At 37.3% G+C, this 144,179-nt stretch overlaps 1 protein-coding gene across 1 annotated transcript; it reads left to right on the top strand.

Moving 5' to 3' along the window:
- The first annotated feature begins 57,668 nt into the window (after window positions 1–57,668).
- Window positions 57,669–138,411, top strand: RTKN2 (rhotekin 2). The gene is made up of 12 exons (XM_030940833.1): window positions 57,669–57,895; window positions 63,658–63,854; window positions 86,868–86,926; window positions 91,472–91,525; window positions 92,909–93,026; window positions 96,354–96,551; window positions 108,396–108,490; window positions 113,836–113,942; window positions 114,873–115,004; window positions 127,531–127,696; window positions 132,641–132,748; window positions 134,045–138,411. Exons 1-12 carry the CDS (start codon window positions 57,836–57,838, stop codon window positions 134,578–134,580), a joined length of 1,830 nt encoding a protein of 609 aa, XP_030796693.1. The 5' UTR covers window positions 57,669–57,835; the 3' UTR covers window positions 134,581–138,411.
- Window positions 138,412–144,179: the final 5,768 nt, after the last annotated feature.

Raw genomic sequence — 144,179 nt, 5'->3', positions numbered from 1 at the left:
GACTTTTACACTAAGTCTATAAATACCCTCTAGGTAAAATCATCTATTATAAAGGGAATTTCTAAGAACTTTAATTAGGGTATTTAAAATTTAAATTCATATATATATATATATATATATATATGCTCCCCAAGCGTCCTTCAATATAGAAATATTTTGTCTATGTGACCTCTATTAACCTCTTGCAGTGGCAATAAGATACATTTTGGGAAAGCTCTGCTAGAAAACTGCAGAAGAATTTGTATTAAGCAAGGCTAAATGTCATAGTGAAATATTGAAAACTTCAACCATGAATACTACATAACTTTCCAAAATCAATTCCATTTCTTTAATTACAAAATTAATCATTTGAGATTATTAAACAAATATGAGACAAGACTAAAATGATGATTTTCATTTCCTTATAGGTTAATTTTTAAATATTTAACAAAAATAGAGTAATACTCTTCTCAAAGAAGGCAAAATTGTAGCTGAGACTTGATTTAATTATATGGTAACTAGGCTCCAAAATTTCCAAACGCGAATTTTAACATTTTTACCTAATGGAGGCAATATTGACATTTACACGAATAAAATTACCATTTTTCTGTACCTGTCTGGCAATGAGCCATGATTTTCCAAAGAGCCAAGGACAAATAACTATTTCAAGGACTCTTTGCTAGATAGAAATGCTTGCATTCTTAGGAGAATAAAATTTGTCTGCTTCACTGTCTGGTTTAACACCACTGAAATTGAAAATGAAAATGTATTATTTCTACTTCCTACGAGTCCTCAAAACCCTCTGCCCTCTAGAGTTTGTTCCAATTGAATCATCAAACTAAGCTAAACCAGGAAATTATTCCAGTCACTTAGAGATTTGGCTAAAATATGAGATGTCTCTTCTCCTAAATTCCTGTTCACGGCATTTTATTTTTGATAGCAGTCCTCAAAGTTCATCTTCCTCCAAGATTCTCATCCTGGATGCATATTGGAATAACTGGGGCTGAGGGTAGACTGTTGAAAATACAGATTCCTGGGCCCCACCCCAGGCTAATCTCAGCATGGGGAGGAGAGAGTACGAGGGCCAAGCAAAGACATCCTTAAAGCCACTCAGTGGATTCTCATGACAATTACACCGTTGGGCTAGTCTATTCCGCTCATTTAATGGACTTGGGTGCCGATGGCCAGAGACAGGTAAGTGAGCTGTTACCGTTTCATTTATTCTTCCCAAGACAATCAGGACGGAAGCCGTCTGAATACTTGGTGGTTTCCAAACTTGGGCACGAGCCACCAGGGTTACAAAGGGTCTCTCCTTAGAGGGTGAAAGGGGACATGAGGAAAGAGGAGATTCTCATCTCTCACCAGAGAACCAGTCCTAACTATATACTGGAGTTCTCCATATTTTATTTGAAAAGAGGGTTGCACTGCTAAAGTATGCCAAGTCTGAGAAATCATTCCACTAAAATTGCGAATGTGATATGAATAATGGACATGTCTGAGATGTTTATCAAAGTACCTTAGGAGCCAGACACCAGTTCAACTGATAATGAAATGTAAAAACACTTAAAGAACAGAGGAGTGTTTATTCTTAAGTCACATTTTTTTCAGGTGTTTGGTGAGCTCTAAGGAGATATGGAGTTCAAATATTAGCACCCATGAAAAATATGTGTCACAGGTAAGAATCCCAGGTCACAGGTGCAAGTTTATTAAATTTAAAAAAAAAATTTTTTTTAACTGACAATTTCTAGTTCATATCTCATTACTCTGATATCTAATATTAAGGATACAGTTGGTTGGGCCTAATTTGGGGAAGTTAGACAGTTCTAAGGCACCAGGGAAGGGCTCTGGTCGCTGGTGCTTTTCTGACCTCACTGGCATCCTCTGGGATACCCTCCATCTCACTGACCCTTAGGGCATGAGTACACACAGAGCCCTTTCATTCCTAACTATAAAGCCTCTTGGGTCCAGCTTTCTATCAACGGCCTTTGCCCATCACTTGGTCTCTCTAGAAAGCATCCTGCTGCTCCCTCAGCCATCCTGGGTTTGGGAGACCATGTAAGCGTGTCTCAGGCTCCTCTGTTCAGACACCCCTTCCACCATTTCTACTCCATTGCTTCCCTGCCACGCTGCCAAGCGGGCATCTGTGAAGCTTGCTGCCTCTCCTAGCTCCACAATGGAAGCAAGGCACAGCTCTTCCCTGCTGCTGGATCCCCAAAGTTTTCTCAAAGGACTAGCCCCAGCAGTGGGGACCCAGGCATAGGGTCTCTCTGTGGGAACCATCGGTGTTTACGTATCACCAACTCTCCTTTCTTAAGGAGATTGCAGTCAAAGGGGAGGAAAAACTGTCTAGAACTGAGAACATTTTCTTCTAAAACTATTACTCCGTTCTGGAGCCTTTAGAATCCAGGCTTTTGCAACTCAAAACACTTTTCTTTTCTCAAGGCAATTGTTCACAACGGCCTATTTTAAAGTCAAATGCAGAGAATTGTCTACTCGTTCTTCTTTTCTCTTCTGTCATTTCTTCCCGGGAGCTGCCCCAGTGGAGGTCAGGAGAGTCACAGGAGACAAAGGAGGATGGGGGAATAAACAAGTCAGTTAATACATCAGTATTCTATCTTTCTAAACATGCATATTGATCAGGTTCTGTACAAAATAAGGTAAAAAATAAAATGTACAAAATAAAAGTGTGAGCCTCCTTGTTCAAAACTTATTAGGTTAGTGCAAAGGTAATTGCGATTTTTGCCATCACTTAAAAAAAAAAGGCAAAAACCGCAATTACTTTTGCTCTAACCTGATACAATGAATTTCAAGACAGCTATAGCAGAGTGTTAAACCACACACAGGACCTTTCTGAATACAGTGGCCCTGTGTGACTGCATATGTCCACACCCACAAAGCTGACCCTGGCGTTAGCTCTTAAAACATATTTTTCTTTGATTTTTGTTGGAGTGTTATTTGTACTGTCATCCCTCAGCATTCTTGGGAGATTGATTCTGATCCTCCCCTCATCCCCAGATACAAAAATCCGTGGATGCTTAAGTCTTTGATATAAAATGGTGTAGTATTTGCATATAACCTATGAACATCCTCCTGTATACTTTAAATCATATCTAGGTTACTTATAACACCTAATACAATGTAAATGCTATGTCAATAGTTTTTATACTTTTATATTGTAAAATTTATATTATTTTTACTATTGTTAAATATAAACATAGTATTGTTTTTATTGTTGTATTGTCATTGTTTATTGGATTTTCCAAATATTTTTGATCCATGGTTGGTTAAATTCACAGATGCAGGAAATTATCAAAATAATTTGGAGGATAATCTAAGTAGCAATAGGAATTGATAATATAAACTATAAAATATGATAGATTACTATGCAGTTTTTTATAATCATGTTATAAATGGCATGGAAATTAAAATTTAAATTTTAATTAAATATTAAATGGCATGGAATATTATTGCCATGATTCTGTATGTTGGAAAGTTAATGTTTCTGCCCTGACTACACCATATTTCCAGGGAAAGAGCCCCACCCACCACTCTGGGAGCAGAGCTCTTATTTCACCACTTGGCTTCTCCCTCCTCCCTCCTCTGTTGCTAATTGGCTCAGATGTGAGTAACAGATCCAAAAGCAACCAATCAGTAGACTTGCCAGAAAGCTATTATCTATGAGGACATGATGGAAAAATGAAGAGGGTAAAGTTTGAAATGTGGACTAAAAACTCAGAATGTATCAGACAGTAAGTGTGAGAGCTCAGTTATAAAGTCACAAGGTAGAGTTGAAGCTTGAGGATTCATTGTAAGTAGTAAACTGAAAGTGTTGGGGAGCAGAAATTAAGAATAAGTAGAGAAAGCTTGTTGGAAACAGGGCAAGAAGTAGGTAGAGGCCAGCTAGCCTTGTCTGCAGAGAGGACTTGGAGCTCCTGTTGCTGAGGTGTTGAGAGCTGCTTCAGTTTTCAGACTCACACTCTAGCCCAGCTCCTCAAGGGACTTGTCCTAACCTGGGGTCTGTTCTTGGATTTCCAAGACAATGTCCTCGTCATTTCTTGTAAATCCTTTCAGTAAGCCCTTTGAATGAACTGCCTTCAGTGAGTCTCCATCTTGCAACTGTTACGAAAGAGTGTGTAGATTACAAGCCCAATTTTATAGTTTCAGTGTGTGCTTACACATATGCATGGTTATAAAGCAGTGTCACATAATTGTCAACAGCATTTTTCAGTGTACCAAGATTAGGTGGCTTCTTTATTTCTCCACCAACTGACGTGATCACCTAAAAGACACTCCCCACTGACTCCCCAGGACAATTAGACTTGGCAATGTTCCAATCTTCTGTGGCATAAACGTCTCCATTCAATTCACACATTTACTTAAAGTTTGGCTGGGCATGGTGGCTCATGCCTGTAATCCCAGTACTTTGGGAGGCTGAGGTGGGAGGATCACTTGAGCCCAGGAGTTTGAGACTGGCCTGAGCAACATAGCGAGACCTCGTCTCTACTAATAATTTTTTAAATTAGCTGGGTGTGGTGGTGCATGCCTGTAGTCCCAGCTATTAATACTTGAGAGGCCGAGGCGAGAGGATGGACACCTTGTGCCCAGGAGATTGAAGCCACAGTGAGTCACGGATCATGCCTCTGCACTCCAGCCTGGGCAACAGAGTGAATCAGTCAATCAATCAATCAATAAAAAGTTCAACCCCCTAGGTTTTTGTTAAATATATACTTGCATGTGCACAAAATAATATATTTATAAGGCCATTCATTGCAGTATTATTTGTAACAGCAAAACTTAATCTCTGTCTGTTGATAAGGAAAGAATTAAATAAATTATGAAGCAGCCTTACAATGAAATTACTCTCCGAAAATCAAACAAGCAAAAGAATGAGTTCACTGTATACTGCTATGAAAATCCCAGTGATATATTTTAAAGAGAAGTATATTTAAAAGGTCAAAAATACTTATGTTACCCTTTACTTAAGAAAAGAAAAAAATAAGAATAAGATTACATGTTCACATTTTTTAGTAATAGTATAAAGAAACTCTGGAAAAATACACAAGAAGCCAATTAAAATGGCATCCTTTGGGAGGCATGATACTAGGGGACTAGTCATGAGGTGAATGGAAAGAAATACTCTTCCCATAAGTCTTTGTTTTTTTCCAATTTACGGACCACGTGAATATATTACTATAAAAATGAAGCGTGGCCTGGCGCAATGGCTCACAACTGTAATCCTAGCACTTTGGGATGCCAAGGCGGGCAGATCACAAGGTCAGGGGTTTGAGACCAGCCTAGCCAACATGGTGAAACCCTGTCTCTACTAAAAGTACAAAACAATTAGCTGGACATGGTGGTGCATGCGTGTAGTCCCAGCTACTCGGGAGGCTGAGGCAGGAGAATCACTTGAACCCGAGAGGTGGAGGTTACAGTGAGCTGAGATTATGCCACTGCACTCCAGCCTAAGTGACAGAGTGAAACTCCATCTCAAAAAAAAAAAAAAATTAAGCATATTTTCAAGTGTAATAATCTCTTCTGAGAGTGATTTAAATAGTATCTTTTGTGTGACTCTGGGCAAATGATCAGTCCCTCAAACTTACTACCCTAAGTCCCCTTATATAACATCTGATTAGACATAAATTAAATAATCTCATGACAGTAGAGTGAGGGGAACTCTGATCACTGCTGGTGACCTCTCTTCTCTACCTGGTCTTGCTTCATGTTTTCCCTGCTAGCATCTGCAACTGAAGTTAGCAACTGATATACATACTTTACTGTCTGGTTTTTTTTGTTTGTTTGTTTTTTGTTTTTTTTTTGAGACAAGGTTTCTCTTTGTCACTCAGTCTGAAGTACAATGGCATAATCATAGCTCATCACAACCTTGAACTCCTGGGCTCTAGTGATCCTGCTGCCTCAGCCTCCCAAGTACCTGGGTCTACAAGACTACACCACTACACCTGGCTAATTTTTACTTGTTTTAGATATGGGGTCTCACTGTGTCACCCAGGCTGGTCTCAAACTTCTGAATTCGAGCAGTTCTTCTACCTTGGCCTCCCAAATTGGTAGGATTACAGACATGAGCCACCACACCTGGATGTCTGGCCTTTCTTAATGGGGTCAGGCCAAATGGTCCTACCTACCAGGCTGACATGGCTTTACCTTAGCACCTGTTGATGCTCAAGACCTCCTGGGTCCTTCCATATCCTCCCTCTGGCTCCGCTTTAAGTCCCATCCCATACCTTCTGCTATACAATCATCCTGCCTGGGCCTGCTGACTTCCACTAAACAATCTCCTGATTTGACTCAAGCCCACCCACCCCCACTCTCCTTTCCTCCAGTTATAGGAACCCCTGGCCCAAGCCCTGGCACATAGGAATTAGAAGAATCCTGGAAAGCTAAACCAGAGTCTTCCTTGTATCTATGTTGGAGAGAATCTCCAAGTTCACACTGATGTGGCCCATCCCTAGGTTTCTACGCTATGCGAAAACTTGCAATGCTATCTCCAACCAGCGATCCAAATGTAAAACTAGGCAAAGCCCCTGCCCTTAGCATTCCCCTCCACTTTTTTTACATACTTGGGTTTGGCCCAGAGGGGAAGGACTTTGTTTTATAATTTTTATTTTTAAAATGAGCAAATATTTTCAAGATGTTAATTTTCTGTTATCATTGGTGGTAACATGAGAGTTTTATGTAGGGTCCTTTGTACTTTTCCAAATTTTTTTCTTACTTTTATTTTTAAAATATTTGAAGACAAAAAATTTAATTCAGTGTCAGTTTTAATGATGTTTCAGGACCATTTTTAGAACGATTTTGGGGGAACAAGCTGGGATTTAATTCAACCTCATGATGGGTTTAGTTTATGGGCTCACAACTAGTGAGATGAAAATTTTAAATGGAAGATCAAATTCCCATCAACACCACCACCAATAGCTCAGCAATGGTTTCTTCTTCTTCTAATAACCAGACAATTGCCTGGGATCACTAGTTTATTTAGCTAATTCAGACTCAGTCTAGCAAACAGGTAAGAAGGGATAACTTGTGTGACTCCTCTGTAACTATCCTTCCTCAGGTCTCAAAATTTAGTCTTTGAAGTCCATCCTGTTTGTTCGAGAGAATGCTGACCTTCCTCCATAGCAATAACAGATTTTATTCAGGGTAACAATGTATGCAGAAACCTCTTCCCAATCTCCTTTGTAGATAGTTATGTCCATGTGACTAAATTCTGACCAAAAAGATATGAGTTAATGTCATATGGGACTTCTAGTAGAACAACTCAGAAAAAGCTAACTCCCCTTCCCCTTTTCTTTGTCTCATTTCCTGAAATGTGGATATAATAATATCCGGAGATCTGGCAGCTGTGAAAGGAAAATAAATCTTGGGACCCCAAAATCACTAAGCCAAGGAAAAAGTCAAGCTGGGAACTATGTCAGACAAACCTGCCTTCTATTTTATAAGATAGCTATAAGGACAAAAAGCTACACACCTCCCTCACAATTTGCCCACAAGGAAGTTCCTTGTGGACAAAGGACCAATAGAATTCAAAGTCATCTCTCCGAGGCTCACCTGAGGCAAATGCATATCTGATTGCTTCCTCTGCCTTTTGTTTATGTAAAAATGAAGATTCACTGAGCCAGACTAAATTGTGCATTCAGTGGAAGGCTGATCAAGGACTCAAAAGAATACAACCTTTTGTTTCTTATTTACTTATAACCTGGAAGCCCCTACCTCAAATTGTCACAAACCAAGGTACATCTTAGACATATTGACTGATGTCTTATGTCTCCCTAAAATGTATAAAAGCAAGCTGTACCCTGACCAACTTGGACACATGTTGTCAGGACCTCCTGAGGCTGTCACAGGTGAATCCTTAATCTTGGCAGAATAAACTTTCTAAATTGATTGAGACCTGTCTCAGATACCTTTTGGTTTACACAACCATCTTGGATCACAAGATGCATCTTCAAGGACTGTAAGACCTCAAAGTTGAAAGCCACTCCAGAGAAACAGAAAGAAGGAAAGAACCAGGGACCAGGGTCCTTTATGACTTAATGGACCCTCTGTATCAGATTTCAGTCCTGAAAGTCTGCCTCCAGATTTCTTTTCTTTTCTTTCTTTCTCTCTTTCCTTCTTTCTTTCCAGGGTCTTAGTCTGTCACCCATGCTGGAATGCAGTGGTGCAATCACAGCTCACTGCAGCCTCAACCTCCCCTGGGTCAGGAGATCCTCCCAACTCAGCCTCGTAAGTAGTTGGGACTATATGCTTGAACCTGGCTAAATTTTGTATTTTTTGTAGAGATAGGGTTTCACCATGTTGTCTAAGCTGGCAGATTTCTTTTACATAGAAACTAACCCTTGTGTGTGTGTGTTTTTTTTTTTTTTTTTGAGACGGAGTCTGGCTCTGCCGCCCGGGCTGGAGTGCAGTGGCCGGCTCTCAGCTCACTGCAAGCTCCGCCTCCCGGGTTCACGCCATTCTCCTGTCTCAGCCTCCCGAGTAGCTGGGACTACAGGCGCCCGCCTCGTCGCCCAGCTAGTTTTTTTTTTTTGTATTTTTTAGTAGAGACGGGGTTTCACCGTATTAGCCAGGATGGTCTCGATCTCCTGACCTCGTGATCCGCCCGTCTCGGCCTCCCAAAGTGCTGGGATTACAGGCTTGAGCCACCGCGCCCGGCCTGTGTTTTTTTAAGCCACTTGTACTTCAGCCTCTTAATAGCAATCTGGTTTAATGTCTAATGGATACTTAACTGAGTACCTTCATTTTTCTACAAGATAGTTTAATTATTTTATCTCCTTTATTTTCTCTTTCCTCCTTTTCTTCACTTCCTACTTAGCTCTTTAGAGATGCAATTATAGCCTTTTACCTCCTCTTCACCAGACACTTCCTACAGGACAAGTTCATCTATGTGCTTAGAAGTTCCAAAGCAGATCTCTCACCCACCAGAAGGTTGCCTTGACAAATAACAGTCAATTTATAACCCAAAGTACATCCACTAGAGTTTTTAGCCACCTTTATAACCATTTCTGCCCATGAAGATGCTAACATTACTGCCCAGTAGATAAGTCACCAAAGTAAGTATGCAGACCCCCACCTGCTTACTTCCACCCGGTACAGGCCTCCCCCTTTAAAAGCACCCACTTTCTCTCCAAAAGCAAAATGGTACCCTTAAGGCAGGAATCCTGTACTTCTTCCCCTAAGCTATCTTTGCAATACAAAGTCACTTTCTTTGTATCAGCTCTTGCTCTTGTTGATTGGACTCTGCAAGTGGTGAACATTTTGCATTACAGATGCAATTGTGGATGGGAATTTGTTCATTCATTCAATAGATTATTATTGCACATCCAGGCTCCAGACATTATGCTAAGCATTGGGTATTCTGGTGCCAGCTGCTGGAGTAATAAAAATAAAAATAGTAATTATTATTATTACTACTATGGATACTGTGTTAGCTCCCTTTTCCACTTGCCCCTCCAAATCCACTCTCCACACACCCTACTTCGTGCCCCTAGGAGGCTGACCTATATGGATGCCATGAGTGGGCTTCCTTACCCTTTAGCTCCAGTTGGATCTGGTCAGTAAAGACAACCAGTGGGAGCTAAAAGGAGAGAGGAGGAAAAGGTTGGAGTGTTTATTCCCCTTGTTTTTGTATTAGTCTGTTTTCATGCTGCTGATAAAGACATGTCTGCGACTGCGTAATTTATGAAGAAAAAGAGGTTTAATGGATTCACAGTTCCACGTGGCTGGGGAGGCCTCACAACCATGGCAGAAGGCTAAAAGCACTTCTTACCTGGCAGCAGCAAGAGAGAATGAGAACCAAGCAAAAGGGGTTTCCTCTAATAAAACCATCAGCTCTCGTGAGACTTACAAGAACAGTATGGGAGAAACTACCACATGATTCAGTTATCTCCTACTGGGTCCCTCCCACAACGTGTGGGAATTATGGGAGCTACAGCTCAAGAGGAGATCTGGGTGGGGACACAGCCACACCATATCAGCTCCCCACTGCAGGATTGCTGTAAGCTGGCTTTGTCTGGCTTCCAGTCAGGCAGCCCCCTTCACACTATTCTCTGTCTCCAGGTCCTCACAACTGCCCCTTTTCTTATGTCTGTGGACCTCGGGTAGTCATTGTGGCCAGCGGTACTGAGTTTGAAGTTTCACTACATTCTATCCACGTCTTTATAAAAAGTCCCTTTTCAAAACACTCCTCAAATGAATTCATTGCAATGTGCCATCTGTTTCTTTCTGGGAACTGAAGAACTTCTTATGAAGTGTTTCTTTTTTGACAGATACTGCTAGGTATACCATTTCATCAAATATTTACAATCTTGTCTACATTTTACCTAGTAAGGCTGAAAAAAAGAGAGGCTGAGTGAATTGTAACCAAGGTGTTGAGTAGGTTCTTTTATTTTCCTAACCTGGACACATATAGAGATAGGCTGGACCTTATACAAAACAAAACAAGCAAAATTTACCATGGTGTACCCTTCCATCTTGCTCTCCATCCCAGCTTTTCTCTTTGTGTCTCTTGCTTGCAATATCCTGTTGCTATTCCTTGGAGTTCAAGGATCCCTGTTGTGGTGTCTCTCTGGTCAGTCGTCCCAGCCGTGTTTCTTGCTGTGGTTATCTTCCCTGTGCTACAAGCTCTCAAAACAAGTTACCCGGATAATAATACTGAGCTCTGCAGTACTTGCTGATACTTTTCATTGTTACCTCTCCAAGGGTAGCAAGAAATCTAATTGACCAGTTACCTTAATTTAAACAGAGGACTTAACCTGTACTGGTAGTTTTAGAGACTGCTGTGGTGACTAAAGAGACATTTTGATGGTTATATCCTCATTGACTGCAGACCCACTTGGTATAAGGTGGTCTTGTGCAAGACACAAGAAAAATATTTCATATTTAGTTCTGCAAAAAATTCTGTGGCAATTCTCCATCAAAGTATTCTGATTTGATTCCTAATATTGTTTTCCCTAATATATCTTTTAAAAGTCTTATTTATATACTCCACACAAGGAGAAGAATTCTCCAGGCGATATGTGGAATCAGTAGAAGTGAAAAAAAAAAAGACTTTCAGTGGTGGAACGAGACTCCCTGATGCCGTTCATCTGTTGAGGAAAAGTCCAGCCAAGTCCATTTTATCGGTATCAAAGACAACATGTAACTTAGCCTCCTAAACACTTTCAAATTCTCTTTCCACATAATAGCACATTTTTTTAAAAGAGTAAGCTGTGTCCAAAAGTGTGTTCAATATATTTCTCCAGACAACAAACATTCTAGAATTGTAACTTATTTGTTTCTGGTGTAACTGGGAGGGAAGAAAAGCAATTCAAATGATTCTAGTTGCATAACAAAGCCTACATACCAGGAACTGTAAGAGTCATTCCCGAAAGCAGCTCAAGTGTGCGTGCCCTATTTTCATTATCCAAACAATGCTTGAGTGAGTTAGCACTTTCTTACTAGAAAAGACTTGTGTATATTGAAGGATACTGATGGCAAAGAATTCTGCCAAAAACATTCTATTGCACAGGTAAAAGTCTTGCCTGAAGGGTAGAAGTCAAGAGATCCCTGGCATTTGGTTCAGCATGGTACATTTAATCATAATATAAAATTTGCAAAAAAGTGTGGACTCTTGCAATATTCTCTTCCTATGACAGTGGAGAGAATTCTAGCACTCCTACCAATTTTTCTTTTTTTTTTATTTTCTACTTATTCTTTTTTTTTATTATTATACTTTAAGTTCTAGGGTACATGTGCATAACGTGCAGGTTTCTTACATATGTATACTTGTGCCATGTTGGTGTGCTGCACCCATCAACTCGTCAGCACCCATCAATTTGTCATTCTTTTATTTTTATTTTTATTTATTTATTTTTTTTTTTGAGACAGAGTCTCGCTCTATTGCCGGGGCTGGAGTGCAGTGGCTGGATCTCAGCTCACTACAAGCTCCGCCTCCCGGGTTTAAGCCATTCTCCTGCCTCAGCCACCCGAGTAGCTGGGACTACAGGCGCCCACCACTGCGCCCGGCTAGTTTTTTGTATTTTTTAGCGGAGACGGGGTTTCACCGTGTTAGCCAGGATGCTCTCGATCTCCTGACCTCGTGATCCGCCCATCTCGGCCTCCCAAAGTGCTGGGATTACAGGCTTGAGCCACCGCGCCCGGCCCAATTTTTCTTGACTTATGTAGTAAGAGGCAGATTATAAATATTAGAATAACTTTGATAGTTTTAAAACATGACTGCAAATTCTGTGACATTCTTCCCATTGAGAGCTGTAGTCTCCATTTGTCCCCCTTGAACCTTGACAAGCTTGTGAAATCTTAGGCCAGTAGGGTATGGTAGAAGGAATGCTAAGTGATTTCCAAGGCGGGGTCATAATTTCTGCCCCATTTGCTGGAAAATTCTTCTTGGAGACTTGAGCCTGAATCTGTCATGCTGGAAAGACCTGGGGTAGGCACTCCAGTTACCAGTCCCAACTGAGTCCAGGCTTCCGGTCATCCATCCATCCCTAATGATAAGGACAAGAGGCAGGGAAATTCTGGGCAGAAGAGGATGGGTCCCCAGCGAGGGCCCTACCCTCAAGCCTGGAACCACGGCCCAAAGTGAGAACATGCATCCCTGTTTTCCCACCCAAATGTTGACATTTCCAAAGCCACCTATGGCCCACCCCACCCCTCATCACGTGCCCATAAAAGTCCTAGGCTCTGACAGCAGAGAGAGAAGAGGAAAAGCAGCTGAACATCAGAGACTATGGTTGAATGTTGGAGAGAAACACTTGACTTCAGAGGGACAGGGTAGCTGACAGGGTAGCTTCAGAGAGGAGTCCAGCTGGGACAACGGGACTGCAGGGGACGATTACCTTCCTGCTCCATCCCCTTTTTATCTCCCCTTCCCACTGAGAGCCACTTTCATCAACAATAAAATCCCCCACCTTCACCATCTTCAACTCATTTATGTGACCTAATTCCTCCTGAATGCCAGACAAGCACTTGGTTGCCAAGAGGGTATGTGCAAAAGGTGTCACACTGACCCTACACTGAGCTGCTAACATATAAGCCGTCATCAGACAGCAAAGGTAAAGGAGTGCTGACTGTAACACTTCTGGGGCTTGCGGGGTCAATGAGCATTCCCCACTAGATGCTGCTGCAGGCCTCACATGGAGTTGTGCTCCTGCTGGTGCCAGGAGCACTTGCCCCAGCTCCTGCACTCGCTTACCTGCATGCTCCTTCCCGTGAGGAGTTGAGCCTAGTAGGTTCCAGTGAGTGAAGTTTGCCCCTGCTGGTGCTAAAGCAGCTGGTTAGCTCCAGTGCCTGCACTCCAGTTCCTGCCCACAAAGCGGTCAGGGGAAATTTCCTGCTTCACTGCCAAGAATACAGACATGTGAGTGAAACTCACGTGGACCAGTCCATTTTCCAGCTGAATACCTTCAAACAAACAGAAAACTCCTCTAAGGAAACCCTTTGGAAATCCTGACCCACAAAATCTTGAGGTGCTATTTCAACCACAAAGTTTTAGGAAGTTTGTTTTCTAGCAATAACCAGAACAATTACTTCCTAAGTTAAATAGTCATTGATCAGTACACCACTATTAGGCAGGGTAGTTCTATCTCATAGACAAGAAATGACTTACAAAGTCACAGAGTAATGCAGGGTGTTTTAGTCCATTTTGTGCTGCTATAGCAGTATATCTGAGACTGAGTAATTCATAAAGAACAGAAACTTACTATCTCATATTTCTGGATACTGGGAAATCCAAGATGAAGGTACCAGCTATTGGTCTGGTGAGGACTTTCTTGCTACATCTTCATATGGCAGAAGACAAAAGGCAAGAGAGAGTGAACCCACTCCTGAAGCCTTTTTAGTAATAGTATTAATCCATTCATGAGGATGGAGCCCTCATAACCTAAACACTTCCTGGTAACCACTACCTTCTAACACTGCTGCATTGGGGATTAGGTTTCCAATATATAACTTTTGGGGAACATATTCCAACCAAAGCTCAGGGGAAGAGCCTGATTCCAACTATCATTGAGAACTGTGTGTTTTTTCTTCACTATGCCATCTTTTCATGTCAGTCATAAAATTTTCAAACAAGTATCTTAAAATAACTAAGTGCAATGGCCTTCAAAGTGTGTTCTCTGGAGCTTGAGAGTTCAAAAAAAGGTTACTCAAGACTCATGCTAGGAGAGGAAGCAGTGCAGGATAGTCAACGAGGAGTGGGAGGGTTTCTGATCTTGTTTGAAACCAAATGTGTTCTCCTTCTAATAGTTGTACGAAGATGCTGATACTCCACGTAAGATATCTTTTGAATATAATGCCCCCTTACTAAAACAAAAACAAACAGATAAAAGTATTTTTGAAGTAGTATTCCAGTCCAAGAGACTCATTTTAAAATTTAAAAGCCATGACCTGATAAACAAAGCACCTTGCCCAGTGTTATATTGTTGACAAATTCAGTCTTACAATTAATATTCCAGTGATTTTGCCATTTTTATACAATCTGCCTTTGTCATGCGTATTACCAAGATTCAAGACTGATAGGAAGCATTTTATCCAACCAATATTTATTGAATACCATGCCAGTCTCCACACCAGGTGCAGTATTGAGCATGATGGTCATGATCATTGATGTGATTGGGGTTATAACTTGATAGGTAATAATTATGAACCAATAACCCATTTGTTTCCTTTCTATAAGTGACTTCAACTTCTGTCCCCATCTTATTCCTAACAGGAACTATCAACAGAGAAAACATCAAAAGTCATATGATTTAGTCTATTGCAGCGGACAGGAGTGAAGTTGTGAAAGAGGAATAGGAAGGAATTAGGGAACTGTAACAATCCAGAAGCATGAACAAGTAGGTACCAAATAAGCATAGTAGTACTGTTTCGATAAGAGCACCAGTAACATAGACTTTTGAAATTGCTACAAAATTGTCAAAATGATTTTTAAAGATGTTTACTCACTTCTTTGTGTTGTTTATTTTATTTTGTTTGAGAATATTGCTTTAATTATTCCTTGAGTTATTTTTGAGTACTACACTTTTCAGGATGCATTCTATATAACATTCTTTTTAAAGATCAAACTAAACACAAGTAGGAATGTGACAAAGGTTTTGAAAAACAAATAAGCCGCTTGAGAGAGTATATTGACGTGGGTGATTTCTGAGGTTCTTTTTAGATATAGAGATAATTGATCAAAATAGGTCATTAATTCAGTTATAAAAATTCAGTCCCTTCAGACAAATTACTTGTAGAACTTGTGAACCAAATAACTCTAATGACTGAATTAACACAGTGGAGTCTTTATTTTTAAAGATGCAAGAGGGATATTTTAAACTTTCTATTTTCATTTTAATTTAAATATATAAAGGCTCTGCTTCAACTCTTGAGAAATTCTAGCTGTCGGAACAACCTTTCCAAATCTTCTTTAAAAAATTCTATTTTTGGCAAAAGCATCTTCAGTTTATCCACAAGCCATTTACTTTTCATAATCCATAATTTAAACCAGAAAGTGCTTTTCTTTTTTTTTTGAGATGGAGTCTCGCTGTGTTGCCCAGGCTGGAGTGCAGTGGCCTGATCTCCACTCACTGCAAGCTCCGCCCCCTGGGTTCACGCCATTCTCCTGCCTCAGCCTCCCATGCAGCTGGGACTACAGTCGCCCGCTACCATGCCCAGCTAATTTTTGTATTTTTGGTAGAGATGGGGTTTCACCGTGTTAGCCAGGATGGTCTCTATCTCCTGACCTCGTGATCTGCCCGTCTCGGCCTCCCAAAGTGCTGGGATTACAGGCTGCTTTTCTTTTTTAATAGAGAAAGCTAATTTATCTGACATTGTCATCATGGAATAGTGTGTTGCAACAAGCTAGAATTCTAGAGAGAGTGATCTTTTTTTTCTTTTTTTGGAGACGGAGTCTTGCTCTGTTGCCCAGGTTGAAATGCAGTGGTGCGATATTGGCTCACTACAAGCTCCGCCTCCCGGGTTCCCGCCATTCTCCTGCCTCAGCCTCCCGAGTAGCTGGGACTACAGGCGCCTGCCACTAGGCCCAGCTAATTTTTTGTATTTTTCATAGAGACGGGGTTTCACCGTGTTAGCCAGGATGGTCTTGATACCCGGACCTCATGATCCACCAGCCTCCGTCCCCAAAGTGCTGAGAGTACAGGTGTGAACCACCGCTCCTGGCCCATCATTTTTATTATAGATGAATTATTTTTTTCACATCTATAAAATACAAGCAAAAATATGTCACACAAATGTATACTGATGATTATTTAATCTTTGGTGATTCACATAGCATAGCAGCATCACCTTGTAAGCGTTTATTCTCACTGTCTGCAATAATAGATACAAATGTTGACAAATATTGGGCTGGGTCTCTAATAATGCACTGACAAAACTTTGAGGAAGCTTTTAAAATCAATTTTTACATGAGATTTTACTTTCATTTGTCTAAAACACAGCTTAAAAACAACAACACACACACATAGTAACATATACAGTCTCTTTTGAAGGTTTGACTTGTAATTTTTTGACTTTACAGTGGGTTTATTAGTACATAACCTCACCCTAAGTACTCATTTATCTCTCCAAATCAGAGCTGAACTCTTTGGGACTATGGCCTGAAGTTTGAGTTCTTGAAGCTTTGTATAACAAGCTACTAGCGCAGGAGCCCAAATGAAAGATAGCACTCAATAAATGTTTATCAAGAAAATATATAATAGACAGTGTTTCATAGCAGTTTACTCATATTGATTAGTTTTGTTCTGTTTTTCACAACGACCTTATGAATGAGGAAAGTCAACTAAAAAATTGAGGCTTAGAATATGTGTCACTTCTAGGGCCGGGCGCGGTGGCTGAAGCCTGTAATCCCAGCACTTTGGGAGGCCGAGACGGGCGGATCATGAGGTCAGGAGATCGAGACCATCCTGGCTAACACGGTGAAACCCCGTCTCTACTAAAAAAATACAAAAAACTAGCCGGGCGATGAGGCGGGCGCCTGTAGTCCCAGCTACTCGGGAGGCTGAGACAGGAGAATGGCGTGAACCCGGGAGGCGGAGCTTGCAGTGAGCTGAGAGCCGGCCACTGTACTCCAGCCTGGGCAGCAGAGCAAGACTCTGTCTCAAAAAAAAAAAAAAAAAAAAAAAAAAAAAAAAAGCATATGTGTCACTTCTATAGCCATGGTATTATGTGGAGGAACCAGAACTCAGCTCTTCTGACTGAATCCTGTCTTTTTTTCACTCCTCAACCCTACTCCTCTCACAGAAGGGGAGAAAAAAAAAGAAAAAGCTTTGAGTGGTTTTGTTGTGTGGTTACTCTGACAAATTAAACATGTGTTAGAGTGTGTTAGTTCATTCTTACATTCATTTATTCTCCAGCACTGTGCCTTTTTCATTTGCTTCACAATATTTATTACACTTTGCAATTTCATACCTATGTGCCTATTTATTTGTTTGTTGTCTATTGCTCCTATTATGCTGTAAGTCCATAGGGGTAGGGAGCAGTTTGGTTTAATTGACAGTGTGTGTTACCCAGAGCCCAGCCCAGTGCCCTGCACATAGTGGATATAGGCAAGTTGAAATTTTTCCCTCTGAAGCTTCAAGTCAAAATCTACTGAAGTGAATTGATAATAGATCAACAGGAGAAAAGACATACCAATTTATTAATGCACATATGGACACAGGAATATTGCAAATATGAGACTCAAAGAAGAGTCAGATGATTTTATACCAAGTTTTTATACCAATACAGGAAGTAATAGAGGCTGAGAACCAGGTGACAGGTTATGGGACGGAGAAGGGAGAAAAGGCGTAGCGAGCAAAGGCTGTCTTGGTATGCAGATGAAACCTCTACAGGTAGAAGCCATCAGAAAGATTAGATGTTGGTCTGTGATAGCAGTTTCTCTGTTGGACCTTTTAAAACCATCAGACATTTAGTCTTCTTTTTCTGTGATTTAGTCTTTTCTAGATCTGGATAAGAAGACCCCTCAGAAAGCCTCTGTCTCTGCTGTTTACTTTGCTAATATAGATTTTCTCTACAGATGCAAATCTGCCTTACACAGGACTGTTTTTAGAGCTGTTTCTGTGTGTGCAGCTCCTCTGAATATTCATCTCAAAATGTGTCAAATAACTATATTTTCAGGTAGCGTATTTTGGTTTCCTTCCTGGGCATTTGTTAAATATTTTTTGACTGTTTGTTGAATGTTACAGAAATCATGTCCATTCTGTCCTTCATCTCTAAGCTACAATAGTATGAGGGAGTACATTTCTCCTCAGGATGAGGGGGAACTGAGTAAATGGAACAGCCAGCACCAGAACCAAGTCCCTAGGGTTCTACCCTGTATGCTAACCATATTCTCAGAGCCAAGTCACTGACATTCAGTCTCAAACATTCACTTTTTACCTCACTAAGATGCTGTTTCCAATAGAATATGACATTGCCTTCCACAACTGACTTCCTAAATAGGAAAAATAAAGTTTAGAATTCTTCCTATTAATTTATAGTTACTTCCTTTAATTGTTTTACACTTTTTATTTAATTTTGAAAGTAAAACATACAGTGATACAAAACTCATAGAAATAATATGTAAAATCTAACTTTTCCCCAAACCTGGGCCCATTTCCAAAGCAAGCCTCTTTTCAGTTTTTGTACATCTTTTCAGAAACATTTTATTTATTTACTTCTGTTTGTATACAGGGAGGGGTGTGTGTGTGTGTGTGTGTGTGTTTTCAAGGTAAGTGCTTTTAAAGTATAATCTAAGTATGTATCTTTTAAACATCCAGTTTTAGTATATAGCTACAAAATATGGCAGAAATCTAAGAGGTTGTTATTAGATACCATTCCCAAGCTTTACTCTCAATTACTTTAGTAAAAGAAATCTAAGCACCCTTCACAAACAAAATAAAAACTATTGTCTTAAGATAAAAATCCCTGAAGCTTTACTTTAAAAGTTTTTATTTTGCCTCACTTGCAGTTACCTTCTGTATTAGTCCATTCTCATGCTGTTAATAGAGACATTCCTGAGACTGGGTAATTAAGAGGTTTAATTGACTCACAGTTCAGCATGGCTGGGGTAGTGTCAGGAAACTTACAATCATGGCAGAAGGGGAAGCAAACATGTCCTTCTTCACATGACAGCAGGAAGGAGAAATGCTGAGCTAAAGGTGGGAAAGTCCCTTATAAAACCATCAGATCTTGTGAGAACTCACTCACTGTCATGAGAATAGCAGCATGGGTAGCTACCCCCATGATTCAACCACCTCCCACCGGGTCCCTCCCACAACACGTGGGGATTATGGAAACCACAATTCAAGATGAAATTTGTGTGGGGACACAGTCAAACTACATCACCTTCCCTTCATTTCAGTCCTTTCCACTCACTCGAATAAAATATTCTCCAAAATACCTTCAAGTGAAAAACTACATGATGTAGTGGAAAGAAGAGTGAAGTTAAAGTCCCATTTGGGCTGATCCTAAAACAGGATTAAGAAGTTATTATAACATTCTCTTGTGAAAGTCACTGAACTTCTCTCCACTTTCATGTTCTTGTCTATAAAGTGAGAATAAGAATTTCTTCTCTACATACCTTATGAGATATTGTGGAAATCAAACCAGATTACATAGTTTTTGTGCTTGGAATATAGAACACGTATTCAATGAATTTTCAAGACCTCTTTAGTTCCAGCATTTATATCAGGCTCATGCTGGTGTTCCTAACAAGGTGACATTTGAGAAGGGATGCATGGAAAGTGTCTTAGAGTTCGCATGCCATTTTGATAAAGTGTGTTGCCTTAAGCATTTACAAAGACCAAGTGCAACCTGCCAATTTTGCTGAGCATCATCAATTCTGGTATAGCTCTCCCTAAGATTTTTGAGAAATTAATCAATTTCTAAACAATTCTTTAAAAAGAAAGTGTTTAAATGAAGAAAACCAAGAATTGTATAGTAACACCTTTAAGTAGGGTGATGTTATAACTTATTATCCAAACCAAGACACTCTTGAGGCTGAAAGAAGATATACTACAGGGCAGCAAGTGTAAACCAGGACTGTCCTGAGAAAACCTTAACATATGGTCACCCAACCTGAAATGCTACCCACACTCTAGCAGAGTGAGTCAAGTTCATAACCACTGTTGAAGGACCTGATTTGCTGACCTGTCCAGTTGCTCCTTCCTTAAGCTTTAGAGCTTAGTCTGTGCAAGCTTTTCAGTGGTCCCTGAGGAAATGAGAAGAATCAGGAAACGTTTATGAGATTTTTATAAAATTAAACTGATTCCATTTAAAGATTTATGTCCTTTATTCTGAGAATATGTCTTTTCCACTTTTTTGGTACTTAAATATAATTTCAAGTGTGCATGGACACTTTTTTTATTTTTATTTTTCAATGTCAGTTCCAGTTTAGAATGTATTCAACTACAAGGAACAATGACCTGCTAAAATAGATCTAATAAAAAGTTTGGAAGTAGAAGATCAAGGGTTGCTATAAATGTTCAGTGATGTGATCAAAGACCCAGGCTCCACCGATATGTCTAGTCTACCATCCACAGCACGATGCCTCCTCCCCTCTTGGTAGCAAGGCAACTGCTACAAGTCCAAGCATCACATTGAAGCTCCAGACAGAAAGAACCAGGGAAAGGCAAGGGCCTTCTATTCATAATGTTTAGTTTAGTTTAGTTTTAATTTGACAACAGAAGACCTCCACAGTAAATGGACAGGACAGGGTCAGATGACAATCTTTAGACCAATCACTGCCCAGGGGACATCACAACAGATGAACAGCTCTTTTTAAAACAAACTGCAAATCATGTCTTCAAATCCTCCAGCAGTTTCCCATTGTGGGTAGGGTAAAAGCCAAAGTGTAGTGGGTCTACACAATCTGACCTCCTCCTACTCAGCTTCTGTGTTCCCAGCCTGATTGGGTCTCTTTCTGATTTCTCCCTCTCTATTCCAAACACCCTGGCTTCTTTGCTAGTCTTTGAACACACCCAGCCTGACTTTTCCTCAAGGCCTTCCAGCCTCCAGACACTGGCATGACTCACTCCCTTCTCCTAGGGGTCCTCTCTAATGCTCCTAAGTAAAAGAACCACGATCCCTGACCTCTCAACACATCATTTCCTAGCTCACCTTGCTTAATTGTTCTCCCTAGCCCGCCTTCTGACGTAGTCTCTTGGCTTATGTACTTAGTCATCATTCATCTCCTCTCACTAAAATATAAGCTCCTTGAGGGCAAGGGTTTTATCTGTTTCATTCAGTGCTGTATCCTTAATTCTTGCGGGAAGTCAGGGACCCTGAACAGAGGGACTAGCTGAAGCTACGGCAGAAGAACATAAATTGTGAAGATTTCATGGACATTTATTAGTTCACCAAATTAATACTTTTATAATTTCTTACACCTGTCTTTACTGTAATCTCTGACCATAAATTGTGAAGATTTCATGGACACTGATCACTTCCCCAATCAATACCCTTGTGATTTCCTATGCCTGTCTTTACTTTAATTTCTTAATCCCGTCATCTTCTTCGTAAGCTGGGTAGGATAAATGTCGCCTCAAGACCCTGTGATGATTGTGTCAAGTGCACAAATTGTTTGTAGAACATGTGTGTTTGAACAATATGAAATCTGGGCATCTTGAAAAAAGAACAGGATAACAGCAATGTTCAGGGAACACCAGAGATAAGACTTCTGGCCACCAGTGAGTAGGATGGAACAGAGCCATATTTCTCCTCTTTCAAAAGCAAATAGGAGAAATATCGCTGAATTCTTTTTCTCAGCAAGGAACATCCCTGAGAAAGAGAATGCGCCCTGAGGGTAGGTTTATAGACGTCCCCCTCAGGGCGTGCTGTCTTTTATGGTCGAAGTGGAAGGGATGAAATAAGCCCCGGTCTCCTGTAGGGCTCCCAGGATTATTAGGACAAGGAAAATTCCCGCCTAATAAATTTTGGTCAAACAGGTTGTCTGCTCTCAAATCCTATTTCCTGATAAGATGTTATCAATGGCAGCGGGTGCCCGAAACTTCATTAGCAATTTTAATTTTGCCCCATCTGGTGGTCCTGTGATCTCACCCTGCCTCCACTTGTTTTGTGATATTTTATTACCTTGTGAAGTATGTGATCTCTGTGACTCACACCCTACTCATGCGCTCCCTCCCCTTTTGAAAATTGTTAATAAAAACTTGCTGGTTTTACGGCTCGAGGAACATGACGCATCCTGCCCACATGTGGTCTCTCCCCTGGACACCCAGCTTTAAATTTCTTTCTCTTGTGCTCTTTCCCTTTATTTCTCAAACCAGCGGAGACACTTATGAAATAGAAAAAACTCATGTAACTATCGGCAGCGGGTTCTCCCAATATCTGGCACTAACGTGGTCTTTCTTTTTTCCTAAGTGCATGTGGGAACCTGATTCCCTTTGGCAGGTGCGGTGAAACGACATCGGCTTGGTTCACAGATACGCATGTTCGACTCCCTGATGACTGGTGAGTAGTCTGTGTATGGTCCGGGTTAACTATGGGTCACGCAGAGTCCAAACATGCTTATCTCTGCTATATTAAACTCCTGTTAAAACAGGGCAGTGTTCGAGTGCCTATGGAAAATATGATCACTCTGTTCAGGACAGTGGAACAATACTGTCCTTGGTTTCCTGAAAAAGGAACCTTAGATGTAGAAGTATGGGATCGTGTTACTGTAACATTCAGGGAACTGGTCTCCACAGGGAATTATGTTCCCGTCACTGTTTGGGGTGACTGGGCCTTGGTACGAGCCGTCCTGATGACATACCAATCCCGCGTCCCCCTACAGTTACCACAATTTTCTGAATCTGATGACCCTCCACCTCCTCCTCAACCTTCCTCTCCCACCGGGCCTTCCTTATCTGATCAGCCTCTCCTTTCAGCTACTCCTCCCCCACCTGATAATGTTGAAAATTCAGTGTCTAACTCTGGGGACTTTGGACTGTGGTCACCCTCTGATGATCTTATTTCTTTTCATGAAGAGCCAGTACTTACAGCTCCTGCGCCCCAACTCACACAGCCGGGGACCATAGATATGGTAATTATTCCCTCTTCAAACCTTTGCAGTATTTGCCTCTGGGTGTCACCTAATGGCTCCAGGACCAAACTACAATTTACCTGTAATTCTTCAGGCCTTCCCCCATCCACTTCAGCCCCTCACCCTCCTATCGTTTCAGTTCCTCAACTGGTCATGTTGCCATCCATTCAGCCTGCTTTTTACCCTTCTTCACACATAAACACCAGTAATCACCAGTATACTTATGCTCCTTCTACTTCCTTCAATTCCCCTTTCTCACACTCTCAACCGGTCTGCATCGATATGTGCCGCTCAATCTTACCTTTTTGAAAGAATTGAAGGATGCTTGTACTCAGTATGGCCCTACTTCTCCTTATATAAAAATGGTATTACAAACTTTTTGTACAGAGGTCATTTTACTTCCTTTAGACTGGGATATTTTGGCAAAAGCTATTCTGACCCCATCTCAGCATTTACATTTTCATAATTGGTCAGAAGAGGCCTGTCTGCAGGCTCAACTAAATCGGACTAATGGCATTCCAGTTACTCAGGCTCAGCTCAAAGGTTTGATAGTTTCTCTGATACTTATGCCCTATTAGGCTTTGATACTGTTACCACAAAACAAGTAACAAGGTGTGTATTAGAGCTTGGGATAAATTATATGCCCCTGGCCAAACTCCTGTTTCTTTTACTACTATAAAACAAGCTCAATAGCTTTTACTACCTAAAATCCTTTTAAACAAAGGAGATAAGACACGTGGCCCTGGGATGGACTCTGGTGGTGAAAAGGCCGCTTATTGGATTAATGTAATTTCTAAACAACGGCCCACCTAAACCATATACATTCAAGGAAAAAAGTTTTGAGGGCCTAGGTTTAGGTTATCCTTTTTAGTGGTGGTTGCTGCCACGCCTCCTGGTATTATCCCTTTACAATGAAAATCTGACACACCCGTGTGGATTCAGCAGTGGCCGCTTTCTAAAGAAAAATTGTAGGCTTTAACTCAATTGGTTTCTGAACAGTTACAACTTGGAATTGTGGAACCCTCTCTTTCCCCCTGGAATTCTCCTGTGTTTCTAGTAAAAAAGAAATCAGGCAAGTGGTGGATGGTAACCGATTTAAGGGCCATTAGCACTGTAATTAAACCTATGGGGGCCATCCAACCTGGCATGCCTGCCCTTGCTTTAACACCTAAAAATTGGCCTCTCATAGTTATTGATCTTAAAGATTTTTTTTTCATATTGCTTTACATAAATCGGGTTGTGAAAAATTTGCTTTTACTGTACCATCTGTCAATAATTAGGAGCCTGCAGGTCGTTATCAATGGAAAGTACTTCCTCAGGGAATGCTGAACAGCCTGACAATCTGCCAGCTCTATGTTGGGCAAGTGCTTTCACCAGTTCCAGCCAGATTTCCCCAGGCCTATATTCTTCATTATATTGATGATATTTTAATTGCTGCCCCCACTGATAAAGAATTAATTGACTGTTATCAAAGTTTAAGCCACCGTGTTCCAGAGGTTGGATTACACATCGCTCAGGATAAAATTCAACAGAGCACTCCTGTTCAATATTTAGCAATGATGGTCGACAAACAATGCATTCAACCTCAAAAAGTTCAAATTAGGAGAAATTCCTTAAAAACTTTAAATGACTTCCAAAAACTTTTGGGTAACATTAATTATTTAAGACCTACTTTAGGTATTCCAACCTATGCACTGTCTAACTTGTTTTCTATGCTGCGGGGAGATTCCAATCTCCGCAGTCCCAGGACTTTCACCCCTGAGGCTTTACTAGAACTGGAATTCATAGAGGAAAGAATCCAGACCGCCCAGTTATCTAGAGGACAGCCGTTTCAGCCTTTTCAGCTTCTGGTTTTCGCTTCATTATACTCCCCTACTGGACTAATAGTTCAATATAATGATTTAGTAGAGTGGTGTTTTCTTCCTCATTCTGTGTTAAAAACTTTGTCTGTTTATCTGGACCAAATTGCCATAATAATTGGCCAGGCTCGGTGTAGAATACTTCAAATTTCTGGATTTGATCCAAATTTAATTATAGTTCCTTTAAATCGGCTTGAAGTTCAGGCTACCTTTCAACATTCATTACTGTGGCAATTTCACTTGGCTGATTTTATTGGCGTTATTGACAATCATTATCCAAAAAACGAGTTGTTTGATTTTATAAAAATGACGTCTTGGGTGGTCCCTCGACTAACCAAAGATCAGCCCATTCCTGCGGCCTTTACAGTGTTCACTGATGGCTCCAGTAATGGCAATGCTGGTTATGTAGGTCCTACAGACAAGCTTATTTCTACCTCTTATACTTCTGCTCAAAAGGCAGAGTTAATTGCTGTGATTACTGCCTTACAGGATTTCCCCAAACCTTTAAATATTGTCTCTAATTCTACTTAACGTGGGAAAGGGGATATGCTTGTATTTCACCAGGAGATCATCAAAAGAAAACCACAGGGAAAAGACATCTGTGTCAGAGACTGCCCTCAGACGTAGTGAGATCTATGCCAACCCCTTAGAAGCTGGCACATGGGTCCGATTCAGTCCTCTCTGATGACAATGGAGATCCATCTAACTAATCCCACTTCTAATTACCTTTCTTTTTCTCCTTACAACCCTAAAAATCTCACCGTTTCTATTAGCCTGAAAATAACATCCCTCTGTTTTTCTCTTCCTCCTTCAGCACTCAATCTTGCTTATAATGGGTTTTGTTTAATGATTCTCCTCTTTATACTTTCTGTCTCACCAGTTTCCTCTCACACTGATTTACCTGCTACACACAATTATTCTTATTAGGCTTACGTGCCTTTTCCTCCACTTACTCCATCCTGGATGGACGCTCCTGCTAAAATCTACACCAACGATAGTGTGTGGATGCCTGGAGCTACAGATGACTGTTGTCCTTCTCAACCAGTAGAAGAAGGCACTGCATTTAATGTTACCATGGGTTACAAATACCCCCCTCTGTGTCTCGGACATGCACCTGGTTGTATTCATCTAGAAACTCAAGTCTGGGCTGCTTATCTTCCTTATAAATCAGCTACAGAGGAACCGGGACATTTGGTCTCTGGCCTCTCCCTTTCTCTTTTAAAACAAATGAAAGAGGGAGTAATGGGAGATACCCCATACTTTCAATATAAACCTGTAGGAAAATCATGCCCTAAAAATTTTGAGGGCCCATCTAAAACTTTAATTTGGGAAGATTGTGTTAACTCACATGCAGTAATATTTAAAAATGACTCATATGGTTCAGTAATAGACTGGGCACCAAAAGGCTATTTAAAAAACAATTGCTCCTCTGGCGGAAGGGAATGCCTGGAGGCTACTTATTTTATTTCTTTTCGGGAGAATGAGAATCATCATTCTACTTTGCATAGGAGGTTTAGCTCATTCTTTCCCCTAAAATGGGAAGATAAAGGCATTACACCCCCGAGGCCCCGTATGATACTCCCCATTCTGAGCCCAGAACACCCAGAACTTTGGAAATTGACTATTGCCATGTCTGGACTGCGAGTATGGGAAGGGGAAACTATTCTGTCTGTTGTCCCCACTTACTGCCCCCGTCTCTCAGTATCAACTTAGAACTAGACATTCTGCTTTACTTACCTCCAACCTGACTGTTCCCATACAGAGTTGTGTTAAGCCTCCTTACATGCTGTTAGTGGGAAATATCAAAATTTGGACGAACAATCAAACTGTCCAATGCATTAATTGTCATTTATACACTTGTATTAACTCCCATTTTGACTCCAGGAAAAGTGTAATGTTAGTTTCAGCTCGAGAAGGAATCTAGATTCCAGTAACTTTGCCCAGACTTTGGGAATCCTCTCCCTTGATACATTTAATTAATGAAGTGTTACAGCAAATTCTAAAAAGTTCTAAGAGATTTGTTTTCACTTTAATTGCTGTGATCATGGGCCTAATTACAGTCACTGCACTGGCCACCACTGCCGGAATGGCATTACATCAATCTATTCAAACGGCTCATTTTGTTAATAATTGGCAAGACAATTCCACCCAAATGTGGAATTCTCAAGAAGGCATTGATCAAAAATTGGCTAATCAAATTAATGATGGCTTGGAGATCCGGTAGTGAGTCTCAAACATTACATGCAAATGCAGTGTGACTGGAATACCTCTGATTTTTGTATCACCCCATATTCCTATAATGAGACTGATCATTCATGGGAAATGGTCAAAGGACATCTTCTGGGTAGATAAGATAATTTATCATTGGACATAACTAAATAAAAGAAACAAATTTTTGAAGCCTCTCAAGCTCACTTATCCATTGTGCCTGGAGCTGAGGCGTTAGATCAGGTGGCAGAAAATCTTCATGGATTGAACCCCACGACTTGGATCAAGTCTATTAGGTGCTCCACTGTGGTAAATTTTGGAATTATGTTTCTCTGTTTAATTGGCTTGTTTTTAGTGTGCCGGACCAAAGAATCCTGCGTCAAAATCGAGAGAACGAACAAGCCTTCATTGCCATGGCACATTTATATAAAAAGAAAGGGAGAGATGTTGCGGGAAGTCAGGGACCCCGAATGGAGGGACCAGCTGAAACCGGGGCAGAAGAGCATAAATTGTGAAGATTTCATGGACATTTACTAGTTCCCCAAATACTTTTATAATTTCTTACGCCTGTCTTTACTGTAATCTCTGATCATAAATTGTGAAGATTTCATGGACACTGATCACTTCCCCAGTCAATACCCTTGTGATTTCCTATGCCTGTCTTTACTTTAATTTCTTAATCCCGTCATCTTCTTCGTAAACTGGGTAGGATAAATGTCGCCTCCGGACCCTGTGATGATTGTGTCAAGTGCACAAATTGTTTGTAGAACATGTGTGTTTGAACAATATGAAATCTGGTCATCTTGAAAAAAGAATAGGATTACAGCAATGTTCAGGGAACACCAGAGATAAGACTTCTGGCCGCCAGTAAGCCAGACTGAACAGAGCCATATTTCTCCTCTTTCAAAAGCAAATAGGAGAAATATCGCTGAATTCTTTTTCTCAGCAAGGAATATCCCTGAGAAAGACAATGCGCCCTGAGGGTAGGTTTATAGACGGGCCCCCTCAAGGTGTGCCGTCTTTTATGGTCAAAGCCAAAGGGATTAAATAAACCCTGGTCTCCTGCAGTGCTCCCAGGCTTATTAGGATGCGGAAAATTCCCACTTAATAAATTTTGGTCAGACAGGTTGTCTGCTCTCAAACCCTGTTTCCTGATAAGATGTTATCAATGACAAAGCGTGCCCGAAACTTCATTAGCAATTTTAATTTCGCCCCATCTGGTGGTCCTGTGATCTCACCCTGCCTCCACTTGCTTTGTGATATTGTATTACTTTGTGAAGTATGTGATCTCTGTGACCCACACCCTATTCATGCGCTCCCTCTCCTTTTGAAAATCGCTAATAAAAACTTGTTAGTTTTACGGCTCGGGGAACATGACGGATCCTGCCGACATGTCGTCTGTCCCCGGACACCCAGCTTTAAATTTCTCTCTCTTGTGCTCTTTCCCTTTATTTCTCAAACCAGCGGAGACACTTAGGAAATAGAAAAGAACTCACATAACTATTGGGAGCGGGTTCTCCTGATACTCAATGCTTACAATTATGCCTGATTCATAGTAAGTTCTCAATTAACAATTGTTGAATAAATGAATGAATTACCACACTAGTCTAAAGTTTCATGATTCACCCTTGGGGTTGAAGAAGAGGACAATCTTTCCTATGGTCGGGGATCTGTCCTGTCTAACTGAACAAGTCAGACTATTAGCAAGGAAGAGGAGGAGGGAATGGCTACTGAGTGGGTAGCTTGTAGTGGCTGCCACAACATTCTTACTTGGGAAGCTGAAACAGTAGAAACCTTCTGTTGGTTCCACCCCATTTTTAAAACAACTAAAACCAAAATTATAGTACCTAGAAATCTTCCTGGTAACCAACATTATTGCCTCTCTATCTTTTCACCTTTGCCCTTCAACAGGACTAGTGACGTCTGTCCTCTCCCCTTCTGCACTGGATGGTCCTTCCAGGCACACGACACTTCTTAACTGTCAGTCTTCTCTGCGTCGACTCCCTGAGAGCTTCCACTTCCCAGAGGGACCCTGTGGGCAGCTCCTTTTCCACACCCCAATTCCCACCTGCTGTGGAAGCTAGAACTCAAAAAACAAGGCACTCTCCTGTACCTCTTGATCATAAATTCCTAAGAAGTAAACCATTAACATTGGCTTATAGCAGGGCCTTGAAACAAAATACATTAGAAGGCACATGCAAGAAAATATTTAGTAACAAAATAATTTCAAAATCATTTAAGTAGAATTCCTAGAAGATAAATTCTCATTCTCTTTAGGTACTGATTAGAATTGAGATATCAATATTTTAGTCCTTGGTCAGCAACTGCCACTGGAAATGTAGTTAGATTCAAAATAACACATTCTAAATTTATCATTTAACTCTCACAAATTGTATTCTGCCTCTAAACTTTATCCCTGAGCCTCCACTCCTTCTCCCTGGGTTGTTCCAAACTTGCATTTACCTTTATGATTAACCTCAAAAACGTCTCTTTTTAAAGGAAAATGGTGATCTAATGCCAAGAAACTGGAAGCATGGTGCCTGATTCTGTGTTGCACAATTCGGAGAGTGGATGTACTCACAATGTGGAGACTAGTCGGCGGGGTTGTGGGTGGGAAACAAGAGAAAGGAGGACAGATTCTCCTGTCCCCAGCATGCACGGAACATCTGTTCCTTTATATTAAACGGAAAGTCAGGCTCACCACAGCATGATAAACCAACTTCTGAGGTATAATTGCATAGTTAATATTCAAAAGACATAGTAGACTCTGTAAAAACAAACCATTTTCTGTTGGCAAGTGGGACTTTTGAAACTTTATGTAAGATTAAATAACCACTTATCATCATTTCAACACTGAATTTCAAAACCGACCTAAGGGTGTTTTGTACTCATTTGGTCTTAATAATTAACGGGGAGATGGCCCTGTCATCCTCTGTTCCCTGTTTGTTGCCCCAGGTGCATGTACGCATGGACACGTGTGGTGGACACACATTCATTAAATTAAGACTTGAGTGCCTATGAGTGGGCACTCTAGGTGGAGATGATGGTGTTCAAGATCCATGGGGTCCCTGCTTTCAGAGAGTTTACATTGTGGTGGGAAGTGACAGTAAATAACCATCATACAAGCAGAAAAATGTCAGATATAGATGAATGTATTAGAGGAATAAACAGGTTGATTTTAAGAGCTACTTTAGATCTGGTGGTCAAGGAAGCCATCTCTAAAGAGATGTCATTCAAGATGAGTCCTAAGTGTTAAGAAGTAGCCAGCCATGGAAATGTCAGGGACCTTTTTGTTCCAGGAAGAGGGAACACCTACATCAAAGGCTCCAAGGCAGAGTAAGTGACATATTTGAAAACAGAAAGGTCAGTTTAGCTACAGAAGAATGGAGGCAGGAGAAAATGGTAAGGTAGGCAGGACCAGGGCTTTGTAAACCATGGTAAGAAGTTGGGATTTTATTCTAGTTATTGCCATATAGGATCCATTATAGGAATATACTTGCATTTTATTTATTCATTCAATTGTTGATGGGCATTGAGTTGTTTCCAGTACTGTAATGACAGATTCTACAATAAAGGGTTATACGTACACTCCCTTACGTGCACATTCCCCGGCCCCTAACACATGCTATGTTTGGATGTTCAGATAATATGTCTAGGGTTTGATAACACTTTTTTCCTACTTTAGTGCATGTTCTTTCTTGAAATTTGGAGGAAGAAAACTCTATAATGAAAAAAAAATCATCACCACCACTAATCCTACCATCCAGATACACTGGATACCTCCCATTTGCCTCTGCAAACCCATTCTCCTGCCTTCTTCACCCTGTGTTGTGCCTGGGAGCCTGATCTATATGGGCTGTATTAAGGAGCTTCCTTGCCTTGTGGCTTCCTGTTGGGTTTGGACAATGGGAGTCACCAGCAGGAGAGTGGAGGAGAGAGGCTAGGGTATTTACTCTCCTTGTTCACTCGCTGCTGCATCTGTCTATGAAAGGCCTCAGCTCCTATCAAACAGCCCACTCCACACAGCCACCCACTCAGGTTCTGGCAATCTCTCTCTTTAAATCCTTCTCACACCTTTGTAAAATGTTCCTTTATTAAATGCTTTTCAAAATACCTAGTCCGAGTGTGCTAACCATATCTTGTCAGGAACCTGACTCAAAGACCAGAGAAAATATCTTGTATATTTATTTCCAATATGTTTCTAGTACCAAATATTTATAGTTTAGCTCATGCTTTTGTCATTTAATGTTATATTGCAAACATTTTGCCATATTATTAAATATTATTTAAAAAGATTACTCGCATGGTAATATTCATTCCATTCATGATTTAAGCCTTTATGATTATTGAACACTTGGATTATTTCTAACTTATTATTATATAAACAACTGTGATGAATAGCCTTATCTGAATTTTTAATTATTCTGTTTAAATAGGTATTTCCCTACACTGAGGCTATGAACACATTCTTCTATATTGCCTTCTAAAAACTTTATTGTTTTGTCTTTCATATTTAGACCTACAATATAACTTGTGGTTGATCTTTCTTCTATATAGACACTCAGGCTGTCCCAGCACCATCTGTTTAAATGACCATCCTTTGTCCATGGCTCTGTAATGCCACCTTTTTCATAAATTAGACATCTGTCTATGCATAGATCCATTTCTGGGCTTTAGTCTATTTCATTGGTCTGTCTAATCTTGTGACAATACCATACCATTTTAATTAATATAACTTTATAATAAGTCTTGATATCTAGCAAAATAGGTCCTTTCACTGAGTTCTTTCTTTTCAAAATTGTCTTGAATATTCTTTTATTTCTTTAGGAGCATAGGGAGTGCTGGGAGGGTTTTTCTATTTTGCTTTTAATTTGATTTATTTTTTTTATTTTTTCTTTCTTTTTTTTAAATTATACTTTAAGTTCTAGGGTACATGTGTACAACGTGCAGGTTTGTTACATATGTGTACATGTGCCATGTTGGTGTGCTGCGCCCTTCAACTCGTCAGCACCCATCAACTCGTCATTTACATCAGGTATAACTCCTAATGCCATCCCTCTCCCCACCTCTCTATTTTTTTTTTTTAATGAACATGATAATACTGATTTTTTTGAAAGGGTATAGTTCTGTGAATTTTGACACAAATACAGATTCATAAAACCACCACCAGTTCCGCCACACCAAAAACGTTCTCATGCTACCCCGTTGTAGTCATATTCTGCCTTAACCCCAACCCCTGGCAAACACTGGACTGTTCTCCATTGGTGGAATTCTTTCTTCTTAAAAAGGTCATATACATGGAATCATATAGCATGTAACATTTTGAAATTTGCTCCTTTAACTCAGCACAAGGTCTTTGATATACATTCAGGTGGCTGCGTGTATCAATAGTTTGGTTCCTTTTTGTTACTGAGTAGTATTTGATTGGATCTTTGTACCACTGTCTTGTTTATGCATTCACTCTTTGAAAGGTGAACCACAGTTTTGTTTACTTTTTGACCCTTTGCGTGGTTTCCAATTTTAGCTATTATGAAGAGAACTGCTATAAACATTTATATATAGATTTTTATTGGAACATAGGTTTTCATTTCATTTGAGTAAATACCTAGGAGTGAGATTGCTGGACGATAAATGTATGTTTAATTTTGTGAGAAACTGCCCAACTCTTTTCCATGGTGGTTGTACCATTTGGTATTCCCACTGGCAATGTTTGAGAGTTTCAGTGGCAGAACATTTAATTTCAGTGGCAGAGCATTTGATATTACCTTTTTTTAACCTTCTAATAGCCTTAAAGTGGTATCTCATTTGTTTTAATTGGCATTTCCTAAGTGTCTAACAATGTTGAGCATCTTTTCATGTGCATATTTGTCTTCTGTGTATTTTTTGTGATGAAGTGTCTAGTCAAGGCTTTTGCTCATTTTTTAACTTAGGGAGTTTGCTTTCTTATTGTTGAATTTTATGTGTACTGGATACAGGTCTTTTTTGTAGAATATGTGATTTGAAAATATTTTATCTTACTCTTTAACTTCTCTTTTCATTCTCTTAAGTGTCCTTCACAGAGAAAATATCTTTTAATTTGATAAATAATCATTTATAAATTTTTCCTTTATGAATTATGCTTTTGGTATTACATATATATTTTTTTTCCCTACTCCCAGGTAATGAAGATTGTTAACCTATGCTTCATTCTAAAAGTGTTAGGTTAGGGCCGGGCGCGGTGGCTCAAGCCTGTAATCCCAGCACTTTGGGAGGCCGAGACGGGCGGATCACGAGGTCAGGAGAACGAGACCATCCTGGCTAACACGGTGAAACCCCGTCTCTACTAAAAAATACAAAAAACTAGCCGGGCGAGGTGGCGGGCGCCTGTAGTCCCAGCTACTCCGGAGGCTGAGGCAGGAGAATGGCGTAAACCCGGGAGGCAGAGCTTGCAGTGAGCTGAGATCCGGCCACTGCACGCCAGCCCGGGCGAGAGCGGAGACTCCGTCTCAAAAAAAAAAAAAAAAAAAAAAAAAAAGAAATTCCCTTAATAGTGTGGGATTCCAAGGAGGGAAGACCCCTTTTGTTCAGAGTGATAAATCAAGGTGAGCTCTTTTATCCCAATATATGTTAACTTGTAGTAATTTCTCTTTTTCCTGTCTTGGGTGTTCCACATCACTAACTGAAGCAAGGTGAATATCCAGTTAACTCAGTCCAACCTAAGAACACTCTGTCTTCCAAAATAGTTGCCTGAGTTCATCTACAAAAGGTTGAAACTTTCTAATAAAAGCAAATACAAAGACCTGCTTTAACTAACTGTGTGTGCCTTCTCATAGTTTCCTATGTCAGATTCCCAGAGAAGGCCCATTATTCCTCCAAATGAGTTTTCTGATCACTTAAACAAATGGAGCACTCTGTTCCTCTCATTACTTGTTATAATGAATATTCTCAAATTAATATATCACACAGTTAATATGTATGACATTGTTGTTTTCTTACCAATTTGCTGTCAAACTTTGAAATAAACAGTCCCATAATAGCAGAACAACTCTATATAGTTTCAAATGCTTCTAAAGCTCATTCTATTTCTCCCTTTCTAATTTCAGAAAGAATAACAGAGGCATGATAAATATCTCCTTTCTTGAGTATAATTTCTTAAATCTGATGAAAAATACAAGACACAAAAAATGCTAAGCCTCAAGACTGAAATCTTTTAATGTTTATCCCACAAATATTAGCTTCTCTCTTATGTACAAATGCTGACTTTAATAGATATTATAATTTTGTATAGCTGTTGATTTGTTTTGGATTATTTAAAAGAGGGGGTCAAGAAAAAGATTAGAATCTTTTTTATTTCTATAGAGGAAGATGTTTTCTAAGATGAAGTTCAAGATAAGATTATTCCAAGTTAATATGAATATTAGGACAGATTTTAGAATAGTATGAGTTTTTAAAGGTGGGAGTTATTTTGCAAAAGTAATTTTATAGCATGGCCAAAGTCAAAAGTCAAGATGAAGAATAAATCAGTATTCATTAAATAAAAGGTATTAAGAGAAAGAGTGATTTCTTTTTTTGAGGAATAAATAGGTGCCAAATTCAGGATGAACAGTAACCTGACTCATGTTCTTCACATTTCACCATAGGATCTGTCCCAGGAGACATTTTCTCTTATCAATTTTAACCTTCTCAGGGAGTTTCTGTTCCCTTACTTTCTTCCTCTTCACTTTCTGAACTTTACTGTAGTATATAGAGGGCTACAATGGGGGCTCGGTAATTCAGATTTTCTTTTTTTTCTTTTTCTCTTTTTTTGAGATGGAGTCTCGCTCTGTCGCCCACTGCAACCTCCACCTTCCCGGGTTCTTGTCATTCTCCTGCCTCAGCCTCCCAAGTAGCTGGGACTACACGCGCCCACCACCACTCCCAGCTAATCTTTTTGTAGTTTTAGTAGAGACGGGGTTTCACTGTGTTAGCCAGGATGGTCTCGATCTTCTGACCTTGTGATACGCCCGCCTCAGCCTCCCAAAGTGCTGAGATTACAAGCGTGAGCCACCACGCCCGGCCAGTAATTCAGATTTTCACAATAATTATATTAAATATGTTCCAGCCAATGAGAACACATTGACACAGGGAGGGGAACAACACACAATGGGGCCTGTTGGGGAAGGGCCGGGGTGGGTGGGGGAGAGCATCAGGATAAATAGCTAACGCATGCCGGGCGTAATACCTAGGTGATGGGTTGACAGGTGCAGCAAACCACTATGGCACACGTTTACCTATGTAACAAACCTGCACATGTACCACAGAACTTAAAATAAATTTTAAAAAAAGAATGCATTTTTGCTATTAAAATAAATTTTTAATTATTTAAAAATACATATCTATGGCCTGGCGCGGTAGCTCATGCCTGTAATCCCAGCACTTTGGGAGGCCGAGGAGGGCGGATCACGAGGTCAGGAGTTTGAGACCATCCTGGTTAACATGGTGAAACCCTATCTCTACTAAAAATACAAAAAAATTAGCTAGGCGTAGTGGTGGGGGCCTGTAGTCCCAACTACTCAGGAGGCTGAGGTGGGAGAATGGCGTGAAGCCGGGAGCCGGAGCTTGCAGTGAGCCTAGAGCCTGCCACTGCACTCCAGCCTGGGCGACAGAGCAAGATTCCATCTCAAAAAAAAAAAAAAAAAGAAGAAAAAAAATATATATATGTTCCAGCATATGGGTAACGGAGTGTGAATGGGCTGTTGAAGCCTCAAAGATCCGAGCTTCAAAGGCAGGCCAAGATAATTTTAGCTTTAAGATGACCTAAGTGTTATCAATATATATGTCAGCCAAACAAAACAGAACAAAGCAACTCAGAAAGTACCAACTGAACTTTGAACTTTAACAGTATAGCTTCCTGGATAACTCACTGAGAGGAAAATAGTAAAATGTTATCTCTAGAAAATAGGCTATTAACTTTAAAACAGTTAATTTTAAGGAAGCATGTTTTAAACATTATGACTTTGTTATTAAGTGGTTAGACTGAAGTACAAGAAGTTGTAATAGAATAATCAGATTCTAAATCTATTAAAAAAAAAAAAAAAAAACCTTAGAATACATTTAAAAGTCCAATCCTGACTACCCTTTCTTTTCTTCTCAACCCACCCACTGTTTATTTTATTTTGTACAGACAAGGTCTCAGTATGTTGCCCAGGCTAGTTTCAAACTCCTGCCCTCTAGCAATCTTCCCACCTTGGCCCTCAGAGTGCTGGGATTCCAGGTGTGAAACATTGTGCCCAGCCCTGTTTATTTTTGATGAGAAAACAGAGAGGCTAGAAAGTTTGTTCAAGTCCAAGAGTTGCATTAGCCAATAATTAACCAAATACACCAAAAGTTCACCTGCCTGTCTGATTTTGCTCATGGTGTCCTAACACAACTTACTAAAACTCAGTTGTCCTCTCACCCACTCTTGGAAGATTTTATGAAAACTTTCACTCACCCCTAGACTGAGGTAGATGCCCCTCTTCTTCCTTTCCTTCGCAAAACCACAACACACAGTACACAAGCATTCATATGCTGCATTGTAATTACAAATTTCCCTCTATCTCCCTCGTTAAACTGGAAGAGCAGGTGCTCTGTGTGTTCATGTCTGTATCTGCAGCACTTACCTAATACTCAGAATATATAAGGAGCTTAATGATCGATGTCTTTAAAAGATTCAGTAAACAGAACCAAAGTCTCTCTACCACAATTCTGCTTTTTTCACTCTACGTCCTATACTTAGACAATGTAAACATTTATTGGTTTTATTATTGCACTGAACATCGGGGTTTTTTGTTTGTTTGCTGATTTATCGACAGAACATCTGCCTTCATTTTTCAGTTAATGACATTGGGAAATCATCCACTCTCTGTGTGGTTTGGGTAGGATGGACCCCCACTTCTAGCTCTGGGAGTGATCTGGAGACCCAGTCCTTATATTTTGTGTACGTGGCCAGAGGGATAGTTTCAAGATCTCAAGTATGGAACTCAAGTCAGATGAACTGACTAAATTCTAGGACTGCTCTAGAAATATTTTTGGAGGAAGAAGCTCTTTAAACTGACACTGATATCTGTAAATAGGATATTATTAATAGTTTGAACCTGCCTGGGGCCACTAACTAGGGCCTGATAATGAAGCCAGCTCTGAGGAATACAGAGTTGACAGGAAGAGAAAAGATTTGGTAATATCCATTAAGCTTCTGAACCTAGCTATACCTCAAGTCAACAATATTAGTTAGAATGCATTTGGCTGCAAATAACAAGACATTCCACTAAAAGTGAGCATTTATTTTCCTCATATAACAAAGAGTTCATCAGATAAGTTTTTCCAGCACTGATTCAGTAGAACAAATCAAGGCTTTCAGCACACATAAAAACTGCACTTAGTTGACTGGGAGAATTGAAACTAACACGTTTTCTTCTCTTCACCAAAAGATGGAGGAAAAACCTAGCCTACTTCCAGTAAAAAATATATTTCTTTAGTGCACTTTTTCTTTTTAATTTTTTTTGAAATGGAGTCTTGCTCTGCCTCCCAGGCTGGAGTGTAATGGTGCAATCTCGACTCACTGCAACTTCTGCCTCCTGGGTTCCAGCTATTCTCCCACCTCAACCTCCCAAATAGCTGGGATTATAGGCAAGTGCCACCACATCTGGCTAATTTTTTGCATTTTCAGTAGAGATGGGGTTTGACCATGTTGGCCACGCTGATCTAGAACTCCTGACCTCAGGTGTTCTTTCCGCCTCGGCATCCCAAAGTGCTGGGATTACAGGCGTAAGGCACCATGCCTGGCTGTATGGAACATATTTTGATCCTGGTTCATGCAAACAAAGTATTACAATTTATGCAACAACAAGAGAACTATGAACACACTGAGTGGATATTTGATGACAGTAAGGAATATTGGAATTACAGGACTACAGTTATGTTCTTGAAGAAAACTCTTTCATCTTTTAGAACACCTATGAAATACTTTCAGAATAAAAGATATGCTGTTTGAGATTTGCTTCAAATTGATCCATGGCTTGGGCTGGGAGGAGGGGAACAATTTAGATAAAACAAGATTGGTTATGGGTTCACAGTGTTGAAACTGGATGATGGGTTTATGAGAATTTATTTTAATTAGTCTTTTTACTTTGGATTATATTTAACATTTGCCATAATACAAATTTTAAAAATATTTAGACATGTCTTTTAAAATAATTTTAGGGTCATACACTATCCCTATATTAATGGCTTAATTTTTTCAGAAAGAGTGATTTAAGTCATTAATTACTAAGCTAATTGCCCAAAGGAAAACACAATGCATTTGTTTTAACTTAAATTGGCTGACTCTATTTATCAACTTTAAAAAGTGCTGCTAAACTGCTGTCTTATATTAAGTAGACAGCAAAATCTGGAACAGTGCCCAGTGCAGCAGTGTTCTAGTAGTGCCCACCACCAACCCTGGGCTTCCACAAATATTTGATTCACATTTCACCTTTCACATATTTTCTAATTATGTTTAAAACTGTCATTTTAGGTTGGGCGTGATGGCTCATGCCTATAATCCTAGCACTTTGAGAGGCCGAGGCTGGTGGATTACTTGAGACTAAGAGTTCAAGACCAGCCTGGCTAACATGGTGAAATCCCATCTGTACTAAAAATACAAAAATTAGCCAGGTGTGGTGGCACGTGCCTGTAATCCCAGGCTACTCGGGAGGCTGAGGCATGAGAATCGCTTGAACCCAGGAGATGGAAGTTGCAGTGAGCCGAGATCGCATCACTGCACTCCAGCCTGGGCAACACAGTGAGACTGCCTCAAAAAAACAAAACTGTCATTTAAAAAACCCAGCTCGAAGAACTACCTGCCTGTTACCATGTATGCAGGTTAACTCAATTTTCCTGACTAAGGAGTAAGATTATTTCTGTCATCACTGTTAAATTGAATAAAGAACATCCTGAGACTGCAAGGTGAGTGGTTGGAAAGTAGTACACAATTCGTCTTAACTAGTTTATGTGAATCTGAGTTTTCTCAACATTTTATAACCCTCCACAATTTTGAATGTTTTAAGTGCTTTGTGACTACAACTTGCAACCATAATATCCAAATATTAATTTTTTGTTGTTATGTTTGAGCAATATAGTAGCTATGGTCTGAATCTTGGTGTTCCCACACTCCGCTCCAAATTCATGTTGGAACCTAATATCCAACATCCAATATGATAGCATTAAGAGGCGGGAACTTTGGGGAAGTGATTAGGTCTTGCAGGCTGTATCCTACTGAATGAAGTTAGTGTCATTATAAAAGAGGTTGCAGGGAGCTGCCTTGCCCCTTCTGCCATGTGAAGATACATAGAAAGTGCCATCTATGAAGAACAAACAGATTCTCACCAGACACTAAACCTGCTAGTACCTTGATCTTGGACTTCCCAGTCTCTAGAACTGGGAGTGCTAAATTTACATTGTTTATAAATTACCCAGTCTAAGATATTTTGTCCTACAACCTGAACAGACTAAAACAGAAATTAGTAACAACAGGTGGGTTGTTGCTACATAACAAGTACCTAAAAATGTGGAAGCAGCTTTGCAACTGGGTAATGAGTAGAGGATGGAAAAATTTGGAGGTACATGCTGGAGAAAACCTGTCTTGCCATGAATGGACCACAAAGGTGATTCTGGTGAGAGCTCAGAAGAGGACAGCTGTAGGGAAAAGCCTTGATATTCTTAGAGATTACTTAAGTGCTAGTGAAATAAGAAACGTGTTACTGGAAACTGGAGGAAAGGCTATCCTTGCTGTAAAGGGGCAGACAACTTGACTGAATTGTATTTGTGTCCGAGAGTTTTGTGGAAGGCAGAACTTGCTGCCAGTGATGAAATACAAAATCTGGTAGAAGAAATCCATTCTATTTTATTCTATTATATTAATTAAAAAGGTAATACAGTATGTTCTAGAATCAAACAGATCTGGTTTAAGTCCCAGACAGGTTGGTCATTTACAGCTGTTTGAGTTGAGCAAGTTTTTTAAACTTTTGAGTCTTTGTGGCTTCCTTTTCTGTATTTATCTGCCTCAGGGTTGTAAGGATTAAATGAGATAAAACATATCTAACCACCATGACAGCAAAATTAAAAAAAAAAACTAAATATTAGCTGTTTCTGCTATCATTATTATATGTAAAGTCTCTAACTCATACTTTATATCATAGGACTACTAAAAAGATTTAGTTTTCTAAGTGAATAGACTCCAATTCCATTTTCAAATGGGGAGAATATTTAAAAGGTGAAGAAAACACTTGGAAGGTGGGTATGCTTTTAGCTTATCTGTACTAAGGTCCATAGAAATAATTTAAGAGTGGTTGCATAAGCTGTTAAATCAAAACCATTAGGACAAAAATACTACTTTTTAGTAATGTAGGTAAAAAAGTAATTGAGTCCAATTGAGTTACATGATAAACAGTTTAAAATTTTTTTTCAAATTTTATTTTAAGTTCCGGAGTACATGTGTAGGTTTGTTACATAGGTAAACGTGTGCCATGGTGGTTTGCTGCACAGATCAACCCATCACCTAGGTATTAAACTCAGCATCCATGAGCTATTCTTCCTGATGCACAATAAGAATTGATTGGCAGAATTTTTTAAAAAAGAATTGAATTTTCAGGATAATAACTTTGCTTTATTTTTGCTCTGTAGTTATTTTCACTTGTTTGCCATTTTAACATTCACCTGTGACTTAGCAATTGCAAAATGAAGTGTCAAATCCTACAAATGCACAAGGGGAATGACTCCTCAAATACAGTAACCACGGAGGAAGTTTATCCCTTTGTCAGAAACCTAGCATCTTTTCAATATGCCTAAGATTCAAAGGTTTAATTTAAACTCAACATTGTTTTAATCATATTGCTTTTATTTATTTTATTTTAATAGAGACAAGGTCTCCCTTTGTTGCCCAGGCTGGTTTTGAACCCCTGACTTCAAGCAATCCTCTGGCATTGGCCTCCCAAAGTTCTGGGATTACAGGCATGAGCCACTGTGCTTGGCCCATACTCGACATTTCAAATCTGTATTCTTTACTATAGCTCTGTAGATAATATGACTCTTGCTCATATATCCTCTGCTAAAGAAAAATCAAGGAGTTTCATTCTTAATCTCTTGGATTCTTGCTTAAATCAATGGGAGATTTGTGTACCTAACATTGAGTCACAAATATCCAACTCAGGAAACAAAATGATTACAAAGTTAAAGACATGAATGTTCCCTTTCTATACTTTTAGCTAAACATCTTGAAAAAGAGCTTCTCCTAACCAGTAGTGTAATAATGAGAGGGATGTTTGTACTATGAAGTCAAATATGATTAATTTGAGAATAAATCCATTTTTACAAAATGTATTAGAAGTAGAACTAATAAAATTACTGCAGTACTGTTATATTAGTATATGATAATTAAAAAGAAAATGAGCATATCAAATTTAAGGGATGGAAACATGATTTATAATATCTGTAAGGATTAATAACTTATAAGAGAATAATTATTTTAACCATTTTGATTTATTAAAAAATAGAAGTGTGAAATCACTAGGACTCATTTCATATTGACCTATTTTAGAAAAAAAGTAGGTTGATTATTAGGAAAGCAAATGAGAACCAAGAGAAATAATCTATAATAATTGATCATTAATTAATTTTGACTGGTTATTCTTACTAGACATTTGTATGAACTTATTAATATTGAAAGTATGTCAATCAATTCAGCCAAGTATTTGACATAAGTTATTTTAATGACACATGAAAGACATCTTGTTAACATTCTGGATGAATAATTTTATTCAAACAAGCATAAATATGATGATCATAATAACAGAATCAGATTTGTAGTCTTATTTTTTAAATTGATGACTATGGTATCAAACACATACTGTTGTGTCATCTTTTGTCATTACTCTTGTCAATTTGAAGTTTGCAAAGCAATGCAGCCACAGAAATAAATAATGGTGATCGTGGAAATTATTTAATTCAACATATAGAACTTTACAAGGTATATGTAAGTATGAGGCTGAGAATGGAGGTAGCAGGACTTTTCATCGTACTTTTCATTTGAAAAATTAAAGACTCACAATTCAGTAGATAATATCCTATGTTTGGTTATACTACTAACAGTAACCTTCCTCTGAAGAAAGCTGAAAATGAACTTAGCAACGTTGAGACTGACTCTTGGCTTTAAAGAGATAGATGTGACTATTGTTCAAGAGCTGTATCTTAAAAGAGAGATTTTGCTTTATTTTTGAAGAGAAAAATTGCTGCTACTGCAAGGAAGAAACAAATGAGTTTGTCAGTGGATGAATGAATATATTTGTTCTGCGGTGGGTGCAGCTGTACCATACTGCAGTCATGGCATTGTCAAGGAAGCATTTTATTTAAAAGACATTGCAGCTGTCATGACCACTGAGTTCCCAGTTGGTTAATGAATTTCATATAAATGGTGACAATTGGGTATGGGAGGCAGAAAAACAAGTAGCACACCAGGATCCTCAGCACTGAGCATCTCTCCTTTCTCAGTCTCTTTTCTTCCCATTTAGCTGTCTGTTCCTCCAATAGCACTTACAACTTTTAGGCTCACAGCTGGAAAGACAAACTGCACCAAGAGTCTTTCAAATGTTGCTGCTGTTGAGAGAGGAACATAAGGGGATGGGGCCTTGAGGACATAATGTACCTGGGCGAAGTTTTTGCCAATACCGTGAGCAGTCATTTTTAAACAATGGAAAAATATAGTAGTCGGCAGCCATTAATAACCAATTCATGTCCTTTAGTAAATGCTGTCACGGAAAACGCCACATCAGAAAACCACTTTGTGAAACGTTCTTTTATCAGATACAGAAATTGTACCTGAAGATGCCATAGAGTATACATCAACTGTTACAGAAATACCATAGTAAGTGGAAGCTAACAATTTATCATATTAGTAAAAATATTTTCTAAGAGATTGTCACCATGCCCCTGCAGTAGACTAAAGGAACTTAATAAATAGCAAATTATTTTGTTATTTTTATAACATTTTGTAATGATTACATTATATCTACTCTCTTCTAGAAAAGTGTGGTATAGAAGTAGGTAGATACTCTCCAAGGCTTGTTCTAATTTATGAATACTATGATTGAATCTTGTTTGCTTTGAAAGTCCTGGAATACATTTTCCCATGGGTCCTAAAATTCCGATCTAATTAAGTCATAAAGAAATGACATCAAACTAGATCTTTTATGCTAAAATTGTTGCACAGTAAGTTTTATTCTGTACCTTAGAAAAACAGCAAAACATCCACTTTGTACATGATAATAATTACTAAACCATTCTCGTATTCGAAATATATATGGCGGCCGGGCACGGTGGCTCAAGCCTGTAATCCCAGCACTTTGGGAGGCCGAGACGGGCGGATCACGAGGTCAGGAGATCGAGACCATCCTGGCTAACACGGTGAAACCCCGTCTCTACTAAAAAATACAAAAAACTAGCCGGGCGAGGTGGCGGGCGCCTGTAGTCCCAGCTACTCGGGAGGCTGAGGCAGGAGAATGGCGTGAACCCGGGAGGTGGAGCTTGCAGTGAGCTGAGATCTGGCCAGTGCACTCCAGCCTGGGTGACATAGAGAGACTCTGTCTCAAAAACAGACAAAGAAACAAACAAACAAACAAACAAACAAACAAAAAAACAAAATATATATGGCAAAATCTTGTATTTATTTAACAAATCTAACCAGTCATTATATTAAAATGAACTTTCTAGTACAACCTAAATTTGCAATTTTCCCTAAAAGTTTTTAGGGGAAAATATTTTGTTTGACTAATGAAAGGTGATAAACAAGATTAGTTTCTCCTTTTGTTTCCCATATTGACTTATTAAGAAATAGAAAAAAATCAGTAAAATATACTAAGGGATCTTAAGAATTGTTTTATTCCTTTCCACAGACAATTTCAATTTACAAACTCATTCTTGGTAAAACTGCGTTATTTTAAAAAGTGATTTATGAATATCATGATTTCGTTAACCATACTTTTTATTTTATTAATTTTATGAATTTAAAACACCAGTAATTAAAAAAAATTAGTTTCAGTAAATAAGTAATATCCAAAAAGGGGAAACTAATTTTATTTTAGATAATAAAATATATATCATTTTGTACATAATTTCTATAATGAGCTTGAACATAAGAAACTATTAAGTAAAGAAGTTCCAAGTAGAATTCAGTTAAATAAAAACTACAGAGAAAAATGTACTATTGGACATTGAAGATAAAATCTTTTAGAAGTGAGATGACCAGGTCTTTTCTATTAGGAAGAGATCGTCAATATGCCCAGTAGTGTGATTTTACTACTTAATAAATAGTAAATTATTTTGTTACTTTTATAACATTTTATAATAATTACATTATATCTACCCTCTAATAGTTATTAAGTAGTATCTGTTTCTGGGCATAGCAACATTTTAAAAGCATGTTTTGGTACAACACTTTTCACGTATGAATCAAGTATATGATTAATATACAAAAGTCTTCAAAATATTTAAAACTACACATTAAGCAACATACATTGAACCTGCAGATAAAATCTCACCTTTTACTTATATACTATGCTAGAAAGGAGTGATGTTGTTAAATAAATTTCCACGAATTCATATAAATGAAACAAATTCATATAAATGAAAGCAAATAAATGAAACGCCAAAAGATTAACACATTGTTAGGACACAAAAAATAAAGGCATGTATGTGATGATATATTCCCTGGCATGCACAAATGTCCTTTTGAATAATCAGAGCCAGCCTGGCACAGTGGCTCACACCTGTAATCCCAGCACTTTGGGAGGCTGAGGTGGGAGGATCCTTTGAAGCCAGGAGCTCTAGACCAGTCTGGAAAGCATGATACCCCCCTTATCTCTATAAAAAAGTTAAAAAATTATCTGGGTGTGCGTGGTGGCACACAATTGTAGTCCCAGCTCCTCAAGAGGTGAGTGTGAGGGATTGCTAGAGCCCAAGAGTTCAAGGTTGCAGTGAGCCATGATCATGCCACTGCACTCCAACTTGGATGACAGAGTGAGACCCTGACTTAAAAAAAAAAAAAAAAAGTCAGAGCCACATTATTTGGGTAATGAGTGGCAAAAAATTCTTTGTTGATAGTATATGCTATTTTACACTTTATTTACTTATTTCAACTAAATAATTTCATGGGTATTTCAGAAATGAATGATTGCATTTTCCAAGTGACAGAAAAATGGTTTGAAGAAATGAAATTATATTCAGGCAGATTTCATAGATGGAAAAAAATTAGAACAGTGACCAGCAAAAAGCAAGCTTTCATTTAGCATTAGAAATTATTTAACACGGCCGGGCGTGGTGGCTCAAGCCTGTAATCCCAGCACTTTGGGAGGCCAAGACGGGCAGATCACGAGGTCAGCAGATCGAGACCATCCTGGCTAACACGGTGAAACCCCGTCTCTACTAAAAAATACAAAAAACTAGCCGGACGAGGTGGCAGGCACCTGTAGTCCCAGCTACTCGGGAGGCTGAGGCAGGAGAATGGCATAAACTGGGGAGGCGAAGCTTGCAGTGAGCTGAGATCCGGCCACTGCACTCCAGCCTGGGCGACAGAGAGAGACTCCGTCTCAAAAAAAAAAAAAAAAAAAGAAGTTATTTAACACGAGGCTGGTCGCAGTGGCTCATACCTGTAATCCCAGCACTTTGGGAGGCTGAGGCGGGTGGATCGCCTGAGGTCAGGAGTTCGAGACCAACCTGGACAACGTGGTGAAACCCTGTCTCCACTAAAAATAAAAAAAATTAGCTGGGTGCAGTGGCAGGCACCTGTAATCCCAGCTACTCAGGATGATGAGGTAGGAGAATCACCTGCAACTGGGAGGCGGAGGTTGCAGTCAGCCAAGATCTCACCACTGCACTCCAGCCTGGGCAAAAAAAAAGTGAAACTCCATCTCAAAAAAATAAAAAAGAAAGAAAGAAAAAGAAATTATTTAACACCCATAATCAGTAAAATCTGTACAGCTCAAAATGAAACCCGAATATTTTAGGCCTCCCAATGCAAAACTAGAAAGGACAGAGATAAACAATTCATTCCATGTGTCTAATACGAGAAGGATCTCAGAGTTTCATGTATAATTATTCATTACACATCATCATCATTACTGTGATAGCACCAGTAAATGTAGCACTTCATAGCATTACTGTGGGGGCCTGCCCTACTTACCTGGACATTCATAACAGCAAATGGCGAGCCAAAAACAACATTCCGTACGGTACAGAGTTCCTTCTCACTGACAGCTTAAGTGATCAGTGTATATTCTTCATCAACCGATGCAGAACTACTAACAGGCTCACACACTCTGGAAAGTCATCATAGAATGTTCTCCTGCCTTTAGTTTTTCAGAAAATAATGGGAAGGGCACGCTACAAGAGTCTATGATTTGTTCTTTCTAATGTGGTGATTTCTTGGAAGGCAAGGATCAACCTGTAGGTGCTCAGAATTTGGGGCTGAGAGAAAGACAGATGGAGTTTGAAAACATAGCAGTTTAGTAGATTTGACTGCGGAATGTGTAAAAAAGCAGGCCAACTCAATCAGGCTTCACTTTGCTATCACACAAAAGAAAAATACAGTATTTTCTAAGTCCAAAATAAACTCTTTTTCTTCTAAAAATACCTTTGGTTTTGGCTTTGTTAGTCATAACTTTTAACTTACAATAGAATTTAAAAAACATTAATGACTCTTTAAAGAACTTTATGGTTATAAAATAGGGTGTGCATAGTCATTGAAATATTTTAGATGGAAATATCTCCACTTCATGCTGAACTTGTCAAGTCTTTCATTCCACCGTTATCTAATTTAAATCTTTAGTTTTCATAACTTCGCTAATGTTTTCTTTTTTGGGATTGGCATTACACAGATGGAATAAACCAATTCAATGTTAATGACACTGCTGGCAGATATTTGTACATGCCCTACATTTTTCAAATACTTTCATATACACTGGATACTCAAGATAAGCCTATGAAGCAGACAGGGGAAGGATTATTATTTGTATATTGCAGATTAAGAAACTCAGCTTTACAGATGTCAAGTGACTTGTCAAATGGATATTAGATGGCAGGACGACTGAGACTGTAATTTAAATCCTCTGTCTCCCAGTTTGGTGCTTGTATCAAACCAGAACAAGCTAAGTAACACTGTAGCATCAAACAATTCCCAGATTCAGAGGCTCAAAATAATGCTAAAAATAACAGATTATTTAACGCTCAAAATAACAAAGATATGTTTATTGCTTTTAATGTGTGTTCAGCACAAGACAGGTGGGTTCTGTCTTTAGTTATTTCACTCTGAACCATGCAATATTATGCCATCTACAATCTGGAAAGTCGCCTGTCACTGGGACAGGGGGGAAAAAATGACAGCAAGTCAAACACTTGCTCTTACAGGTGCTTCACAGACCCTTCTGCTCATGGTTCAGCAAAGAAAGCAAGTCTCATGGTCAAGGCTGACCTCAAACAGGCAAACCTATGAGGAAGTAAGCCAAACCGGAACTATGTTGGGTCACTGATTACAATAGTCTTCCTAGGCACTAAGTATTCAGTCCACTCTCTTTCCTGTTGGCAATATGCACTCCTGGAAGGAGAAAATCCAAAAGTCCCATGTGGTGATGATATCAAGCTCAAAAAGGAGGATCTTTGGTAATACACTGTAGTCCTTACCTCAGGGAACAATGTGCTTCACGTGAGGATGGGAGTCGTCTTGAACCAGAAACCTATGAACATAAAGGGCAAGTCATCTGCCCCACATATATCCAATATATACTGGGGATACATGTTCAGGATAGCCTCCATGTAACTCTTCCCATTTAGAAAGGAGAAGGCGGCGAGACACAGCAGTGCTGGTCTGCAGTAGCTATGAAATCTCAGCAAGTAGAAATTGTAACGATCCTCTATCCCAAAGGGAGAGAAAAGTCCCTTGATTAGACCTTGGAGAGGACTCCCCAGTCTATTATTCCTCATAGCACTTCATTCTACCATTTGAAAAATTCTTCCTTTTCCATATTCCTCAAAATGGAATATATTCAAAGTGACCATTAAGGAATCTGACCCTGTTGGGACACTGACCAGCTTTTTTAGGCAGCCACATCTGCAGGAGAAAAATATAACATGGTGAGTTTCCCTTAAAACCAAATGAGTGCAATTTAAAGGACAGTTCTTTATTCTTACATTTTATATATAATTATGTACTTACTATATTTTGGTATTAAACTATCCTTTCTTGTGAATTTCTATATTAGCAGTTTCTGTGGACTTCTTTTCTTTGCGGGGGTGGGGGTTGCACAGTCTTGCTCTGTCGCCTGGGCTGGAGTGCAATGGTGTGATCTTGGCTCACTTCAACTTCCGCCTCCCAGGTTCATGCTATTCTCCTGCCTCAGCCTCCTGAGTAGCTGGGATTACAGGTGCACACCACCACACCTGGCTGATTTTTTGTATTTTTAGTGGAGATGGGGTTTCACTATGTTGGCCAGACTGGTCTTAAACTCCTGACCTCGTGATCCGCCTGCCTTGGCCTCCAAAGTGCTGGGATTACAAGCGTGAGCCACCGTCCCTGGCCTTCTGTGAACTTCTATATTAGAGGCAGTGGACTTCACAAATAATGGTTCCTCTCGCTGATGAATAATTTTTTGTAAAATAGATATATTTTGCATAAATATAACTTTTATAGCATTGCTGGTATCTTAGGAAAAAAATAAACACCTTTAAGGAACTAGAAATAGAGTAACAACAAAAACAATCAAAAAACTTGAGTTAAAACCACAGTGTACGTTATTAGCGCACAAATGCATGTGCACACACACAAATGGTTTTTGCTCTGCCAATGATAAGTGGAAGGACGTGCACCTGAGATTCTTATATTATGCTTAGAAACCTGAGTTAACTGGTCTCAGGCATCTAGAGCCTATGACTCCCAGTAAAAGCACATGTAAATCCCCCCTGTAAGAAAGCTTGGATTACGCCGGGCGCGGTGGCTCACGCCTGTAATCCCAGCTCTCAGGGAGGCAGAGGCGGGAGGATAGCTTGAGCCCAGGAGTTCAAGACCTGCCTGGGTAATACAGCGAGACCCCATTCTCCACAAAAAGGAAAGAAAAAAAAAGACAAAAAAAAAAAAAAAAAAGAAAGCTTGGATTAGGTAAAAATGAACACCCAGTCAACGATTACAAATCTGAAGGAAATCAATCACCTTCAGTAAATGTCAGTGGAAATGACATCAAATTAGTATCCTTAAGCACTACAAATATTACAATGATTAGAAACAGAATGTAGAACAATTGTGAAAAAGATATAAAGAAATAGAAGAATCACAGAAGTGAACAGGTAACAAAAGATTGCTCAAAATGACCAGGGAGATTTGTAAAAGTCATTATAACAGTGCTGTTATAAATGAAAAATTTAATGGTTGAAATAAAAAACTCAGTGGATGGATTTAAGAGAAAATCAGACACAGATAAAAGAAAAAAATGAGAATCTGGAAAAATACTCGGAATTCAGCACAAAGAGTCCAGAAAGTAGAGAATACAAAAGAAAAGTTAGGAGATAAAGACAATAGATTAAGAAAGGCGTAAACCCCAAACTGCAAGGTAAACGATGTGTACTTAGTGAGATAAAGATTAAAATCAGGAATAAAACAAGAATGCCACCTCCATTTAATATTGTATTGGCTGCCTTAGCCAATGTAGTAAGTCAAGTAAGAAGAAATATGAGAATCAGAAAAGAAAAGTGTTAGTATTCACACTTGATTTCATACAGAATATACCTAAAATCCTGTAGATGATTTATTAGAAATAATGAGCAAATTTAGCAAGGCCCTTGGAAATAAGACCAACAGATAAAAATCAGTTTTATTTCTATACACCAGCCACAAACAGAAGATATGTCTTTTAAGTATTATTTACAATAGCAACAAGAGATACAAGGAACCCAAGAATACATGGAACTGAAAATATGCATAGGCCTTTGTGGAAAAAACTGTAAAACTTCATCAAAAGACCTCAAATGAAAATCTAAATTTGCAACATACATGATGTTCATGGATTGGAATACCCAATATCCTAAATATACAATTTCTCTCTAAATTCAATGCAATTCGGACAAAAACTCGAACACACTTCTTTTTGTTCCTTCAGACTTGAGGAGCTGAATCAAAATTTCATGTAAAAGAGCAAAAGCATAGTAATAGCCAAGATACTCTTGAGGAGAAAAAGGTAGTAAATATCTACAAAAAGAACATTTCCAGAACCAAAGTGGGAAAAGAGGAATCTGACCTTAGCCTAATTCATAATATTAATCCATCTAAAGAAAAAAAATTAGCTAAGAAAGGAGTTGAGACTGGCCTGGAAATCAGAGGGGCATGTGAGAGTATATGAGGGATTGCAGACAGTGGCGGAAATGGTCAGAGGGGAATTTGAGGAAGTGGGTCTGGTTCCCTCTGCAAGTGGACCTTCTGCTCTATATCAATGCATCTGGGTATTGTTGTGGGTGCCATCAGATAATTAAATCAGCAGTTTTCAAACATTTTTATGCAAATACACCTAAAATTTTTTTCTTTTATTCATATGTAATATTTACATATATATGCAGTACATGTAAAGATTTTCTATATGCATAGAATTTGTAATAATCAAGTCAGGGTATTTGGGGTATCTATCACCTGAGCATTATCATTTCTATGTGTTGGCATCATGTCAAGTCCTCTTTTCTAGTTACTTTAAAATATACATAATATTAGTATGTATATTATGATGACTATACTAAGTATAGTCAACCTAGTCTGCTATCAAACATTAGAACTTATTTCTTCTGTTTAACTGTATCTTTGTACCCAATTGCCAATCTCTTTTCATTCCCCCTTCCTACTGTTTTCCAAACTCACACCCTTCCCAGCCTCTGATATCTCTCTCTCCCTCTCTCTCTCATATATATATATGTGTGTGTGTGTGTGTATATATATAGAGAGAGAGACAACATCTCACTCTGTGGCCCAGGCTAAAGTGCAGTCATATGATCATGGCTCACTGCAGCCTCAACCTCCCAGGTTCAAGCAATCTTCCTACCTCAGCCTCCCAAGTAGCTGGGACCAAAAGTGTGTGCCATCACACCCAGCTAATTTCCTTTCTTTGTCTTTTTTTATTTTTTATTTTATTTTATTTTATTTTTGTAGAGATGGAGTCTTGTTTTGTTGTCAGGACTGGTCTGGAACTCCTGGGCTCAAGTGATCCTCATCCTCCTGCTTCAACCTCCCAAAGCACTGGGATTACAGGCATGAGCCATCGCGCCTGGCTATCATTCTACTCTCTATATCTCCATGAGATAGTTTCTTAGCTCCAACATATGAGAACATGCAGTATTTGTCTTTCTGTGACTGGCTTATTTCACTTAACAGAATGACTTCTAGTTCCATCCATGTTGATGCTACAAATGACTTGATTTCATTATTTTAAAATAATTTTAAAAATCTTTTTACCCCTTACATATTTTTAAGGTGACATCTGTCATGTTTTACCATACATTTAAATAGTTACAAAGGCTGTAATTGCTGGTATATTGAAAATAATTAAAATTTCAAATTTCAAAAATTCTATTTATTAAATGTATCCAGTGGAATCTAAAATGTTAACAGTTGATACCCATCCAGGATCATCCACGTAAAAAATATATAAACAATTTTATGCTGGAAATTGTACATTATTTCTTTTGCTACTTGAACTTGTATTTTTATTCCACTTCCCCACAGAATTTTATGCTAAAATAAAATATTTTTATGCATGAGAAGTCTTTACTGCTCACCTTATAATATTTCTCTGCAACAAACATATGTATATAAATTGAAATTTTATGCATCACATATCATGTGGTGGATGACCCCTTTTTCCTCCAATTAGTTATGTATTCATAGGTAACTATTACTTAATGTAGAATCAATACCAATAATTTGTTTTTCTTTTTTTGAGACAGGGTCTTACTCTATCACCCAGGCTGGAGTGCAGTGGTATGATCTTGGCTCACTGCAACCTCCACCTCCCGGGTTCAAGCGATTCTCCTGCCTCAGCCTCCCAAGTAGGTGGGATTATAGGCACCCACCACTGCGCCCGGCTAATTTTTGTATATTTAGTAGAGATGGGATTTCACTATGGTGGCCAGGCTGGTCTCAAACTCCTGACCTCAGGTTATCTACCCTCTCAGCCTCCCAAAGTGCAGGATTACAGGCCTGAGCCACCGCTCCTGGCCCAATATCAATAATTTTAACTGCCTCTTTGACCTCTAGATGGTTTTTATATTCTGAAGAATAATGCAATGGGTGGAAGTGATGGCTTTCTTTTGTCAAATGGGAAAAGGTGATTGTGAAAGGGTGACCAAGGGGAGGCTTAGACAGCAGGTAAGTTGTTAGGCCCATCAATTTCAGAATGAGGAAACCTAGGTTGAAGATCTTAACTACGAGTTCCTTTAAACAGTCAGACCTTTACATATACCCAGGCCTTGCAAAGTCTTTGTGTGCCCCAATTTGAGAACCACCGATTCAAATTATACAACTAATTCCTGTGACTGATTTGCTTGGTGAGTAAAGAGCATTCTGATTATAATGTAACTTCAATTTCCTCAGGATTGTGTGTAATATGTAGGTCACACTGGCAGTAAATTTTGTCCCCATCTGCTGACAAGAGCTCTCATCCCTTGCAAATTCCGCCAGACTCCTACCCCTTACTACTTCCAAGCAGTGGTTCTTAAGTATTCACAAATAAATCTACATAGTCAATTCTTTAGCATCTTTTTTCTGGTTATAGGCACCAATGCTTTACAGTTGTGTTTTCCATGCTTTCACATAATAAAAATACTAAGGTAATGCATCAAATGTCAAGTCAAATTCTGTAAGCCAAAATATGCATTATTAGTTTTAAAATATGTATTATATTATAATATGTATTATTAGTTTTTTAAAACACCACACATTATCACTATTGTTTAACATTTACAAGGACTTTTTTACCTATTAAAAATTTCTTCTTATGAAAGGTTTGATGGATACTAAATATATGTTATATATGTAAGTTACCAGGTAAACATTACAGTTAATATTGGTGAACCCATCACCCAACTTAAGAATTAAAACATGACCAGTAAGTAGCTCTATATCTGCAGGCTCTGTGACTATCCTGTTCTCCTGCTTTCCTTCCAAAGCTGGGCATTAGCCTGAATTTTGTTTTTAGCATTCCTTTCCTGTTAAGCATAAACTTTTACTACACACCTGTTTCCTTAAACAATGTACTGTTGGCCGGGCACGGTGGCTCAAGCCTGTAATCCCAGCACTTTGGGAGGCCGAGAGGGGCGGATCACGAGGTCAGAAGATCGAGACCATCCTGGCTAACACGGTGAAACCCCCGTCTCTACTAAAAAATACAAAAAACTAGCTGGGCGAGGTGGCGGGCGCCTGTAGTCCCAGCTACACGGGAGGCTGAGGCAGGAGAATGGCGTAAACCTGGGAGGCGGAGCTTGCAGTGAGCTGAGATCCTGCCACTGCACTCCAACCGCGGGCAACACGGCAAGACTCCGTCTCAAAAAAAAAAAAAAAAATGTACTGTTTAAAGTCTCTTGCTATTTAAGTTTACAAAGATTATATATTCTGTGTACTCTTCTGCAACGAGTTTTCTTCAGTATTTCTAAGATTTAGTTATGTGTATGTTATTAAACATAATTATGGTTTTTTTTTTTTTTGAGACGGAGTCTCGCTCTGTCGCCCGGGCTGGAGTGCAGTGGCCGGATCTCAGCTCACTGCAAGCTCCGCCTCCAGGGTTTACGCCATTCTCCTGCCTCAGCCTCGCAAGTAGCTGGGACTACAGGCGCTCGCCACCTCGCCCGGCTAGATTTTTTTGTATTTTTTTAGTAGAGACGGGGTTTCACCGTATTAGCCAGGATGGTCTCGATCTCCTGACCTCGTGATCCGCCCGTCTCGGCCTCCCAAAGTGCTGGGATTACAGGCTTGAGCCACCGCGCCCGGCCTGGTTTTTTTAAAGATATATGACCTTCTACGGGGTAAATCACCACAATTTATTAATCCATGCTCCTGAAATGAGCATTTGGATTTTTTAAATCCTTTTGCTATGATAAGCAATGTTGCCTATATAAATTTGCAAGAATTTCCCAGAGGATACATACCAAGGAGCAGAATTGCTAGGTAAACACATTTTCAGCTTTACAAGACAGTTCTAAATGCGTTTTTCCAAAGTGATTGGACATATTTCTATCTCCTCCACCAGTATATAATATCCCTTGGACTTGCATCTTTGCCAACCCCTAGTATTATCAGATTTCTTAATATTTCTCAATCTAGTGACTGTAAAATATCTCCTTGGGACCTTAATCTGCAGTTTACAGACTAATAATAAGGTTGAGCAACCTTTCATATTTTATTTGTCATTTGGATTTACTCTCCTATAATATGCCTACCATAGCTTTTGACCATTTTCCAGTTGGATTTTTATTGATTTATAGGAGCTCTTTATATATAGCATATTATTTAGCAGTAGTAGGTGATATATCTTGAATATATCCAATTCACATAATTTTTTCTCATTCCGTTCTCATAGTTCTACAGGTCCTTTACAGTTGCCTTTCGGTGCTCATGTTTTCTTCCTACAATAGGAACCGCTCCTGTTTTTGTGGGACAGTTTACAAAGCACTCCCACAAATCTTATCTGAGTCTCCCAACAACTTTCAAAAACAAGATGGGTATTATTATACTTGTTTTACAAACAAGAAAACCGAGTGGCTTGCCCAAGGTAATCGGGCTAATAAATCCTCAGACTCCACATTCCATAGCCTCCTTATGATTATGTGATGCTTCAGCTATTCGTAGACCATTCATTTAAGAAAATGCTGCACTTCTGCTTAGCACCTTGACCTCAGTTCCTTCTCTCTCTCTGTCTCTTCCATATATAATTCAAAATATAGCTTTAATTTATTCAGTTCAACCTTAACACATTATCTACAAGATGAACAGATGAGTAAAAGGAAGCACCAAGAGAATTTTTAATAGGACTTTTTTTTATATATAAGAGAGGCTAGGAGGATATTCAAAATCACAAGTTACCTGTTCTGTGTCAAACCACATTTTTCAAAATAATGGATCTGTTATGTAACAGAGCTGATTTTAAGTTCAGTGTTTTCTTTGCCTTTAGCCTCTTAGTTTAAAACAAGAATACAGAGAATAAGAGAAGAAAAATATACTTTGCATATATTAGTATTCTCTAGATTGGTTTCTGTAGTTTTTAATTTATTATAATGCTATCTGTTATGTAAGGGGTAACCAATATATGTATATTTTTAATTGGCATTAAATATTGACCTTATAGTGAGAAGTAACATTGGTAGGACAGTAATTCTGTCACTCATCCTCTAGCTGAAGCTACTACATCTGGGCAGCTGGGTGGATATCAACCCTCTGTAAGAGGCCAGGGATGATGGGTTAAGAGATGCCCAAATGTTCTCTCTCAAATATTTGAGATGGTAAAATGTAGTACTTCTCACTTTCTGGGAACTGTAAAATAAATAGATAGATCGAAAGATAAATCCTCAAGCTAATCAAACTACTGCATGTGAGCTCTTTAAACTTTTGTAGTTTCCATGAGTGATTATATTTTATGTGCATTACATACACCAGAGAAAACTGTGTCTGATCAAACTAGCAGTAACAAGAAAGGACTTTAGGATAAATAAGGAAACAGAAGTCCTACTCCAAGGTATGTTAATCATCATATAATAATTAAGTATTTAAGCACTTCCTGGGGACTCTCCAGGTATATAATAAAAGCAGGACCACATCATAACTTCTTCTCCAAAGAGAAAGGTCTTTTGTAACAACTGTATTCTACAGATAATTACTAAATGTGGCCTTTCCTAACCTCTTTCTTCTAGTATCATAAATAAATGTATCTCTAGTTAAATATCTGGTTTTAACTCATCAAATATTCCTATATCAGTGTCCAATTTTAAACTGGTTGACTCACCTCTGTTTTTATGAAGTGCTGGCTTCTACATGTATTTTGATCTGCATCTGAGAGCTGTATGTGTTATAAGTACTACGTGTCTGATAGGGGCTCTCGGTGTGTTTTTCTTTTGAGTCAGGTACTATAGCTAGGCTCATGCAGCCTCACATTGAGTAGGGGATAATTACACCACAAAGTGGTAGCATAAGAAAGAGATGTGCATTGGAGGAAGGGGCATTTAATAATTCTGAAATTCAGACCTGTGTTGTAGAAAATGAAGTGAGCTCCATGTTGGTAATTTTGAACACATCTTTTATTGTTGTAAGGAAGTCACTCATAATGCAAGGGGACCATCATTCCCAACTGGGAAGCTTCTCGTATCACCTAGTCCAAAGGTTCTTAAAGAGGCATTTTACCTATTTGAGGAAGGGTACCCATTATACTTTTAAAATACATTCTCAAACCAACTGCTTTTAAAAAGGTCTTGCAGTTAAAATGACCATATAATATCCACTTCGGGATAAGTGCAAGATTGGTGCAACACTGGGACAACCGACCCAGACAGGGTCTGTCCCAGGCAAATAAAAAAACATGGGCACCTATTTATAGAGGAAAAATGCCCAAGGGTTTCTAGGCGATGAGGGCTGGAGAGTTGATTTGGTAGACTCTTCAAGAAGAAAAAATGTCTGAGGCCCAAAGAGGCTTCCTGTTGCCTTTTCAAGGGGGAAATCAAGACAAACTAGGGACAATGAATTTTACGGACTTTTCAAGGGTGTGAAATCTTTGCTGCTTTCATTTTGATTTTTAAAAATTCCACGTTTCCCTTTATAATTAACAAAATCCATTAATTAAAATGGGTCTTTGTGCTCATCTTTAGGGCAGCAAGAAATAAGGCTTTTGAGAAACAGTACCCCATTTTGCTGTCACTTTGGATGTTGGTGGGGAAACAAGAGGAGAGGGAAAGAGAGAGAGGGTGAGAGAGCTGTAAGAAATCCTTCGCAAGAAAACAGAGTAAGTGGACAGAGTAGTGGGCGGGGAACATCTAGGATTATAAACACTGGGGGCAAAGACAAGACCTTGTGAAATGGCTGACATAGTATCTTATGAACCTGATGAATAAAACCATTATCTCTGGGTGACCCTGGTGACAACGCTGGGCAAGGTGAGAGGAGACAGCGAGCGCCGTGTTTGAGAGCAATGTTACTTGTTCTCTGAGAGCGAGACCGTGGGCTCGTAGTGACACTGTGGGTTCCTGAGTTGTCTGGGAGTACAGGGACGGCAGCCTCGAGTCTGTCCAGCTACGATCACTTTGTAAGGCCTTCGGTGGGATGCGGGCAGAAGGCTCCCAGTGCAAAGGGCGTGCCACGAAAACCACCAGCCAGAAACCTGCGATCCGACAGGTGCGCTCCGCCGCCAAATCTTTCCCTGCGGCCCCTCCCACTCACGTTCCAGGCCCGCCCACATCTCTGTCCCCGCTTTAAATCCGGCGCCGCCGCCCTCTCCCCCGCCCCGCCGCGCTGGAGCCTGGGGTCTCGGCAACTTCCGGCGGCGGGAGCGGCAGGGCCCGAGGCGTGCCCACTGCGCGTGCGCGTCGGCTGGGCTCCTCCTGCGCCCCCGGCCCCTGCGACTGGGACTTGGTACAGCCGGGCGGTTGGCGTCCTCCGCGGCTCCAGCCAGGGGCGGGCTTTTCAAATCTTCCTTTGACAGAGTGGCGACGGCCCGGACAGTTCGCGCTGGAGATGGAGGGGTCGAGTCTGAGGGGTCCTGCGCTCGGCCTGGCGGGGCTTCCCACCCAGCAGGTGAGTTGCGGGAGGGACCCTGCCGCGGAAGGAGAGGGAGCCGGGGTTTTTTTCCTCGCGCCTTCGCTTTGTGGAGTCGTCGGAAAGCCTCTCCCCCGCTCTTCTGTTTCAGCGGTGGCCACAAACAAAGGGAGGGACTAGGAGACTGCACTCTTGGGGCTCTAAAGGGCCTGGACATCGGCACCGCCGGATATCTCAGAGAGGGAGCTGAGGTCCGGAGTGGGAAGGCGGGGCCGGGGTCCCAGCGCGCTTTTGCTGGTGCACTTGTCTGCCGCCCTCTCCAGGCTTTGGACGCCTGTCTTTTTGCAAGTGTAGGTGATGCCGGGGAAATGGGAGCCGCTTGATTCCCAAGAAACCCAGCGAGGCCAGTGGAAGACAGTTGGCTTATTACGGATTTAATGGGAAGCACAGTAATGGAGCGATGTCTACACACAACACAGAACTGGTTGGGGTTGGGGGCGGGGTATGGAGTGGAGTAGAGGCAAACTGCAACCTCCGCACTTCAGAGAAAAGTTGAAGGTTTGATAGTGGGTTCTTTCTCAAATCATTAGAAAGGAAAAAGAGAGTACATGTTAAATTGGATAGAAGTTTGATGTTTGCTTTTGTGCCATGTAAAAAGTGTTAGAAACCTTTTTATTTTGCTTTTTACTAGACCAACATTATTTCTTGGCAGCATCAGTTATTAAAATGTTACTACTTTTCACTCTTAACCATAACTTTAGGGTCTTAAAAGAAAACTCTGATGTCTTTAAGCTGGATCTTCGCTTCTATTTTAATCTCTACCTTCTTTTGCCTACTTCAGAAGTAGGTTAAGCCATATGAAATTGCCAGTTTTGTAGGTCAACATTGGTAAAATATTTGCAATTTCATTCATAAGGAGGCACCTGATATCTTTGTTTAAAAATCTAGAATTTCCTTAGCAGACACAAAATTGTTAGGAAGTTTTCAATAATACTGTGAAAAATAAAGCAAGACGTTAAGATTCATTATGCAAAAGAAGTCCAGTGTCTTTATCAGTAAATTTTTATGCTGTTTTATGTCAGCATTTTCAAAAATTTCAAAGATTTTAATGTACTTTTTTTCGCTCCTGTCCTGTTATATACTTTGGCTGTCCTGATTGCTAACAAAATCTTAATTTGTAGTGAATTGGCGTTCTATTGAGATTCTTGTATGTATCATATAGGTGTAGGTGTAGGTGTAGCTGTCCAGGTGTATTTATTGAGCTTCAGGCTGCAGGAATAGGAATGGTACAGAAGCGACAAGAGGATAAAATCATGAAGGAAGTTTAGCTGCAAGGAATGAAAATAAATGTTTAAATATACATAAAGGCTTGGTTATTTACATGTGGGAAGGTACAATACTTAATTTTTTAGGCAGGACAAAATCGAAATGATTGAAATGCAGAATCTTCAGTTTAGATTTGGAGAAAAAACACAAAATAGTAGTAGGTTTCAACCTAACAGGAATATTGAGGGTCAGTCAGATAATTTTATACTTGACTAACACTGAATTTTTATTTGGTATTTCCTTTGATACATGAATGAATCTGCCATGTTATCGAGATAAGGCCAAAGATTTTGAGGTGATCACACACTAGTCAAACACCTCTACTGAAACCCTGGAGTCCTCTGCGACTCCTCATAGCATAGAGTATTGGCTTTGGAGCCAGGTCAAACCAAACTCTTCTTGTTGTGCAACCTTAAATAAGTTATCTCTGTTTTCTAAGTTTCAGTTTCCACAGTTGTAGATTGGGTATTCTTCCTATCCCAGCCAGCTGTTGGAATTCAAGAACATCTCTAAAGTACTTATCACAGCACCTAGCACTCAGGATGTGCTTGAGAGATGACTATTGTTATTATCCTGCGTCCTATTCAGCTGAGTGGTTCGGGCAGTCCCCTACCTTTTCTTACAAATGTTTAAGCTTTTGGAATCTTAATAAAAATAAAATTCAAAAAGTAATACTATCTCATTGCAGGAAAGTCAACATAGAAACATGAATTTACGAATTCTCTCTCTAGTTCCATTCCCCAGAATGGCCGCTGTTAACAATTTCCAGACTTTTTTCTGTACATAAACAATTCTTAAAATCCACACAATTTCTTTTAGCAAAATGAGAACGGACTATATTTACTCTTTTCTTCTTCTTCACCTTGGTCTTTTGGTTAGCATGGCTTAACTATATCCATTAGGTGAATGGTAGTTTCTATCTTGATTACTGCAGTTGTCTTACCAGGAGTTCAACTTCAGGTTTTTTTTAATCAGTTTTTGATACCAACAATAAAGCCATTTTCTTTACACTTCTTCATACTAGGCTAGCTCTTTTAAAAAACCTAGTAGGTTTCTGTTTCCTACTTAATCTAAATTTCCATTTTTAAGGTATCCTCCTATTTCATTCATAGCCTTGTCCACATATTTTTATCAGCCTAACTTGTTAAAGTACTTACAGGGTCAGGACAGTGACACAGGCTTCTGTTTGACTTGATTAGAGGCAAGCCCTTATTCAGAAAATTGGAAAAGAAATAAGAGGATGATGGCCTTACCTCATTCTCTGCTCTTTCTGGAGACTGGCATTCAAACACTCCTAAAAGGAATGGTTACAGAGAGACTAGCTTTTGTCTTTGGTCCTAATCAGCCTTGACTCTACCTGGCCGAGCCATTAGGGCTGAGGGAGCAACACTGATGATTTTCCACTCCGTACTCATCCTCTTTGAGGTCAATAAACGTCACTATTGAATGCCCAGTTGGTGCCCTTATTACATGATCATTATTCCTACTGGGGATAGCACTAGACATCAACCCTTACCCCAGAGGCACTGTGTACCCTTAGTAACTAAAGACAGCTCTAAAGGGTTTCAGTTCCATAAACCCTTCCTTGCTAGAGCTAGCATTGCTTAACTAGAGAGGCTTTTTCTGCATGTAAAGTATAGACGTGTACTAAAAGAAGTTGCATGGGAAATACAAAACTGGCTAAAACCAGTAGCCTTAAAAAAAAAAAACAAACTCAGAATACATTGAAAACCATATATACACTTAACAATTCATCCTGCTTATGTTAGCCTTCTGGGATCCACTTAACTCACATTTGCCTGAGACCTGCCTCAGCGAGGCAGGTAAGATTATAGTTTACTATGTATGTTAATTTGTCTGGATTATGGGTCAGTAAACTATTTCTATAAAGGGCAAACAGTGAATATTTTCAGCTTCGTAGGCCACTCAGTCTCTGTTGAAGTCGCTCAGCTGTGCCCTTGTAGCTTAAAGGAGCCATAGACAATATGAATGAATGTGTCTGTGGTCCAGTATAACTTTATTTACAAAATCAGGTCCCAGCCAGGCCATAGTTTTCTGACCCTTGCTTTAAAGAAAAAAAACTTCATAGTATCTGTTAGATACATCTCATTTCCTTAATAAATAGTACTTTAATCTTACATCATCTTCAAACTTTTTTAATGTACTTTTTTTTTTAAATCCTGGCTACATTTTCTTTCTCTATTATTTCCCAAGCTTCTGTAGTTTTATGGAGTCTTCATTGTAAGTGATGGTGAGAAGATACTCTTTATTTATGGGACAGAAACCCAAACTGATTCGTTAATGTGGCTGTAGCCACCTGCTGGTTCTTTAAGGTTGTTGCAACTTTCAAGATTGCTGTGAAATTTCAAATAGTCCAGCTGTGCTTCTCTACCCTGGCTGACCATTGAATCACCGGAAGAACTGTAAAAAAAAAAAAAAAAAAAGGCTCAAGCCCACCTCCAGAGATCCTGCTTGGCCTGGCTGGGGTAGGTCACAGGTTTAGGTACTTTTATAAGGCCCTTCCTCTCTGGCTCAGATGATTTGAATATGCAGCCAGCTTTGAGAACCACTGTGCTAGTTCAACTGCCTGTTTCATTGCAGCATTTAAAACCAAAATTGAATTTAGTGGCACCAGCTGGTATTTGTTTATATTTGAGTTGTGGGGTAAAACTATTCATCCCAGCTTTAGGTTGCTCCCTATGTGCACTCCCCAATATAGTCAGTCTGCCAGAGTTTATTTCTATAGACATATGGGTCACATAGATAATTCTTATAATTAATTGCTAATTACATTAAAGAAGAATTTACTTTGGGGCTGGTTAACTCATAAAAAGATGAAATGGAGTTGTTGAAATTCAGTCATGTGCAGCGAAGGAAAACCAGCGAATGACTACATTTATATAGTACACCAGTTTTGAGTTACAACACTATATGAGAAGGTTTTTATGTGGTGATTACATGATGTAATTACAGGAGGTAATTAAACAGATCTGTTTTCTGTGTGTAAATAGTACAGTTGATTGATTTGGATAGTCAAGTTAAATCATCTGCAGTTTGTCTTTTGGGGTAGTCTTCAAAGACTCTTAGCTCTCCTAACTTTCATCTTTTCTTTTTGAAAAGGTTGTCTAGACCTTTTGTTATTAGATTTCATTTACATTTTTAAATTTACATTTTGATCCAATCAGAAGGTAAATTATAGTCTTTATTTTGTTTACCATAGAAACTAGGGTGGTCACTTTAAGAAATAGACATACTAGAAACATCATTACATGTTTGTGATACAATAAAGCGTACCTTTGATTTATAATTTTTATAAAGTCATTGTGAATTAAATCAGAACTGTACATTCAGTTTGTAGAATTTTAATGTTGCATGTGAAACTTGTATGTAGAATCAGGCCATTAAAAGATAACTATGTGGAATAAAAGACTTTTAGAAATAAACTATTTAGTAGTTTCATGGTGAACCCTAAAACTAAAATAAATGGTATGTCCAGAATTATTTTATAAAGCTCTGTTCTGGATAGCTAAGGCTTCTGACATTTTCTATGTACAATGCTTTCGCTCTCTTGCTTCTGAGATTGTATTTACACTGCCTACTATCACAAATAGCCTGTTTCCTCCCTGCTACTAAACGTTGGCTCCTTTACTCAGTATCTGCTTTTTCAGAATGTTTTTCCTGGTTAATTCACTGTCATCAACCACATTGCCATCTCTTAATACAATTTATATAATATATATGTGTGATATATTGTTCACATTAGTTATTGTATGTTTTCTAAGGCTGCTATAACAAATGACCAAGACTGAGTGACTGAAAACAAGAAAAATTTATTCTCAAACTTATGGAGGCCAGATGTCTGAAATCAAGGAATTGGCAGGGTCACGCTCCTCTGAAGGCCCTAGGAAAGAATTCTCTTCTTGCCTTTTCCAGCTTCTGATTACTGCCATCAATCCTTGGTATTTTTTTGACTTATAGACGTATTAGTCTCTGTCTTCATATGTCATTCTCTCTGTATGTGACTGTGTCTTCATGCGACCTTTCTTTAAGGACACTAGTCATTAGATTTAGGACCTACTCTAATCCAGTATGTCCTCATCTTACCTAATTACATCTGCAAAACCCTCTATCCAGATAAGGCTGCATTCTGAGGCACTGGGTGGACATAAAGTTTGGAGAGACACTATTAAACTTCATATAGTTATAAGAACACATAATGTTTGTCACCTTTGTTTATGTTCTGTTTATTCAGTTTCTTTAGATTGTAAAGATTTCGTAATGAAGCAAGAAGTTAAGAATTGCAAAGAGCACTTTAAAATAGCTATTTTTACACTACATATATTTATATTAAAACTTTGTTGCTTTCTCGAGATGGTATACAATTATGATATCTAGTACATTTTGCATCTATTATGGGTTAAAATGTAATTTTGGATTTTTGCTATATTTTAAAGATGCATTTTTATTTTTTTTAGGACTGCAGCATTCAAGAAAAAATAGACTTAGAAATTCGAATGCGAGAAGGAATATGGAAACTCCTTTCTCTGAGCACTCAGAAAGATCAGGTTTTACATGCAGTTAAGAATCTCATGGTGTGCAATGCTCGAATAATGGCCTATACATCGGAGCTACAGAAATTGGAAGAACAGATTGCAAATCAGACTGGAAGATGGTTAGTAACATAGTTTACCTGTGACTTTTAATGTACTTAAATATGTAAATTTAAAACACAGTATAATTTAAGCTTAAGTACACATGTCAAATCACCAAACTGTTTAAAAAAGCAAATACACTGAAGTAGTAGCTGACGTCATAAACAGTTTGCCAATAGAGCTCAGAGTGAACTTAGCAGCTTTTATTGGGCTGTTGTGTTCAATATGTAGTTATAAAATGAAAATTATTCAGAAGCAATGACTGAGGGAGCATTTTAAGAAGAAAGGACCAATATTGATAGAAATGTAGAGTAAGAAAATTAATTTCTTAGAAATATGTTAATAAAAAGGTACTAGCTGTGAGACATGGAAACTCAAGTGTAGAAACTGAGATGAGTGAGCAGCAAAATTGTGAAGAGATAAAACCTTATGAATGGAAAGGAACTTTTTGATATGGTGAATGTAAGTCCCAGAGAGGCAAAAAACCTCAAGGACATTCATGCAACAAGTGATGAAAGCTAATGAGAGTTAAGATTTGCTAAGTATTAATAACTTCTGGTCATGTGTTCTATCATCTCATGCTGCTCTTTTAGATAGATCGATGATTTGTATATGAAATTTATATCCTATCTTATTTACAATGCCAAATCTTACTTGAACCTAAAAATTGGTTCAATGTAGTGGCTGGATTTTGGTGTATTTTAAATAAAAACAGTCTTACATTCCCCTCTGTTGATTTACAGCTCTGACACAAGGGAAGAATTTCTTGTTAAACAATAGTGATTGTTGAGCTGAGCATAGCATCATTAAATTCTTGAAAAGTAAGTTAAAAACACCAGTCAGAGTCTTGAGATTTCTGTAAAAATAAAATTTTGATGAGGATGTGATGTAAAAGAGACCTGGATACAAAGTATACAACCTTATTAGCTATATTGCCATGGGATAGCCTTTTTTTTTTTTTTTTTTTTTTTTTTTAAGACGGAGTCCCACTCTTGTCGCCCAGACTGGAGTGCAGTGGCACGATCTCGGCTCACCACAACCTCCGCCTCCCGGGTTCAAGCGATTCTCCTGCCTCAGCCTCCCGAGTAGCGGGGACTAAAGGCGTGTGCCACCACACCTGGTTAATTTTTTTTGTATTTTTAGTAGAGATGGGGTTTCACCATGTTAGCCAGGATGGTCTCAATCTCCTGACCTCATGATTCGCCCACCTCGGCCTCCCAAAGTGATGGGATTACAGGCATGAGCCACTGTGCCCTGCTGGGATAGCTATTTTAATCTCCTTGTGCCTCTCGGTTCCTTCCTTACAATGGGCATGATAATATTTACATTTTGAAAATTGAGATTTTATATATTCCAAAACCTAATGTAATGCCTTTTACATACTTAGTACTCAACAAATGTCAGTTTTCATTGCTGTGTGCCCCCAGCATTATACAATGAAATCGTTCCATTATCATTATGTAGGAAAATATTTTTCAGATAGACATACATTGATTTAAGTCAGCGCTTCTCAAAGTTGGTAACATGTAGCACTGAGAGTACATGATGCAAAGTCATAGAATAAATATAGCATGTCTTCTTAGAGCATGAATTTTTAAGATTAAGCATGAGAAGTTTAGAATAGTGGAGTATTTTGAGGTTCTGCTTTCTTATACCTGGGGATATATGTTCCCTCTCAGCCTTTTTATTAGGATATTTTGTCGAGAAGGGAAGTTTCAGTGGAAAAGTTTGAGAAGCCCTGATTTTAGAAAGTATGGGACTAAACATTATATTATATCATCTATCACAATATCTGGAATATTATTTTTGGGACCATATCTGCCTCCATATTTAATGCTCTTTAAGTATTAATGAGTTGTGAATTGACCATTTCTTAAATTTGACAGTGTGGCTTTTCTGAAGTTGCTAATTTATAAAAGAATATTAAATAAGCCTAATGCCTGTTCAATCTATATAGCAGTGATGGGGAAAAATTAGGACCCCTAACTGGAAATGTGTTTGATTTTCAGTTTCTTTACTAATTATCTGTGATCGATGAAAATATCTTTGTCACTATACACACACATATATATTTGTTCATCATTCATGTATAAACAGTGTTTCTCTTAATTATTATTGCTGGAGTTTAAAAAAAATCTTGTATATTCTATATGTATTCTTTGTTTATTGCTTCATTTTGTATATGAAGATATAACCTGAGGTCACTGATCAGATGTAACTAGAAATTATACTTGCTTTGTTATCACAAAAATGACTTGAAGATTAATGATTTAGTTCCTTGAAGAAAGTTATGTAAATTATGCAGATATTTACTGAATATCTACTACTTGCAGAACACTTATTAAGCACTGTGCTAGGGTATCTATATTAAAAAAACAGAGTTTGTCAAAATATGGCAATATTGTATATTCAGCAAATACTTTGCCTTTGGAGATTCAGCAGTCTGTTCCTTAGTTTGGTTAGTCCTTAAGGTGGAAAAATGCTCAGTTTTATATTGCTGCTAGAGTTAAAATAAATAGCATTGTAATGAGAACACTAGTCTACCTTCTCTAAATTTTATGATAAACTGTCAAAAAATAAGTATAGATACTAAATCTAGACTTTTTCAAAGAAGAATCAAGTAATTGTGAAGTGGTGGAATTGAGGAATATCTAATAGAACAATTGGGTTTGGATCTTCTAGATTGTGAAGGATGGATAGAATCCAGGTAGGTGAGCAGGAGGAAGGCAGCATTCCAAGAAAAATAGCAAAATAGACCAGGCGAAGTGGCTCATGCCTGTAATCCCAACACTTTGGGAGGCCAAGGTGGTCAGATTGCTTGAGCTTAGGAGTTTGAGATCAGCTTGGGTAACGTGGCAAAAACCTGTCTCTACAAAAAATACAAAAATTAGCCAGGCATGATGGCATGTGCCTGTACTCCCAGCTACTCGAGAGGCTGAGGCAGGAGGATTGCTCAAGTGTGGGATATCAAGGCTGGAGTGAGCAGTGAGTGCACCACAGCACTCCAGCCAGCTCAAGAGAGTGAGATTCTGTCTCAAAAAGAAACAGCAAAATAAAAATTTATGTTGAAAAATCAGTATGAATTATTCAAGAGCAGTGAAAAGGTCTGTTGTGTTGAGTCTGAAGATCAAGGCAAAGATGAAAAGGAAGGAGGAAGCAAGATCCAAGAAAGCCCGGAATGCTAGGAAGTTCTTTGGTGTTAATTAACAGCCTTTCCAGGTGCCAGGCATTGTGTAAGATGTTCACAAATATCCCATTAAAAATGGAGAAAGATAGTGTATTAGTTCATATTCACATTGTTAATACAGACATACCCGAGACTGGGCAATTTATAAAGAAAAAGAGGTTTAATGCACTCATGGTTCCACATGGCTGGGGAGACCTCACAGTCATGGCAGAAGGTGAAGGAGGAGCAAAGTCACGTCTTACATGGCAACAGGCAAGAGAGCGTGTGCAGGGCAATTGGGCCTTTATAAAACCATCAGATCTCGTGAGACTTACTCACTATCATGAGAACAGCACAGGAAAAACCTGCCCCCCAGTGATTCAGTTACCTCCTAATGGTCCCTCCCATGACACATGGGGATTATGGGACCTGCAATTCAAGATGAGATTTGGGTGGGGAGACAGCCAAACCGTATCAGATGTAAACCTCTTTTAAAGGCTGTAACTCTTTAAGGATACACAGGGCTTTTGTGGCTAGGTCATGAATCCAGGTGACTTAAAAACCCATGTACCTCCATCTCCCACTCCTTCTGAAAAAGAACCTGTACTTTTTTTTTTTTTACTATTGTACCAGGCTGCCATGGTGAGCTATTACAGGGCTTTATATATATTTGCTTACCCATGAAAATATCTTTTATGTTATATATACACATGTATATTTCTTCATCATGTAAAAACATTGTTTTTCTTAATTATTGAATTCTGGAATTTAAAAAAATCTTGAATATTCTATATCCTGTTATCCTTTATCTTTTTTTTTTTTTTTTTGAGATGGAGTCTTGCTCTGTCGCCCAGGCTGGAATGCAGTGGCCGGATCTCAGCTCACTGCAAGCTCCGCCTCCCGGGTTTACGCCATTCTCCTGCCTCAGCCTCGCAAGTAGCTGGGACTACAGGCGCCCGCCACCTCGCCCGGCTAGTTTTTTTGTATTTTTTTAGTAGAGACGGGGTTTCACCGTGTTAGCCAGGATGGTCTCGATCTCCTGACCTCGTGATCTGCCCGTCTCAGCTTCCCAAAGTGCTGGGATTACAGGCTTGAGCCACTGCGCCCGGCCTTCCTTTATCATTTTAAGCAAGGAAGAGGTATGATAAAAATGGTTATTTGGGGAAGGTTATTTGGCAGCAGGGTATTAAAAAAGGTGGTGAGAGTAAATAATTGAAATAACCAGTTTTTTAGGGAAAATATTTAAGAATAGGCAGACATAGAAATGATCTTATAAAGAAGTAACCTTTTGTTAGAGAAATGAGGAAATCAAAACTGTGTGTTGGTTTCTTTAGGGCTTTTCTAATAGATCTTCACTCAAGGTGCTCTCTGTACATAACCATTCTGCAAGAACTTTTCAGTTACTTCTCAATCCAGTGAAATTATTTAAAAAGTCAAATAATCTTACTTCATTCTAGAGGCTTTTAAAACTGGGGTTCCAGGAAAGAATTAAGTCCTAATGTCCCAAGAAATCCATTGTATACATTGACTTAACTTCTGCATATAGAATAGGGCTACTTTTGTACCACCCTTGGAAAAATTCAGTAAATGGTTACTCTGTGCTTTAGATGAGGAACCACAGTTAAGAAATCAGTAATATCATTTGTTGTTTTTTAAAACCACACAATCCTGAGAATATTGACAACTGGTGAAATGTTCTATTACCATACTGTTCTAATAATATAACAAAAACTATGTTCTAAATTGTGTTTGGGTATGAAACACCTAGTACAATGCCTATTCTTTATGCTTGAATAAGCCAAAATACCCAGGCTTCTGTATAGTTCCCAGTGGAGTCAGGATGTAAAACCTTTCTGGATTGGGTAGGCAGTAGGTCGTTAGGATGAGGTGCATAGGTTGCTTACTGCCTCAATTTAGAGAGTACCATGGCTTGGTTACAGCAGTCTGTTAATTTGCTGGACTTTTGACTAGTAAACTATCATTGTACCTTTTTTTCTGCATGCTGTGGCTGGATATGGCTACTTAAAAGACGGTTTATTTCAGTCTACTTCTCAAAAAATAGCTATTACTTTCCATTTACTGAAATAGGCATTCCAGAATCTTTGGGGTCTGATCCCAAACTACTTGCACTCTTATCTTTCAATTTCTGCTTTACAAATTTATTGCAGTCAAATGCTTGATCGTATCCCAAAAACAGTTCTTGGATTTTCTTATTTCCAGTGCATTTGCTTACCCTGAAGTACCATATCTTCCATTCCCACTTGATGAAACCCATTTGTTTTGGGACACCATACCTGCCTCAAAGTTTCCTTGATAATTCTATTCGGAAAGTAATTATTCCTTTATGTCCATGGTAAGGACCCAAACAATGACTATTTACCTCCTTTTACTTTTAGTACCATCCAAATCATGAATACCTCACTAGAACATACTACATTCTAATAGAGCTATTTATAATCAACATATCTTTTCATAAATTATAAGCTTCTGGAAACAGGGACAATGATTCTTCTTGTCAGTGAACTAGGATATCACCACTAATTTCACAGGATTATTGTGAGGATTTGGTGCTTGGAGCTTAGAGGGAACTCATAGCTGAGGCAACTCTTGGTTCTCTCCTTCTTTCTACTTTATATCCCCCAGAACACCAACAGCGTTGTGTACTTACTTAAGAACAATTTAATGTATGCTTCATAAATAAAGTTTTGCCCTGTATCCCCTTAATGTGTATGATGAGCAAATAGGGCTTAGAATTTAATAGGAGTTAATTATATACCAGTTACTCTTTTTTTGTCACCTTCTTTTATGTTCTTAGGTTCTTACTGTCATTTATTGGTCCAAGTGTCTGCTTATCATGTTCCAGATTATCATTTATTCTCAACTATGTTTGCTTTTTAATCAACTTTTTATATGAAATTTGCATACATAAAAATTATGAGAATAGTACAATCAACATCATGTATATTCTCCTCCTAGGTTGTCCAGTTAATAGTTTGCTATATATATATTCACCTTCATCTACTCTACCATTTTTTCTATACACACACACACACACACACACAAATACACATACAAGTGTGTGTATACATTCACACATTTTTCTTTTTTGTTGTTGAACCATTTAAAAATAAGTTGCAGACAACATGGCACACACACCACAATAATTTGGCATGGATCTTTTAAAAATAACATTCTTCTACATAATCAAAATATTATATATAAAATATTAGTAATTCCATAATAATAATCTGATATCCAGTCCATATGCAATTTTACCAAGTTGTCAGAAGAAAACGGTTTATCTTTTTTCCCCCAAACCAGAATTCAGTCAAGATCTGTGCAGTACACTTGGTTATATCTCTTCAGTTTCTTTTTTTTCTTTTTTTTTTTTTTTGAGACGGAGTCTGGCTCTGTCGCCCAGGCTGGAGTGCAGTGGCCGGATCTCAGCTCCCTGCAAGCTCCGCCTCCCGGGTTCATGCCGTTCTCCTGCCTCAGCCTCTCGAGTAGCTGGGACTACAGGCGCCCGCCACCTCGCCCGGCTAGTTTTTTGTATTTTTTTTTTTGAGTAGAGACGGGGTTTCACCATGTTAGCCAGGATGGTCTCGATCTCCTGACCTCGTGATCCGCCCGTCTCGGCCTCCCAAAGTGCTGGGATTACAGGCTTGAGCCACCGCGCCCGGCCTCTTCAGTTTCTTTTAATTACTCTGCCTATTTCTAAAAACCTCTTGTCATTTATACTTTGAAGAGTCTCGACCAGGAATGGTGGCTCACGCCTGTAATCCCAACACTTTGGGAGGCTGAGGTAGGAGGATGGCTGTAGCCCAGGAGTTCAAGACCAGCCTAGGCAACATAAGACCTTATTTCTGCAAAAAAATACAGAAAAATTAGCCAGGAGTGGTGATGTGTGCCTGTGATCTCAGCTACCCAAGAGGCTGAGGCAGGAGGATCACCTGCATCCAGAAGCTTGAGATTGCAGTGAGCGAGAATCATGCCACTGCACTCCAGCCTGGGCGTCAGAGCAAGACCCTGTCTCAAAAAAAAAAAAAAAAGAAAGCCTAGGTTTTTTTAGCCTTTAAAATATCCTGGATTCTGCATTTGCCTGGTTGTTTCCTTGAGGTATCGTTGAACCTTTTCTTGTATTCTCTGTTTTTGCCATAGATGGACATTGAGTCTAAAGGCTTTATCAGACTCAAACATTTTTTTCTAGGTGAGGCTGGGGACCATTATATGCTCCCAATTGATGCAATATGGTATCTGGTCTTACCACCAGCTAATGCTGAGTTTGAACCCTTGCTTTAGATGGCAGTTGCAAGCTTTCTTCTTCATGATAAAATGGTTTTCCCTTTGCAGTTCCTAAGTAATCTGTGGGGTGTTGGAACTGGGTGATTATTCTGTTATCCAGTGAGCTTTAACTTAATGGCTTTATCATCCATTTATGATTCTTGCCTAAATCAATTATATTTATAATGGGGTTTGTGAAACAGTGATTATCTAATTCTAGTATTCCTTCTACACTTATTGGCTGATATTCTTTATTATTATTATTATTATACTTGAATTCTAGGGTACATGTGAACAACGTGCAGGTTTGTTACATATGTATACATGTGCCATGTTGGTGTGCTGCACCCATTAACTCATCATTTACATTAGGTATATCTCCTAATGCTTTCCCTCCCCCCTCCCCCCACCCCACAACAGGCCCTGGTGTGTGATGTTCCCCTTCCTGTGTCCAAGTGTTCTCATTGTTCAATTCCCACCTATGAGTGAGAACATGTGGTGTTTGGTTTTCTGTTCTTGCGATAGTTTGCTGAGAATGATGGTTTCCAGCTACATCCATGTCCCTACTAAGGACAAAAACTAAGGTGTATATGTGCCACATTTTCTTAATCCAGTCTGTCATTGATGGACATTTGGATTGGTTCCAAGTCTTTGCTATTGTAAATAGTGCTGCAATAAACATACGTGTGCATATGTCTTTAGAGCAGCATGATTTATAATCCTTTGGGTATATACCCAGTAATTGGATGACTGCGTCAAATGGTATTTCTAGTTCTAGATCCTTGAGGAATCGCCACACTGTTTTCCACAATGGTTGAACTAGTTTACAGTCCCACCAACAGTGTGAAAGTGTTTCTATTTCTCCACATCCTCTCCAGCACCTGTTGTTTCCTGACTTTAATGATCGCCATTCTAACTGGTGTGAGATGGTATCTCGTTGTGGTTTTGATTTGCATTTCTCTCATGGCTAGTGATGATGAGCATTTTTTCATGTGTCTGTTGGCTGCATAAATGTCTTCTTTTGAGAAGTGTCTGTTCATATCCTTTGCCCACTTTTTGATGGGGTGCTTTTTTTCTTGTAAATTTGTTTGAGCTCTTTGTAGGTTCTGGATATTAGTCCTTTGTCAGATGAGTAGATTGCAAAAATTTTCTCCCATTTTGTAGGTTGCTTGTTCACTCTGATGGTAGTTTCTTTTGCTGTGCAGAAGCTCTTCAATTTAATTAGATCCCATTTGTCAATTTTGGCTTTTGTTCCCATTGCTTTTGGTGTTTTAGATATGAAGTCCTTGCCCATGCCTATGTCCTGAATGGTGTTGCCTAGGTTTTCTTCTAGGGTTATTATGGTTTTAGGTCTAACATTTAAGTCTCTAATCCATCTTGAATTAATCTGTGTATAAGGTGTAAGGAAGGGATCCAGTTTCAGCTTTCTACATATGGCTAGCCAGTTTTCCCAGCACCATTTATTAAATAGGGAATCCTTTCCACCTTTCCTTGTTTTTGTCAGGTTTGTCAAAGATCAGATGGTTGTAGATATGTGGTATTATTTTTGAGGGGTCTGTTCTGTTCTATTGGTGTATATCTCTGTTTTGGTACTAGTACCATGCTGTTTTGGTTACTGTAGCCTTGTAGTACAGTTTGAAGTCAGGTAGCGTGATGCCTCCAGCTTTGTTCTTTTGACTTAGGACTGTCTTGGCAATGCGGGCTCTTTTTTGGTTCCGTATGAACTTTAAAGTAGTGTTTTCCAATTCTGTGAAGAAAGTCATTGGTAGCTTAATGGGGATGGCATTGAATCTATAAATTACCTTGGGCAGTGTGGCCATTTTCACGATATTGATTCTTCCTATCCATGAGCTTGGAATGTTCTTCCATTTGTTTGTGTCCTCTTTTATTTCATTGAGCAGTGGGTGGTTTGTAGTTCTCTTTGAAGAGGTCCTTCATATCCCTTGTAAGTTGAATTCCTAGGTACTTTATTCTCTTTGAAGCAGTTGTGAATGGGAGTTCACTCATGATTTGGCTCTCTGTTATTGGTGTGTAAGAGTGCTAGTGACTTTTGCACATTGATTTTGTATCCTGAGACTTTGCTGAAGTTTCTTATCAGCTTAAGGAGATTTTGGGCCGAGACGATGGGGTTTTCTAAATACACAATCATGTTATCTGCAAACAGGGACAATTTGACTTCCTCTTTTCCTAATTGAATACCCTTTATTTCTTTCTCCTGCCTGATGGCTCTGGCCAGAACTTCCAACACTATGTTGAATAGGAGTGGTGAGAGAGGGCATCCCTGTCTTGTGCCAGTTTTCAAGGGGAATGCTTCCAGTTTTTGCCCATTCAGTATGATATTGGCTGTGGGTTTGTCCTAAATAGCTCTTATTATTTTGAGATATGTTCCATCAATACCGAATTTATTGAGAGCTTTGATCATGAAGGGCTGTTGAATTTTGTCAAAGGCCTTTTCTGCATCTATTGAGATAATCAGTGATTTTTGTCTTTGGTTCTGTTTATATGCTGTATTACGTTTATTGATCTGCATATGTTGAGCCAGGCTTGCATCCCAGGGGTGAAACCCACTTGATCGTGGTGCATAAACTTTTTGATGTGCTGCTGGATTCGGTTTGCCAGTATTTTATTGAGGATTTTTGCATTGATGTTCATCAGGGATATTGGTCTAAAATTCCTTCTTTGTTGTGTCTCTGCCAGGCTTTGGTATCAGGATGATGTTGGTCTCATAGAATGAGTTAGGGAGGATTCCCTCTTTTTCTATTGCTTGGAATAGTTTCAGAAGGAATGGTACCAGCTGCTCCTTGTACCTCTGGTAGAATTTGGCTGTGAATCCATCTGGTCCTGGACTTTTTTTGGTTGGTAGGCTATTAATTATTACCTCAATTTCAGAGTCTGTTATTGGTCTATTCAGGGATTCAGCTTCTTCGTGGTTTAGTTTTGGGAGGGTGTATGTGTCCAGGAATTTATCCATTTCTTCTAGGTTTTCTAGTTTATTTGCATAGAGGTGTGTATAGTATTCTCTGATGGTAGTTTGTATTTTTGTGGGGTCAGTGGTGATATCTCCTTTATCATTTTTTATTGCATCTGTTTGATTCCTCTCTCTTTTCTTCTTCATTAGTCTTGCTAGTGGTCTATCCATTTTGTTGATCTTTTCAAAAAAAAAAAAACCAGCTCCTGGATTCATTGATTTTTTTTTTTTTTTGAAGGGTTTTTTGTGTCTTTATCTCCTTCACTTCTGCTCTGATCTTAGTTATTTCTTGCCCTCTGCTAGCTTTTGAATGTGTTTGCTCTTGCTTCTCTAGTTTTTTTAATTGTGGTGTTAGGGTGTCAATTTTAGATCTTTCCTGCTTTCTCTTGTGGGCATTTAGTGCTATAAATTTCCCTCTACATACTGCTTTAAATGTGTCCCAGAGATTCTGGTATGTTGTATCTTTGTTCTCATTGGTTTCAAAGAACATCTTTATTTCTGCCTTCATTTCGTTATGTACCCAGTAGTCATTCAGGAACAGGTTGTTCAGTTTCCATGTAGTTGAGTGGTTTTGAGTGAGTTTCTTAATCCTGAGTTCTGGTTTGATTGCACTGTGGTCTGAGAGACAGTTTGTTATAATTTCTGTTCTTTTACATTTGCTAAGGAGTGCTTTACTTCCAACTATGTGGTCAGTTTTGGAATAAGTGTGATGTGGTGCTGAGAAGAATGTATATTCTGTTGATTTGGGGTGGAGAGTTCTGTAGATGTCTATTAGGTCCGCTTGGTGCAGAGTTGAGTTCAATTCCTGGATATTCTTGTTAACTTTTTGTCTCGTTGATCTGTCTAATGTTGACAGTGGAGTGTTAAAGTCTCCCATTATTATTGTGTGGGAGTCTAAGTCTCTTTGTAAGTCTCTAAGGACTTGCTTTATGAATCTAGGTGCTCCTGTATTGGGTGCATATATATTTAGGATAGTTGGCTCTTCTCGTTGAATTGATTCCTTTACCATTATGTAATGGCCTTCTTTGTCTCTTTTGATCTTTGTTGGTTTAAAGTCTGTTTTATCAGAGACTAGCATTGCAACCCCTGCCTTTTTTTGATTTCCATTTGCTTGGTAGATCTTCCTCCATCCCTATATTTTGAACCTATGTGTGTCTCTGCACATGAGATGGGTCTCCTGAATACAGCACACTGATGGGTCTTGACTCTTTGTCCAATTTGCCAGCCTGTGTCTTTTAATTGGAGCATTTAGCCCATTTGCATTTAAGGTTAATATTGTTATGTATGAACTTGATCCTGTCATTGTGATGTTATTTTGCTCGCTAGTTGATGCAGTTTCTTCCTAGCATTGATGGTCTTTACATTTTGGCATGTTTTTGCAGTGGCTGTTACCAGTTACTCCTTTCCATGTTTAGTGCTTCCTTCAGGATCTCTTGTAGGGCAGGCCTTGTGGTGACAAAATCTCTCAGCATTTGCTTGTCTGTAAAGGATTTTATTTCTCTTTCACTTATGAAACTTAGTTTGGCTGGATATGAAATTCTGGGTTGAAAATTCTTTAAGAATTTTGAATATTGGCTCCCACTCTCTTCTGGCTTGTAGAGTTTCTGCTGAGATATCTGCTGTTAGTCTGATGGACTTCCCTTTGTGTGTAACGCGACCTTTCTCTCTGGCTGCCCTTAACATTTTTTCCTTCATTTCAACTTTGGTGAATCTGACGATTATGTGTCTTGGAGTTGCTCTTCTTAAGGAATATCTTTGTGGTGTTCTCTGTATTTCCTGAATTTGAATGTTGGCCTGCCTTGCTAGGTTGGGAAAGTTCTCCCGGATAATATCCTGCAGAGTGTTTTCCAACTTGGTTCCATTCTCCCTGTCACTTTCAGACGTCACCAATCAGACGTAGATTTGGTCTTTTCACATAGTCTCATATTTCTTGGAGACTTTGTTCATTTCTTTTCACTCTTTTTTCTCTAAACTTCTCTTCTCGCTTCATTTCATTCATTTGATCTTCAATCACTGATACCCTTTCTTCCAGTTGGTCGAGTCGGTTACTGAAGCTTGTGCATTTGTCACGTAGTTCTTGTGTCATGGTTTTCATCTTTATCAGTTCCTTTATGGACTTCTCTGCATTATTCTAGTTAGCCATTCGTCAAATCTTTTTTCAAGGTTTTTAGTTTCTTTGTGCTGGGTTCATAACTCCTCCTTTAGCTCGGAGAAGTTTGATTATCTGAAGTCGTCTTCTCTCAACTCATCAAAGTCATTCTCCGTCCAGCTGTGTTCTGTTGTTGGCGAGGAGCTGCATTCCTTTGGAGTAGGAGAGGCACTCTGATTTTTAGAATTTCCAGCTTTTCTGTACTGCTTTTTCCCCATCTTTGTGGTTTTATCTACCTTTAGTCTTTGATGATGGTGATGTACCGATGGGGTTTTGGTGTGGATGTCCTTCCTGTTTGTTATTTTTCTTTCTAACAGGACCCTCAGCTGCGGGTCTGATGGAGTTTGCTCAACCCTGTTTGCCTAGGTAGCAGCAGCGGAGGCTGCAGAAGAGTGAATATTGCTGAACAGCAAATGTTGCTGTCTGATCGTTCCTCTGGAAGCTTTGTCTCAGAGGTGTACCTGGCCGTGTGAGGTGTGAGGTGTCAGTCTGTCCCTAGTGGGGCATGTCTCCTAGTTAGGCTACTCGGGAGTCAGGGACCCAATTGAGGAGGCAATCTGTCCGTTCTCAGATCTCAAACTCCGTGCTGGAAAAACCACTACTGTCTTCAAAGCTGTCAGACAGTGACATTAAATCTGTCTTTTGTTTGGCTATGCCCTGTCCCCAGAGGTGGAGTCTACAGAGGCAGGCAGGTCTCCTTGAGCTTCGGTGGGCTCTACCCAGTTAGAGCTTCCTGGCCAATTTGTTTACCTACTTAAGCCTCAGCAATGGCGGGCGCCCCTCCCTCAGCCTCACTGCCACCTTGCAGTTAGATCTCAGACTGCTGTGCTAACAATGAGGGAGGCTCCGTGGGTGTGGGACCCTCCAAGCCAGGCACAGGATATAATCTGGTGTGCCATTTGCTAAGACCCTTGGAAAAGCGCAGTATTAGGGTGGGAGTGACACAATTTTTCCGGTGTTGTGTATCACGGTTTCCCTTGGCTAGGATAGGGAATTCCCTTCCCCCTTGTGCTTCCCAGGTGAGGCGATGCCTCTCCCTGCTTCGGCTCTTGCTTGTTGGGCTGCACCCACTGTCCTGCCCTCACTGTCTGACACACCCCAGTGACATGAACCCAATACCTCAGTTGGAAATGCAGAAATCACCTGTCTTCTGTGTTGCTCACGCTGGGAGCTGGAGGCTGGAGCTGTTCCTATTCGGCCATCTTGGCACGGATCCTGGCTTATATTCTTCTATAAAGGACATTCGTCTCTTTAGTCTCTCTATTCCTGGATTTTTATTCAATGTTTTATTATCGTTTATAGTCACTAAGAATCTCTTGCTTCCTGACACAAAAAGACGATCCATTCTTGCTTTATATTTTCCCTGTCCCATGCCTAGAGTCAGCCATTTTTCTGACACCTTGCTCCCTTTAATGGTGATTCATATTTTGAATGCAAACCCTGGGCACTGGGTATGCTCATGCTTACTGGGGTATCACTGCTTCTAGGCCTTTTCAGTGGATCTAGTGATGAAATAGATGAAAAAATCATGAGTTTATATCAATGTTTATAGGTTTGTGATTACAGTACCAATGTTATTACTGACTGTAAACCTACCTAGGCAAGTTCAAGATTTCCTTACAATTCTTTTTTTAACATACAGAAATTATGAAAATTTTCCAACATACAGAAAAGATGAAAGAATTATACAGTGAATACCCATATACCTACCACTAAGGTTCTACAACTAATATTTGTTTTATCCCTCTGTCCAATCCATTTTATTTTATTTTATTTTTTAATTTTTTTAGAGCTAGGGTCTCACTGTGTCTCCCAGGCCAGAGTGCAGTGACACAATGATAGCTTGCTCTAGCCTCAAACTTCTGGGTTCAAGTGATCTTCCTGCCTCAGCCTCTCAAGTAACTAGAACTAGAGGTTCATGCCACCCTACCCAGCTAATTTATTTTTTGTCTCTCAGCTTGCTTATTTATTTATTTTGTAGAGACAGGGTCTTGCTATGTTGTCCAGGCTTATCTTGAACTCCTGGCCTCAAGCAGTCCTCCCACCTCAACCTCCCAAAACACTGGGATTACAGGCATGAGCCACCATGTTCAGCCTAATCTATTTTATTTCCTTATGACACAATTTAAAATAAGTTCTTTGCAGTTCTTTGTGTGTGTATATGTATATGTACACATGTATGTACATCCCTGTAGATATAGGGTAGAGAGTATTCAAAAATTACTTGATTATATTACTTTGTTCTCACAATGCTATAAAGGACTACCTGAGATTGGGTAATTTAAGAAGAAAAGAGGTTTAATTGACTCAGTTCTGCAGGCTATGCAGGAAGCATGGCTTGGAGGCCTCAGGAAACTTACAATCATGGCAAAAGGTTGAAGGGGAAGCAAGCACTTCCTTCACATGGCGACAGGAGAGCGAGTGAACTAATGGGGAAATGCTACACACTTTTAAACAACCAGATCTCGTGAGAACTCACTATCACGAGAATAGCAAGGGGGAAATCCACCCCTATGATCCAATCACCGCCCACCAGGTCTCTTCCCCAACACTGGGGATTACAGCTTAACATGAGATTTGGGTGGGACACAGAGCCAAACCATATCAATGAACTTTTTCTTACGGTCTTCTTATTAAATCATAAGCAGACTTATTTCTGTTTGCTTTTTTTCTCTTTGAATTAATTACATTTTTTGGATAGATAGTGTTTCCTTGTGCTCCTTCCCAGTTTCCAATTAGTAGCTCTTGCCATGGTTCCCACCCCAAGAACCAGCCACTATTCTGATTTGTTTTTCCACTGTAGGTTAATTTTGCCTGTTCTGGAACTTAGTATAAATAGAACTATACAGTGGAGGTTTCTTTCTTTCAACATAATGCTTTTGAGATTCATCATGTGTCAATTATTTTTTTTTCCACTGTATCACTTTTTCCAGTGTTGACTCTTTTCAAATTTCTGTATAGTTTTGGTTGCTTGCCAGTCACTTCAGGTAGATGTTTTTTAAATTTTTTATTGTTTTCTGTGGGAAGATTTCTCCAGTGTGAGCTACTCTGCCATTACCAAAAGAGGAATTTTAATTGATTAAAATTGCTTTTTAATCAAATAAATTTTTATTTTTTCTACTTTATGGAACATCTTGAGGTTTTCTTTATGACTTAATATGGTCTATTTTCATGAGTGTTGCATTGGCTTTTGAAGTTACATTTCTTTTTATAACAGTGTAATGTTAGTCAAAGGTGTTTGAAAGATCTGTGTTAATGACTATGTTAGCTTTTTGATAACCTTCCTTATTTTTTGACCAGTTGAACTGTCTTGTACTGAAACAGATAGGTTCAGATTTTTTATTGTTAAGGCTTAATTGTCTTCATCCTTGTATCTTCTGCACATTATGCTTTAGGAAGATGCTTTGTAACATTTGGTACATTCGGTACTTGTGATATATTCATCGTTAGTTGCAGCCTTTTGCATTATAAAGTGTCCTTCTGTTGTTGTCTCAGGTAATGTTTTTGAACCTGAATTTTACCTTGCCTGGTAACAAAATCACATCCCCTGTTTTCTTATTTGTATTTGTTTCATATATCTTTGTCCATCTCTTTATTTTTAGCCTTTCTGACTCACCTTTGAAGACTTGTTTCTTGTATTCATCCTAGAGTTGGGTTTTATATTATGAGCCAATCTGGAAATCCTTTTAATGGAAAATTAAGACATTTTATATTTGCTGATATAACTGATATATCTGATTTCAGCTACTGTAATATTCTTTTATATTATGTTAACTTTGTATATTATAATCACAGTCTTTTACTATGTGGTCTGTTTTCTTTGTTTTAAATTTTGGAAGCATTTTATAAGTCATAGTAGTTACTATAATTTTATATAAAAAACTTTATATATACTGATAATTATATAATGCCCTTAGTTCTTATAAGTTTTATATATATATTGCCCTTAGTTCCATGAGCCAACTAAACCTCTTCTTAAGTTACCCAGCCTTAGGTATTTCTTTGTAGCAATGCAAGAATGGCCTAACACAGGCTTTTGCTATTTTGATTTTTTGTTTTAAGTAATATCTTTTTTTTCCAGTTACTGTGTCAAGATCAATGAGCTTATTGTATTTCCCCCTACTCCACTTTTTTTCAAGTTTTGTTTTTTCTTCTTTGGTGGAATGGATAATATTTACATAGTAATCTTATAGTCGTATCTTCACCTTTGTTTTAGTCTTTGATATGCACTTAAGTAGGTATAATTTTCACTTCTTCTTCTTCCGTTGTACTTTCCAAAATCATCTCTTTTGGAAGAAGCTCATCAGCTAGAAGATTCTTCCACATGAGTACAGTTTTCTTCACTTTCTTGTATGTTTAAAGTGTTTTTCTTTAGTGTTTCTACTTTTAGGCTGAGTTTGCCAGTTATAAATTCCTTAGCCAACACATTCTTTCCTTGAGTTTTGTGAAGACTTTGCTCCATTGTTGTCTTGTTATTGAGAAATCTAATCTTTCATTTTCTTTACTTTGTAAATGAGTTTGACTTTTTGCCTGGAGACTGAAAGTACTTTATCTTAAAGTCTGATTATTTTACTGTAATGTGTGTAAGGCTGACCATTTGGCACATTTTGGGACTCTTGATATGTGGATTGTTCTTTTTTATTTTCAGAACGTCTTTCTGAATTATACAAAAATATTCTTTCTATCTCATTATTTTGTTTTTCCTATTTAAGAATTCTGATTACATATAAGTTGGATCTTCTTTGCCTGTCCTCTATGTCTATCACTTTCTGATCTTTTTTAATACCGTATTTCATTTTTGTTCTTTTGGTTCTTTTCATTCCCATTTACTATGTCCCTTTGTGTACTTTTGCTTCTATATATTTATCCTTGGACACCTTACATTTTAATGTTCATTTCAAAAATGATTTTATTTTTCCAGTTTCTCTGCTTGTTCTTTCCTTTCATTCTCTCCTCTCTTTGCATATCTGCCTGTTGATTTTTCTTTCCTAGTCTCGAATTTTGGATTTTAGGTTCCTGGTTTCTTTCATATTTGCAATAATTTGTATAAATGCACTTAATTCATTTTGGAGTATTGTGTTTTTGTTACTTTTCATATTTGTTGGAGGTGGAGTTGGTAGAGTAGTTGAATCAAATGAAGAGTTTTGATTATCTACTTTTATTTATAGTAGGTTTCTATGGGTAATTGGAGTCTATTTTTGTCCGTAAGGAAATATGTAGGATTTTTCTGAGCTAAGTGATTAGGAGTCAGGAGTCAGGACCCCTTATCCTTAAGGGGTATGTTCCATCATCCTTCCTGGATTCCTGAAACCACAGATAATACTAAGCCCTATGTACATTATGTTTTTTTCCTACACATACACACCTATGATAGTTTAATTTGTAGATTAGGCACAGTACGAGATGAACAACAATAACTAATAATAAAATAGAACAATTATAACAATATACTATAATAAAAGCTATGCAAATGTGTTCTCTCTTTCAGAATATCTGATTTACCCTTTTTGTGATGATGTGAGATGATAAATTGCTTTTGTGATGAGTTTAAATGAGATGAATGTCATAGGCATTGTGGTATAGCATTAGGCTACTATGGACCTTGAGCACAAGCACTGTGATACCTTGGGAGTTAGTCTGATAATCTAGACGGCAGCTAAGTGACCAATGAGCAGGTGATGTCTACAGCATGGATACACTGGACAAAGGCATGATTCACATCCTATAGGGCAGCATGAGGTTTCATTACACTACTTAGAATGGTGTGCAGTTTAAAATTTATGAATTGTTAGGCCAGGCACAGTGGCTTATGACTGTAATCCCAGCCCTTTGGGAGGCCGAGGTTGGTGGATCACTTGAGCCCAGGCGTTCAAGACCAGCTTGGGCAACATCGTAAAACCCTGTCTCTACCAAATAACATAAACATTAGCTGGGCATGGTGGCGTGTGCCTGTAGTCCCAGCTACTCAGGAGGCTGAGGTGGCAGGATTGCTTGAATCTGGGAGGTGGAGGTTGCAGTGAGCTGAGATTACGCCACTGCACTCCAACCTGGGCAACATAGTGAGACCCTGTCTCAAAAATAAATAAAAATAATAAAACTTATGAATTATTTATTTCTGGAATTTTTCATTTAATATTTTCAGACTGCAGTTTACTCTGGATAACTGAAATCATGTAAAGCAAAACCATGGCTGGGGGAGAATACTGCATTTGGTTTCTTAGTTCAAGAATGCTTTTTATTATTGGAACTGTGAAGAGTAGTTTCCTTAATAAATGATGTCTTTTGGGATGCTGGTTGGTTAATATTCTGTTCTTTGATACTAATGTGTTTCTTGGGATTTTAAACTTCATCTACTTTCTTCCTTTTTCTTCGTAGCCAAGGCTCCAAAGGACACCTGTCTCATTCTTGTGTTGCTCACAAGACTTAACTTTTGAACCAAAGTACTTTTGGAGCCCTTTCTTTTGCCTCTCCAGGAACCAGTACTGTGGTATCCACTAGGTCTTAGACCCATTCACTCTTCTTCTAGGGGAAATCCTAAGTTTATATTGCTTGTGGTTTGCAATGCCCACCTCATTCTTATATGCAAGGCCTCTACTAGCTGGTTTTGACGGTTTCAGATGTTAGTTTCCGCATTTACTGTAAATTAAAATTCGTAGAAGTCTCTGTTTTCTAGTTATGCTGTTGGTGTTGACTGTAGGTCATTTTATTTGCTTTCCTTGTTGATCTCAAGGCTTTTGTAGAATGTATGAAATAAATCTGATTTAGATGGCTACTTCTGTTTTACAGGAACTGGTAAGTCATTCTCTGATCACTTTAACTAATGGCTTACTGCCTCTTCTATGTGAGCCCCAACCGAAATACTGAGGCCAAAAATATAAATACTCAGAAAGTAGTCCTTGTATTTGTGTAACATTTTGAAGAATGACATAGAATACATTTAAAATATTAATTCATTTAGTAGCTCTGTGAGATAGTGAATCTTTTCCCCATTTTACAAATAAAGATGCTGAGGCTAAAAGGTTAATAGCAACCCACTTATATAATTAGTTAATAATGAGTAAAATCCAATGCTAAGTATCCATGTCTACTGCCTGCTCCATCAATGACCATATCCTTATTTCATTTAACAGTCCCTAAACATTCATTGAGTTCTTTAGAATGCACTGAGCTGAATACCAGGCACTGGTGATAGACCACTGAACAAAATAGACGCCCCAACCCCACACACACAAAAAAGCACACACGGAGCTTATATTTCAGCAATATCCTCCATCTGTGCCCTTCCCACCACCCGCAACGCCCCGCACCCCGCAACCCCTGCTCACCCCAGTTCATCTCTTCTTGACTTACTTCTGAAATGCTTTATTTGGCTTTGTAAAAACAATACTAATCAGTGTCATTTATAGCACTTAATTATGTGTGTCATTTAACATAATTGTGATTTTTAATCGTGCCAAAATAATTTTGTGAGTTTTGTGTGATTATTATACTACTCTCTCATCCTCCAGTTTTTTTGTTCATTGCTCAGGTACTATAACTCAAAAAAGAAAAGTATAGGTTGGAAGTGAAAATTGTGTACTCTTAGTCCTATAATAAAACTTGTATTTAAAGACATTACTGATTTTATTTTTAAGATATTTATGAAGCTACAAATTTTATACCATAGTTTTAGGATGGGTTAAAATTTCATGCTAAATGTTTCTGAGTATCTTAATCTTTACTTATTTGCATCAGAGGTAAAGGATTTTATAACCTGCTTTCAAATAATAGACTCCCATTTAGAATTATTTTAGTGCTTCATTAAGAAAATGTTAAAATGCTTTCATCATTGGCCTATTTCTCATTATAACTTGTTAATTTTGGCAAAGAAATGCTGTTTTAAATTCCCACTTGGAACAGTATAAGATAGGATAATCTGTATTTACTCAGTCAGTTTTAATACAGATTTTTGAGCAGCAATGTGGCAGATTGGCACCCTCTTTTGGTCATTTTATTTACCTACAGGCAGAAATATAAGTAATACAAATTAAGTTTGTCTTTTATATGTTTATCTCTATCTTTTAAGTTAGCATTTACAAATCTCAGCCAAAATAATGCTCTAGACTGGGTTCATATGAATAAGGTACACTATTATCTAGCTGTGCTTTGTTTTGGTAATTTTGTGCTTATTTTCTGTTTCCTCAGGCTGGCTCTCTAATTCTAGCATTCAGAATTAGCATTAATATTGCAGATTTTTGAACAAGTATTTATATTAAACTATTAGCTACAGTAGCACATTATTAGACAGATAGTGTTTAACAATTTCATTGTCAATTTGGATTAATTAGAAAAACATCACATTTTAGTACCCTAAATAGCAGTTTTGTTATTTGAATTGAAAGTAATTCAAGCTTCAGAAAATTAAGGCTGAATTACTTCAGTTTTTCTCCTCTCATTTTTTAAAAGACAGACTTAATTCTCTAAGATTATATGGTTAATTGAATTTATATTATAGTTTGACAATATTTGTGTATAATAAGTTTGCTCACCAGTCCTGGAAATGCCTATGCAAATAATTTATAATTGCAGGGGAGAAAGCTATACTCTGCCAGGCAGTTGAATAGTTCGGAAGGGGGAAATTTTTCTTGGTAAATATTCAGCAAGTTTGCTTTTGGTAGTTCTAGTATTTCAGAATTTCATTTGCCTGCCAAAGCCTCAAATTTAATCCAATTTAATAATACCTAATGGATCTCAACTTTAGCATAATCTGTGACCTATTCCATAATACTTAAGTTACTCACTATATTTGAGCTTCCTTGTGCTTCTTCACTAAAATAAGTATTTTAAGAATTTATATTATGCATTGCTCATATAGGCGTTTTTAGAAATATTACTTTCAAATGCCAACCAGTTATGTTTGTATTGTATTTCTTGTACAAGTTTGAAGAACTCGAGATTTGTGTTTGATTTCTCGTGAGCCTTTCAGTATATTATTTCACTAAAATAAATAATAAACTGATTGAACTGTTGAATTGAACTTAATAAGCAAGAAAATCTTCTCTGACATGACAAACTAATATAAAATGTTGAACTTCACTCTTTAAAATTTATGATTCAATGAAACTTTATTTTGAAATAAACAATGAGTATTTATTTGTATGTTTCACTGAGTGAATTCCCTAGTTTTAATACCAGATATGGCCATAAAGTAATTAGATAGAATTCCAAGAATATATGGCTTTAAATATACTGCATTAGTTTAGTCATACCTAATGTATAATTCTATAAATACTATGTAAATATCTCATAAATTTATGAACTTTACATCAGTAAATTATTTTAGCTCATTTGAAATATACCACCTATATACTTATGAGTTTAATCCAGTAAAGGGGCAAAAAAGTAGGATGATATATTTGTTTTCATATTTGGATGCATTATAATGAATATATTGGCAGTGTTTTTAACAGACCTACTGAAAGCAGTGTGTTGCTGTCATCTCCTTCTGAAAACGTCCCATTTCAAATTCCCATCCAGTCTTTCTGCAGAAGCCTTCTTAGAATCCAGCAGTATCCAAATGGCAAATTTCTGTCTTATCACTTATTTGAAGTAACAAATTAAATTAACTGGTAATTAGCTGACCAAATTAAATAGGAATGAAAAATACAAAGAATAGTCTTGGAAATATTGCCCTGTAAATGGAATGCTAATCTCTAAATGCAGTTTATTAAGAAAATAGGATATTGGGGAAACAGTCAAAGATTGGATTGTTTCTCTCTATTTTTAAAATTTTCATGGTAATAAAATATTCTAACTTCAGATTTGGAAGTGTCTTATATCCCCATAATTTCCTTTGAATCATAATATTTTTCTCTCTAAATTTTATTCTGTCTACAGAGCTACTCTGTTTCTCATCTTAGTTTGTTACTTTATTGTTTTAGCATACACTTAGTTCTTTGGAATCTTGGAGAAATTAAATATGATATTAACTGTAGATATTTATACAGCAGAGGGTACTTTTTTGGATATTTATCAGATTCTATACGGATTAGATACTCCTGGACAGCAAATTGCATGATTGGGAAGTTCATTAACTGTTTCAGGCCACTGTATCTAGTAAGTTAGAAATGTAATTTATGAAACTGTGATCTAAGGTATTATACTTCTGGGGACATGGACAAATATTGTACATCTTGTTTACAGATACAAGTGGTCACAAAAGTCTTTCATCGTAAAGTAACCAGTATACAGTCATCAAGGAATATAAAGTTTATATGAAAAATCAGGGAGTGGCTCCAAATATTTCTTTTAACTTGCTAACTGTTGACTAAACATCTTAAAGTTTGAGTCAAATAGTTTACATTAACTGGAAGTCATTATTATTCATGGATACGCATTTGCTTTTAATATTTCGACATTTGTGAAACACTGTTAAAACAATTGCTTATTAGAAAAGATCTTTTTTTCCATAAGGTTTTTTGTTTTGACAGTGATGTGAAATTTGAAAGTAAAGAACGAACAGCGTGTAAAGGAAAGATTGCCATATCAGGTATGCTATAAATGAATCTTTTATATTGCTTAATAAATTCTATAACATAACTACATGGTGGATTTTGGTTCATGCCCTGTCTCCATTCTCTTCATTTTGTTTTTCATGCCTCTATCAGAATATTTGTTCTAAAACACTGTTTTCAGCGTTATGTGCTACATTCATACAGAACTTTAGAGTTTAAGAAAACTGTTTTATACATTACATACTCTACAGCCTTCTCCTTAGTGCACCCTTGTAAAATAGGTAGAGTAATTGTTATTTTCTACAGACTCAGAGGGTAAGTGACTGAACTGGGCCAAACCCAAGTCTTTTGACTCTGTTCCTTTCCTGCTCAGAAGCTATAATAATGTTTTTAATGTTTTGTCTAGGTCAGAAGTTCCATGAGGTTTTGGTACCATGTTTATTTTGGTCATCACTTTATACCCAGAAGCTAGCACAGTGCTTGGCTCATAGTAATTGCTCAGTGACTCTTGGATGAATGCCTGCTCTTCATTGCCTGTAGTGTAAAGACCACACATTTTTCTTCAGTCTTCCATTTTGACCCAATTTTTTTTCTAGTCATATCTTCTGTTACTCCTAAACATAAGCTGTCTGCTTTAGCAGACATTTCTCTCCTTGTCCTGGCAACATAACCCATGCTTCTGACACCCAATTAGCTTGTGAAATAACTACATTCTCTTAAAGATCTGTTTGTTCATCTATATATAATATAATGTCTGTTACCATTCCAGCTAGAAATGATGTTTCTTTTCTCTGAATTCCTCATGCAGTTAGGAGACCCTTCACCACTAGATGGCACTTATGCTGTGCAGTCTCAGTTTCTCCAAAGGGTTCAGGAAGCTAAAGACAATGGCTTGTAGATGCCACAGACTGAAATGAATACATGGCTGACTCGTGTGTACAGTAGTCAGATAATGCACTTTTACAACTATTTTCTTGTCAGTACATTTTCGAAACAACAGTATATACCTCCGTGGGTCCTTAAGTAAACTAGGTTATTGGCCAAAAGTCTTGTACTAGAGAGCCTGCTACATTTGAGGCACGGTCACCTAAGGAACTGTTTCTAGTAATATTTTTCTGGATAAACAAAATTATCACACAGGACGGTAGACCTACATTTTACAAAGTACATAAATGGCCAAAATCTGAAGAATTGCATTCAGCTAAGCACAATATTCTTCAGAAAATAACTGGAATATGTAAAAATTTGTTGCTTGTCTTATTGTTATTTATAGTTTTTATCTTTATAATACAAAACAAAACATGTTTTATCTTTGTATCCTTTTGCTGTCAAACATGTACTTTTATGTAGTATTGTTTATTATGTGTAATAATTTTTTTGTGAATAAATTACTGTACATCTTTGAGATTTTATAAAAACTAAACATATCCTTCATTTCTTGCTTCTAATATAGTGCCACTCAGTATATAAATGAGATATGTTAAGTTGCTGTTAAACACTCAAATGCCATGATAGTCAACATCTATTGTCATTTCACAAGTTTATTGATTGTACCAATTCATAATATTAGAAATAACTGTACATTTAGAAGGAGTCTATTAAGTAAAAGTATTTAAAATAAAATAAAAAACTATTTCCTGCCCACAATTACTCAAATGTAAAAATTGAACATATTTCTGCATGTGCTTCTTCTTTCCAAAAGATAATTTTAAATTAAATTAAGGAACGGAAACTCTGAGAAAATCAGATACTTACGTAATGTCTTTTCATCTTTGCCTAGACTTAATTATATCTTGTATGTGTTTATAAAAACAAAAAATGAATTCACCTTTATAAATCCATTTTCTTTTGATACTAGGATGAAAATGTGACCTTTGCTTTGGTAAAGATGAATATTTGCAACCAAGTTTCATAATGTTTTGATACATTGATAGCCAGAAAATACCTGGGTTTTTTGTTTCCAGCTACACCACTCCCTGGCCAGGTCTTTATGAAACTAAATCACTAATTTACTCTTATTATTTCTGCTGAACACCAAATATTTACCATATATAAATGTAGTACTTACCGTAATTATGTTGTGGTAATTAGCTTAGTCACCGACTACTAATTTAATGAATAAACCAAATCAGTTCACCAAGTACCTTAGTTTTCACTTTTGAAAATGATAGACAGACTTCTGGGACTTGATAGCATCAAGTCAGCTGTCTTATTATTACTCTCTCAGTTTACCATTAAAATGTCATTGAAGACATAAAACAAGACAAAGGTTAGAGTACTGTAAACTGAAACTGAGCCATTTGCAAGAACCTGAAGGAAGTTCTGTTATTGGAAGCTGAATTCAGAAATAGAGTTGATGGGTTACAAATCCATTGCTGTCTGAAGAGCACAAGACTACCTGGGAAATAGGTATCCAACTTCTCCTCTTGTGGAGCTGATATCTACCCTCCTCTCTTAGGCATGGGGTAGAAGAAGGCTGACCCACAGGTTGTGGGTGTACAGCAAAGGAAGTCAGGATCCATGTCCCTCCCATGATAGTGTAAATAGTTAATGCTCTGTTAATCCTAACAGAGCAAGAACAGCTGTGAATAAGTACAGTTGTGAAATGAAATGAGTCAGCAGCTGTGGTCAAGCAAGAAGAAGTGGACTTTTTGGCAGGATATCAGCCAAGTCATAATTACAAAACAATAAAGCATTCTCATAAAAATCAAAAAAAATTTACAGTGTCCGTTATATCAATATAATTTAACAATTTTAGAAATTCTCGCTAAAATAATAAGGATAAAAGGTGAAACTATTGAAAATAGGTAAATTGAATACTGTTTGAAGATAATAGATTGTAGGCCCAGCACGGTGGTTCACGCCTGTAATCCCAGTACTTTGGGAGGCCAAGGCAGGCAGATCACTTGAGGTCAGGAGTTTGAGACCAACCTGGCCTACACGCTGAACCCCTTGTCTCGACTGAAAATCCAAAAATTAGCCGAGTGTGGTGGCGCATGCCTGTAATCCCAGCTACTCTGGAGGCTGAGTCAGGAGAGTCACTTGAACCCGGGGGCAGGGGTTGGGGGGAGGGTGGAGGTTGCAGTGAGTAGAGACCACACCATTGCACCCAAGCCCAGGTGATACAAGACTCTGTCTCAAAAAAAAAAAAAAAAGATAATAGATTATAAACTTACAAAACTTAAGAGAATTTACTTCAACTCTATTTGAATGAATAAAGATTCAGTAAAAGTGGCTGGATTCAAGATAAATATACAAAAAAGTGGTACTTTATCTTAAAATCAACAATAACTAATTAGAAAATATAATACCAAAAAAGATATCCTTTACAATAAAACCCCCAAAAAACAAAAATATTAATTATTCAAGAATAACCTTAATAAAATGTAAAGGCAAATTGTTATGCTATTCTATATAAAGACAGAATATTATAAAGTTATCAGTTCCTAAATTAATTTAGATAATGGAATACTAATAAAACACTTGGGGAAGGGGGATTTTGACAAGATTTGTTCTAAAATTTATATAAAGAAATTAGCAAGTAAGAATAAGTTGTTTTCAGAAAAGAAATATATCTAACAGATTACTAAGTATATTACAAAGGTACAATAGTTATAATAGTATAGTGTTGCCAGGCATGGTGGCTCATGCCTGTAATCCCAGCACTTGGGGAGGCCAAGGAGGGCAGATTGCTTGAGCCCAGAAGTTGGAGAACAGCCTGGCAAACATGGTGAAACTCTTGTCTCGAACAAAAAAAAAAAAAAAAAAGGTATAAAAAGTAGGCAGCCGGGCGCAGTGGTTCACGCCTGTAATCCCAGCACTTCAGGAGGCCTAGGCGGGCCAATCATGAGGTCAGGAGATCAAGACCATCCTGGCTAACATGGTAAAGCCCCATCTCTAGTAAAAATAGAAAAAAATTAGCCAGGGGTGGTGGCACATGCCTGTAGTCCCAGCTATTTGGGAGGCTGAGGCTGGAGAATCTCCTGAACCTGGGAGGCAGAGGTTGCAGCGAGCTGAGATCGCGCCACTGCACTCCAGCCTGGGCAACAGATGGCACACACCTGTAGTCTCAGCTACATGGGAGGCTTAGGTGGGAGATTTGCTTGAGCCCTGGAGTTCAAGGCTGCAGTGAGCCATGGTGGCACCACTGCACTCTAGCCTGAGCAACAGAGCAAGACCCTGTCAAAAAAAAAAAAAAGAAAAATAATACGGTGTTGGTATTTAGCTAGACAGTAATTAATAAATCAGATTCATAAAAGTATAGTCAAGGAACAGGTATTTACTCAGAATGGCATATATGATAAAGATGTCATCATTAATCAGTAAGGAAGAAACAGATATATATGGAGTTAGAACAGTTATTTTTATAAGAAGAATATATTTTTACTTCACACAGTAATTTCACAGATTAAATAAAAGTACAAACTATAAACAACATCTAGAAAATGTGCTGTTAAACAGTAACACTTTATGTTAGCTTTAATAGTCAGAATTATTATGGAATGCAGAGGTTCAGGTCACTGTAAAGAATAAAACTTACCAAAATTATTACTTGTCATTTATTTTTCGCTTCTTTGTAGATATTCGAATACCACTAATGTGGAAAGACACTGATCACTTCAGCAATAAAGAACGTATGTATGATTTTAATTTGTAATTGAAATGTTTTCTTTAGCATGCAGTATATCTGATTATTGAGAAAAAAGACTGCTTCTTTGCTGAAATAAATTGATGTCATTTGAAAGAATAAGCAGCATCTTGAACCGTTTTCTGGTTTTTAATATAAATATGTTGCAGTTACTTGATACCAATTAATATAGTGCATATGTAGTGTACTTTTAGTTGTTGATAGGAACCAGTGCAAGGACAGTGAGTACTGGGTTCAGAGTGGGAACAGGGGAAGGGAAATGTTCAGCGAATAAAGGTAAAGCAGAAGCAATTGTTTAGCGAATAAAGGTAAAGCCAACATTTCTTGTATTTGACCAGAGTCTGGAAGATTTTTCTGCCTTATTTCATTACTTCAGGTTATTTAACAGGATGAAATAAGGAAAGATTTTTAGCTTGATCTGATTTTTTTTCCTTCAGTATTTTATGGTTTTATATAGTCTTTACAAATCCATGTATTGCTTAGGTCATGGAAATTAACCTCAAATGATTTCTAGCTGTTAGAGGCAAAGCAGGAAAGATATGATAATACTTTATCTTCCTTGTCTATTGTGATAACTTTGTTCCTTGTACTTTAAAAACTGAATCATATTAAGCATAATTAGTTTTATATGAAGAATTTAAAATCAGGTTAGTGTTTGTTATTCAATTAGGAAATATAATTTACTTTACAAAGGAATACATGTGAGAATTAAGTAAAGCTTTCTGATTACTAAAGAGAATAAGTTTTTCTGAAGAGCTACATTTTCTCAAAATGAGGATTTAGCCCTTTAATCACCTAATACTTTTTAAAACATCACCAAATTAAAAGGCCCAGCAGCTATGTTTTTTGTGTTCTCATGTCTATTTTATTGTTTTTTTTTTTTTTTTTTTTTTCTTGTGGTTTCCTCCCTTGCTGTTAGTTTGGTGGAAAATATTTTGCTGTCGTTAATGTGCCTACTCTTAACCTCTTCTAATAAAAAACATCTTTTTCTTAAATAGACTTGGAAACCAAAATGACAGAGGTAGTAGTGTGTGTGTATGTGTGGGTGTGTGTTTATATAAAGTTTACTATTAATTAAAGCTTAAGGAGTTTAATAGGAATAAAATTTATGAGTTTGGTGGTTTCTTTAGGCTGCTGAGAGGCCTATATATTTAACTTTATTTTTGCTTCCTTGTTTAATTGTTGTGTTCTAGTTGAGTAAGGTATTCCTATATACTGGAAGAACAGTCACTGTAAGACTTAAGGGTTACAATATATGAAAAGAGTCTATTAATAATCTTTAAGCTAATATTTTTCATTTTCAAGTAGATTTTAACATAATGATTTATTACATGGGTTGTTGCTTAATATGTTGTTATTTTTCCTCCAGGATCGCAATGCTATGCCATTTTTTGTTTATTCAAAATGGGAGCTAATGTGTTTGATACTGAAGTGGTGAATGTAGATAAAACAATCACAGATATATGTTTTGAAAATGTAACCATATTGTAAGTATTTTTTAATCTTCAGAGAAAAATATAAAATTCTTCTTTTTTAAAAGGAAGTTCTTATTGGGTCTTTGGATTCTTTTTATGTTTAAATGTTTAAGTGATCTTTAAATGTTTAATATGATTTTAAAAATTACTTTGTTCAGAAGAAGTCCTTTTCTCTGTCTGCAATTTTCTGATGTAAAATAAAAATGGAAATATTGTAATTACTATTAGCAATAAATATTTGACTTATAGTTCAGTTATTAACTAAGCTTTGCATATAACAGAATATCCTGTAATGTTATTTGATATAGAGATAATTTAAGCATAAAACAGGATTTTTATCTCATGTAGGATATTTGGTTGCAGAAATACTAAAGTAGTATAACAACTTTATTTACAAGATAGTCCTGAAGTACATGCTATAGGAAGAGCACTTTGAAATTTTGGGGTGTTCTTTTTCTTATGGTGCACTTCTTTCATGTACTTCAAAACGATAAAAAAAAAATGGGTGATCCTCAGGGCTGTTTTTATGGTCCCTGCTCTTTTACAGGCTCATTTTATTGTGGTCATAATACAGAACAAGAAAGAACTCCTTGGGTAGCCATAGAAATCATTTTTAACTAACATAGTTTTTCCTGCCCTCCTTCAAAGGTTCTGTGTGCCTAAATCAGTGTGGGATTTGTATTTTAGACTTTTGAAGACATGATCTTTAGATCTAAATGTTAATAGCTACTAACCATTAATATAAAAACCCATATGCATGGTTTTTGCCATTTTCAGCTATGGAGCTAGACAGGTGAGATTTCAGAGGCCTAGTTTTGCCACTCACATAACATTAAAAAAACCTATAGCAAACCATATTTTGTGGCTTCTGGTCCAGTGTCTCATAGTAATAGTATAGCCTGGAAAAATAAAATGCATTGTTCTGAGTTATAAGTAGTAATGCAGGCCTTCTTATAAGCTGTATTGAACCAAAGGAATTTATTTAGGGTCCAAAACATATTCCCAAATGCTTATATAATTGAGGCTAAAAAAAATTACTTTTTTCTTGGTTATCTGAATACATTTGTTTCCATTATCAACTATTGCTAGTGAATTTTTTTTTCCCGCCAAAATTACCTGTTAATGGGCCCTTTTCTTCACATCACTTTGCTATTGTTTGTTTTTATCATGGAGACAAAAATCAGACTTTTTTTTTCCAGGGAAAGAACAATAGAAGTTAAGAAGACAACACATGATTTATAATTTTTTGAGAATTCCGTAAATATTTTAAATTGTTCTAAAAATAACTGCTGACAAATGTTATAAATGTTGAAAAATGTGCTTTTTGTTATGATGATTGTTTTTAATAAGTATTCAATATTTATGAATCTCTGGTTTTTCTCTAAATATTGACTTTTTTAGTCATTACCAGGAATACTGTATGTTTAAAAGTTGCCAAATAATAAACTATAAAAATAGCTGGAAGTTATTCCTGGGATTTATTCAAAGTATAGATTGGCCATTTATATCTTTAAAAGTCTGTGCTCCATTTTTTAAATCTCTGAAACTGATGGATCTTCCATTTGCAAGTAACATCTGCTGCTGATGGACCTCTTTTGCAGTCTTAAGTATATTTTATTGTTAGTAACACCACCACAGTCTTTAATGCTAAAGGTAGTTCATTGTGTCTGAAAAAGGGCAAAGCCAATCTTAACTTTTGCTAAAATTGCAGAATTTTGTATATTGATTTAATAAATATATCTAGTACCTTCTACATTCCAGGCACAATACTAGATTAAGAACACAAAGATCACCCAGACAGCAACCATTCTCAAGGAGTTCATGCTTTGAAGTATATTTTTTCCCCTATATAACCAGATAGTAAAATGTTATTTATAGTTATTAGGTGCAAAAGTCAGGGCGGGTCACGGGACACAGTGACGTGTGCACTATAAGTGACTCTTTATAAAGAAGAAATGAAAACTAAAGGTTTAGCAGATTTTTTTTGGAAGAACAGTCATTTCAGAAAATTACGCTTATAAATACCTTAAAAATGTATTAAAGGAATGACAAGGAGAAATAGTATTGGCAACAAAATGACCAGGGTATTTTATTCTTTCTTTAACATCCCTATGTATATATTGGTTAAATTGAATTAAGGTTGCCATAGTTTTGAAGCTGATATCTCTGAAAGTTGCAGTAAGTCTCTCAGGCCATTTAGATGCTAAGTAAACACTGAGAGATTCTGTCTTATTAACGTATTTTAACATAAACTTACTCCAAATTCTTACTTTTTCCCCATAAACCTTGCACTTATTGAGGAGATTCTGCAGTCTTCTCTTGTCTCCCCTACAGTCTTTTATTTATTTTAAAAAGAAAGTTTATTGTGTATATTTGAGGTTTATAACACTATGTTACAGGATACATATAAATAGTAAAATGTTACTATAATCAAACAGATTAACATCTGTCATCTCACATAGTTACTTTTTTGTGACAAGAGCAGCTAAAATCTATATAACAAAAATCTCTAACACAATTTTATTAACATTCGTCCTCATGTTTTTACAGTACATTATATCTCTAAACTTGTTCATCCTCCATATCTGCTATTTTGTGTCCTTTGACCTACGTCTCCCCATTTACTCTCCCTCAATCCTTGCCCATGGTAACCACAGTTTTATTCTCTATTTCTATGGTGTTCAGCTTTTTAAAAAAATATTCCACATATAATGGAGATCATACAATATTTTTATTTCTATGCTTGACTTATTTAACTTAATATCCTCCAAGTTCATCCATGTTGTAGCAAATGGCAAGATCTCCTTTTTTAAGACAGAATGGTTGTCTCTTGCGTGTGTGTATACACACATACTTTATTTTCTTTATCTGTTTTACCGTTGGTGGACATATCTTGGCGATTGTGAATAATGCTGCATTCTTATAGTTTCTTCAATATCTTGGCTATTGTGAATAATGCTGCAATGAATAGGTGAGTGCAGATGACTTCACAAGGTAATGATTTTATCTCCTTCGAGTATAAACCCAGAAGAAGGACTGCTGGATCATATAGTAGTTCCATTTTTAATTTCTTTAGGAACCTCTATACTGCTTTCCATAATGACTCCACCAGCAGTGTACTAGGGTTCCCTTTTCTCCATACCCTCGTCAACATTTATCTCATGCCTTTTTGATAATAGCCGTCCTTATGGGTGTGAAGTAGTATCTCAATAGTGGTTTTAATTTGCATTTTCCTGATGTCAAATGCTGATTTTAAATGTTACATAAACATAAAAGAATGTTGTAATTTTATTTTCTACTGAGTTAAATTTCTAACATTATGAATGCCCTTGTTTTTAGTAATGAAGCAGGGCCAGACTTTCAGATAAAGGTGGAAGTATATAGTTGCTGTACAGAAGAATATTCTATAACCAACACACCAAAAAAGCTAGCTAAGAAACTCAAGACATCTATAAGTAAAGCTACAGGAAAGAAAATAAGTTTAGTGCTTCAAGAAGAGGATCATGAAACGTGCTTGCTCCTCAGCCCGGCTGTTTTGTAAGTTTTTAATACTGCATTTATGGTGACATAATTATACATTTGTGATATTTTAAAGTATTATATGTGAAGTGTATGTTTACTTTATAAATGGAAAAGCATCATGAAACAAAAACAAAACTTAGTTGTTTGACATTTACTCAACTGAGGTATCCTTAATACCCTCCCTAAAAGGTAGGACGTTGGGTGAGAGTGTTTTTAGTGATTTGGAATTCTAATGCAAGTTGAATATCCCTTATCTGAAAGCCTTCACACTAGAAGTATTTTAGATTTGGACTTTTTCAGATTTTGGAATATTTGCATATACATAATTAGGTAACTTGGGGATGGCGCCCAGGACTAAACGTTATATATATACATACATATATATACATACATACACATACACATACCTTATAGCCTAAAGGTAATTTTCCATGATATTTTTAATAATTTTTTGCATAAAACAAAGTTTTGACTTCAAACATCACATGAAGTCAGGTGTAGAATTTTCTACTTGTGGTGTCATATAGGCATTCAAAAAGTTTCAGATTTTGGGGCATTTCAGATTTTCAGAGTAGAGATGCTTAGCTTGTATCTACCAAAAAATTGAAATGTTGTTGGAAAGGAACTACGTGCATGTCAAGGTATTTCTTTATATATTAATCTACTAATTAAATTGCTCTATGTATGTCATGCTTTATTCTTATGGAAAATATTTTATCTCTTTTTAATAAAACCACATTATCGTTATCATACTTAACTAAAAAAAAATAAGTCCTTTATATCCAGTCTATATTCATATTGCCCAATATTGGAAAAAAATCCTGTTTTGATTTGTTCAAATCGGAATCCAAACAAGGTCTACAATATTACATTAAAGTGAATCTTTTAAGTTTCTTTTAACCTACTACAATTTCCTGTCCTATTTTTTTCTTGTCATTATTTATCGAAGAGACTAGGTCTTGTAGAATTTTCCATATTTTGAATTTAGTTGATTGCATCTTTGTGGTCTTTTTTTACATTTTTTTCTGGCCCTTGTATTTCCTATAACCTTGCAGTTAGATCTAGAGGACTGATTAGGTTCAGTTCTCTTTTAGGGGAATACTATTCATATTATTAGGTGTACTTCCTACTAGCTTCTAGTAGGAGGCTTTGTCCCACTTTGAGTAATGTTAAAATTAATCAGTGGGTTTAAGTGTTGCCAGCCTAACCTATCGGATATAAAGTTCTCTATCAGTCTTTTATCTAATGGTTTTTAGCAGTCAAGGCTCATCATTTATTATTATGGATTATAATTTGGTGACTTTATATATCTGTCCTGCATTTTTCTTCCAAACTGGAATTCTTGCAAAGAACGTGTCCTTGTAAACTCTCTGGATACAACTACAATAACATTGGTGGAGGAAAGGGAAGAAAAAAATGCCTGATTCTTCTGTTTACTAGATTTTAGAATATTAAGTTGAAACCATAGCAATCATGGAGGTGATCAGTGTTGTTTTATTTGAACTCTTGCATTTTCTTTTCTTTTCTTTTCCTTTTTTAAGACGAGTCTGGATCTGTTGCCCAGTCTGGAGCGCAGTGGAGCTCTCAGCTCACTGCAGCCTCAGCCTCCTGAGTAGCTAGGACTACCAGCACATGCTGCTGCGCCTGGTGGCTAATTTTTTATTTTTCTTGTAGAGAGAGTGTTTCACCACATTGCTCAGGCTGATCTCAACCTCCTGGGCTCAAACAATCATTCGCTTGCCTCAGCTTCCCAAAGTGCTGGGATTACAGGTGTGAGGCCACCACACCCAGCCTTGAATTTTTATAATGTTTGTGTTTCAATCTGCTATTCTCTTTGATGCCCAAGTTGTTCATCTTTGATCAGTGGGAAACCGTTAAACTGACTTCTACATCCTTCGAGACAACCTAATCTTTGATAGCTTTTTTGCTTTCTGACACAGTAAGATGTTCCCCTTTCACCTTGTATTTTTCTGCCAAGACTTGGAATCACCATTTCTCCAAGGAGCGTGGTTTCCTTCAGATACCTTCTTTAAACATTGTATTTGTTTCTTCACAAATAGTTTTATGTTGATGTTTCTTTGGAACACTGTTGATCAAGCTGCATTCCTAGAATTTCTTTGCATGTTTCGTAGAGTTGGCTCTTCAGCATGTCAATAATTTTACTGTAATTATAAAAAGCAAAATATTTGAGGTATAGATCCTGGAAATGCCAGTCATCAAAATTTAATTAAATTACTCTTTCATGTGAGATGTATTACATGCAAAATATACTTTGGCACTCTAGCATAGTGTCTTTCAATCTCTTTGGATTGATGCTTATGCTAAAAAAATACATTTTACATCATGACTGAGTGCACAGTTATGTAAGCAGATAGATTTTATGAAGTAATTCTTAACCCTTACTATTTACAATATAATTATCAGGCATTTTCTTATTCTGTTGCTTTCAGTTTTTTTTTAATGCTGTTTGTAAATCATTAAATTGATTTCATGACCCATGAATCAGTCCCAGTCTACATTCTGAAAAACAGTCATAGAAGATGTCTTTCCAATATAAATGTCATTTAAAAGGAGGCAAGAGACCTTTCATTTTCTTCTCTTAGATCTTAGACCATCTTTAAAACTTTTCTGCATTAATATTATATCAAGGATTTGCTGGAAGGTACTTTAATTCAGTCATAAGGTGGTGGAATTAATTCTTTTTGATGATTAGATAAACAATTCTATTTCCAGGTTTAAACAGGTTTTAGTGCAGAAAGAGACCTTAGAGATAATTACCCAGTTCAATAATTTTTACATTTTTTAAGTAGCAAGACTCCTATTTTAAAAATGACAGGACCAGTGGTGTCTCTTATCCAGCTGCACTATATGATAGAAAAGTTACATTTTTTCCCTCACTTTCTCATATGAAAGGCAAAGATGTTCATACACAATCATTTCTTTTTAAAAAGCTTTTCAGAAGCATTTCTGGAGTTTCATGCACCTTTACAGCATGTAAAAACAGTGAATGTACTTCCTAAATAGTTTAAAACCTCATTGTATGGCCATGAATACTCAATTTTTAATTTCTGTAATTTATTACTTCTGTGACCCGAGAGATTAATTTACTCTCTTTTTGTTTTTCCTTCTGTAATAATAATAAATAATAATATCTCAATTCCATAGGATAATTATGAGATTTAATAAGATAATTCATGGATTTGGTTTATAAAGGAAGCATTTTATAGTAAGCTCTGTTACCATTGTGGTTATTATTTTTACTGTCCCCAGACCAGTGCTTTTTCTAGGCCTTTTTTTTTTTTTTAAAACTCATGGTAAAACTTCACGGTTTAGAAACTTGACATAGTATTATAAAATGTAGCCACATTTTTTCATTTAAATTATGTTTATGATTTTATAGGAGATCATTTAAATGATGTTAGAAACTATATTTAAGGCCGGGGGCAGTGGCTCATACCTGTAATCCCAACACTTAGGGAGGCTGAGGCAGGCAGATTGCCCAGGAGTTCGTGACCAGTCTGGGCACCAGGGTGAAACCCTTCTCTAGTAAAAATACAAAAAACCAGCCCAGGTCTAGTCCCAACTACCCAGGAGGCTGAAGTAGGAGGATCACCGGAGCCTGGGAGGTTGAGGCTACAGTGAGCTGTGTGATCATGCCGAGAGAGAGAGAGAGAGAGAGAGAGAGAGAGAGAAAACCATATTTAATCTATTTCTTTTTGAAGCCTAGAGGAATTTTTGAGAATAAATTTTTGTGCATTAAGTTCTTTTTACTAGACAGGCATATTTATCTTGGAGTATCTATTTTCCTGTTCAGAATTTTTCATTCTATTTGGTTTATTCTTGAATCCAAACACTAATTTTCTTTATGAACATTTCCCCCTTGAAACTTGCATGCCATTTGTTTATTTGATACCATTAAAGTTGGTTAAAAGATAAAATAAAACCTTTTACAGCATTTCACAAATCATGTCCTTCTAATACCAGCATTTTGTTGATACTGTAGTATGACCCTAGAGTCTGCTAGGTTAACTCATAGCCCAGGACTACTCTTACCTGATGCTTAACTGGACCACTTCAGCACCATGGTAGGAGTTTAAAATTCAGGATGCATAAGGAGATCATTTTGTGTATTTAAGTGATCTAGGTCAATGTGAAGATTCCTAATACAGATTTTAGTCTTTAACCAAAATGGACACATATAAAATGATAAAATTTTCCCTAGTAATATGACATGTGACCAAATATAGCCGTTCTTCCTGACAAGAGTGCATTTTTTAGACTACCATTTAAAGCAGCCATTTTTTTCATAACATTCCCTTTCCTCCAAAAAAATGTTGTAACAATTGGCCTATTTGATATTGATAGAAAAAAAATGTAGCTGATTAAACTTTTGGGAACTCAATATTGGGGTTGGCTAAAAGGAATGAGTGTAATGTTTTAGAAAGAAAATGTTATCCTGACAAGAATGTTTTAAAAGTGAGGTCACTGTTGGTTTTGGAAGCACTGGCATTGTAGTTAGTCATGTTTTAAAAATGAAGCAACTTGAAATACCATAAAGTATTGTTTGATCTGAAAGAAGACAGTGAACATTTTTGGTAATTTTTAGTATGCTCCCTGATAAGATTCATTTATTCATTTTATTGTAGACTTTAGCTTACTAAAATTCCTTTAGCCAGACTTTCCCAGTGCACCTAATAGCTGAATTAACTATTTTATGCTCCTTGATAACTATTTAGTACATTATTCTTTAACTATACATCATTCTAAACAATCATCTTGTGAAAACTGGTAAACTTCAGAGTGATTATTTACTTGACAAAAGATGTATTGTTTCTTAAAAATAAGCCACTAATACTACATCTTAAATATGATTAAAGTTATGAAACATGTATCCTAACACTTGTTCAGAATACATGGATTATTTATGTTTTGAGGAACGAGACTTAAAGATTTGGTGATGTGACAGATAATACAGTTTGTAAACGTAACTAAGGAGTTACTCAACTATTGTACATAATTAATTAAATCATTGTAGAAATGATTATCCAGCAGTTATGTCATTTGGTAAATTCAAAGGTTAATAGATCCCTGCACTCAAAATTCTTCCAGTTTAGTAAAATGTAGTCACTATTTGTTTTAAAAGAAAAAATATCTTAAACTATTTCTTAATGAGTTATAAAGCCAATATGATACACTGGGGCTCTCTTTCCAGTATACCTCTTGCTAGCTACAGGCAAGTCAGTTACATTCTCTGAACATCAGTTTCTTCATCTGAAAATGTGGAACAAAATATCTGCCCTGCCTATCTCTAGTAGTTTTTTGGAACCTTAAAAATGTTGCTTGTCAAAGTGCCTTAAACTGCACATAGAGATGAAGTATGACAATGCTTTGCATGCAGTTGATTCCTAGGAGTGGTTTTCATCCTGTTACCACTTAACCACATTAATCATTTTGTTAGAAAAATAGTAGGCCCAGTGCAGTCACTCATGCCTGTAATCTCAGCACTTTGGGAGGCTGAGGTGGGTGGATCACCTGAGGTCAGGAGTTTGAGACCAGCCTGGCCAACGTGGTGAAACTCTGTCTCTGCTAAAAAAAAAATACAAAAAATTAACCAGGCATGGTGGCGAGCACCTGTAATCCCGGCTACTTGGGAGGCTGATGCAGGAGAATCACTTGAACCCAGGAGGCAGAGGTTGCAGTGAGCCGAGATCGTGCCATTGCACTGCAGCCTGGGCAACAAGAGCGAGACTCCGTCTCAAAATACATGTATGTTTCCTCCCCTCCTATCCTACTACATCACCAACTTTTGTACAGCACCATTTCTGTATACTTATAAGCATGCTGAAATACCTTCAATTTCTTAACTATCCTTCTTGGAAAATAATTTTTTATATTCCTATCTCCACTTCCTCTTCTGCCATTCTCTATTGAACTATTTCATTTGGCTTACCTAATGTTACCTCCATCCCGTCCTACAGAAACTACTCTCGTCAAGGTCAACAGTGATCTAATGTTGCCGCATTTGATTGTCAGTTTCCTGGACCTTTTGGTATTAACACAATTGATCACTCTCCTTGAAATACTATTTTTATATGCCGTCTAGAATGACACTTTCTTGATTTTTTTTCGACCTCAGTAACCATTTATTCATTGCCTGTCTCCTTTGTTCATTGCTCTTCATTTAATGGAGTGCTTGTGTCCCAGTATTTGGTCCTTGGATTTCACCTAACTAACTTTCATTAAATTTCATGTATATACTGATAATTCCCAAATTTATATCTCCAATACCTATTCCTCTTCTAACTCCAGATTCATATATCCAGTTGCCTGGATGCATCTAGATACTGAAAACAATCTCAAATAATGCATGTAGATATCAAAAACAATCTCAAACGTACTTGCCCCAAACTGAATTCTTACCTCCTGTATCTGTTTCTCTCTCAGTCAGCCTCATTTCAGTTAATAACAATTCCATTTTTCTGGTTGCTTGGACCAGAGGCCTTGGAGATGTCTTTAATTCTTTCCTTGCTTTCACGTCCTGTCTTTGCACTAAAACTTAGAGAATGTATCAGGAATCTGAACCACTTCTCACTACCCTACTACCACCATTTTATTCCAGGCCTGCAACAGCTCTTGCCTGGTCAATTTCAGTAACCTTTTAGTTGGTGTCTCCATTTTTCACTCCTGGCCTCTCTAGTCTGTTCTCCACACAGCAGCCAGAGGGATCATTTAATTTTGATACAAGTCAGATCATAGTACATGACTCTGCTCGGAACCTACCATTTGCTGCACATTTCACTCCAAATCCACTGTTCCTTACCATGCCCCACCAGGACTGTGGTATTGACTGTCTGTCTGCCCCCTGCTTACCTTTTGGACATCTCAAATCACTCTGCCTCCTTCACTACTCCAGTCACACTGTCCTCCTTGTTTGTCAAACACACCTAGGATGTACTCACCTTAGCCTTTATATGTATTGTCCTCTGCCTGAAATACTCTTCCTTCTGTTCTTCTTGTGGCTCCTTTCTTCCTTTCAGGTTTTCACTCAAGTGTTACTTTTGCAGATAGGTCTTCTTCTCCTTGGGCCATCTGAAATAGCAGTCTCCCCTCACCTTAATTCCTTCACCATGCTTTACTTAGCTTCATGGGCCTGATATATATTTTTCTATCTATTTTTCTTCCTGTATAAGACAGGAAAAGTAGATAAATATATAAATGTATGTTTACATATTTATACATTCTCCTCCCCCATTTCGTTGATTATTGTAGTTTTAACACCTGGAACAGTGCCTGGCAAATGCAGGCAACCCCACTTATTGTCAATAATCTTTTCTTGAAAATAACATATTCTGCCCTAAAGTGCTCACAGTGAGTCTACTTCCCATTATTTAAGTGGGAAACATTATAATGTGTTACCAATTTAAAACTCCTCTCTAGTTTTCTAAAATATAGTTCCATAAAACTCATTTATCAGGGACAAATTATTATGTTGGGATAATGCTTAACATATTGAACCCTGATAACCAAACAACTAATACGAATGTTAGTAGGCAGTTCGTGTGTGATCACATTTGCTCTTCCATTGTAGTTGCTGTTCTCAATTACTTTGATTGCTTTTTATTTATTTATTTTTGAGACAAGATCTCTTTCTGTCACTCAGGCTGTGGTGCAGTGGCACGATCTTGGCTCGCTACAGCCTCCACCTCCCGGGTTCCAGCGATTCTTCTGCTTCAACCTCCCAAAGTTCTGGGATTATAGGCGTGAGCCACCACGCCCAGCCTACTTTGGTTCTTTCTCCACAGTTTTAATACTTCAACTTCTTTGGGATTCATTTTGTGAACAATAGGAAAAAATAAGAGCTTACTGTAAAAGACACTGTAGAAACTTGTTCAGAATAAGTGAATAATAGGCCGGGCGCGGTGGCTCAAGCCTGTAATCCCAGCACTTTGGGAGGCCGAGACGGGCGGATCACGAGGTCAGGAGATCGAGACCATCCTGGCTAACACAGTGAAACCCCGTCTCTACTAAAAAATGCAAAACACTAGCTGGGTGAGGTGGCGGGCGCCTGTAGTCCCAGCTACTCGGGAGGCTGAGGCAGGAGAATGGCGTGAACCCGGGAGGTGGAGCTTGCAGTGAGCTGAGATCCGGCCACTGCACTCCAGCCTGGGTGACACAGCGAGACTCCGTCTCAAAAAAAAAAAAAAAAAAAAGAATAAGTGAATAATAGCAGAGAATGGCCACTTGTCCCTCTTTTAGTTCTAGCAGCAGTGAAGATTTGTTGATACATAGTGAACTTTTGAAAAGCCTAAGTGTGAGTCTGACATTATACCAGTTCAGAACTGTAACTCAAAAATATACTCATGCATTGTTTTGTTTAAAATGTTATGTTGAAATATGGAGACAGAAACATAAATTTTCGTATATAAACACTGACCAAAAACACTGGGTATAGAGAGTTATCTTTGGTCTGTAATGACTATATAGTAAAAGCCAAGAGGCATTCTCCAAGGGAGTAGTATTCTGTGGAGTATGCTGTTATTTATTGAAGTGCATGCATACGTTGCATACTTACTAAGTGTATGCATATTTTTTCTTTGTAATACAGAAATCTTATTAAAGATTTAGTAAGAAACAAAGGAGGTGTATGAAACATAACACCTAGCACAATTAATATAAATTCTTGTCAGATATCACTGTCTTCTATATCTCTCTTTGTCTCTCTCTCTCTTTTAATATACTCATTGATGTTTTGAGATTTTACTGATTTGAAAAAAAAATAAAATCAAGAAAATCATGAAAAAAATTAGGATTACTAGCATACAACATACAGTTGTTGCTGGGTGTGGTGGCTCACTCCTGTAATCCCAGCACTTTGGGAGGCCAAGGTGGGTGGATCACGAGGTCAGGAGATCGAGACCATCCTGACTAACATGGTGAAACCCCATCTCTACTAAAAATACGAAAAATTAGGCAGTCGTGGTGGCAGGCGCCTGTAGTCCCAGCTACTCAGGAGGCTGAGGCAGGAGAATGGTGTGAACCCGGGAGGCGGAGCTTGCAGTGAGCCAAGATCGCGCCACTGCACTCCAGCCTGGGCGACAGAGTGAGACTCCGCCTCAAAAAAAAAAAAAGAAAAAAAGAAAAAAAAGACAGAAAATACAGTTGTTACTGAACATAAATTCACTTTTTATCACCACAAAGTGCCAGAATATGAAATTCATCATGAGAAATTCTAGGTGTTTTGGTAAGAGTGCTATTTTAACATAAGTACCACAAAGGGAACTATAATGGAAAAAAATGGAATGTGTGTAATGAAGTCCTCCATGTTCTCACACTATAGATAAAACCCTCAAATCTCTGATGTAGATAACCAGAAGAAGGAGATTCATTCTGTGAAAAATAAACAAAGCTGGGTGCTAATTAAAGTGGTAAGGACAGATTTGAATCAGTAATGTGCTATTATAGTAAGAAGAGTCACACATGAACTGCACTAAACTTTGATTTGTGTAGAGGCGACTGGGCATTTTAAAGGGAGAATAAGGAAATTGGGAGAGGTTGAGTCAGACTCAGAGTTAGCTAAGTGAAAAGTTCCAGATAGTGAGAAGAGGGGATTGGTCCATGTGGAACCCACCTGGGTGTTCTAGCTGGTATTTATCAAAATTAGTCTCCTACCCTCCCACAGAGACTGAAAGACAAAGGCACTGTTTTCAGCTGTTGGCTGGAACAAACAATAAGTTGTTTTGTCAGCCTTGAGTTTTCTCAAGCAGGCACTTTAAGAAGACATCTTAGGGATGCAACTTTGAGCTGCAAGAAACAATGCTAGTGATTGTTCGGGTCCTTAGAGGGCCAGGTTGAGGCCTAGTTGAGAAAAGGACTCAGAGGAGTGTGGCTGGAGTTTGGTCAAGAAGACAGCCTTTGTCCCTGGGAAATTAATGTAAATCAGACCCTATCATTCCACTTTTTATCAATTTTCCTACTATACTTAGAATTAAATCCACCCCTCTTCCAGGACGCTCAGAGCCTTCAGGTGAGCTCATCACTGCCTGTATTTCGAGCCTTGCATTGCACCATGCTTGCTGCTTGCCTGTTGTGCACCAGCCACACTGGTTTTCCTTCAGCCCTCCCTTTGCACATACTCACTCTGCTTGGAATGTTTTCCTGCATTCTTTGGTTTGCTAGATTCTTTTATGACTGGATAACTGTTACTTCCTCAGAAAATCCTTCCCCAGTTCACCTACCTACCACAGGTCCTCAGTTTTCTCATCTCCTTTGTTTCTTTCATAGAAAAAGTTGCATTCCAACTTGCAAATGCTGGTATTTGGTTTATTCCTATGCCTACTCTTTTTTTCATTCTGCCTGCATCAGAATGTAATGCTGGATCTTGTTTACCATTGAATGCCCATCACCTAGCATTGGACTTGGCACATTTTAAGTGTTCAGTAAATATTTATTAAATGAATGGGGACGCCGGTGGCTCACGCCTGTAATCCCAGCACTTTGGGAGGCCAAGGCGGGCAGATCACATGGTCAGGAGATCGAGACCATCCTGGCTAACAGGGTGAAACCCAGTCTCTACTAAAAATACAAAAAATTAGCCAGGCATGGTGGCGGGCGCCTGTAGTCCCAGCTACTCGGGAGGCTGAGGCGGGAGAATGGTGTGAACCTGGGAGGCGGAGCTTGCAGTGAGTCAAAAAAAAACAAAAAACAAAAAACAAATGAACGGGGACCCTTCAGAGAAACATTGGTGTGAATTAAAACAAATAATTTGCAGGTTTTTATTGACAAAATATAGAGATAAACCTGCTTAATCAATAACTTGTATCATCAAAAAATATCATCTGTAATATCTCAATTTTTTTTGTGGTAAAGCATTCTTGAGTATACATTCAGAGGCATTAAGTATATTCACATTGTACAACCATCACCACCCTCCATCTCCAGAAGTTTTTCATCTGCTCAAGCTGAAATTCTGCACCCACCCTACACTAATTCCTTATTCTTTCCTCCTGGCAGCCACCATTCTAGATTCCATCTCTATGAATTTCACTACTCTAGGTACCTCTTATAAGAGAAATCATATAGTGTTTGTCCTTTTGTGACTGGCTTATTTCACTTAGCTTAATGTCTTCAAGATTCATCCATGTTGTAGTATGTCAGAATTTTCTTCTTTTTTAAGGCTGAATAATATTCCATTATGTATATGTATGTGTATGTACACACACACAAACACACAGCCCACATTTTGCTGATTCTTTCATCCCTGGATAGACACTTGGGTTTCTTCTACCTTTAGGCTATTGTGAATAATGTTGCTGTGAACATGGGTGTACAAATATCTGAGTCTCTGCTCTCAGTTCTTTTGGGTGTATATCAGAGTAGAATTGCTGGATCAGTAATTTTATTTCTTATTTTTTGAGGAACCACCAAAATGTTTTCCACGGAGGTTGTATCATTTTACATTCCCACCAGCAATGTACAAGGGTTCTAGTTTATCCACATACCAGCTAACGTGTGTTTCTGGTTTTTGTTTGTTTGTTTGTTTTACTAATCTTAATGAATATGAAGTGATACCTCATTGTGGTTTTGATTTCCATTTCCCCAGTGACTAATGATATTGAGCATCTTTTTATGTTTTGTTGACCATTTGTCAATAAAAGAGAAATAGACATTTCTGTCTTTAGAGAAATGTAGTGCATCAGAATGTAATGCTGGATCTTGTTCTCTCTTTGAGGAAAGGTCTATTCAAGTCCTTTGCTTATCTTTAAATCAGGTTGTTTATTATTTGTTGTTGAACATACAAATATTTTGTGTAGTAGTAGAAATACAAAAATACTTAAAACATGTCTTCTTTCTTACTATTAGTGGTGTAAAGTATAATTTGCTAGCTCACACTACCCTAACCTTGGAAAGTGCTGAGGATAGTTTCAAGACCCATAATCTGTCTATTAATGGAAATGGTAAGTATAGTATATATTTTACTTATTATATATTCTGCCTATATTTCTAATTATAGTATGTTCCCTTCAAGTGGATATCAGCTTAAATAATGGAGACATGAGTGATTCTGTTGGTTCTTTCAAATATATCTGTCCCTCTTCCCCAAAGGAGAAAAGTTTATTTTCCTTTCTCTACGCCGAGATTTGTTTGCAAGGCTTAGTGGGAAAAGAAAGGTCTCGGGTATGCTCAATCCTTGTTTTTGACTTGGAATTTATGACTTCACCACTTTCTAGCTGGAAATTAAAGACCTGACTTATTTTTAAATTTGAAATCAAGGAAGCCAGCCTTTCTGTTAGTAGGAAGCAGAGAATGTAAGAAAGAGAAAGTAGGGTTCCTTAACCTTTCTCTCTTTGGATGGTAGTGGTAGTTATAGTTTATCCAAAATAAAGATATGGGAAACTGAAGAAGGGGGTTAGGTCATTAAGAAGATTGGTAAAACTTAGCATGAGCACTTGCCACTCTCCCAGGTTATTTTACTCGTGATGAAAAATATGGAGCAGTGCTGGTAAGGCAGTTTGGAAGTATGATTTGGGTTATTTACTTTTGTTCATTTTCTCCAAGCAAATAAATAAAAATACGTGGTAAATGTCCTAATTATACTTACTGTTGTAAGGATTATGGCTCTGTACTGATAAGATTGATAATGTTGTATCAATTTTTTTTGTTTCACAATGAGAAATTATGTTAAAAATACGGAAAAGTTAATGAAATGTAAACATATAGTTTAAAAAATAATTAGGAAGCTAGGTGTGGTGGCTCATGCCTGTAATCCCAGTTCTTTGGGAGGATGAGACGGGAGGATCACTTGAGCCAAGGAGTTTGAGACCTGCCTGGGTAACATAGTGAGACCCTATCTCTACAAAAATAAAGAAAAAAATTAGCTGGCCATGGTCATGCGTGCATGTAATCCCAGCTACTCAGGATACTGAGGTAGGAGGATTGCCTGACCCCAGAAGTTCAAGGCTGCAGCAAGGTATGATTGTGCCACTGTTCTCCAGCCAGGGCTACAGAGCAAGACCCTGTCTCAAGAAATAGAACATATCAAGAAACAGAACATTACTACCACTCCTTTCCCTCATTTACCCTAGGTGTACATATGTCTCCATTTTTATGGTATATACTTCCTTGTTTTTCTTTATGGTTTTATTAATACCATCTTTGTGTGCTTCCCTAAATAATATAATTTTGCCTAATTTGAACTTTGGTATGGAATCATGTTGTCTTGGTAATTTGCTTTTTGTTCATCATTCAGTGTGTATGCTTTTCCTTACTTACAGTATCTTATTGTATGATAATATGGATTTATCTCTTAGACTTATTTAATTTTTTTTTTTTTTTTTGAGACAGAGTCTTGCTGTGTCGCCCAGGCTGGAGTGCAGTGGCGCGATCTCGGCTCACTGCAAGCTCCGCCTCCCGGGTTCCCGCCATTCTCCCGCCTCAGCCTCCGAGTAGCTGGGACTACAGGCGCCCGCCACCGCGCCCGGCTAGTTTTTTTTTTTTTTTTTTGTATTTTTAGTAGAGACGGGGTTTCACCGTGTTAGCCAGGAGGGTCTCGATCTCCTGACCTCGTGATCCACCCGCCTTGGCCTCCCAAAGTGCTGGGATTACAGGCTTGAGCCACCGCGCCCGGCCTTATTTAATTATTTTAATAGTTACAGGGTTCTTCAACTTTTCTATTTCTTGGGTCAGTTTCAATAAGTTATGTTTTTATAGATACCTACCCATTTGATCTAAACTTTGAGATTTATAGGCATTAAATTTTCTATTATGTCCTTATATCTATTAATTTTCTGCAGCCTCTGTAATGTTGTTCCCTCTTTTCCATTCCTGATACTTGCTTTCTGTACCATCTCTGTTTTTTAATTCTCATTCTTGTAACAGATTAGTCAGTTTTATTCACCAATGTGTTCCATATTTGTTAATTATTTGTTAGGAGTAATGATTGTAATCTATATACTCTATATTACTACAAGAGGTGTGATAAAATCTCATTCTGTGATTGTGTATTTTTCGACCCATAGTTATATCTATTTTTGCTGTATATAATTTGAACCTTTGTTATTTGATTCATGTGTTTGTGTATTTTCTTCTTTTACCTCAAACTGTACTTATTTTTATGTTACAAACATGCCTCTTCAAACAGCATTATATTGGATTTTAATTTTTCTCTAATTTGATAATCTTTTTTTTACCGAAGCTTTTAGTCCTTTTGTATTTAATATCAAATAGCTGTATATTTGGGTTTAAGTCTATGATAACCTGTGTTTTCTATTTGTCTCACCTATTACATGGTTATTTTTTTCTTGCCTTTTAAGGCACTTTTTCCTTGTTTGAATTAAAGTTATACATCCTTTTTCTCATTTTTTAGAATTTACCCCTAAAAATTTTATTAATCATACTTATTAAAAACTAAACTTAATAGTTTTGTGCTTTTCTCAGACAATACAAGGACTTTAGAACAGTTAAACTCTTTTTTCCCTAACCTATGTGCTATTGTTATATATTGTAATTCTTTTTTCTTTTAGCAAGATGTTTTATAGATTTAATACTTAGATTTACCTATATGTTTCTATGACTACTTGTATCTTATGCCTTGCATCTGGGATACTTTTCCTTCTGCTTGAAGAATAAGCCCTAGAATTTCTTTTAGTGTGTTATGCTCATATCAAACTTCTTGTTCTTTTTGTTTATCTGAAGGTGGCTTTATTTTGCCTGATTATTGAAGATGTTTCTTAATTCTGCAGTTTTAATTTTGTCTTGTTGAATATCGAAGATATAATTCCAATATTTTTGGCTTCTATTATTTTATTACAAATGTTGTAAATAATTTGCCAGTGTGTCACCACTAGGAGTGTAATCTTTTTATTCCTTTTTGCCTTTGGTTTTCTAAAATTTTACCATGGTATAATTAGGTGTAGATTTTATTTATGCTGCTTGGAGTTTCTTGAGCTTCTTTACGTTGTTGGTATGTTTCATCAGTTTGGACAAAATCTCACTTATCTAATTTGAAACTGCCTCTGCTGTTGTGTAACTTTAGTTCTTTTTGCATGCTTTGTATCCTTCATGTTTCTTACTCTTTATGATGTACTTTTCAACTAACTTACAGATATTTAGGACATAAGCTAGTCATAAATCTGAGATTGCCTATATAAAGAAGTTTGCTTTCAAACTTTTAAACTTATAAATCACAAAGTTAATTTCAGATGTATTACTGAAATACATGCTTTTACAGAATTTTTATTTCATTTGCTACCTGTTTTAGGAAAGATAACTTTTGTTTATTTGTGTTTGCATTTTGGAATAGTATGTATTATGCTTGTGCATTCATTTTTCCCAGATTAAGCCCTTATTTCTAAAATATAGCAGCTTTAAAAATGTATTAATAAAAATGATTTGAATAGTCTCAGAACATTGTTGTGTGCTATTCTATAGTAGAATCTTGGGCAGGTAAGTTTAAAATTTTTTGGTTTCACTACAAACCTTTGCTGCCTTGCATGTATGTATTAACTATTTTTACAAAAAAAAATTGTGGGGTAATTAAAACTTTTGGGTAAATAATAGTTATGGCCAGTAACTAGCCATTTTGTAGGTACTACCAACAGGGCACAGCGAAAACTTTAAAAATCATTTTTATGTGGTCCAGTGTGAACTAAGGGCCATATGTTGGGTTTTTATTTATACTCTGATGCCTAGAATCATTTAATGCTTTCCTCCATATAGATAGGTAGTACACAGGTAAGTATCTTCATTAAAGGAGTATCTTAATGTTTTTTTGAAAGAACTTTTTAAAACAATGTCAAAGTTACAGAAAAGTTGCAAGTTGAATGTCAAGATTTTTTTTTTTTTAAATTAGAGATGAGTATCAGTATATTACCCGGTCTGGCCTCAAACTCTTGGATGCGAGCACTCCTCCCACCTTGGCGTCCTGAGTAGCTGGGACTACAGGCACACATTACCATACTCAACTTGAATGTCAAGACCTTTTTTTTCCTCAAAAAGATATGAGAGCAAGTTGCTTACATGATCGTCCGTACCCCAAAATGTATTAATACATATTTGCTACTATCAGGACATTCAGCTACATCACCATCACTCTCAAAGTCAAGGAATGAATACTAATACATTACCACCATATAATCCTCGGAGTCCATTCAAGATGTTGCCCATTATCCCAATAATGTTCTTTATGGCAGAGGGATACAGTGCAGAATCATATATTTCATTGAATTATCATGCTTTTTAATTTTCCTTCAATCTGGACTAGTTCTTCGTTCATTGGGCTCTAATGTTCGATGTCAGGCTCCTCTTCCCAGGCCTACCTCTTTCACCCTGCTTGCTCAAGCTAGAGTCCCAAATCTAAGGCTGCGCCCCAGTGTCATCACCCTCTCAGCCCCTTCAGCTGCTGATACCTCCTGCAGGCAGCCCCTGCTACTCACCATTCTCACTCTGCCTGTCTCCATCATCCCTTTCTAGCACACCATAGCTCCTTCTCCAGTCTTGGCACAGATGTTTATGTTGGGGTCTCTACCTAATGGCTTATGACTGAATTGTTCAGCAAGAGAAGGGGAGGAGGAAGGGCCAAAAATGTTGATTAAGTTATCTTAAGTTCTCTAAAATAATGTTTTTTGTTTTTGTTTTGCTTTGTTTTTGAGATGGAGTCTTGCTCTGTTGCCCAGGCTGGAGTGCAACCTCTGCCTCCCGGGCTCAAGCGATTCTTCTGCCTCAGCCTCCCAAGCAGCTGGGACTACAAGCATGCACCACCATGCCCAGCTAATTTTTGTATTTTTAGTAGAGATGGGGTTTCACCATATTGGCCAGGCTGATCTCACTCCTGACCTCAAGTAATCCACCTGCCTCGGCCTCGCAAAGTGAAATAATGTTTCATTCGGAGGATCACCTTTCTAATTATTATAATGAAAATCAGAGCAAAAATTAGAATTTGACAAACATAAATTACTTTATTAGAATGTTTTTATATTAAATGAGATCACTTATATTCTCTGAACAACTTTCATTGAATAATTAAAATCAAACAAGAGACTAAAGAGTTCATATTTATTCAGGTGGTAGCATGCTGTAAATGATCAGTTATAATATTATCCTGTCCTTTCTATTCTCGTATTTGATTTTCTCACTAAATGTGGCACTAGTATTTGGGTAGGATGAATCTTTACATAAAAGTAATTCTAAAATATGTTCTGTACAAAGCAAAACAAAATTGTAAAAAGAGAAAAATCAAAATGTATGATGACCTTAAATAAACTTATATTTATAACTTGATTTTTTTTCTTTCTCCTTTAAATAGAGGAGTCTTCATTTTGGCTTCCCCTATATGGCAACATGTGCTGCCGACTAGTTGCCCAGCCAGCTTGTATGGCTGAGGATGCATTTGCAGGATTTCTTAATCAGCAGGTTAGAGGACTTTAAATATCCTACAACAATTGTAGCTCTACTTTAAATCTTAATATACTGGCAGTTGTTTCACCTTCTGATACTGAGAAGTATTTTTTAAGCCTTTTTTTAAATGTCAATTTTCTAAATGTTATCAGATATAAATTGTAGGGGATGCGGGGTGAAAAGAATGACAAGGCAGAGAGGGCTCTACTGCAATGTTGATGGCTAAGGTGCTACCTCTCCATGCTCCTCTGCTTCATTAATAGCAGCAACAGGATAATCAGCAACAGAGGGCTCCTTGTGGAAACTGATGAGGTCTGCTCAACACCTTTTGCATAAAGGTCTTTCTGGCAGACAGCGTTTGGCACGGTTTAGGACTCTGAGCTTCCAGAGCTGCCTCTGTGCCACCTACTCCTGATTTATTTATAACCATAGTTATTTATATTCAGTAAATAATTAATTGTGAACTTCAATGAATCAATAGCTTTTTCTAAAAGATTCCATTAGGAGGAAAGAAAATTTGCATTCTTACAGGGTACTTGACATTTTCCGATACTCTGAGAACAGTAAGAGAAAATAATATTTTGAACATATAGAATTGTTTTTATAGTTTTCCTGAGTCATTTGATGAATTGCCATAGAATTCTAAGCACTAATTTTTAATCAACTAGCTTTTCTAAAACACCATTGATCTATGGTTTTATGTGTGTAAAAGTTAGGTGGTGATCGTTGCCTCCATTTCACTTAATGCCTTTAATTCCAAACTTTTCTTCTCTGATATTAACATACTCTTGGATTTGGAGCAATTGACCTTTTGTATATCAAATTAATGGATAATTCTATCACATTTTAAAAATTCTAAATAATTTAACTTTGATAAGTATTTTGATGAATTTAAAGTGATAACTTAAAATTGATAGTCTCTTGATTTTTTTTTTTTTTTTCCAGCAAATGGTAAAAGGTCTGATTAGTTGGAGAAGGCTGTATTGTGTTTTGCGAGGAGGTAAACTCTATTGTTTTTACAGTCCAGAGGAAATTGAAGCTAAAGCGGAACCAGCTTTGGTAGTACCCATTAACAAGGTAAAGGAAATGCTATTTTGAGAAAAAAAGATACATCTTAGGAAGTTTGTTTTTGTATGTGCAGTTTACAATGTTGTTGTTTTATAAATAAAAGAGAAGCACTGGTAAAAACAGATTACTTCATAAATACAATTTAATCTGTTTCTGTTTTTCTATTAGAGCTTATCTGTTATAAGAAAATGTATATTTCCTAAGAAAACATAGTAATGGACATCTATACCAGTAAATAGGTTTTAAAGCAGAGAATGTAACTCCACATTAACAGTATATTTAATTTTTTTATGAATTTAAGAGATTAAACATAAATTGTTTAAGTTCATGTTATAGTGATGCTCTTTCTAGTTAGTATTCAAATGAAGCCATAAAAAGACATTCTTGACTATACTTTCTGATTTCTTATGGGATTGATGGGCAATTGTCCAATCTTGTGTCAGAATAGAAAAGCCTGCCAGTCCATTTAGAATAGTTCAGTGCTTATACTGCATTTAAAAAGTAGTACCGGCCGGGCGCGGTGGCTCAAGCCTGTAATCCCAGCACTTTGGGAGGCCGAGACCGGTGGATCACGAGGTCAGGAGATCGAGACCATCCTGGCTAACACGGTAAAACCCCGTCTCTACTAAAAAAAATAGAAAAAAAACTAGCAGGGCGATGTGGCGGGCGCCTGTAGTTCCAGTTACACTGGTGGCTGAGGCAGGAGAAGGGCGTAAACCCGGGAGGCGGAGCTTGCAGTGAGCCGAGATCACGTCACTGCACTCCAGCCTGGGCGACAGAGCGAGACTCCGTCTCAGAAAAAAAAAAAAAAAAAAAGTAGTACCACACCACCTAGAGAATTTGTCAAGTATATATATAGTGGTTTGATACAAAGGAGACTATTGAAATCTAGCTACAGTTTTTTCATCTAGAATCCTATAGGACAACTTTTCAATATAACGCAGACTTAGTTTCTTCTACTTCACGGTCTTAAATTTAGCTTTGTCTGTTATTCAAGTCTAGTGTTGATTAGAGGATTTTTCTTTCCTCAATTTTTAGAGCATTCCTACTCTAGAATAATTGCATTTCTAGACCGAAATACCATGGTTTTTGCCTATAGGCTGCCCCTAATTGTTTCTAGTTGTTCTGCTTTGCTTGTCTTTGGCGTGGTTGAAGTGTGTGATGAAACCTGAGACATCACATTTGTTCTCCTTGTCTTTGAAATTATCCTTTAAAGAAGAATGTAAAGTTGTATGTCCTTTTATATAATAGTTGTATTCCTGAAAACCTGTGGGTACCAGTCTACTAATCTATAAAGACTTGAGTTTAGTTTCATGATCTTTTCCAATAATAACATTTTTGTCTATTTCTATTCCGCTTTTAGAAATTACATTGCTTTGTACCTACAGGAAGTCTTTTAGTGAGACTTTTTATTATATAAATTCACCTAATTTAACTGTTTTGTTTAAACTGTTTTGTTTTGACAAAACAAATAAGGACATAATACCTCAGTATTATAATGAATCTATTTTGGCTTAGAAAAGTAGGTTTTTGGAATATATAATTTTATTAATGAAAAATTGACATGCTTTTTTCATTACTTGCCAACTTTTTATTTTGTTTGGTTTGTGCAGAGTTGTCTTTCCTGCCAGTTTTTCACACTTTAGTCTTTTGAAAATTTCATATGGAAAAACTGAAACAGAATAATGAACACCTGTATACCATTCATCTAGACTCTTCAGCTGTTGTTAACATTTTGCCACATTTGCTTTCTCTCTAGTTAAAAATTTTTTCTGAACCATTTTAAAATCAGTTGCAAATAACATTTCTTCTCTGAATATGTTAGCATATTTCTCCTAAAACCAAAGACAGTTTTTCGTAACCATAATAGTATTGTCATGCTCAAAAAGTTTGTTGTTGATACTTATTATCTAATATACAAAAGAAATTGCTCTAATTGTCCCCACAATATCCTTTCTAATTTTTCTTTATTGTTTGATCCAGGACCTCATCAAGGATCATGTACTGCATCTGGTCAGCATTTCCTTGGATTCCTTTCATCTAAATTGTGCCCTTCACCTTCTGCCTTTATTTATTTATGCCTTTCATTACATTGACTTTTTTTTAAAGTCCAGTCCAGTTTTCTTCTTAGAATTTCTCCACATCTATATGTAACTAATTATTTCACTAGATTCAGCTTAAATAATTTTGGTAAAAGTTCTATATATGTGATTATGTCTGATTTGGCTTTTAGTAAATAGCTGAGGAGTAAAAATGAAATCCTAGTTTTTTTCTTCTATTTTATACCATAGAATGTTCAGTCATAAAATAAATTAAAATGTAATCTAAACAAATGATATTTTAAAAGTCATTTGTTTTATTTGAAGACAGTCTTGAAGGAATTCAACTCGCCTTATCTCAGCCCTTTAAGATAGGCAAAGCAGGTATGGCAGCCCTGTTTTACAGGTATAGTATTTGTTTTACAAGTGAGGGAATAGACTTAGAGATCAGATAGAACTTTCCAAACTAGTAAGGAAAATTATATGGCTCACCCTTTTCCTAATGAGTAGGAAAAAATAGATAAAAATTCATGGACTGTGTTTGCTATTTCCTCATAGGCATTTGGAAGGCAGAATTAGACTTTTTCCTCTCTTCGTTATCACTGTAAATCAATTTTGAAAGTTAAAAAGTAGTTGTAAAATGAAGTTCTGAGCATGAAGCCACAGTAGACTTATAGGCGATGGCTTAGACATGTGTGGAAACTTTATGATTTAAATTTAAGAGAACATTGATAATAAAACTGTGTTATTGTAATCAGTGTGTCTGTATTTTCAGTCTGATGACAAGGATCTAATTCCAGAAAAGTGGTGACAATGTTTATATGGCCTGACTGAATTGACCTTTTTTAATTGATTTACTTTTCCTTGTGGTAATAAAGGCTGATGGCCAGGTGACTAATGAGATTTTGTAGTCAATCAGTGCCATTGTTAAGATGACTGAAATCAGCAGACTTACAAATTCTAGTGTTTCTTCCATAATTGGCCATTACATATCACAGGAAAATTATTAATTTATTAATTTGTATAGATTTAGCCTTGTACTTGGAGACAATGTGAGTTACATTTGACCTTGAGGACTGATGACTCAACTATCTCTTCCATTGTACATAACTTCTATCTAAAGTACAAAAGAGCATTTTAAAATTAGAACATGAAATAAGAGTTAATGTTGGAAAGATATATTTATTATTATTTATTATTATTATAGATTATAAAAAAATACTTTAGTTGATAATCTCAAAGATAAAACTGATGACCAAGTATTCTGTTTTCCTTCTTTGCAATATTGCCATCTTAAGTTTCTCCAGTGTTGGTTTCCTGTGTTTTTCTCTTTAGAAGCTTTTTTCTCTTTGTAGTTCTTACTTCTACCTCAGGCTTTCTTTGAATTTTTCCATTCACCTGAAAACTTCCCACTTAATAGTGAATTCACTGATCTTATTATTCAAAAAATCAAGCACTATTCCAGTCAAGAAATATATTTGTTACTTCCTAAAACATGACTGTTATGTAATTATTTTTCCTTTTAAAGTAATTTTTGTTTTTGCTCAACTTACAAAATGATTCAAATGTACAGAAAAGTTGAAGGAAAAAAAAACTATACTGATGGCCCATGTATATACCACCTAGACTCAGCAGTTAACATTTTGTCGTATTTACATTATCTCTTTGATTAAATCTATATTTTTTGATGACCCATTTGAACTTAAGACTTTGATATCATGATACTTCATTCCTGAATACTTCAACATGTAACTCCTATTAATAAAAATAGGGGCCTTTCATATATATACATAATCGTAATACCATTATCACAGTTAAGAAAATTAAAAATAATTTTCTTATGTCACCTAATATTCAGTCCATATTCAGATTTTCCCGTTTTCCCAAAATGGCCTTTTAGCTCAGGTCTTCAGTCCAGGATTATTCAGGGATTATGCATCCTCTGCAGTTCTTCTGATTTGTAAATGAGGTCTAGAGGCTTGATTGTGTTTATGTAAAACATTTTTATTAGAAGATTTTATGATTGATGACAGACAAGTACTTTATAGAGCCTCCCATTAGGAGGCTCATGATGTCAGGTTGTCGCCACTGCTGGTGATGCCCTCTCTCCAACATAAAGTAATCTTCCCTCTTTACAACTAGCAAGTAGTCAGTGAGGAGACGCTTTAGCACTGTGTGACTGTCTTGGTTTCCTAACAGTCTTTCACATAATGGTTTTAGCCACCTGTGATTGTCTTTGCCTAAATTGGTTATTACACAGGAGATTCTGGGTGATTTTCTCATACTACTTTCCTTCTACATAGGTCCTTCCTTTTGGCATTCTTTTTGTGAAGAAGTTTTTCTTATAAACTAGGGGTGAATTACAGTCTCTTGTGAAAAGGCGGGATAAATACTTGATATATTAATTGCCAATTTTCAGGGTAAGAAGTTGGTCTCATGTATTGGTGTTGCATTGGTATTGGTAATGTATATTGGAGCTGGTATTATCTCTCCAGGGGTAGCAGATGAGTGTTATCTTCCTCTCTGCCCTACCTTCACTGTCTCTTATAGTGATAAATTCGTAGGTTTTTAATCTATTCAATGTTTTAAATTACTTGGTTTTTAATTTCTAAGGTAGATGTTTTGATTGTTTTTCTTACCTTGCACATTTGTAAGGGAGACATGTTATTAGCATTTTCTTTTTGGTTTTGTGTTTGTTTGTTTAAGACAGGGTCTGGCCCTGTCACTCAGGCTGGAGTGCAATGGTACCATCACAGCTCACTGCAGCCTCCACTTCCCAGACACAAGGGATCCTCCCTCCTTAACTTCCCTAGTAGCTGGGACTACAGGTACATGCCACCACACCTAGCTAATTTTTATATTTTTTGTAAAGACAGGGTTTCACCATGTTACCCAGGCTGGTCTCAAACTCCTGGGCTCAAGCAATCTGCCTGCCTCAGCCTCCCAAAGTGCTGGGATTACAAATATGAGCCACCATACCCAGCTTTTTAGTATATTCTTTTGTTGTGTGTGTGTTTTTTTTAACTATTTATTTATTTATTTCTGAGACGGCGTCTTGCTCTGTCGCCCAGGCTGGATTGCAGTGGTGCGATCTTGGCTCACTGTAACCTCCGTCTCCTGGGTTCAAGCTATTGTCCTGCCTCAGCCTCCCGAGTAGCTGGGATTATAGGCACCCACCAACATGCTCGGCTAATTTTTGAAGTTTTCTCTGTGCCTTGTTGGTAGTGCCTACAAAATGGATAGCTACTGACCCGTAACTATTGTTTAACTAAAAGTTTTAATTACCCCAGTTTTTTTTTTTTTTTTTTTTTTTTTGAGATGGAGTCTCACTCTGTTGCCCAAACTGGAGTGCAGTGGCCGGATCTCAGCTCACTGCAAGCTCCCCCTTTCGGGTTCACGCCATTCTCCTGCCCCAGCCTCCCGAGTAGCTGGGACTACAGGCGCCAGCCACCTCGCCCGGCTAGTTTTTCGTATTTTTTAGTAGAGACGGGGTTTCACCGTGTTAGCCAGGATGGTCTCGATCTCCTGACCTTGTGATCCGCCCGTCTCTGCCTCCCAAAGTGCTGGGATTACAGGCTTGAGCCACCGCGCCCGGCTTTTTTTTTTTTTAAAGTAGAGACGAAGTTTCACCATGCTGCCCAGGGTGGTCTTGAACAATGTATTCTAAAATAAACAAAAGATAAAAGCCAGTTTGGTATTTTCTGATACAGCAGGTAAGGATCAAATAAAACTTTTAAGAATAGTGTTTCTCGGCTAGGCACGGTAGCTCAGGCCTGTAATCCCAGCACTTTGGGAGGCCGGCATGGGCGGAACACAAGATCAGGAGATTGAGACCATCGTGGCTAACAGGATGAAACCCCATCTCTACTAAAAATACAAAAAATTAGGCATGTTGGCACACACCTGTAGTCCCAGTTACTTGGGAGGCTGAGGCAGGAGAATCTCTTGCACTTGGGAGGCAGAGGTTGCAGTGAACTGAAATCATACCACTGCACTCCAGCCTGGGCGACAGAGTGAGACTCCGTCTCAAGAAAAAAGAATAGTGTGTTTCTTTTAGTTTTTAGTATATTTCTAATGGTTGGTCTCTAAGATCTTTAAGCTTAATAATGTTAAACATTAAATACAAATCAGAGTTTTTTGTCTTTTGGTTGTCTTCTTTTCTCATGAAAATAGTTTTCCTTAATGCTACTTTAAAAATTGTTTGAAAACATAAATTTCACAGTTGCTAAGGTATATAAATAATAGTTCTGTTATTTAGATCACAGGATCTGTTCTCAAGCTATAATTCTTGTCCTTCTAAATGGCATTTCCTGTAAGGCTAAGTTAGTTCATTAATTTTCATAGGGAGCCGTCTGTGGAAATAGTCACATTAAGGGAAGAAAAGCCTAAAAGCTTTTCCCCTCCTATTTTCAATCCAAATTTGAAAGGGTGATTTACTTCAAAGCGATTGCTTCAAATTCAGAAAACTTCACAAGAATGTTCTTGAGCAAGACATTCTCAGTAACAGGTACTTAACTGAATTTCCTACACATTATAGAAAGCATTTTGCTAACCAAAGCTTTATCTGTTGTCAATAGGGTGAGGAGTGTGATGGTTAAAAAAAAGTGTGAGTCTTTGAGATCAAGCCTTTTCTTGTTTTAAATATCATATACATCATTTATTTTAATAAAATCTGTACTACACAAGTCAACACTAGTTACTGTAGTAGACCTTGGTTAAATTGTTTTGAAAATACTTTTTAACTATTATATTTATCATAGACCCTAGAAAGCAAAATTATTATGGAGCACATGGGATTTTAATCCAATTATGTTAGTTTCCTTAATATCTAATCATATCAACTGTTCAGATTTTTAAAATATAACAAAAATAATTTTTCAAACATTTTCCTGCAGGAGTTTACATCTGATTTAATTTATACAAATTTAAAATAATTATATTAAACTGATACTAATCATACCTCATGGCTGGTTTAACTTATAGCTATGGATTACATATTTCAAACATTCTTTGTCATATATATGAAGGTATCCTTTTTTGTCAGTAGAGTGTATATAAAGTCTAAAACTTGTTCTTAGCACCAACATTTTGTCTTCATTCCTGATTAACAGGACTTCAGATGAAGCACTTTTCAAATAACTCATTTATCGTTACAGCATGTTTGTAAGGAAGATATGAAATATTATCTGCATTACAGACAAGAAAGAGGCGTTAATAATAGACTGACTTTGGTTTTTGTGTTTGTATTTTATTTTTTGATTGTTTACTTTGGAAAAAAATTCAAGGTAATTTATACATAGAATAGTATAAATGAACCCATTTGTACTCTCACACATTGTCTCCACATTACATATATTTTGAAGCAAATCCTAGAGACCATATCATTTTGCTTGTAATATTCCAGTTGTCACCCTTAAGAAAATTTATGCTTTTATATATAAGTTGTCATACGTAGATATAATTATATGTAGTTAATATATCGTCAAAAATCCAGGCAGTCTTTAAAATCCCCAGTCTCAATTTTTTTAAGTTTTTTGAGTTAGGATCCAAATAAGGGCCACATATTATGGTTGATTGATTAGGTCTTTTAAGTTTCTTTAGAAAAAGAAATGCTTATACATTGTTGGTGGGGGTGTAAATTAGTTCAGCCATTGTGAAAGACAGTGTGTTGATTCCTCAAAGACCTAAAGACAAATACCATTCGACCCAGCAATCCCATTACTGGTATATACCCAAAGGAATATAAATCATTCTGGAGATCATTATCCTTAGCAAACTAACACAGCAACAGAAAACCAAATACCACATGTTCTCACTTATAAGTGAGAGCTAAATGATGAGAACACATGGACACGTACAGGGGAACAGCACACTCTGAGGCCTATCGGAGAGTATGGAGGGTGGGAAGAGGGAGAGAATCAGGAAAAATAACTAATGGTTACTAGGCTTAATACCTGGGTGATTAAATAATCTTTACAACAGACCCCCGTGACACAAGTTTACCTATGTAACAAACCTGCACTTGTACCCCTGAACTTAATACTACTACTACTACTACTAATAATGAATATGTTGGCTTATGTTTACTCACACCTCAAACTCCCCCCTTGACACACACACACCATGCGCAATTTATTTGCTGAAGAAATTGATATTTTATCCTACAGGGTTTTTCCATAGTCTGGATTTTTCTAGTTGCATCCCTGGGTTGCCATTTTTCTTTTCTTTTTCTTTTTTTTTTGAGATGGAGTTTCGCTCGTGTTGCCCAGGCTGGAGAGTAATGGTGCGATCTCAGCTCGTCGTAACCTCTGCCTCCCAGGTTCAAGCGATTCTCCTACCTCAGCCTCCCTCCAGTAGCTGGGATTACAGGCATGCGCCACCATGCCCAGCTAATTTTGTATTTTTAGTAGAGATGGGGTTTCTCCACGTTGATCAGACTGGTGTCGAACTCCTAACCTCAGGTGATCTACCTGCTTCTGCCTCCAATAGTGCTGGGATTACTGGCATGAGCCATTGCACCCAGCCTGCCTTTTTTTTACATTTTTGGATCATATTCAGATTTGTTCGTTGGTTAGTAAGAATACATTTTAGGAAGGGTCATATACTTTCATCAAGAAGCATATCATATATCTAGGTCTTCCGCTCATCTTAACAACCACTGATGAGCATCGTTTAGATCCTTTATTTCATTAAGGATTGCAAACCGGTAGCTCTTTTGCATTGCTTATAGCTGGAATGTCTCTACTTCATCAGCTCTTTGGTTACCCTGAAGTACAATTCTTGTAGGGAAGACAGGATTAAGTGCTTGGGTTTTTTTTTTTTGTTTGTTTGCTTGTTTGTTTTTTCCCATTTATATGTCAGTTACCAAAATAATGAGATAGTTTCCTACCGTCTTTCACAGGTGACCAATGAGTTAGTTTTTAAATATCATTATGAATTTTTGGATTTAAAGACAAGTCATGTGTCTGTCCATTGCCGTTGCTATTCTAATCGATGTTCTAATTGTCCAATGTTTGACTGGTAGAAGCCCCTTAGAGTTGACTCTTGAATCCTTTTGACGTAACCCTAGGAATCTTAGATTTCTGATAGGACAAGATGTTCCTGAATCATCTTATACATTTTCTGGCCCAGGCTGAGGATCAGTCATTTCTTCAAAAAGCTCTGTTTCCTTTTTGTAGTAAAGAGTATTTAGAGACCATAATCTGGGTGCATTTTTTAGGGTTGTATCGTCAAAAGTAACATAAATAATTTATAAATCTAGTCCTGTTCTAGTAATTTTCCATGTACATGGAAATGAAGAGGTGGAAGGAAGTACAGTTTTAATTCAAAATAATAATTTTTTAAAACCTAAATGAAACTTTCCTGTGACTTTAGAGTTTTTGTTTTATTACAAAATTGACTTCCCAGATTATGTTTTTATTGATTTCACTTGGCATTCTCTAGGTAACACTACCATCTCATGGAGTGAAAAATTGCAGACTGACAAAAAGCAAACCCAGCTACAGATTAAAATTTCACAGTGAATAATCTCAAATCTATTTACAGATCAAGGAAAGTTGACTATAAAACCTCCTAGATCAATTAAAGTTTTGAGATTAGCAAAAACAATACAGGAAACGCTAGGCTTAATAGAATACTTCTCACAGAACATGTTTCCTCATAAAGAATTGGATTGGAGATTATTTCCAGGAACTGGGCCTTTCGGTACAAAATTTTTTAATCATTATTTGAGTTGTTCTTTTCCTATTTCATTTGTTTATTCTTTAAATATTTTTTAGCCATTTACTGAGTACGAGGCAATATTTTAGGTGGCAGAAATATGGGGGGAGGCGGAGAATTACCAAGTTCCTTGTTTTCATACCCTAAGAGGAGATACTTCCCTTATGTAAACACTGAAGCCCGTAAATAACAGTCCTAAAATTCACCTTAGTGTTTTCTAATCACTCCCTTTTTTGAGAATTGAAGACCTGAGCACTATTGTTGATATTTTCCCACACTGAAAAAACAGCTTGCATGAACTGTCTGACACTCTAAGAAACTTTACTTGTATTAATCACTTTTTCTTCAACACGCAATTTTTTGGTTAAAAATTTTCCAGTAAATTATTTTGGATAATAACATAGAAGTTAATTCAAATTCTGCATTTCATTTGTACCTTTTGAAACCCTCTCATGTTTTAAAAATGTAGTGATATTTATGGCTACCAGAATTAATGGAGTATATATAGTAGTATTTATATATTTTTGCATTATATTCTCTTAGAAGGATATAAATGATTGAGTTCCTCAGATTTTCTATGTAGTGGTTTCATTTGAAATGAAACCTTGTAAAAATATCCAAATTCATTGATAAAAATCAAATTTCCCTTATTTAAAAATTGTAGTGGTTTCATTTGAAATGAAACCTTGTAAAAATATCCAAATTCATTGATAAAAATCAAATTTCCCTTATTTAAAAATTGAATCCACTTTAATCCTTTATACAAAAAGTAGTCAGAAATGTTTATTAAAATGGAATTGGTGCAGGGAAGCACAATTTCAGTAACAAGAATACTTTTTATTTTCTAATACAATAGAGGATTTTCCCCCACTATGATTTAACCTTCGATTAGTCTGATAAGAGTAGCATATCAAAGATTCTTCCTAGAGCTTAAGTCATTCTCTGCTAGCTACAAAGCTTATAGATAAGCTTTATATTCACAGTGGATGATTAGGTGCATCTTTGAGCTCCAAGGATACCATTTAGGGCAAAATCTGTTACGTAATAAAAATAATTACTTAAAAGAATTAATTCACGAAGTTTATTACCAAGCCATAGAAGTGTAAAAAGACTCTATTATGATAAAAATCAAGATACTGGGCATAAGTCCCATTACAGCCCTCTGAAGACACTCACATTCCTAGATTTCTACAGTGACGGGATAGACTGTCTCTAACATGGTTAACTATCGTTATATTTTGTGATACTCTAAAGGTTCAAAGTTATGTTGCTCTTTATACATTTTTCCCCTGTGGTTTTTAAATAAGAATTTATTCTTTCAGAAAGGAATTCCTTGCGTAGTATATATGGTGTTCACCTGCCTGTATTTATCCATTTTTCGGGGAATGGATAGCTTTTCTTCCTAACCCTGCTACTTCTGTGATGACCACATAATATCCACATTATATGTATATGTAGGTTTTGGTGTGTGACTGTATAGCTTCTTTTCACACTTTACTCAGTGAAGAATTTCTTTCTATTCTTAATCAGCTTTTATTACTACCAGCCAAAATATTCTTGTCACACATTACAGTAGGCTTAACCATGATTCTGTTGAACCACTATGTACAGTGCAGTAGCCACTATCCCGTAGTGACTGTTAAGACACTTACAATGTGGCTGATCCAGATCGAGATGTGCTGTAAGTGTAAAATACAAACTGGATTCTGAAGGCTTAGTATGAAAGCCTTCAGATATGCTGAGTTATGTGAAATACATTATTAAATTAATTTCAGCAGTTTCTTTTTACTTACCATGGTTTTTAGAAAATTTTCAATTACATACGTGGCTCACATTGTATTTATACCAGACAGCATTGCCCTAGAATAGTGTAAATGAATCATTATCTAGGCATCAAATCTCTATCTTTGTGTAATAGATAGTTCTAGTACAGACTTTATCCCCCAATATTCCTTGGTCAAAACCACATGTAGTTGCTAGCTTACCATGTGGCATGGCTGTGCATATGTGTGACTTGAGAATAGACTTCTCAGAATCTTCTAAGTATAGAATCAGTAAGTGTCATCATAATAGCATATCTGGTATCACTCAGAAAAAAAGGTATAGACTGTCAGCGTGAATGAAACCATTGCGTTTGTGGTAGTGTTGTACTTAGCACTTTAAAACTAATTTTAACTATAAGATTATATTACTTTATGGATCTTTAGCTATGAACTTTGTAAATGAATGTTACATACAAAATAAATGTTAATGAGGAAAACCTAACTTTTGCTACAGTAAACACTAAGTTATGGTTTTACTGCTTTAACTGATAGCACTAGATATGATGCATGAATATTACAATAAGAAACATACTTTAGTGATTATTAATTTGAAATATAGTTAATGTATAATCCACATTACAGTTATGACATGCTGTACTTGTTTTATTGGAAATTTTAAGATGTATATAAAAGACAGCAAACTTCCACTTAAACTGAGATAGATCAAAACAGGGGTTATGTTTTAATCTCATGTAATTTAGCATACGTGCTACATATAGCATACTTTAAGACATTATTCAGTTTTTTTTATATAAAGCATTCTTTTTAAAAAACCTTCTAGATTGGAGTTTGAATATTAAAAATTCTCAAAATTACATGTTTTAAATTTCAAATGATCAGCAATAAGATCATGGTTACATCAGGTGTAAATATGGTCGCTAAGCAATAAAACATTTGTTTGATCATTACAGAAATTTTCTCATGGAAAACTCCACTTTTTTTCTTAAATTTTAGGAAACCAGGATCCGGGCAATGGATAAGGATGCCAGGAAAAGAACCCATAATTTCTCTGTCATCAATCCTGTTCCTGGACAAGCTTTAACTCAGATTTTTGCAGTTGACAATAGAGAAGATCTTCAGCAGTGGATGGAAGCCTTCTGGCAGCATTTCTTTGATCTTAGTAAATAGATATTTGGATTTTTTAGTTGTGTATTTATGTAGCCTAAAAGGATGTGCACAGCAATCTTACAATTATAATCTTATAGTTTGTAGCAAAACTTTTTTATGTTCTTGAAAAAATGGTAGTATATGATCAATGCAGTGATGCTTTTTGCTCTCAGTCTCTTTCCAGTGCCTGACTGACTATTGTGTAGTATACGTTTGGATTCTAGCATCTCTGCCTCCTACTTTTTGAAGCTCCTTTGGTCACTAAAACAGTCAGACCATATTGTCTCAAAATGTTAGGATTTAACTGTTGAAGGCAATGTGTTTGATCCAGGGATAAGAAGCCGTTTGAGAAACAAAAAACTTTTCCAGGATGATGATGATCCTAAAATATTGAAACATTCAAGAGTCTCACTTTTGTAGCCTTCCCTTAACTCCAGATGCGTTACCATCTTCTTGGACATCATCCAGACAGGTTTTTTTTTAAAACCACACACACATGATTTTCTCATCTCAATAATACAGTCTAATGACATGGACATAAAAACAATGGGATGGTAATGTAATAGGACTCTAGTGTGTAAAATATATGAGGTTCTCAAATTTCTCAAGGAGGAATTTTATCAACAGGAAAATATTGAAATCATAACAGTTCTTTGTGTTTACTGACAATAAGTCTTAACAGCATATTATCATTATATTGAAAATGTAGAATGTTGATAATGTCTGTTTCTGATCAAACAAAGCCTACTGATGGATACTACCAGTATTTTGTCTATTGAATGCTATTCCATAGAAAGTTGAGACATTTCCAAAAAGAAAATTATTTCTGAAACTCATAGAAATAATCCTAGGGACCGACATTTTAGGAATTCTGTTTTCTGGAACACTAGGAAGAAGAGGTAATACCTGCAGCCCTCAAGTTAGAAGTTGGGGAAGAGGCAAGAAAGGGATCTAAATTTATGGATTATTTCCCATATAACAGATTATTTCATTTATTTCTCTTAACACTCTTGCGGGGTAGAAATTATTTCCCTTTGCTCTGAAGATGAGAAAATTTAGGCCTGAAGAGGTTTCTGGTTCACAGCATTGAACTAGAGGATTCCCTCCATGGCTTTCTTGGATTGTTTAGGACTTGTTTTCCTTAAGTATCATCCCTAGAAACTCAATAAATGTTCAAATATTCATTTCATGCTTATCAGCGTGTACCACATTTATTTAGTTAAAATTTTCAGGCCAGGCACGGTGGCTCATGCCTGTAATCCCAGTACTCTGGGAGGCTGAGGCAGGTGCACCACCTGAGGTCAGGAGTTCAAGACTAGCCTGATGAACATGGTGAAACTCCATATCTACTAAAAATATAAAAATTAGCCAGGCGTGGTGGCACGTGCCTGTAGTCCCAGCTACTTGTCACTTGAAGCTGGGAGGTGGAGGTTGCAGTGAGTCAAGATCTCGCCTGTACACTCCAATCTGGGCGACAGAGCAAGACTTGTCTTAAAAAAACAAAAACAAAAACAAAAAACTCAGGTGTGTAACTTAAAAGACAAGAACTTCCTTGCTTTTGCTAATCATAGCTAAAACTTTAACCATTTTCCTGAATGCTCTGTCTTAGAGAATCCGTCTTATAAATGACTATCTTATGTTTAGAAATGATTCTGGTATTTTTATTTTATTTTATTTTTATTTTTATTTTTTTGAGATGGAGTTTCGCTCTTGTTGCCCAGGCTGGAGTGCAATGCCACGATCTTGGCTCACTGCAACCTCCGCCTCCTGGGTTCAAGCGATTCTTCTGCCTCAGTCTCCTGAGTAGCTGGGATTATAGACATGTGCCATCACGCCCGACTGATTTCGTATTTTTAGTAGAGACGGGATTTCTCCATGTTGGTCAGGCTGGTCTCGAACTCCAGACCTCAGGTGATCTGCCCACCTCCATCCCCCAAAGTGCTGGGATTACAGGCATGAGCCACCGTGCCCAGCTATTTTATAATTGTTATGTGCATAAAAACAGGGGGAGAGGTAAATGAAGATGATGATACCAAAATCTTGTAGTCTAGATATCAGTTACTATTAGATGATCATCTCATGCTTTCATTCTCTAGATTATGTGAAATAATTTATCATGCTAAAATGGGGATTTGAAGGAATAAGAATCTCATGACGTTTTTGTACTGTCAACATAATAAGTGATGACAACTTGGTTCTTGGGTCTGGTTACTTTTTTGGTATTTAATGCTTTTTTGCATAAAAACTGCCAACCTATGTATTTTTTAAAGTACAAATTCTATTACATTTATACTTCAAAATTCAGAATTCATTGTGTATGGATATATGAAACAAAGATGGAGGTATTTATACCATACTAAAAAATTGACTTGTACTTTAAAATTTTAACTTTCCTAGTGACAGGTGCAACCTCTAGTGATTCTGGTTAAAGTATAGTACATAGAACAAAGTACAGGATAGATATTCAGGGCAGAGTAAAGTAAGAGAAATTTAATATTGAGAGCAAATCTCAATTATTTGGCGCTATTTAAGAATAGAAAACCAGGAGGGTGTGATAATTAGAACTCAGGAGGAAACACTTATGGAAATATATCTGTTTAGCCTGAGGAAGAATAGCCTTGGGTGGATGTTGGTGGCAAGGGGGATGTAACAGCTATTTTTAATATTTGTGGGTTAACAAACATGTAAAAGAGGAGTGACGTGTTCTGGATGGTCAATAGGAGTGGAGCAAAGAATGAATGGTAGGTCAAAGATATCAAAAATTAAGATAGATTTGGAACATTAAAAATTTTAAAATATTTAACAGTATAAATACTGAGTTACATTAGGAGCGTAGCATAAAAAATTATTTTGACTGGGAATACTATAACAGTGAATGATATTTTAGGAAACATCTTCAATATATAAATTGTTATGTGAACAAAACATATCCATTTAATATTTCATATTGCGCCCTTGTTTTCATGTTAGCATATTGGCTAGCATGTATAGCTATGCATAGAGATTTATTTGCTGGTAAAATCAATGGTTCAATCGTGAAGTCTTGACCCATGAACACATTTGTACCTCTGACTTTAGTAACACGTGGAATAATGTGGCATTATATTCCAGTTTTCATTGTAACTCGTATTCTGATACTAGTTTAACAATGAAATGCTTTCATTTATCAATACAGAGAAGATACTGTACTTTATAATAATTTTTCTAAGAATGTGACAGAAATGTGTGCAGTTTAAAGTGTTTCATTATTTTTCCATTAGATATGGGTTTTTTTCCCTGCCCCCAAGAAGAAAAAAACTGACTTTTATATATTTATCTATAAAAGGAAGTGTGGGGAGGAATAAGTTATCAGATCTCAGATCCTAACATTCTAGAGATCAACCTTTGAAGCCTTGTACTCAAGAATTTATTCCCTTCATCAGTTGCTATGTGGCTTATTTTGAAATTTTTACCATATTCTGTGCTTAGCATCATAATAAAACATACTGAAAGGCTTTTTTATGTTTCTTAACTAATGGTGGTGGATTTTAAATTTATGCATGTATTATCATATTACTATGATAGTATATTCAACTACAAACAACAAAAATGAGTAATTTTATTAAACATGAAGTATCCTTAGTTTTGAAGTCATAGAAAAAAATCAAATTGGATATTAAATATGGATATACAACATAGGTGTATTACATTTACTTTTCTACTGGTATAAGATAGGCTATAAGAAGGTGAACCTCAGTAACTTACTCTTATAAAATTAATATATAGATATGTAGGAACTAGCATAGTTGCTATCCAGCATGCAGGTGCACAGTAAGTATGAAAAGATTAAATTTTTAGACATCACTCAGGAGAAATCTAAAAAATTTAAGACTAAAATAGTGTGAATTAAAATAAAAATTAATATCCACACTTAAATTTTAACTTAATAGTTGAAAGATTTTATTCAAGAGTATTTTTTCTTATTCCAAATGCCTTTATTTAATGTATCCTTCATAAAATAAATTAGACTCAGAATTTTATTGAGTGATATGACTTTATAATAATAGGTTTTTATATACCTTTTAAAACCTAAATGAAAATACAGTGTTTTTCTAAAGTTAAATGATTTTGAAAAGCATGATAATCATCTTAAAGGAACAGCTATTAAATCATTTTTCTTTCTTAATCAAAATTTTCATAGTTAAAACCATTTTTGAGAACCTCACTCATTTATGTTTTTTTTCTATTTCCTTCTAGGTAACTATATTTCAGTTTATTGTTTAACCTTTCAGCGTCTTGAATACTTAATGTTTAATATTTAAAAAAGAAAACCTGCACAAACTTTTGCAATAAATAGAAGTTTTAAAGTAGTTATTAACCATTTAGTGAAATAGTGTTGTATTTAATAGCCTAGAGATTTTAGCCTAATGTTTGCATAGAAGTATTTTTTTTTCTTTTTCTTTTTTTTTCTTTGAAACGGAGTCTCCCTCTATCGCCCAGTCTGGAGAACAATGGTGCAATCTCAGCTCATTGTAACCTCCACCTCCAAGTGATCCTCCTACCTCAGCCTCCTGAGTACCTGGGACTACAGGCACCTGCACCACCACACCTAGCTAATTTTTGTATTTTTAGTAAAGAAGGAGTTTCCCCATGTTGGCCAGGCTGGTCTTGAACTCCTGACCTCAGATGTTACCAGTCAGAAGAAACCTAGGCCTTCCAGCCTGCTGGGATTACAGGCGTGAGCCACCGCACCTGGCCGAATTTTATTTTTTAAATAGATTACTTTTATATTCAGAACTGGACTTTGAAATTATGGATAGTACTAGGTTTTTCTGCAAGCCTCCTTTAAGGAAGTGCTTTATTTATAAATTCACTGATTTTTATTCAAAGCAAAAATGTATTGCTATCTATTAAAAATGAAATACATATCTTCACATTTATGTTTTAAACCGGTCTACCTTTTTTCTGTCTGTCTTAGGCCAATGGAAGCATTGTTGTGAAGAACTTATGAAAATTGAGATTATGTCACCACGGAAACCACCTTTGTTCTTGACAAAAGAGGCAACCTCAGTCTACCATGATATAAGTAAGTGGGGTTTGTCTTTTCTGTGCTGCAGGATAACAAAAACAACATTGTCCATACTCACGCAGCCTATTCTATTGACATTAAAATGCTAAAATTTTCAGGGCACAATCAAAATGAATGAAAAAAAGACTATGATTATAGACTAAGGAACTCATGTTTAATAGATGAATTAATACAGAATAATGAATACACATTTTTTCATAGTCTGAATGCTCAAGATCAGACAAAAAATTTAAGGCTTAAAATGAGTAAAGGTGCACTGAAAATAAACATTAGCTGAGTAGCTGATGAAAATTCTGAAAATAAACACTTGCAGATTCTAAAATGTCATCATGTTCAGTAATTTTTTTCTGTATTTTATTAAATTTGTTGTAAAGTAGTGTTGATAGATGCTTATTAATGAATGGAAGCTTTCATCTCTAGCCAGAAAAAAATTGGTTAAGTTTAATACTTTGGAAAATTTTAAATTTCTAGACCACTTTTATTCAATTTCCCACACCTTGAAGGGTGTTTATTTTTTGCCGTTGCCTCAGTAAATAATGTTGTGAACAAGAGCATGTCAGTCTAAATTCTGTTTAATTTGCCCCTAATGTATCTGTACTTACATTCACTTTAAAATGTTAGGTTAAAAATGGTACATTTGGGTTCACACATTTTAAAATATTAGTAATTCACTTAATAGACATTTATCTCTGTTATTTTAGTTTTCCCAAGGAAAATTTCACCCACCGCCCTTATTGCCAAAGTGGTATGAGGGTATTACTCTGTTCTCCTGGGTTTTTGGTTTTAAGCATTTTCCCTTTTAACAGAGACTTTGCTGGTCTACAGGAAAGAATACTCATCCAAATACAGTCATCCCAATATATATCTAGCTTTTGTAAAAAGGAAATCTCTTACCTAGCAGTCAGAATAAGGTTTTAAATCCAAGAAATGTTATCCCATATATGCTTAATGTATAGAATTTTTTAGGAAACTCATATAACTCCACTTTGAAAGCTGGATTTTGCTGATTTATATAGGAATATATTTATACATGTGTATGTGTTATGTACATTATATGTATGTTATATATGTTTTATATACTATGTATTATGTGTGTTTACATATATAATGTATGATTAGTGCAGTGCATGATCTTTTTAGTTCTGGTGGTGTTGTTATTTTTACAAGTGAATGTTTTCCTTATCATAGTCTTTGATGACCATTATATCTACTAGTTTCAAAAAGAACTTATTCAGATAAAGTGCATACTGGTTTTGAATTTTTTCATGGTTTTTTTTCTAAAAATTATTATAGGCATTGATTCACCTATGAAACTTGAAAGTTTAACGGATATAATACAAAAAAAAATTGAAGAGACAAATGGGCAGTTCCTTATTGGTCAGCATGAAGAATCCTTACCACCTCCTTGGGCTACACTCTTTGATGGTAACCATCAAATGATCATCCAGAAAAAGGTACTGTCTCCTGCAAGTGAGCCATTACATGATGAAAAAGGGAAAAAGAGACGAGCCCCGCTTCCTCCTCCTGATAAACTTCCATTCAGCTTAAAATCACAGAGTAACACAGATCAATTGGTTAAGGACAACTGGGGAAAAACAAGTATATCTCATACATCGTCTTTGGATACCAAACTATCAACCCTAATGCATCACTTACAGAAACCAATGGCTGCTCCTCGAAAACTTCTCCCTGCCAGGAAAAATAGATTAAGTGATGGTGAGCACACAGACACTAAAACCAATTTTGAAGCCAAGCCAGTGCCAGCTCCAAGGCAGAAATCCATCAAAGACATTCTGGACCCTAGATCATGGCTGCAGGCACAAGTTTAGAAAACTCTTAATGATAAAATATTTAACAAAATCTATAACTGTGAGACTTAATTCAGAGGCATTATAGAGTAATGTAATTATATAGGTAAATATGATAGTGATTTATACCAATAATTAATAAGCTATTAGGTATAGAAAAACATTTTATAATGAAGAAATGGATTTCTCTTTTACTCCTGATTTTCAGAATGTGAGTGATTTTTCCAGCAGTGTGCAAGAGGCAGTTTCTAGACAATATCCTAATTGTTGGAAGGGTTAATTTATTCCTAAATTAGTACCAGGCAGTGAATAAGCCCTAGGCGGAATAAAGCATTAAAATTTCTTTTGGGGAGAGACTGTCTAGTAATTTAAAATGTGTTAAATATGAGCCATATTCTCATTGTGAGAATTTTAATACTAATGGAATGTTTCAAAGGTTTTATTCAAACCACAAATTATAGAATCCACCCAAGAAAATTTTCTTCTTAGCATTCTGGAATTCTCATCTAATGGTTCACTGCCTCTCATCTATTGTTTAACTCACTAGTTTATAGGCCTGAGCTTTTAAATTCCTGGGATAAATTTTGGAATATTAAATTCTTCATCTTTAAAGGGAATTTGTAATGTGCTATTCAAACTTGTTTCCTTGATGAGCCCTGAAATACTGTTGACATTAACTTTCATAAATGAAGCATAACACTTATTAGAGAAATGGTAGATGAAATGCTCTTTACATTCAATTTTCTGCGTGTGGTGCTGATTTCCATTGTGACTTTGGAATTTAGGGAAGTGAGTAGCTGATCAACACCTTAAAATTCATTTAATACTTACTTAAAAAGAAGATGGGAGATTCAAAAATATCAGAAAAGTTGGCCATGGTAAATAATTTTCAGAATTCTTTTTTAAAATTTTAATTAGATTTCCTTTTCCTAGTAAGAGTTGATGTCTGCTAGCGGTATTTTTCATTGAAAGTCATATTCTTACAACAATGACATTGGAATCATTTCCATAGGAGGTAATTTCCATAGCAACTAATTATAGTGACCCAAACAGGATTATAAAGTCAAGTGAGGAATAAATAGCAGAAAAATACCTTAAAGGAACAAAAAAATCCATTTTTTATAATAATGCTTTTTGTAAACAAGAGCAGAACAGTTTTAAAAATCTAATCAGAATTTCCAAATAAAACAGTTTCCATAAGGTGTCAGCAACAGCACTAAAACTCTCAAATCACACTGAACCCTAAATGTCATTGCAAGAAATAAAAAATTAAGAATTAAATTGCTGCCCCTTGTATAATCTCGAGATCTTTTTAAAGCTAGGAAGAACTCTATTTGGATCAGAACTACATGATTACAAAATAAAATGAACACTTGACCAAAAAACCACATTAATTTAAACGGAGCCTTTCATTATTTTCAGATAGCAGGGTCTTTTTTATTTATAGAGAATGATGTAACTGCCAGGACACTTTTGTGTTTGCCCAGGACTCCTAGTAAGTATTGAATCGTGAGGGGAGTGATGATAACAAAAGGTTTTTTGTGACTGGTAACACCAGGACAGACACAGGTTTGGGTGAGAAGAAAATACTATACGCCTGCTTGATGGCATGTTGAGATCATCACATGTGTGGAAACCTTAAAAAGTGGATTTATTTTTCTAACTAGAAGGCTCTCGTAAGTTTCTGTTATGATTGCCAATTAATAAATGACATTAAAAATCTAAAGGATAATGTTTGAATTTTTTGGTTATTTTTTAAAACCTCATTGCTGTTTTTGACAGCATTTGTGATTGTCATTGCCACTAAATTATTGAGCTAGAAGATGCTGCAGGCAAAATTGTTTCTGAAGCTGGCATCTAAGCATTCTTTTTTTTTTTTCCTAGTTGATGCCTGCCTTTATTACAAATCAGTCTTAAAACTTCCAGATTATATTCTTGTCATTGTTCATCATGCAGATAATAGCAGGAAGGATTTAAGTTGTATAAGAAAAAGAAAATATTCATATAGAAATTACCTGGCAGTTACGCCCTCAGAGCAGAACTTTGAAACAGGTCTGAAGCCCTTTTTACCTAGAACCATTTAAAAGCCTGAGCAAGGACCACCACCTCCTCCCCACCAAATTATTCAGTCTCTTTCTGGGGAGGCCCAGCTTACTGTATGTTAAAAGTCTTTGAAATGGGCCTGGTGTCTTCAGCTCCTGAAATGCTAATTTACCTCTTCCCAAAAGAGTGTAGTTATGATACAAAGTTGGTTATTTTCTTTGTTTCCTTTCTTTTTGTCTTCGTTTCTTTCTCTGGCACCCTCTCCTCTCTCTCTGTCTCATCCCCCATTCCCACTTGCCCTCTGTCTCTCCTCCTTCCCTTCCTTTACAGTTAAAAAAAAAAAAAATCTAAAAATAGTTAAGCACTGGGTTAAAGAGTGTTTCAAAAGAAGTGTTTGTTTTCTCATTTCTTAAACCAGAAGTTTATGACAAAGAAATATGCCATGTAATATGAAAGCTGCTTCAGCTTTTTATGAGCTTTCACATTCCTTGTTTGTCCTTTTAATTTGTTTCTTGATATATGAAGACTATAAACTTGAAGCAGAGTTAGCTGTCAGCTCTTGATAATATAATTGGGGAAATAGAATAGATATTTTATGATATGATAATTCTGATGATCTAAAGATAATGTCTTAGACAATTACATTTACATTTCAAGCTCTGGGATATAAATTATGTATTCAGCATTAAGATAGTATTATTTTTAATTGCTACTAAGTGGTAACTTTTGTATTTTAATATCTTGCAAGGGCAAAAAAGACATTTTTAAAATTCTAAATGCACACCTCCTAAGGTAAATAGTCTTTCAAAAATATCAGGCATGCCAACTCTTGCTGAGTTTTGTTAAATCCTCCTTAGCTGTCTGCAGTGCCCCCTGACTTCTTTTAAATGGATGTGAATATATGTGGAAAACTAAATCCATCTATTATAAATGCCTTATCTTTACCCTTTGGGATCCTACTAAATGCATTTTACCTGGTACTATTTATTAAAAATGGAAGCTGTCTTGAATTAGAGACACCTCACGTAAGGTAGGTTAAGCAGTCAAGTATTTCTTTAGGCTTATGTTGTTCAGCACCTCAGCCACCTACTGAGAAGTTAATTAATTCAGTCCAAAATGAAATTATAGGGCAGTTTGGTGCAATTTATGTTAAATGCCATTTGAATGTAATCACCTGTGTTACCACGACTGAGGTACAACTGTACTACATGGACAGAATGCTGCATTGCACCATGAGCAAGACCTGCTCTGCAAGAAAAATATTGGTCCCTGTGGTCTGAATTTATCAAAACACATTTTCTTGTTAAAGAGTGAATTATCAAATAGTAATTAAACTTTAACTGATGACCATTTATATTCTAGTAGCTGTCTTCACTGTTAGTCTTAAATTATAATGTAGATAAAGTTGACATTTTCCTCTTACATTTCAAAGACATTACTATTTTTAAATGTTTACATATGTTTACATGTTTGTGTGTAACTGCTTCATTGCTATTAATAGTTAAATGAAATCTGCTTATTCTGGGTCATAGATGTTCTTAGTTAACTCTGGGAAAGATGTTACCTTTGGGTTTTTAAAAGACAAGTCTTCGTTCGAAAATATATTATGGTGTGTTATTTTCCGACATGCTTGTGGAATTGGCTTTGTTTATAATTTTTATTTTTTAATTAAATATGGTTCAAACTTCTGGATTAAAAAGTATTATATCATGAACATACATTTTTTAAAGTACCAAAGGCATTTGGTAAGCAAGCCCAAGTCATGTAATTGAAACTTCTATACATTAAAAGAACTGATTTCTGAAGACATTTTCTAACTTTTTATCTTTAAGTGCTCCTCTAGACTAGACTGATGTAAGTAGACAGTGTAGTGGAATCAGTTTAATCAGAAAAAGACATACCAAGTAGCTGATGCTAAAAGTATACTCTTTTAGCATCATGTTGGCCAGGCTGGTCTCGAACTCCTGAGCTCAGGTGATCTGCCTGCCTCAGCCTTCCAAAGTGCTGGGATTACAGATGTTAGCCACTGCACCTGGTGGGCGAATTTATTGATAGGCTATTGGAATCACTCAGAGGACTGAAGAATGCGTAGGAAAGGTTGGACAGGAAAACTCAGGGGTTCTCAGCAACGTCGAGATTGAAATAAAGTCCTTTCCTCTCCTAGCTTGTTAGAATGGCCTTTCGGAGCCATGAGTTGGAAATTCAAAATGAATCACAGAACATAATTGCCTAGAACTAGGATCTCATCCAGGGGTGATTTTTTTTGGCCTACCACAAAACATTTGACTATGTCTGAAGACATTTTTTATTGTCACAACTAGGGCCAGAAGGTGCTGCTTGTATTTGGTGGGAAGAGACCAGGGATGCTGCTAACCATCCTATAATACACAGGACAAGATCCCCACAACAAATAATTATCCAGCCCAAAGCATTGGTAGTGCCAAAGTTGATAAACTCTGGCTTGGAATACCAAATAATTACCATCTAAAATAAGAACAAGTGTAGTAAAACAAAAAACAAAAAAAATGTAGAAAATAAAACAGAAATGAAAAGAAAGGAAAGCTCTTAGGAGGCATTTGGGAAGGACTTTTGGAGGAAGTAACAGTTGAATTGGGTCTTGAAAGACATAGGATTGATTGGGCTCTGCAGATACTGGAAAAAGCATTCTGAGCAGCGGGAACAGAATGAGCAAAGGAGTGGGAGCATGATGTTGATTTAGAATACGTTCACAAACTCTCTGACACTCTTCCCTTCAGAGGTGGAGCTTAGTTCCTTCCCCTCCTATTGATTGTGGGCTGGACTTAGGAATTCATTTGTAACTCAGAGACTATAATGGAAGTGATACTGTGTGACACATGAGGCTAAGTCATAAAAAGATAGCACACCCTTACTGTTCCCCTCTCTTGGGATCACTCACTTAGGGGGAAGCCAGTAGCTATACAGTCCTGCGAGAGACCCATGTGGAAAGAAACTGAGACCTGTCACCAATAACCAGCCCCAACTTGCTAGTGAGACACCTTGGCAGCAGACCCTCAAGTCTAGTCATGACTGCCACCTTCTGAGAAATTTCAAGCCAGAAATGCATGGCTAAGCCGCTCCTAAATTCTTGACCTATTGTAACTGATAATAGGATAATGAATGCATATTGTTTTAACCACTAAGTCTTGGGGTTGTTTCCACTGTAACTGATAGCTAAAAATGCATGAAAATGTAGGGTCTACCTAAAAACTCGAAATTATTTCATTTGTATATGGTTAGGGATTACTGACAAATAAGGTTAATAAGGCAGATGTGGTCAGATCATGGATGGCCTTGAATGTCAGTCTAAAGTTTGCTTTTTTTTCTGGTATGCTGAAGAAATTTGCCATATGGGCTTTAGTGGATTCAGATCACATCTCTGACAGATTCTCTCTGAGTAGTTAGGGCAGAGATAGCTACAGATAGTATTGGGGAGCATCCTCATAAATTGTCTCTAGAAGAAGAAAAGCAGCCTGTAAATGCCACCACTACACATTAAGTTCACCGAGGGCACAGGCCACTTTTTTAAAAAGGCATGCTTTGTCAATATAAGTATGCTGAGAGAATCACGCCTCACCTGAGTTGATTTAAAAATTTCTAAAAAAGAAAAAAGTGGTTCACATATATCCAGGTCACTAATGTGACACTATTGACTTGATTTTTCTTGCCTGGCAGCTCTTTTGCAAGGGGAGGGTGATACATTAAATTGCATCAACCTGTGACATCTTAAGGTGACTGAATGTATCAAATTCTCTTTTCGGTACACAAGAGGAAAGGAGAGGCCTGAGGGCTCTGAAGGGTGACACAGAAGGGTGAACAGATTGAAGGGAGAAAACTTTCGGGACCTCAGGCAAACCTCACATGTGTCCAAGGACTTCGAATGGAGTTCCTGATTTCTGCTTCCCTCTGAGGACTATTCAACTGAACTTTTTCCCTATTTTTTTTTCTTTTTCTTTTTTTTTGTAATTTGTGATGCCAAAAGTGTTCCTTAAATAGTCAGTTATGAGAACAAAGCCACCATCATCCCTGAATCAGTCACTCAAAGGTTATCTGGGAAATCAGAATAATGTGTCTGGTATACTTCAACATCTTTGTTGTATTAGGCAGCAAAGCAGCCCAAGAAATTAAGTTTAGTAAAACTTTGAAATCATTTGGAGATAATAATTCCACTTTAGACCGATTTCAACCCAGATCAATTACTAAAATAAAATGCTTAGGGTGGAGAACCCAGAAAGCTTTGGACTAAATGTACCACAAGTCTTATCAACACCAGTGAAAATAGTCTGTTTAATGTTTTTGCCATAAACTTCCTGGGACGCAATCAATAACTTGTACTATTAATAAAATATTTTGGGAAAAAAGTACTCAACCAACTTATTGCTAGTTCCCATCATATACAGGACTCTGCTAGCTGCCTGGGCATCCGAGGATGGAGGATGAAATTAGTTGGATTTATTCATAGGGTTTAGTTTCAGTGTCAGGAAAAAAAAAAAAAAAAGTTTTACTGACCAGTAACCAGCAGTAAAATAACCATTGTACAATGTCGTACTTTTGTTTTAGCAGCAGAACTGTATTTCCAAACAATACTTTATGTAGACTTTTAATACGTAAGAGCCAAGTGGAACTACTTGAGAGCAGGAAGGGGGTGAGGAGCACTTGGCCTCCCACCATGCCTCCCCCCCACACCCCCCAGCGCTCTAAGAAGCTTCTCTATAGGACACACATCTTCAGTCACGGGGCAGAAAGCTACTTTCCCTATTGCTTTAATCTCCTTTTCAGCTACTGCATTTTGTCTTCCTCCATGGTTGAAAAGTCTCCATATTTGTCGTCTTCAAAATAAGATAAGGTTCCCTCATCAATCTTATTTTTAGTAAATCAGCAGTTGAACTCACCTTTCTTTAGCAAAACCTAACTACATATACAGAAAGGAAACTTTTTTTGGAACTTCTCACTCTCTGAATGCATTAAGTAGAAACATTAGCTGAATTATAAAAAATGCCTCTAATGTAAAACAAAAAAACACGAAATGAAAGCATATACGTTAAGAATACGTAAGACTGAGAGCTCCAGGGCAGGTGAGCCAGGCATGGAGCAAACAAAAGCAAAGGTATGATAGCCCATCTCCCTCCTGTGGCAGCCACACCTTACAGTCTCCAGCCATTGCAACACTGAAAGCACATTGTCCTGGGTTCAAATCCTAGCCCTGCTACTTTCACCGACTGGCCTTTGGCAGTTCAACTTAGCTCTTTTAAGGCCCAGACCCTGTAAAGTGGTAATCATAGGACCACTGCAAGAATTCAATAAGAGTTTATATATAAAAGCGTAAAATTCCAGGAAAACAGCAAATAATCAATACGTGTTAGCTACTGTGTCTATTACTATTATCCCAACCCCAGAGGTTGTTCTAGGCACAAGAAGCACCTGATATACTGTTTTTGAGACCCCCCATTGGGGTGGTTGCAAGATGAGGTGTCAGCAGTCACATATAACTGCCGTGAATTCAGATGTTAGATTAACCGGGTCTCTTCCTAGAGGAACCAAACCAAAAACTTTTTCCTTTGATGTCTCACCACAATTTGAAACTGAGTCAATGTCTTTGCCAAAAGCAATCTTTTTTTTTTTTTTTTTTTTGAGACGGAGTCTTGCTCTGTTGCCAGGCTGGAGTGCAGTGGTGTGATCTCGGCTCACTGCAACCTCCGACTCCCGGGTTCAAACAATTATCCTGCCTCAGCCTCCGGAGTAGCTGGGATTACAGGCACCCACCACCACACCCAGCTGATTTTTGTATTTTTAGTAGAGACGGGGTTTCACTGTCTTGGCCAGGCTGGTCTCAAACTCCTGACCTCATGATCTACCCACCTTGGCCTCCCAAAGTGTTGGGATTACAGGCGTGAGCCACCGTGCCTGGCCTGCCAAAAGCAATCTTTGAATCAAAGCTGGAAGAACTGATGCAATCAATATTCATTAATTTGGGACTGACTTGGTGCCTGAGTACCAGTCAACTTGGAGGGTCTGCCATCAAAATTATGAGGTTTTTTTCTTTCTTTTTTTAACTGTGGAGGTCCTATTTTTTTTTTTTTTTTTTTTTTTTTTGAGACAGAGTCTCGCTCTATTGCCCAGGCTGGAGTGCAGTGGCCAGATCTCAGCTCACTGCAAGCTCCGCCTCCCGGGTTTTCGCCATTCTCCTGCCTCAGCCTCCCGAGTAGCTGGGACTACAGGCGCCCGCCACCTCGCCCGGCTAGTTTTTTGTATTTTTTAGTAGAGACGGGGTTTCACGGTGTTAGCCAGGATGGTCTCGATCTCCTGACCTCGTGATCCACCCGTCTCGGCCTCCCAAAGTGCTGGGATTACAGGCTTGAGCCACCGCGCCTGGCCATGGAGGTCCTATTTTTGATAGATTATAGAAATGAGTGACAAGTCAAGCTGTCATGAGAGGAGAGTCATCTGAAGTTGGTACTGAAAACAAATTTGGCTGGCAAATTAGAAAAGGGAAGCAGAACAATGGGAAAAATTTTAGCAAGATTTCCTGCGAGTTGGGGATGGTGATGATGGAGTGACCGCTTACCAATTAGTGGTTTACCTGTTAACTTTGGCAGATGTTTTACTAGTGAATGGTAAGATTTCTAATTGAGCTTCAGGCAAGACTGTCTAGTGAAAACTATACTTCTCTTTACTCTTCAGTAACTAACAAGGCCTGTTCTTTACTCAGTTCTTATTTGAGATCTTTCTTAAGAAATTATAAAATATAAATAGAGTATTAGCATCTTGGGTTATTTGGTTGTTGAGAAATTGTTCTCTAGAGAAAATATAATTTCATAACTGCGGTACTTATTCAGTTAGACTAGGAAGGCTCCTCAGAGATAACCTACTTCAACCTCCTTCTGTAGGCGGAAGCCATGCCCCCAACCCATCATATTCATGAATATCCAGCCTCTATTTGACATTATTCTTTAAGGTTGTTTGCTTTTAGAATTTTCAGCCCATTTCTTGTAAGTTCCAGTTCTAAGAAAGACTTTTTTACGTATTAAGACAACTCATTTTTCCTGAAACTTGCAATCTTTTCCACTGACTGCCTTTTGTGATTCTGATTGGTGGTGACTTTCTGATTTTCTCTTCACCTTTGTGGGGGACTAAAGGTAATTTTTTTTTTTTTCGTAATAATAGTAATCAACTACATAATCTCCAGAAACTGATAACTGCCAGCAACTTCCAAATTCCTCTTCACATAGCTTCTCAAATACTTCATTAGAACCAGTGTGAAAAATTTAAAATACAACGTGACATTTCTCTAGTAGAATATAAGCTGCATGAGGAAAAAGACACTTGTCTTCTTCCTGTATTCCTAGCACCCAGTACAGCACCTGACACATCATAATGACCTTAGAAGAATATTTAAGAGTCATCGAATAAATATTTTGTAGAGCTGTCCATGTTTATTTTCCATTCAGTGTTTACCAGGTGTCTGCTATTTGGACAGTCACTTCCAGTTGTTCATTAGTACATGACTTTGGTAAATATATCCCCTGTGAAGAGAAATATTATAACTACTATGGCATTCA

This window comes from Rhinopithecus roxellana, chromosome 11 (assembly GCF_007565055.1).
Source record: "Rhinopithecus roxellana isolate Shanxi Qingling chromosome 11, ASM756505v1, whole genome shotgun sequence".
NCBI lineage: Eukaryota > Metazoa > Chordata > Mammalia > Primates > Cercopithecidae > Rhinopithecus > Rhinopithecus roxellana.
The sequence above is the reverse complement of the archived record's forward strand: the minus strand, read 5'-3'. Positions and strand labels throughout refer to the sequence as shown.

Excerpts from the sequence above, each read along its gene's own strand:
- RTKN2 (XM_030940833.1), top strand. The coding sequence starts at position 57,836 with ATGGAGGGGTCGAGTCTGAGGGGTCCTGCGCTCGGCCTGGCGGGGCTT. Across the intron at positions 96,552-108,395 it reads CTCCTCAGCCCGGCTGTTTT|TGGTGTAAAGTATAATTTGC; the intron begins GTAAGTTTTTAA and ends TCTTACTATTAG. Across the intron at positions 127,697-132,640 it reads GCAGCATTTCTTTGATCTTA|GCCAATGGAAGCATTGTTGT; the intron begins GTAAATAGATAT and ends TGTCTGTCTTAG.